Source organism: Scyliorhinus canicula, chromosome 11 (genome assembly GCF_902713615.1).
Source record: "Scyliorhinus canicula chromosome 11, sScyCan1.1, whole genome shotgun sequence".
Classification (NCBI taxonomy): domain Eukaryota; kingdom Metazoa; phylum Chordata; class Chondrichthyes; order Carcharhiniformes; family Scyliorhinidae; genus Scyliorhinus; species Scyliorhinus canicula.
The window spans coordinates 145,079,398-145,223,576 of NC_052156.1; the positions used below are offsets into that span (position 1 = coordinate 145,079,398).

At 51.2% G+C, this 144,179-nt stretch overlaps 3 protein-coding genes across 6 annotated transcripts in view; 1 reads left to right on the forward strand and 2 right to left on the reverse strand.

Moving 5' to 3' along the window:
• Positions 1 to 416: 416 nt before the first annotated feature.
• On the reverse strand, positions 417 to 64,509 carry LOC119973466. Of its 4 annotated transcripts, XM_038811661.1 has the most exons (19): positions 64,282 to 64,509; positions 60,507 to 60,674; positions 54,509 to 54,667; positions 48,739 to 48,827; positions 46,775 to 46,947; positions 41,104 to 41,245; positions 33,947 to 34,065; positions 30,679 to 30,895; positions 30,007 to 30,184; positions 29,023 to 29,163; positions 23,987 to 24,163; positions 23,731 to 23,857; positions 20,031 to 20,182; positions 11,557 to 11,769; positions 5,880 to 6,023; positions 4,147 to 4,248; positions 3,271 to 3,359; positions 2,911 to 3,025; positions 417 to 745 (listed from the first exon to the last, which is right to left on the reverse strand). In XM_038811661.1, exons 1-19 carry the CDS (start codon positions 64,342 to 64,344, stop codon positions 602 to 604), a joined length of 2,712 nt encoding a protein of 903 aa, XP_038667589.1. In that variant the 5' UTR covers positions 64,345 to 64,509; the 3' UTR covers positions 417 to 601. The 4 variants fall into 4 exon arrangements, 3 of the variants coding, with proteins under 3 accessions (XP_038667589.1, XP_038667591.1, XP_038667590.1); XR_005462324.1 differs by lacking the exon at positions 3,271 to 3,359; XM_038811663.1 differs by lacking the exon at positions 64,282 to 64,509 and having other exon boundaries at positions 54,509 to 54,620; positions 60,507 to 60,585.
• Positions 64,510 to 99,497: 34,988 nt separating this feature from the next.
• Positions 99,498 to 120,171, forward strand: LOC119973674 (D(4) dopamine receptor-like). The gene is made up of 5 exons (XM_038812057.1): positions 99,498 to 99,589; positions 101,019 to 101,302; positions 107,571 to 107,683; positions 112,089 to 112,681; positions 119,576 to 120,171. Exons 2-5 carry the CDS (start codon positions 101,066 to 101,068, stop codon positions 119,776 to 119,778), a joined length of 1,146 nt encoding a protein of 381 aa, XP_038667985.1. The 5' UTR covers positions 99,498 to 99,589; positions 101,019 to 101,065; the 3' UTR covers positions 119,779 to 120,171.
• A 5,698-nt stretch (positions 120,172 to 125,869) lies between these two features.
• LOC119973796 (kielin cysteine rich BMP regulator) overlaps positions 125,870 to 144,179 on the reverse strand; it is a 187,366-nt gene continuing 169,056 nt past the window's right edge. The window contains exons 39-49 of the mRNA XM_038812222.1: positions 143,323 to 143,405; positions 141,633 to 141,732; positions 141,330 to 141,418; positions 140,961 to 141,063; positions 139,467 to 139,609; positions 138,851 to 139,023; positions 138,196 to 138,307; positions 137,724 to 137,825; positions 135,638 to 135,802; positions 134,776 to 135,076; positions 125,870 to 127,559 (exon numbers count right to left, since the gene is read on the reverse strand). Coding sequence (XP_038668150.1) covers positions 127,342 to 127,559; positions 134,776 to 135,076; positions 135,638 to 135,802; positions 137,724 to 137,825; positions 138,196 to 138,307; positions 138,851 to 139,023; positions 139,467 to 139,609; positions 140,961 to 141,063; positions 141,330 to 141,418; positions 141,633 to 141,732; positions 143,323 to 143,405 — 1,589 coding nt within the window. The 3' untranslated portion in view covers positions 125,870 to 127,341. The remainder of the gene's footprint in view (positions 127,560 to 134,775; positions 135,077 to 135,637; positions 135,803 to 137,723; positions 137,826 to 138,195; positions 138,308 to 138,850; positions 139,024 to 139,466; positions 139,610 to 140,960; positions 141,064 to 141,329; positions 141,419 to 141,632; positions 141,733 to 143,322; positions 143,406 to 144,179) is intronic.

Genomic DNA, 144,179 nt, shown 5'->3' on the forward strand with positions numbered 1-144,179 from the left:
CATTGAATAGACCCTTCCCCTGCACCCTGTGATACTGACTGTTATCTCTACCAGTGTTAATCCAGCTCCCTCGAATTGTCAGTCAATAACCTCTGGCGAGAGTGTTAATACAATCAAACTTTAGCATTCATTCAAACTCTGTGACCCTCCTTCAGTCACAGTACATGTGTCTGTTCCTAGTCATTGCACCTCCTGATGTCCTACTGTGCTGGATGTTGGTGATGGAACCATCAATTCACTAGACACGTGCTTCGAGATATGAACAGTGGTTTTAATCTACTTACTACCGAGCCAGCCTGTTACCTGTTGAACTCTCGATGAACTGCAGGCTGGCTCTGGACAAGGGTATTTATACAGCAAGTCCACGGGGAGGAGTCGTGGGCGGAGCCAAGGGTGGAGCCCTGTACAAACTCCTGAGCATTCCCAGAGCTACTCCCCCTAGTGGTCGGATAACGCTACTGCGCTTACAATGGTATTGGTAAATACAGTGTGAATTACTAAGTTACATTCACCACAGTTGGGTGAGTTAGTTTCTGGTACCGGGCCTAAGACACACATGTTGATTACACTCCGGGGTGTGGGAAGGGTAATTTCCTGCTATTTAAGGAAATTGTCCTCCTTGGCGGGATTTAGTCAGTGGGTACAGTTGGAGCTGACCGGATTCTGCTAGGTCGGTCTGATGTATCTTGGTCACATGGACTTTCTCTCTGCTGGTCTCCTGTACTGAATGCTCCACCTCAGTGACCTGTAATTGAGAGAAAGAACATCTCTGCTGTTTCAGCAGGAAAGGTATTTGTAATAATTGCATCAGAAATGACCAGGGTCTTTCCTACAGGTGCGGAGCTGGGTCAGAGGGGTTGATTCCCAGTGGATCAGAATGGAGGAGAGTTTGTGCAGGGGGTCGGGATTGAAAGCACTAGCAACAGCGCCACTCCCGATAGCCCCGGGGAAATACTCAGGGAGTCCGGTAATAATAGCTTCATTGAAAATTTGGAGGCAGTTTCGCCAACACTTCGGGTTGGGGGCAGGGTCAAGGGAAATGCCGATTCAGGGGAACCACAGATCTGAGCCAGGGAAGTGGGATGGAAATTTTTGGAAATGGGAGAAGAAGGGGATTAAGACACTAAAAGATTTGTTTCTTGGGGGTCGGTTTGCAGGATTGAAGGAGCTGGAAGCGAAGTTTGGGCTGGAGCAGGGGGAAATGTTTAGGTACATGCAGGTTCGAGATTTTGCCAGATAGGAGATACAGAACTTTCCGGAGGAGCCAGCCTCCACATTGCTGGAGGAGGTGCTGACAACAGGGGGACTGGAGAAGGGGGCAGTGTCAGTGGTTTACGGAGCTATTTTGGAAGAGGAGATGGCACCACTGGAAAGGATCAAAGCAAAGTGGGAGGAAGAGTTGAGAGAGGATATGGAGGAGGGGTTCTGGTGTGAGAGTGAATGCCTCCACCTCATGTGCGAGGTTGTGGCTGATACAGCTGAAGGTGGTATACAGAGCACACCTCACGAGGGCAAGGATGAGCCAATTCTTTGAAGGAGTAGAAGATGTGTGTGAACATTGCGGGGGGGGGGGGGGGGGGGGGGGGGGGGGGGGGAAGCTGCTAATCACGTTCATATGTTTTGGTCCTGTCCAAAGCTGGAGGATTACTGGAAGGAGGTTTTTAGGGTAATTTCTAAAGTGGTGCACATGGAATTGGACCTGGGTCCCCGGGAGGCCATATTCGGGGTGTCGGACAAGCCAGGGTTGGAAACGGGTGCGGAGGCAGATATCGTAGCCTTTGCCTCGTTGATCGCCCGAAGGCGGATCCTGATGGGTTGGAGAGCAGCCTCTCCACCCTGTGCCCTGGCATGGCGAGGGGATCTGTTGGAATTCTTGACTCTTGAGAAGGTTAAGTTTGAACTGAGGGGAAGGACGGAGGGGTTCTACAATTCATGGGCATTATTCATCATGCACTTTCAAGAACTGGATAACATCCAACATTAGTTGGGGCAAGTGGGTGGGAGGGTTGGGGGGAGGGGGGCTGTGTGTTAATGGTGACTACGGGTAATCCCTGATTCCTTTTTGTCATTTGTTTATGTGAACATGCAGGCTAATGTCTGGGGTTTGGTGGGAGGATGGGATCGGTGTTATTGATATGGGGATTGACATTTTTGTTACTGATTATTGTTTATTGTTGGTGGGTGTAAATTTGGGAGAAACTGTGAAAGAGGACGAGAATAAAAAAATATTTAAAAAAAGAAATGACCAGGGTCTGTATTATCAACATGTTCACTGTAAGCACATTGTGACTCATCCCTCAACAGGATAAGGAGTCATGTCACATCCTCATTATTGGCAATGAAGATTTTCCACATTTATTCCTGGGCTAACAGGGCGGTTGTTTGAAGTGAGATTATGTGGAATGGGTTTGTGGGGTTGACAAGGGTAGATGCTGATCGACTTTTTCCTGACTGGGAGGATAGAATCAGTGTTTATAATCTCAGGATAAAGGATCGACTATTTAAGACTGAGATATGAGACAATTTCTTTTTAATGACAAAGTTGTGAATTTTTGCAATCCTCGTCTCCAGAGAGTTGGGCATGCTGAGCCACTGAGTATTTTCAAGATAGAGATTGATACCTACGGGAATTCAATGGGACAGGGATGGAATGAGAAAATGGATCTGAGATAGAATATCAGCCTTGATATTGAATGGCAGAGTTGGCTCAAAAGGCTGGATGATCTACTCCAATTTAGGGTACAGGGATTGGCCCCAGCCTGTACTTATCAGATATCTACAGTCACACATTTGGGATTGTCTACTGTCTGGATGCCGCAGGTTAGTTAGTCCTGAGCTTTGACCATTGACCTAGGCTGACTCCTGGAGAAGACCAGACAAAACATGGGCTGGGAGTCAGGGTTATGTTACCGTGGCAACAATCTCCAGGGGTCTGGTGTCTCTGGAACATTCGCTCTGATTCTCTTCGTCAGTTAGGTCTTTGGTCTCTGTGGGGTCGACCAGCTCCTTGAAACTGGCAGTGTTCCTGTGGAAAAAGGGAGGGGGTAAGAGTTACTGTTTCTGACCACAGGAACAGATTTCACCCTCATTAGATCCTCAAGGCTCAGCTTCTCATGGGAACACCACCACCCCCTTTCCTCACTGCATCCTCACCCCTCACCTAATGTCCAATCTGCCTCTCAATCTGTCCACCTTCACCATCACCGACATCCAACCCCTCAGATCAATCTGCGCCCCCCCCCCCCACTCTTTGATTGGAGGGCTTCCTACCTCTCGCCTTTTGCTCTCAGGGCAAAAGTCCGTTCTTGTCGAAGATGCTCCAATGCCTCCTTCACTCTGGTCCTCCAGTGAATGGACTCCTAATGTGGGGAACACACAGAGACACTCAGACAGCCTATACACTCCAGCCTGGCTGAACAGTTATCTGGCATTCCCAACACTGTGCACCCCCACTGTAGGAACTCCAGGTGATTTTAGAGGGAGTGAGGAGACCCACAGGGTGGGGAATGAGGGGATTTTGATGACTGGCCGTCCCCAGGGTATCCAGTCAGCAGCTGCCAGAGGGTAAAGGACAGATTACTGCACCGAGAATGGTGGGGCACAATGTGGGTCTCCATAAAACTAAATTACTGATGGTCCAGTTTAGTTTTGATACTTTGTCTGGATTTTTCAAAATCACATTCTTTATACAGTTCTTCCTTGCCCAACAATGTTTAATAGTTTAGTCCAGATAACATCTGTCCACACTGTAAAATGACAAGACAAAAAGAATAGTGAAATAATCTCACTCCTCTATTCCCCAAACTCTCCAATGTAGCCCATTGCTCCAGTCCTTAATTCTCCCAATCCATTCCTCTAATCCCCGATTCCTATCGAAGCCCATCCCTCTAATTCACTTACTCTCCCAAAGATCATCCCTTTAGTCCCTAACTGTCTCTTTAAAGGCTCATCCATCCATCCAGTCTCCTACCTCTTCCATCAAAGCACATTCCTCTAGTCCCCCTAATTTCTCTCATCAAATCCATTCTATTTAGTCTCGTAACTTTCCTATTGAGAGGATTGTATCATTACCACTTGAGATAGAGGTGCTCAAGGCTTTCTGCCTTCCCATGATGTGTGCTTTCTCTCTGCCTTCTGATAACTTACCTGGTGGAGGTGCCCTGTGTGAATATCCTGGCTGTGGGTCTGGAGAAGTGGACGGTCACCAGGTGATGTTTTGTTCCGGGCAATGGACAGACACTCCTGCACCTGGACAAGGGGAAGGGACAGGACAGTGACCATGGGCAGAGATAAATTCTGGACAGTATTAAACATTCAAACATTGTAGGGCAACAAAGAACATGGGCAACAAATGCTGAACCATGATCAAACTATATATGGCAGTGGTCAGATCCTGTGCTCCGAGTACAGTTCTGGCCACTGAAACATGAGGGAGGCATTCAAGAGCTGGAGGAAGAGCCTTAGAGCTATGCTCAATGTCAGGGGTTGAAGTTCTGACTGAATAGAGTCAGGGTTCAACACTGTTCCAATGTCAGTGGTTGGTGTTCATATTGACTGCTGCTGAATGGGGCCTAGGTTATCCACTTAATGATTTTGATGAATGAGGTCCATAGAGGCTTGGTGTGGTCCTGTTAGAATTGGTGATGAACTGGTTGTGTGCCAGATGTTGAGGGAGGAAAGCAATGAAGATGAAAATGGTGTTGGGATGGGAGGTGCAGAGTACACAGATTTTAAAGGGAATGAGAGAGGAGTAGGACAAGGTGAGATGCTCAAAGTGACAATGGTTTGGACAGAGCGAATGGTAAAGCCAAGATGGAGGTTTCATTAACAGGGAAGGTGTCATCAACCTCAGCCTGGCTTCCATCAAAGTCATGACGTTGGTGAAATCATCCACAATAAGTTAAAGGATGGCAAGGGCTTTGCTTTGCTCAAGGACACTGTGGAGGGAAGTGTGGAGTGGGCCAATGATGGCAGAACAGGAGGGGGTAGAAACAGGAGTGATCACAGAGGAGTCCAGACGAGAGGTGTAAAGAAAACTGGCTTATTGCCAAACAAACTATTTTAAAGAGTATACTTCATGTCCCAGCCGGGACGACACTCATCTGTGGCTCTCATCTGGGCCTGCTTTTATTTCAGAGTCCTTTAACTCCGTTAATGGGCCCCTCCCCCTCGGCGGGGAAGCTCGTATTCCACGAGGCTCATGGGAAGGCTAATTGGTCCATTCTGGTAGGCCTCGAGCGGGTTATAACGGAAAGAATAGCCCCCAACAAGCACACCTGGCAGGAAGGCCACCAAGACTGTAGAATGAGGTTGTGGCTCTTGATGAGGATTCAAGAGCCTCAATGGGACTTCAGTAGGTGCCATGGGGGGGGGGTGGGGGACACACTGAAGGAAGAGCTGTGGGATTATCCAAGGGTGTCACGTCTGGGAGGGTCTTGATATATTCAATTTAAATTCCTTGAATTTTAGCCCCTAAATGCTGATTCTCAATCATTTTACACAACAGTAACCATCTCACCATGAGGATTACCCACAAACTGCCTGATTTCACAGCTGCATATGTCGGGAACGGTGCACAGTGGCAGACATGCCTCCTCAATTTCAGGGGCCTAGGCCCTGATCGTGACACAGACACCCAGGTGCATCCCAGATCCATTGCTCCTTCTGGTGATGTCAGGAACTCCTGACCTGGGAGGAGCTCCAGCTGCAGGATTTCTCTCAGTGGCACCAGGCTAGATATGGGACGTGATGGAGTTTTTGGCCATTTGGATTGATTTCTGAAGCGCAGGCAGTGTTGGAATGGCCGAGATTTTTCAGCCTCCACATCCCCGACGTTTGGTCTATTTGTGAGGTCGGTGTCTAGGTCAAGCGCCACTCACCCGCAGTGTCTGCCTCTCCCTATCCCTCTGTCGCTTCTCTCCAGCTTTTCTCTGAGCTAGTGTCAGGCTCCTCATCACACTCTCCTTCTCTTCCTCCGATATGAGTATCATATTCACCTCACGCTGAGGGCCAGTAATGCAAGGCTGTAGGCGAGAGATAGCATCACCCCACAAATCATTGTTACAAATGACCCGAACAACATTAATCAACCTTATTCAATATACACAAGAGTGTGAGCCCAGAGTATCCAACCTGCTGCCCATCACAGCCTCATATTACAGGCAGTTCCTGACTCTTCTCGCTCCAATGCTGCTCTTTGTGCGAGTCTATATTCTCAATGGTAATCAAACTCCACATCCTGCTCACAACTGATATTCAGAAACTTAGACACTGAACCAAGATGTTTGATGTCACGGCAGCATTGTCAAAAGCTCCGAATTCAGGGAGCCCGGTGATGTAGTCCATGGTAAAGATATGGAATCAGTTGAGGCGGCATTTTAGGGTGGAAGGGACGTTGGTGCTAACGCCGCTGTGCGAGAATCATGGGTTTGATCTGGGGGGGGGGGGGGGGTGATGGATAGTGCATACAGGAGATGGAGGGAAGTGGGGCTGGTCAAGGTGAGGGATCTGTATTTGGAGGAAGGGTTCGCAGTCTGGAGGAGCTAAGGGAGAGAGTAGAGCTGGCGAGGGGGAGTGAGTTCAGGTATCTGCAGGTTAGGGACTTTGCGCGAAAGGTCTGGAGGGGGTTCCCTAGGTTGCTGGGATACATCCTGCTGGAGCGACTGCTGCTTCCGGATGTGGAAGGGGAGGGAAGAATTGGGGATATATACAAGTGTCTGGCGAAGCAGGGAGCTGAGCGGGTGGTGAAGATCAAGGAGAAATGGGACGGGAAGTTGGGAGGGGCGATCAATTGGGGAGTATGGAGTGAGGCACTGCATAGAGTAACGGGACCTCCTCCTGTGCAAGGATGAGTCTGATTCGGTTTAAGGTGGTGCACAGGGTGCATATGACTCTGGCGAGAATGAGTGGGGTTCTTCCATGGGATAGCAGATGAGTGTGAGAGGTGTGGGCGGGGGCCAGCGAATCACGCACACATGTTTTGGGGTTGTGAAAAATTGGCAAGATTCTGGGCAGGAGTGTTCGCGGTCTTAGCCAGGACAGTGGAGGAGGAGGTGGACCCGGACCCTTTGGTGGCAATTTGGGGTTTCAGAGAAGCTGGAGCTCATGGAGAGGCGGAGGGCCGTGTCGTGGCCTTTGCCTCTCTGATTGCACGGCGGCGAATTTTAAAATACATTAAAAAAAAATGTTTGATGTCCGCCAAACTCATGGCCAGAATCTAAACTTCAGGAAAAGGGAAAGGCTGCACTGTTTTGCCCTGAATGGGGGGGGCATAAGATGATGCACAATTACCTGCATTATATTTATGTTTCATTTATATTCAAATTATGTAGTTAATATAACCATAGCAACACCTGCGGCTGGTCAACCGCATCCAAATGTCAGTAATGAGTCAGCTAGTAAACGGCACATTATGAAATAGAATTACTAATCACCATGAAGAATCTGGATTAATGAAGAACCAGCGCCTTGAGTTATAATGGCACAGTGTGAAAATCAAATCAGTGATATTAAACCTGTAGACAGTCAGTTATTCGTGGCAGCCTCACTGATGTTTTGAACTGTCCACGGGACCCAGAGAAAGCAGTTATCACATGGCAAAGGAATTTAACACCAGGATCAGGAAATACATCAGCCAATCCAGGATCATCTTTCTGGCAAGTTGATGCCAACAATTCACACAAAACATTCATCATAGAGGTGGGAATTTGCCACCCAACAAACTGCTGGCAATGATTAACACATTTGGAATTGGAAGGCTGATTGCTCACCTTGTGGGAGTGAATGGAAATGGCAGCTCACAGTACCACGACAGGAAGGAGTTTGGACAGATGTTAGTCTGTACAATGAGGGAGGACTTGGGGCTCAGTGGTTTGCCCCCTTGCCTTTAAACCTGAATCTGCAGGTTCGTATCCCACTCACGAGCTTGTTGGCCACGGAAATAGCATTTATTTTTTAAAACATGTCTTTAATTCCAAACTTATTCGAAAAATACAAAAACACAAATAATCCAGAGAACACACTCCCCAACTCACAGTTTTACAGTTGGTACAAGTTTTCCCCCTTTTTCATCCCGCCTCCCCCCGCGACAAACATCTCCTCGAACATGGCCATGAACAATCGCCACCATGCCTCAAAACCCTACACTGAACCCCTCAATTCACATTCAATAGTCACCTTATATTACTTGAGAGCTGCCTGCCCTTCACAAAGCCCATTTGATCCTCTGCAATCATCCCCGGGACGTATCCTTCCATCCTCCCCACCACTAACCTTAGCCAACACTTTCACATTTGTATTCAACAATGATATGGGCCTGTATGGCACACATTCTAGTGGTCCTTACCCTCCTCCAGCGCCTCGCTAAACGTTCCCTGTAGTGTGGTGCCACCTCTGTCGAAATTCCGCCGAGTAACCGTCCGGCCCCGGGGCCTTCCCCAACTTCATCCACCTTATGCTTTCCATTACTTCCCTCAGCCTTAGAGGCTCCTCTAGTGCCTGCCTTCTCACCTCATCCAGCCCATCTAAGAACCACCCCGTACCCCGTTCCTCACTCCCCAGATCCGCCCTGTACAATTCCTCATAATATTCCCTGAACATTTCATTTATCTTCCCTGGCTCTGACACCACCTCCCCCGTCCCAGTCCGTACCCTCAAGATTTCCCTGTACGCGGCCTGCCTCCGTAACTGATGAGCTAACATGCGGCTTTCTTTCTCTTCATATTCATATTGCATCCCCCTCACCCTCTGTAGCTGCCCAACAACCCTTCCTGTCGTCAACCTGTCCAACTGCCCCTATAACTTATTTGTCTTCGCTAACCCCACCATGGTGGGGGTCCCTAGAATACTCCCTATCTACATCAACTACCTTGCCCAATAATGGTTTGTACTCCCCTCTCCTTTGCCTATCTCCATGCACCTTGAACAAGATAATCTCCCCCTGAACCACCGCCTTTAATGCCTCCTAGAATGTGGCTTCCGATACCTCCCCATTTTGGTTCAACTCCATGTCGTCCTTAATCACTGACCGCACCTTATCGCAAAACCCCTTGTCCGCTAACAGACCTGAGTCTAGCTGCTATCCCACCCTCGTCTCCCATCCCAAACTAAGTCGAACCTCCAGCCAGCGGGCGCATGGTCCGGGATTGCTATTCCGCATACTCCACCCCCACCAACACCACATGGCTCACCATAAAAAAAACCAATTCTGAAGTATACCTAACACGTGTGAGAAGGAGTACTCCCTCCCCGCTGGGTTCATAAACCTCCACAGGTCCACCATACCCATCCTTTCCATAAACCCTCCCAGCTCCTTTGCCTTTCCATTGACCTGGGGCTCGACCTGTCCGCTCTCGGTTCCAGCACACAATTAAAGTCCCATAGTCAACTGATCTATGGCCAAATCTTGAATCGTTCCCAGTAACCCCTTCACAAACTCCACATTGTCCCAGTTTGGTGCGCATCCATTCATTAGCACCACCGGCATCTCCTCCAACACCCTACTCACTATCGCGTATCTCCCACCCGGGTCCCTCACTTCCTTCGCACTCACAAACCCCATCTTTTTACTCAGCAAAATGGCCACCCCCGCGTCTTCGCCTCAAACCCCAAGTGAAATACCTGACCCACCCATCCCTTTCTCAGCCTGACCTGGTCCCTCACGCAGAGGTGTGTCTCCTGCAGAAAGACCACCCCGCCTTCAGACTCCTAAGGTGCGCAAAGGCCCGAGATCTCTTCACCGACCCGTTTAGCCCCTGCATGTTCCATGTTACGAGCCTTACTGGAAACCTGTCTGTCCTCTACTGTCCGCCATCCTCCCTACCGATTCTGTCTCCTTTAATTTCACCCTAACCCGGGCCCATCCAAGATGGTGGAATAGTGTTCATTGGTGATTCAACAGGTTGGTAATCAACCTGCTAATCCTTCCAACACTTGCCCAAAATTCACCAAAGGGAAGAAAAGTGTACGTGAAAATATAAAACAAAAATTCTTGAGAATGAGTGGAATGGGGTCAGTCTAATTTGGAAGTTACACTTGGGTGATGTGTGCATCATAATAAACACATCAATGAGCCTGTAAACCATGGAACAGAGCACGATAGGGAATCACACGCCTGACAAATGAAAGTGTTGTGTGACTGACGTCATTGTAAGATTATTAAGTTACTGACAAGAATATGAATGGTTAAAATCTAACTTTATTATAAGAAAATAATACCCAAGCTTGTAGTATATTAACACTTAACTTTACTATTCTACAAAGAAGGATCTGTATGAAAGTGGGAACTTAGAGGTTGGGCATGGTGTAGAAAAGTTGTCAAGGTAAAGGGATTCTGGGAGTTTGCATCAAGTTTTGAAAGAGTTTAATTGTAGCAAATGGACAAGACTGTGAAGGCTGATAGTGAAAAGATGTTTGTCTCTCTCTACCAGACACTGAACCCTGGCATGTGGAAGCATCAAAATACAAAGGACATTATTTACGTAAATAATTTACACTGGGGTGAAGGATGGGTAAATTGCAAAACAGCCAGAATACAGGATGCTCTGAGTTTGCCTTCTTGGCAGCGGAGAGGGAGATCATCCAGAGACAGGAACATAAGACGACAGGGGACAAAGGAGAGAGAAAGAGAGAGAGAGAGAGGGTCAAAGTCCAAAAGACCAACACTGTGAGAAACACCATTTTGTGCACTCAACCATCCAGACATTGACACGGGAGTATATTGTTATGGGCCAGGGTTTAGAGAACCCCAAAGTGTATCTTGGAGTTCACCTGACCCACAACTTTTAATAGATTGTGGTATGGGGAGCACACGGCCCACTCTACAGGTGTGGTACAGCAGAAATGGAAAAGTATTTTTTAAAGCAAAACAATGTTTATTCTACGAACTCAAGTTTACCGTTTTAAAACATACAGTGAACATCTTAGCAACCATCAATTCAAATACAACCCCCAAAGACTACAACACTAAGTAATCCTTTAAGCTTTCCTTTTAACATCCATAAGACTTAAAACACCTTTTACCAGAAGCACATCAGGTTAAAGTCACTACTGCTATTAATTTTAAATCACCAGGATCGATTTACAGTCCTTAGATTACAGAGAAACTCTAATACACCTTCTGGCTGTGACTGCAGCTATCCAGCTCTGAAAATGAAACTAAAACACACCCTGCAGCAAACAGCCTAAAACGAAAGTAAAAAGCTGACAGACCCAGCTCCACCCACTCTCTGACATCACTGCAGTAATAAACACCCATTTCTTAAAGGTACTCTCACTACAGATGCTTATATACACACCCATTTATAAACACCCATTTCTTAAAGGTACTCTCACATGACAATATTCTGCATTAAAGTGTAAATCACCATCCAAGTTTATTTAAATAATTTATCTGAGAACCTTGTGCAGTGAAGTTGATTCACAACAAAGCTTTGTTGCCAAAATTCTTCTTCCCTTAAACGGGTGCAAAGATCCCCAATCATACATCACAGAATAACACTGATGTAACTTTGTTCTGAATACCCACATGGAACCGGGTGATGAAAACTTGCCTCTTACCAACTCTCTCGGCCTCCTGTCCTCTATGGGACATTGCTGATCTGGTACCTGGTCGTGCTTTCCTTTTGCTCCATATTCTTCAGACATGCTGCATGTTGACTCTTCATCTCGTGGAAGGAGCGGTTCAATTTCTTCTTGCTGTGATTGGCTTGACGGGAGACAAATGAAATTTTCTCCCTGTTCCACGACTTTCTGGGCATCAGAAACTGGATCCTTTCAAGATGCAAAACAAATTTAGAAGCTCAAGAATCTTAGCAGAGTCTTCAATCTCACCTTTCCTACCATCAAACATGAGGATACATCATTCAACAGTCAGTGACGCCCCTTGCTCCTCCATATCCTGGTATGAGTCTGTAGGAGATGTATTGGCTAAAAACCTCCACTCCATCCTCCACGCAACACACAGATATGCGTGGCAAGAACCAGAGAAATGGTGAGAGCACAGGCCAGTTTTGGAATGTTCTAGTAAACAGGGTACACAAGAAGACCCCAGTGAGCACAGAGTGTGAGCAAGGGGCAGCATACAGGAGGAACAGAAACCGTACCATTCTCTGAGAGTGTCAACCACTGACCCACTTTCTCACCATATCACTTGACCCCACCAACACCCACTCCTGAAAATTTGAACTGCACTCTGCCCCCACCCCCTGACCCCTAACCTCCACTCCCCAGAAGGTGCTGACTCTCTCTCCCCTGAAGGTGCTGACTCTCTCTCCCTCCCTTGAAGGTGCTGACTCTCTCTCTCCCTCCCCTGAAGGTGCTGACTCTCTCACTCCCCTGAAGGTGCTGACTCTCTCTCCCCTGAAGGTGCTGACTCTCTCTTCCTCCCCTGAAGGTGCTGACTCTCTCTCCCTCCCCTGAAGGTGCTGACTCTCTCTCTCCCTCCCCTGAAGGTGCTGACTCTCTCCCTCCCCTGAAGGTGCTGACCCTCTCTCTCCCTCCCCTGAAGGTGCTGACTCTCTCTCCCATGAAGGTGTTGACTCTCTCTCTCCCTCCCCTGAAGGTGCTGACTCTCTCTCTCTCCCCTGAAGGTGCTGACTCTCTCTCTCCCTCCCCTGAAGGTGCTGACTCTCTCTCTCTCCCCTGAAGGTGCTGACTCTCTCTCTCCCTCCCCTGAAAGTGCTGACTCTCTCTCTCTCTCCCTTGAAGGTGCTGACTCTCTCTCCCTTCCCTGAAGGTGCTGACTCTCTCTCTCCCTCCCCTGAAGGTGCTGACTCTCTCCCTCCCCTCAAGGTGCTGACTCTCTCTCTCTCTCCCCTGAAGGTGCTGACTCTCTCTCCCTTCCCTGAAGGTGCTGACTCTCTCTCTATCTCCCCTGAAGGTGCTGACTCTCTCTCTCTCCCCTGAAGGTGCTGACTCTCTCTCTCCTTCCCCAGAAGGTGCTGACTCTATCTCTCCCTCCCCTGAAGGTGATGACTCTCTCTCCCCTCCCCAGAAGGTGCTGACTCTATCTCTCCCTCCCCTGAAGGTGATGACTCTCTCTCCCCTCCCCTGAAGGTGCTGCCTCTCTCTATCCCATGTAGGTGCTGACGCTCTCACTCCCTCCCCTGAAGGTGCTGACTCTCTCTCTCTCTCTCTCCCCTGAAGGTGCTGACTCTCTCTCCCTCCCCTGAAGGTGCTGACTCTCTCTCCCTCCGCTGAAGGTACTGACTCTCTCTCCCTTCCCTGAAGGTGCTGACTCTCTCTCTCTATCTCCCCTGAAGGTGCTGACTCTCTCTCTCCCCTGAAGGTGCTGACTCTCTCTCTCCTTCCCCACAAGGTGCTGACTCTATCTCTCTCTCCCCTGAAGGTGATGACTCTCTCTCTATCCCATGTAGGTGCTGACTCTCTCACTCCCTCCCCTGAAGGTGCTGACTCTCTCTCTCTCTCCCCTGAAGGTGCTGACTCTCTCTCCCTCCCCTGAAGGTGCTGACTCTCTCCCTCTCCCCTGGAGGTGCTGACTCTCTCTCTCCCTCCCCTGAAGGTGCTGACTCTCTCTCTCCCTCCGCTGAAGGTGCTGACTCTCTCTCTCCCTCTCCTGTAGGTGCTGACTCTCTCTCTCTCTCTCTCCCCTGAAGGTGCTGACTCTCTCTCTCCTTCCCCTGAAGGTGTTGACTCTCTCTCCCTCCCCTGAAGGTGCTGACTCTCTCTCCCTCCCCTGAAGGTGCTGACTCTCTCTCCCCTGAAGGTGCTGACTCTCTCTCTCTCCCCTGAAGGTGCTGACTCTCTCTCTCTCCCTCCCCTGAAGGTGCTGACACTCTCTCTCTCCCTCCCCTGAAGGTGCTGACTCTCTCTCTCCCTCCCCTGAAGGTGCTGACTCTCTCTCTCTCTCCCCTGAAGGTGCTGACTCTCTCTCTCTCCCACCCCTGAAGGTGCTGACTCTCTCTCTCCCTCCCCTGAAGGTGCTGACTCTCTCTCTCTCCCCTGAAGGTGCTGACTCGCTCTCTCCCTCCCCTGAAGGTGCTGACTCTCTCTCCCTCCCCTGAAGGTGCTGACTCTCTCTCTCCCTCCCCTGAAGGTGCTGACACTCTCTCTCTCCCTCCCCTGAAGGTGCTGACTCTCTCTCTCCCCTGAAGGTGCTGACTCTCTCTCTCTCCCACCCCTGAAGGTGCTGATTCTCTCTCCCTCCCCTGAAGGTGCTGACTCTCTCTCCCTCCCCTGAAGGTGCTGACTCTCTCTCTCTCTCTCCCCTGATGGTGCTGACTCGCTCTCTCCCTCCCCTGAAGGTGCTGACTCTCTCTCTCCCCTGAAGGTGCTGACTCTCTCTCGCTCTCACCCCCCCCCCCCCCCCCGGAAGGTGCTGACACTCTCTCCCCTCCCCTGAAGGTGCTGCCTCTCTCTATCCCATGTAGGTGCTGACGCTCTCACTCCCTCCCTTGAAGGTGCTGACTCTCTCTCTCTCTCTCCCCTGAAGGTGCTGACTCTCTCTCCCTCCCCTGAAGGTGCTGACTCTCTCTCCCTCCGCTGAAGGTACTGACTCTCTCTCCCTTCCCTGAAGGTGCTGACTCTCTCTCTCTATCTCCCCTGAAGGTGCTGACTCTCTCTCTCCCCTGAAGGTGCTGACTCTCTCTCTCCTTCCCCACAAGGTGCTGACTCTATCTCTCTCTCCCCTGAAGGTGATGACTCTCTCTCTATCCCATGTAGGTGCTGACTCTCTCACTCCCTCCCCTGAAGGTGCTGACTCTCTCTCTCTCTCCCCTGAAGGTGCTGACTCTCTCTCCCTCCCCTGAAGGTGCTGACTCTCTCCCTCTCCCCTGGAGGTGCTGACTCTCTCTCTCCCCTCCCTGAAGGTGCTGACTCTCTCTCTCTCCCTCCCCTGAAGGTGCTGACTCTCTCTCTCCCTCTCCTGTAGGTGCTGACTCTCTCTCTCTCTCTCTCCCCTGAAGGTGCTGACTCTCTCTCTCCTTCCCCTGAAGGTGTTGACTCTCTCTCCCTCCCCTGAAGGTGCTGACTCTCTCTCCCTCCCCTGAAGGTGCTGACTCTCTCTCCCCTGAAGGTGCTGACTCTCTCTCTCTCCCCTGAAGGTGCTGACTCTCTCTCTCTCCCTCCCCTGAAGGTGCGGACACTCTCTCTCTCCCTCCCCTGAAGGTGCTGACTCTCTCTCTCCCTCCCCTGAAGGTGCTGACTCTCTCTCTCTCCCCTGAAGGTGCTGACTCTCTCTCTCCCACCCCTGAAGGTGCTGACTCTCTCTCCCTCCCCTGAAGGTGCTGACTCTCTCTCTCTCCCCTGAAGGTGCTGACTCGCTCTCTCCCTCCCCTGAAGGTGCTGACTCTCTCTCCCTTCCCCTGAAGGTGCTGACTCTCTCTCTCCCTCCCCTGAAGGTGCTGACTCTCTCTCCCTCCCTGAAGGTGCTGACTCTCTCTCTCCCTCCCCTGAAGGTGCTGACACTCTCTCTCCCTCCCCTGAAGGTGCTGACTCTCTCTCCCCTCCCCTGAAGGTGCTGACTCTCTCTCTCCCTCCCCTGAAGGTGCTGACTCTCTCTCCCTCCCCTGAAGGTGCTGACTCTCTCTCTCCCTCCCCTGAAGGTGCTGACACTCTCTCTCTCCCTCCCCTGAAGGTGCTGACTCACTCTCTCTCTCTCTCTCTCCCTCCTCCCTCTCATTGTCTCTCTCTCTCTCCCCCCCCCCCCCCCCCCCCCCCCCCCCCCCCCCCCCGGAAGGTGCTGACACTTTCTAACACTTTGACCTGTACAACAGCAGAGGAAAGTGATTGGATCTCTGTGCACCCATACATATATGTACATTCAAACTTAAGAAGTTCATCTAACACATTGCTGCAGCACCTGTAAATTTAAACTGAATAATAAATCTACTCTAAGTCAAAATGTCACAAGCTATTTGACATTTCCAACATTGCTGATAGAATTTGTGAAGGAATGTTTCCAAGTGACTCTGTCATTTTCAACTCCTGTCCTCACGGCTACAAGAAAGACGGCGAACATCAATCAGTTTGAAACCTTTTACATTGAAAATACAATTCACTTAACCATAGGATTGCCAGAAAGTCTTAAGGAATGACAGTCATCCTGAGTTGGCCATTCTTTCACCACATACTAAGGAAGTCATCTGAAGTGACTTTGTTAAATAAATATTAACCCATAATCTCATAAAAACAACAAAGCCGAGGGTGAAGGAGTTCTCCATCTACTCACACGTGCGGAAAGTGTGTTCCCGGATTGATTTCCTTATTTTGAGCAGGGCCTTATTGGAAAGGGTGGTGGACACGGGTACTCGGCGATGACAATCTCAGACCATGCCCCGCACTGGGTTGACCTGCCGGTTAGTAAAGTCAGTAACCAGCGCCCACACTGGAGGTTAGATGTGGGACTTTAGGCTGACGAAGGGGTGTGTGAGCAGCTGAGGAAGTGTATTCAGAACTACCTGCAGGTCAATGGCACGGGGGGAATTTCAGCAGCACTGGTATGGGAAGCACTGAAGGCGGTGGTCAGAGGGGAGCTGATCTCGATACGGGCCCATAGGGAGAAGGTGGACAGGATAGAGATGGACCGACTGATAAAGGAGATATTACAGATCGATAGGAGGTATACGGAGACCCCAGAGGCAGGGCTTTTAAGGGAATGGCAAAGGCTGCAGGCGGAGTTCGGCTTGTTAACCACAGGGAGGGCGGTGGAGCTGCTGAAAAAGGCGAGGGGGGCGATCTATGAGTATGGAGAGAAGGCCAGCAGAATGATTGCACAGCAGCTTAGAAAGAGGGAGGCAGCCAAGGAGATAGCGAAAGTAAATGACAGAGATGGGAACCTGGTTGGAGATTCAGCAGGGGTGAATAAGGCGTTTAGGGATTTCTGCAGTAGGCTGTATAGGTCGGAACCCCCTACGGGGCCGGAATGGATGAGGCACTTCTTGGAGGGGCTGAATTTCCCAAAGGTGGATGGGAAGCTGGTAGAAGGGCTGGGGGCCCCGGTCGGGTTGGAAGAGATATTGCAGAGTCTGAAGGCCATGCAGTCGGGTAAAGCCCCGGGGCCGGATGGCTACCCTGTGGAGTTTTATAAAACGTTCTCTGGGATATTCAATGAGGCAAGGAAAAGAGGAGGGCTTCCCCCGACTAAGGCCACGATTTTGCTGATTCTGAAGCGGGACAAGAACCTGGAGCTGTGTGGATTCTACAGGCCGATATCCTTGTTGAATGTGGATGCTAAATTGCTGGCCAAAATTTTGTCCGCCAGGATTGAGGATTGTGTTCCGGACGTTATTGGGGAGGACCAGACGGGGTTTGTTAAGGGTAGGCAGTTGGTGGCCAATGTAAGAAGGTTGTTAAACGTGATCATGAGGCCCCCGGAAGGTAGGGAGGTGGAGGTAATGATCGCAATGGATGCAGAAAAGGCTTTTAATCGGGTAGAATGGGATTATCTGTGGGAGGTACTGGGACGGTTTGGATTTGGGTTTTCGGGGTATAAGCTGAATATGGGGAAAAGTGAGATTTTTGCGGTCCAGGCGAGGGGACAGGAGAGGCGATTGGGGGAGCTGCCGTTTAGATTAGTAGGGGGAAGCTTTAGGTACCTAGGCATTCAAGTGGCGCGGGAATGGGACCAGCTGCATAAATTAAATCTGGCCCGACTAGTAGACCAAATGAAGGGCGAGCTTCCGTTGTCACTGGCTGGGAGGGTTCAGAAGGTAAAGATGATGGTCCTCCCGAGATTCCTGTTCGTGTTTCAATGTCTCCCCATCTTTATTCCGCGGTCCTTTTTTAAACAGGTCAACAAAGTGATCACTGGCTTCGTTTGGGCGGGCAAGACCCCACGAGTAAGGAAGGTAATGCTTGAGCGGAGTCAGGGAAAGGGTGGGCTGGCGCTGCCAAATTTTAGTAACTATTACTGGGCAGCGAATATAGCCATGGTCAGGAAGTGGGTGGTGGGGGAGGAGTCGGCATGGGAGCGTGTGGAGGCGGCTTCATGCAAGGGCACCAGTCTGGGGCGTTGGTAACTGCGCCTCTGCCGTTCCCGCCGGCACGGTACTCCATCAGCCCCATGGTGGTGGCGGCCCTGAGAGTCTGGGGGCAATGGAGGAGACATGTGGGAGCAGAGGGAGCATTGGTCTGGTCCCCAATCTGTAATAATCACCGGTTTGCCCCGGGAAGTATGGATGGGGGGTTCCGGATCTGACAGAGAGCAGGGATTGAGAGGATGGGGGATATGTTTATAGAGGGGAGCTTTCCAAGCATGAGGGTGCTGGGCGAGAAGTTTGGGTTGGTGAGGGGAAACAAATTCAGGTATCTGCAGGTGCGGGACTTCCTACATGAACAGGTGTCAACCTTCCCGCTCCTACTGCTAAGGGGGATTCAGGACAGGGTAGTTTCCAGAAGGTGGGTAGGAGAAGGGAGCGTCTCTGACATTTACAAGGAACTTTTGGGGTCAGAGGAGACGCAGACCGAGGAGATGAAGCGCAAGTGGGAGGAGGAGCTGGGAGGAGAGATAGAGAATGGTCTATGGGCGGACGCGTTGAGTAGAGTCAACGCGTCGGCAACATGTGCCAGGCTCAGCCTGATACAATTCAAGGTCGTTCACTGGGCTCACATGACAGTGGCCCTGATGAGCAGATTCTTTGGTGTAGAAGACAGGTGTGCAAAATGTGCGGAAGGACCAGCGAACCTTGTCCACATGTTCTGGGCATGTCCGAAGCTTAGGGGATTTTGGCAGAGGTTTGCAGATGTCATGTCCACGGTGTTAAAAACAAGGGTGGCGCTGAGTCCAGAGGTGGCGATTTTCATTGTGTCGGAAGACCCGGGAATCCAGGAGGAGAGAGGCAGACATTCTGGCCTTTGCTTCCCTGGTAGCCCGGAGATGGATACTATTAGCTTGGAGGGACCCAAAGCCCCCTAAGTCAGAGACCTGACTATCGGACGTGGCTAGCTTTCTCTGTTTGGAGAAAATCAAGTTTGCCTTGAGAGGGTCAATGTTAGGGTTCGCCTGGAGGTGGCAGCCGTTCATTGACTTCTTCGCAGAAAATTAATCGTCAGCAGAAGAGGGGGGGGGGGGGGGGAGGTTAGTTTAGCTTAGAGTGGGGGTTAGTAAAGGTGGGACCTGTAAGGAAGGGAGATGGCTTTTGCTCTATGTTTATAGTTTCATGTACGTTGTTTATTTTGTTGTTACAATACCAAAAATACCTCAAAAAAATGTTTATTAAAAAAAACAAAATACTTGTAAGATCATTGCTCCTTAACCTATTGTGCCATTCTGCACCCAAATACAAACAAATATTTTGGTAGAGAAAAATAATAGTGGACCAGGAGATCTTGCACAGGTACCACTGTTGCAAAGAGATCTGTGCACCCATACATGACCAGTCACCCTAACAGTTGTGTTCATCGCTCTGTCCCTGGGTTGTGTTTCTGCTAACTGCAGCCCAGATGGGGCACTGGTTCTTTTTGCCATGACCTGAATTATGTTAAGTGAGTCAGATGTAGCTGGTTCCTCTTCAATCTCTAACATCTGGGCTTCATTCATCTTCTTCACCTTCTGGGGAGCTGCCACTGTTTCCTGGTCCTGCAGGATCGGCCAGAACTACCTCATGGAAGCGACAAACACAGAAAATTAACCAGGAAAATGGGATAAATCCCCACGTGGAGCAGGAATCCAGACCTCCTAGTGCCTGGAGACAGGAAACCTTGTCTATGGTTGGGGTGGGGGGGAAGGGATGGATGACGAGCCCATCTAGGGCCTGGCCTGCATGAGAAGGAAACACACCAGGCCTCTGTGTGAAGGTAGTGGTTAGGTTTATGAAGGGCAGGAATATATGGGATGGCAGGAGATCAGGCCTCCCATGTGAGGGAGCTGGAAGAAGCCTCCATGTGGGAATGGCCAGGCGTCCCTGGCGTCCCAGGGCAGCAGGACCTTCTTTATGTGAGGCAGCAGGCCAACTCCATTTGATGAGACATGTGGCCAGTTGTCCCTGTTTAAGGTGGAAGGTGAGGCAAGGTTGGGACTTTGTGAAGGAGCAGGGGGACTGGGACAGATTCTGAGGCCCAAAACCCTTGCTTACCTGCACCACAGGAAAGTCACCCACAGGTGTTTCACTGAAATGGAGCTCATCACATTTGACCTCGGCCAGGTTAATTGTGTGAGTGTCCGAATCCGGTTCCGTCTTGTCCATCCTGTCCTGGACTGGACCGATGGAAGATTCCAGGCCTTCTCCTGCCACACAGGAAAGTACCAAAATCAAACATTGAGATCCCAAACCTTTATCCATTTCCCAGTAACAAACTATAAGAGGAATGTGGCAAGAGTCATAAACCACTTCATGACCCCCACACTCCCGACATCCACTCCCTGATCCCCCCACACCCACTCCCTGACCCCCCCCCAATGCCGCAACACCCACTCCCTGACCCCCTCACACCCACTCCCTGACCCCCCCCACACCTACTCCTTGACCCTCCCACACCCACTCCCTGACCTCCCCCAATGCCGCAACACCCACTCCCTGACCCCCCCCACACCCACTCCCTGACCCCCCCACACCCACTCCCTGACCCACCCCACACTCACTCCCTGACCCCCCCACACCCACTCCCTGACCTCCCCCAATGCCGCAACACCCACTCCCTGACCCCCCCACACCCACTCCCTGACCCCCCCACAGCCACTCCCTGACCCCCACACTCACTCCCTGACCCCCCCACATCCACTCCCTGACCCCCCAATGCCACAACACCCTCTCCCTGACCCCCCCACACCCACTCCCTGACCCCCCCCACACCCACTCCCTGACCCACCTCACACTCACTCCCTGACCCCTACACCCACTCCCTGACCCCCCCACACCCACACCCTGACCCCCACCCCCACTCCCTGACCCCCCCACACCCACTTCCTGACCCCCAACACCACCCACACCCACTCCCTGACACCCCAACGCCACAACACCCACTCCCTGACCCTCCCTCACACCCACTCCCTGACCCCAGCACACCCACTCCCTGACCCCCCCACACCCACTCCCTGACACCCCTACATCCACTCCCTGAACCCCCCACCCACTCCCTGAACCCCCCACCCACTCCCTGACCCCCCACACCCACTCCCTGACCCCCAACACCCCCTACACCCACTCCCTAACCCCCCCCCCCCACACCCTCTCCCTGACACCCCCACCCACTCCCTGACCCTCCCATACCCTCTCCCTGACCCCCAACACCCCCTACGCCCACTCCCTGACCCCCCCCCACACCCTCTCCCTGACCCCCCCCACCCACTCCATGACCCCCCACACCCTCTCCCTGACCCCCACACTCACTCCCTGACCCCCCCCACACCCTCTCCCTGACCCCCCACACCCTCTCCCTAACCCCTCACACCAACTCCCTGACACCCCTACATCCACTCCCTGAACCCCCCACCCACTCCCTGAACCCCCCACCCACTCCCTGACCCCCCCACACAGTCCCTGACCCACCCACACCCACTCCCTGACCCTCCCTCACACCCACTCCCTGACCCCAGCACACCCACTCCCTGACCCCCCCACACCCACTCCCTGACCCACCCCACACTCACTCCGACCCCTACACCCACTCCCTGACCCCCCCACACCCACATCCTGACCCCCACCCCCACTCCCTGACCACCCCACACCCACTTCCTGACCCCCAACACCGCCCACGCCCACTCCCTGACACCCCAACGCCACAACACCCACTCCCTGACCCTCCCTCACACCCACTCCCTGACCCCAGCACACCCACTCCCTGACCCCCCCCCACACCCACTTCCTGACCCCCAACCGCCCACCCCCACTCCCTGACCCCCCCACACCCACTTCCTGACCCCCAACACCGCCCACGCCCACTCCCTGACACCCCAACGCCACAACACCCACTCCCTGACCCTCCCTCACACCCACTCCCTGACCCCAGCACACCCACTCCCTGACCCCCCCACACCCACTCCCTGACCCCCCACACCCAGTCCCTGACCCACCCCACACTCACTCCCTGACCCCTACACCCACTCCCTGACCCCCCCACACCCACATCCTGACCCCCACCCCCACTCCCTGACCCCCCCACACCCACTTCCTGACCCCCAACACCGCCCACGCCCACTCCCTGACACCCCAACGCCACAACACCCACTCCCTGACCCTCCCTCACACCCACTCCCTGACCCCAGCACACCCACTCCCTGACCCCCCACACCAACTCTCTGACAACCCTACATCCACTCCCTGAACCCCCCACCCACTCCCTGAACCCCCCACCCACTCCCTGACCCCCCCACACCCACTCCCTGACCCCCAACACCCCCTACACCCACTCCCTGACCCCCCCACACCCTCTCCCTGACCCCCCCACCCACTCCCTGACCCCCCATACCCTCTCCCTGACCCCCCCACCCACTCCATGACCCCCCACACGCTCTCCCTGACCCCCACACTCACTCCCTGACCCCCCCACACCCTCTCCCTGACGCCCCCACACCCACTCCCTGACCCCCCACCCGCCACACTCACTCCCTGACCCCCCCACCCCACACACCCACACCCTGACACCCCACACCCACTCCCTGACCCCCCCACACCCACACCCTGACACCCCACACCCACGCCCTGACCCCCAACATCCCCACACCCACTCCCTGTCCCCCACACCCACTTCCTGACTCCCCCACACTCCCTGACCCCCCCACACCCACTCCCTGACCCCCACACCCACTCCCTGACCCCCACCCGCCACACCCACTCCCTGACCCCCCCACCCCACACATCCACACCCTGACACCCCACACCCACTCCCTGACCCCCAACATCCCCACACCCACTCCCTGACCCCCCCACACCCACTCCCTGACTCCCCCACACCCCCTGCACCCACTCCCTGACCCCCACACCCACTCCCTGACCCCCACACCCACTCCCTGACCCCCCCACACCCACTCCCTGACCCCCACACACCCCACACCCACTCCCTAACCCCCCACACCCACTCCCTGACCCCCCACACCCACTCCCTGACCCCCCACACCCACTCCCTGACCCCTCCACACCCACTCCCTGACCCCCACACACCCCACACCCACTCCCTGACCCCCCCACCTCCCACACCCACTCCCTGACCCCTAACACCCCCCACACCCATTCCGATACCCACTCCCTGACACCCCCACACCCACTCCGTGACCCCCCCCACACCCACTCCCTGACCCCCCCACACCCACAGCCTGACCCCCCACACCCACTCCCTGACCCCCACACGTACACCCTGACCCCCACACACCCAACATTCCTCTCCTTGACCCCCACACACCCAACATTCCTCTCCCTGAACCGTCCATCCTCTCCCTCAGTACGACTGACCCAGGCCTCGTCAGTAGGTTCAGAATGATGTGATGACAATGGTCACTCCCACAGGCAGCTCAGGTCCATAGAAGGAAGAAACAGAGTGAGGGAGAGAGATTCTGAAAGGAAGGGCTGGCGAGAGGTGAAAGGTAGTGAGAGTTAGAAAGGGAGAAAAGAAAATGGGAGGGAGAAAGAGAGGAAGAAATGAGAAGAGAGACAGACAGAGGAATATAGAAATATGCATCAAAAGTGATGACTTGAGTAATAATTGAGGCGTTGTCACATCCCAAAAATAGTGAAAGAGCAACAATTAGAGTCTCCTCCCTACTTCCATCCCAACCCCCTTCCTCCCGATCATCCCCATCCATTTCATCCTGAACCCCATCTCCAAAACCAGAGCCCTTACCAATCTGCTCATTGTCCTTTTCCTGCGGGTCCGGGCCCAGAAACATGGCTGCTAGGTTGCTATGGCAATGGTGGCTCCGGAAATCATCATGCAGTGACCAGAAAGTGTGAACCAGATCATTCAGGGACTGTAAACAAAGAACAGACTGAGTGTGTAACCACCAGATACACAGACATCCCCCAATACATGGGACACCCGCAACCCCACAAGACAGAGAGCACACCAAATCGAGAGAACTCCATGACAGAGACCTCACCTGTTCCTCGAGCTGTCGTGTCACTTTTCTCACTTCGGACAGTTGTCTCTGTTGAAGGTTAATGAGTCCCTGGATGGCTGGACTTTGCTCCCTCAAATGCTCGGAGAACTCATTCCTTTCCCAGTAACGGACAAAAGCCTCTTTCAGGACTTGGAGCTGAAGGTGACCAACCCCATCCTAAAGGCAAAGACACTCACGGGTGAGGAAGGATATTTGACCCCACTTAGACAAGTTAATGTCTCTACACCACACTCTCCCCCACACTCAAGAAGTGTTACACCTGTGACACAATGTTCAAGGCGGGTCTGATAGAACTGGACACAGTGTTCGAGGGCGGACTGATCGAGCACTATGTCCAGTTCTATCAGACCCACCTCGAGCACTGTGTCCAGCAAATACAGTGTTCGAGATGGGTCTGATAGATCTGGATACAGTGCTCGAGGTGGGTCTGATAGATCTGGACACAGTGCTCGAGGTGGGTCTGATAGATCTGGACACAGTGCTCGAGGTAGATCTGATAGATCTGGACACAGTGCTCGAGGTGGGTCTGATAGATCTGGACACAGTGTTCGAGATGGGTCTGATAGAACTGGACACAGTGTTCGAGATGGGTCTGATAGAACTGGACACAGTGTTCGAGGTGAGTCTGATAGATCTGGACACAGTGTTCGCGGTGGGTCTGATAGATCTGGACACAGTGCTCGAGGTGGGTCTGATAGATCTGGACACAGTGCTCAAGGTGGGTCTGATAGATCTGGACACAGTGCTCGAGGTGGGTCTGATAGATCTGGACACAGTGCTCGAGGTGAGACTGATAGATGTGGACACAGTGCTTGAGGTGGGTCTGGTAGATCTGGACACAGTGCTCGAGGTGGGTCTGATAGATCTGGACACAGTGCTCGAGGTGGGACTGATAGAACTGGATCAGTGCTCGAGGGGGGACTGATCGAGCACTATGTCCAGTTCTATCAGACCCACCTCGAGCACTGTGTCTATCAAATACAGTGTTCGAGATGGGTCTGATAGATCTGAACACAGTGTTTGAGGTGGGTCTGATAGATCTGGACACAGTGCTCAAGGTGAGTCTGATAGAACTGGACACAGTGTTCGAGATGGGTCTGATAGATCTGGACACAGTGCTCGAGGTGGGTCTGATAGATCTGGACACAACGTTCGAGATGGGTCTGATAGAACTGGGCACAGTGCTCGAGGTGGTTCTGATAGATCTGGACACAGTGTTTGAGGGGGGTCTGATAGAACTCGATCAGTGCTCGAGGTGGGCCTGATAGATCTGGACACAGTGCTCGAGGTGGGTCTGATAGATCTGGACACAGTGTTTGAGGGGGGTCTGATAGATCTGGACACAGTGCTCGAGGTGGGTCTGATAGATATGGACACAGTGCTCGAGGGGGTCTGATAGATCTGAACACCGTGCTCGAGGGGGGTCTGATAGATCTGGACACGGTGCTCGTTGTGGGTCTGATAGATCTGGACACAGTGCTCGAGGTGGGTCTGATAGATCTGGACACAGTGTTCGAGATGGGTCTGATAGAACTGGACACAGTGTTCGAGATTGGTCTGATAGAACTGGACACAGTGTTCGAGGTGAGTCTGATAGATCTGGACACAGTGTTCGCGGTGGGTCTGATAGATCTGGACACAGTGCTCGAGGTGGGTCTGATAGATCTGGACACAGTGCTCAAGGTGGGTCTGATAGATCTGGACACAGTGCTCGAGGTGGGTCTGATAGATCTGGACACAGTGCTCGAGGTGAGACTGATAGATGTGGACACAGTGCTTGAGGTGGGTCTGGTAGATCTGGACACAGTGCTCGAGGTGGGTCTGATAGATCTGGACACAGTGCTCGAGGTGGGACTGATAGAACTGGATCAGTGCTCGAGGGGGGACTGATCGAGCACTATGTCCAGTTCTATCAGACCCACCTCGAGCACTGTGTCTATCAAATACAGTGTTCGAGATGGGTCTGATAGATCTGAACACAGTGTTTGAGGTGGGTCTGATAGATCTGGACACAGTGCTCAAGGTGAGTCTGATAGAACTGGACACAGTGTTCGAGATGGGTCTGATAGATCTGGACACAGTGCTCGAGGTGGGTCTGATAGATCTGGACACAACGTTCGAGATGGGTCTGATAGAACTGGGCACAGTGCTCGAGGTGGTTCTGATAGATCTGGACACAGTGTTTGAGGGGGGTCTGATAGAACTGGATCAGTGCTCGAGGTGGGCCTGATAGATCTGGACACAGTGCTCGAGGTGGGTCTGATAGATCTGGACACAGTGTTTGAGGGGGGTCTGATAGAACTGGATCAGTGCTCGAGGTGGGCCTGATAGATCTGGACACAGTGCTCGAGGTGGGTCTGATAGATATGGACACAGTGCTCGAGGGGGTCTGATAGATCTGAACACCGTGCTCGAGGGGGGTCTGATAGATCTGGACACGGTGCTCGTTGTGGGTCTGATAGATCTGGACACAGTGCTTGAGGTGGGTCTGGTAGATCTGGACACAGTGCTCGAGGTGAGACTGATAGATATGGACACAGTGCTTGAGGTGGGTCTGGTAGATCTGGACACAGTGCTTGAGGTGGGTCTGGTAGATCTGGACATAGTGCTCGAGGTGAGACTGATAGATGTGGACACAGTGCTTGAGGTGGTTCTGATAGATCTGGACACAGTGTTCGAGATGGGTCTGATAGATCTGGACACAGTGCTCGAGGTGGGTCTGATAGATCTGGACACAGTGCTCGAGGTGAGTCTGATAGATCTGGACACAGTGCTCGAGGTGGGTCTGATAGATATGGACACAGTGCTCGAGGGGGTCTGATATATCTGTACACCGTGCTCGAGGTGGGTCTGATAGATCTGGACACAGTGCTCCAGGTGAGACTGATAGATGTGGACACAGTGCTTGAGGTGGGTCTGGTAGATCTGGACACGGTGCTTGAGGTGGGTCTGGTCGATCTGGACACAGTGCTCGAGGTGGGTCTGATAGATCTGGACACAGTGCTCGAGGTGGGCCTGATAGAACTGGACACAGTGCTCGTGGTGGGTCTGATAGATCTGGACACAGTGTTCGCGGTGGTTCTGATAGATCTGGACACAGTGCTCGAGGTGGGTCTGATAGATCTGGACACAGTGCTAGAGGGGTGTCCGACCACATCTGGACACAGTGCTCGAGGTGAGTCTGATAGATCTGGACACAGTGCTCGAGGTGGGACTGATAGATCTGGACACATTGTTTGAGGTGGGTCTGATAGAACTGGATCAGTGCTCGAGGTGAGTCTGATAGATCTGGACACAGTGCTCGAGGGGGTCTGATAGATCTGAACACAGTCCTCGAGGTGGGTCTGATAGATCTGGACACAGTGCTCAAGGTGAGTCTGATAGAACTGGATCAGTGCTCGAGGTGGGTCTGATAGATCTGGACGCAGTGCTCGAGGTGGGACTGATAGAACTGGATCAGTGCCCGATGGCGTGGGGTGGCCCACAATGGGAAGCCCCGTTGGTCGGCTGCGGGTATGGAGCCACCCACTGCTGGAAAACAGGGCTGGTGGGACGGAGAATCCCACCACTGTGATAGCCAGTGGCATGAAGCTAAAATCTAACTGAAAGCTAATGTGCTGGTGCACCAAGTAATTAGGAAGGCAGTTATTGCTGGGGGCGGGGCAGGGGGGGGGGGTGGGATTTGAGTACTGGAGTAAGGAAGTCTTGCTGCAGTTGCATAGAGACCAGGTGAGACCTCACCTGGAGTATTGTACAGTTTTCGTCTCCTTATCTAAGGAGAAACTAATATACAGGTTATAGAGCGAGTGAGGTGGAGGTTCACCAGGCCAATCCCTGGGATGGCGGGATTGTCCTATCAGGAAAGATTAAAGAGATTGGGCCTGTGTTCTCTAGAGTTTAAAAGAATGAGAGTAATCTGTTGAAGTGTACAAAATTGTTACAGTGTTTAAAGGGGTAGATGTGGGAAGGATGTTCGTCCACGATAATGGGGGGAACGGGGTCTAGAACCAGGGGTCAGAGTCTTTAATACTGAGATGAGGAGGAACTTCTTCATTCAGAGGGTGGCGAATGTTTGGTGTTCTCCATCGCAGAGCTGTGTGGAAGCTCAGTCATTGAGTATGTTCAAAACAAAGGTTGACAGATCTCTGGATGCCAATTACATCAAGGCTGTGGAGACAGTGAGGGAAAATGGCGGTGAGGTAGAAGGTCAACCATGACCTAGTTAGATGACAGCCATGATGTGGAGATGCCTACGTTGGACTGGGAAAGCACAGCAAGATGTCTTACAACACCAGGTTGAAGTCCAACAGGTTTCTTTTGAATCATTCACCTGAGGAAGGAGCAGTGCTCCGGAAGCTAGTGATTCGAAACAAACCCATTGGACTTTAACCTGTTGTTGTAAGACTTCTTTGTGTAGTTAAATGGTAGAGTAGGCTCCAGAGGCCCGGGGGCCTACTCCTAATAATACGCTCCCATTTAAAGCAGGACTCACAGTCAGCAGTGTAATTTACATCAAATAAAGTGTGTTCACTTAGCAAACAGAGACTATTTAAACAGCGCTTTATTGCATAAAGTCGACAAAACCTATTAAAAACGAGTATCCACGAACCATAGCAAATGGAATTAATGACCAAAGCTGAAGGAAATGGCTGAATTTTCCCATGGACATTGGGAATCCGACCTCTGGGCCTGGTGTGTTTTGGATGCCTGCTCACAAGCTCATTTTACACAAAGTGACCAACTCTGGGAGGAGTGTTTGGAGTCGGCGAAACGCTTTGGAGCCAATCTGACATATGTTCCAAGTTTCCATGCTCCCCCCCAACTCCAAAGTCACCTCTGAGATGCGAGGCAAATTCAATCGAAGGACTCATGATAGAAGCAGAATGATGACCCAGCAAAACCCAGTGAGAAGAGGAAAGTTACACAGCATGAATGAATTATTCTTCCAGCAAAATGCCGTGAGTAGACGATAGTGACAGCCCAATAGTGTGTGTGAAGACTAGACAGTCACTTACAGCAATGTAGTCTCCAGGAGGTATTAGCCAATCATTGCCATTCTGACCAGGAATAGAGGTGTCACTAAATAAAGACATCATCGTGCTCGACTCCACACCAGGAAATACCATCATTTGCTTGTAAATAAACAGGAGCAGCAACTATAATCAAAATGAATTTGAGAAAGGAAGATCAGAGAACTCTGTGATGAATGTAGAAATTGCTATATATTATATTTCATATCTGCGGCAGTAATGTTATTAAAAACCCTGGTTTATAATACATACAGGCACTGTGACTCCTAAAGTTGTAAAAGGTGAGGTAATAATTCATTCCAACCACTTACTTGGTTACAGATAATGGGCGAATGCAATAGTGTTGTGATTGCTGGAGATTCCCTGGAGTATAGATAATTTATGAGTGATTGCATTTCGTCCTAGCTAAGCAGGTCATGGAACTTTGTGGGAAAATATGGTTTAATTAATGGGAGGAGCCAGGTCTGTCTGTAGTTTTGCATAGGATTTTAAGTTGAACAGCAGTTTTGCCAAATGCTGTTAGGCTCAGTAGAGGTGTACTGGATCTTCTCTTGAAAGGCACTCTCTCCAAAGGTCTGCACGGTGACCGTTTTGTTAACTTTATTTATAAGTGGCATTTGAACTGTATTGGGTTGTTTAATTGGAATTAGTAGCAGGTGTAGATAGTAAGTTAAAGTTTTTCCTTTTATTTAAGAACCGTCTAACTGTTAATTGTAAAGTTATTTATTTGATGTTCATGTGGTTAATTCTGTGTTTAAATTAAAGGTGTTTTAACATAAAAGATTCCTATTGGTCAGAGTCATCACTCCTGTGTTGTATTGTTGGGGTTCGCGTCCGGTATCCTAACAAAAGATGGGGTGTGGTTCAGTATCCTATCAAGTCCATAAACTCACCCCTTCCTATTTTCAATTTTGATATAGTCAATCCCAGGGTGTACAAGATGAAGTCATGCTAGTAATGGTGACTCACTGATTGTTCTTCCTGGTGATTTTTGCACAATTGCTCCAAAATCCTCATCTGAATTTGAACCCTTCCCAGCATTGCTTGATCACTGATGTCAGAAGCTGTGACCTCTGACTTCCCTGCTTTCTGATGAAGTGTTGAGCAGATGAATTCCTGCAGTCTGCGCACGGCTAATGTTTCACTCCTAACTTAATCAAATCATGGAGAAAGTCAGTCAGTGTATATTAAATCTCAGGTATTGTTCATTAATCACAGAAAATCAAACACTCGACCAAAAATCCCTAAGGGGTTAAACCCTCACTCACTTGAATTCCCTAAGCTCGGCATTTTCTCTCCAGACCTCAGACTGCCTCTCCATCTAGACCCCAGACCCCTCTCTGGATACCAAACTAGTAGCCCTCTCTCTCTGAACCCCTAACCCCCTCTCCTGACTCCAGCCCCCTCCTCTCTCCAAACCCCAATTATTATTCAACCATTTTTCTAACCCTACAATCTTGCATTATTGCAACTTTTTCATCAATTCAAAAAAAAAATCAGAACTCTTGCCCAGACTGTATGGCCATCCACATTAAGACCTTTCTCGCTAAATCCCATAATCTCTCTCTCCAGAACCCTGACACTCTCTAAAAGTTGGCTACCCACAATGATTGGTCTGCTGCAGAATCTGCATTCACATACCGTGGAGATGGGACAGTCTCCTCTCGGTCAGTGATGCTCAGCACAAGTGCACATGTCTCAAACGTATCTTGTTGCTGGGCCTGACATTGCAGGTAGTATTGGGAGAGAAGGAACTGGGTCTTCTGGGCCGGGCTCATCGATGCGGATTTAACGGAAGACATTTCTGTTTCATAGCATCTATGTAAATCCAGGAGCAATGATAGAGATGTAGAAACCTCTGAGAGAAAAAACAAAAACTGCATTAGTAGTTTACCAGTCACTACCAGTCACAAATCTCACTCCCAACCTTAATCCCAGACCCACACTCAGCCCCAGTCCCAAATCTCACTCCCAACCTTAAACCCATACACTCAACCCCAGTCCCAAATCTCACTCCCAACTTTAACCCCAGACACACACTCAACCCCAGTCCCAAACCTCACTCCAACCTTAATCGCAGCCCCACTCCCAAATCTCACTCCCAACCTTAACCCCAAACCCACACTCAACCCCAGTCCCAAACCTTACTCCAACCTTAATCCCAGCCCCACTCCCAAATCTCACTCCCAACCTTAACCCCAAACCCACACTCAACCCCAGTCCCAAACCTTACTCCAACCTTAATCCCAGCCCCACTCCCAAATCTCACTCCCAACCTTAATCCCAGACCCACACTCAACCCCAGTCCCAAATCTCACTCCCAACTTCAACCACAGACACACATTCAACCCCAGTCCCAAACCTCACTCCAACTTTAATCCCAGCCCCACTCCCAAATCTCACTCCCAACCTTAACCCCAAACCCACACTCAACCCCAGTCCCAAACATTACTCCATCCTTAATCCCAGCCCCAGTCCCAAATCTCACTCCCAACCTTAACCCCAAACCCACACTCAACCCCAGTCCCAAACCTTACTCCAACCTTAATCCCAGCCCCACTCCCAAATCTCACTCCCAACCTTAATCCCAGACCCACACTCAACCCCAGTCCCAAATCTCACTCCCAACTTCAACCCCAGACACACACTCAATCCCAGTCCCAAACCTCACTCCAACCTTAATCCCAGCCCCACTCCCAAATCTCACTCCCAACCTTAACCCCAAACCCACACTCAACCCCATTCCCAAATCTCACTCCCAACCATAATCCCCATTCCAAACCCACACTCAAACCCAGTCCCAAATCGAATTTGCAACCTTAACCCCAAACCCATTCTCAACCCCGTCTCAAATCTAATTTGCAATCTTAACCCCAAACCCATCCTCAACCCGTCCCAAACCTCACTCCCAACCTTAATCCCAAACACACACTCAACCCCATTCCCAAACCTCACTCCCAACCTTAATCCAAAACCCACACTCAACCGCTGTCCCAAACCTCTCTCCCAACCTTAATCCAAAACCCACACTCACCCCATTCCCAAATCTCACTCCCAACCTTAATCCCAAACCCACACTCAACCCCATTCCCAAATCTCATTCCCAACCTTAATCCCAAACCCACACTCAACCCCATTCCCAAATCTCACTCCCAACCATAATCCCCATTCCAAACCCACACTCAAACCCAGTCCCAAATCGAATTTGCAACCTTAACCCCAAACCCATTCTCAACCCCGTCTCAAATCTAATTTGCAATCTTAACCCCAAACCCATCCTCAACCCGTCCCAAACCTCACTCCCAACCTTAATCCCAAACACACACTCAACCCCATTCCCAAACCTCACTCCCAACCTTAATCCAAAACCCACACTCAACCGCTGTCCCAAACCTCTCTCCCAACCTTAATCCAAAACCCACACTCACCCCATTCCCAAATCTCACTCCCAACCTTAATCCCAAACCCACACTCAACCCCATTCCCAAATCTCATTCCCAACCTTAATCCCAAACCCACACTCAACCCCATTACCAAATCTCATTCCCAACCTTAATCCCAAACCCACTCAACCCCATTCCCAAATCTCACTCCCAACCTTAATCCCAAACCCACACTCAACCCCAGTCCCAAACCTCATTCCCAACCTTAACCCCAAACCCACACTCACCCCCAGTCCCAAATCTCACTCCCAACCTCAATCCCAAACCCACACTCAACCCCATTCCCAAATCTCACTGACAACCTTAATCCCAAACCCATCCTCAACCCGTCCCAAAGCTCACTCCCAACCTTAACCCCAGACCCACTCATCCCGTCCCAAATCTCACTCTCAACCTTAATCCCAAACCCACTCAACCCCATTCCCAAATCTCACTCCCAACCTTAATCCCAAACCCACTCAACCCCATTCCTAAATCTCACTCCCAACCGTAATCCCAAACCCACTCACCCCCATTCCCAAATCTCACTGATAACCTTGCAATCTTAACCCCAAACCCATCCTCAACCCATCCCAAATCTCACTCCTAACCTTAACCCCAAACCCATCCTCAACCCCACTCCCAAATCTCACTCCCAACCTTAATCCCCATTCCAAAACCACTCAAACCCAGTCCCAAATCTAATTTGCAATCTTAACCCCAAACCCACTCAAACCCAGTCCCAAATCTCACTCCCAACCTCAATCCCAAACCCACACTCAACCCCAGTCCCAAACCTCACTCCCAACCTTAACCCCAGACCCACACTCAACCCCATTCCCAAATCTCGCTCCCAACCTTAACTACAAACCTACACTCAACCCCAATCCCAAATTTCACTCCCAACCTTAATCCCCATTCCAAACCTACACTCAACCCCAGTCCCAAACCTCACTCCCAACCTTAACCCCAGACCCACACTCAACCCCATTCCCAAATCTCGCTCCCAACCTTAACCACAAACCTACACTCAACCCCAGTCCCAAATTTCACTCCCAACCTTAATCCCCATTCCAAACCTACACTCAACCCCAGTACCAAACCTCACCCCCAACCTCAATCCCAAACCCACACTCAAACCCAGTCCCAAATCTCACTCCCAACCTTAATCACAACGACAAACCCACACTCAACTCCGGCTCTGTTCTCATTCCCAGCCTTGATCCTAACTGCTAACCCACACTCAACCTCAGTCCCAAATTCCACTGCCAACCTTCACCCTAGCCCCAACCCCAAATCTGAATAGCAACCCCATTCTCAATTTCAACTCCAACCCAGTTCTCCAACTCTAACCCATTCCTGTTTGGGATGTCTTGATTGATGGTTCCTCCATCATGGTGATGATCCATTCCTATTGAAGGAGCTCTAATTGACTGCTGTTCTTGAAGGCCCTCCCTCCCCTCACAACCCATAGAGATCCATCGCACCTTGTTTTCTGTTGATGAAGCTGGAAGGTGTCTCTCCACATAACGTATTCCTATTGCCATCAGGCAGAGTCCCTTCACCAGAATTTACGTCAGAGGCCATTATACTGGACAGGCTGAAGCTGGAATCAGAAATAGGTGGAGCGACTCAATCTGCGAAAAAAGTGTCTTTACAGCTCAGTCAACAATTAGGATTGAGTTAGTGTCTAATCAATCAGAGGTATGGGGCGGAATTCTCCGCTCCCGGGAAAAATCAGGAGGGAAGTCGTGAATTCGGCCGAGTTTCACAACAGCCTCGGAGGCCGCTCCTCACCCCCTATTCTCCCCTCCCGGCGGGGCTAGGAACGGCGCTCCGTAAATCTCGGCCACGGGGGCGTCGCGCCGAGAATGACGCGGCCGGCGTGCCTAATGACGTCAGCAGCGCATGCGCAGGTTGGCCGGCTCAAACCCGCACATGCGCGGCTGACGTCATGACGCTGACTGCACGAACCTGCGCATGCGCGGTGGCCGCCTTTCCCCTCAGTCGCCCCGCAAGATGTGGCGGCTTGGTCTTGCGGGGCGGCGGAGGGGAAATAGTACGTCCAATTTGGACGCCGGCCCGACGTTCGGTGGGCACCGATCGTGGGCCTGTCCCCTCCCGAGCACAGTTGTGCTGCTCTTTCCTTTCTAGGCCACCTGCAGGCCCCAAACGGGCTTCTCACTCCCGTTTCACGACGGCAGCGACCAGGTGTGTTTTCCGCCGTCGTGAAATGGCCGCGAACTTAAGTCTGCGATTCTTCCGAGCGGGGGGGAGGGAGGGGGGGTGGTAGAATCCCGGGGGGCGCGAAGGGGGCGTGAATTTGTCGGGTGGTCCTCCCGCGGTTCTCCAACACCGCGTGGGGAGCGGAGAATCGCGCCCATGGTCTCATATCTTGCTTCTCATTTCTATTCCCAACCTGATTCCAGGGCTCTCTGCTTGGCCCATTGTAATGAATGGTAAATATTTTCTATATAGATTGTATTATATATCTATTGAAATAATGTTATTAAAATCCGAGTTTAATATACCAGCAGGTGATGTGTCTGCAAAATGTGCAATTAAGATGTCATAAAAGTGAGACAATCATTCATTCCAAACATGTACTTGTTTACAAAGTGATGCCTCATGGAACTTTGTTGTTTTGCTGGAGATTTCCTGGACAGTAGATAATTTGAGACATTGGGCACGTTTCTACCACCATCTTGCACCAGGCGGGAATCTGGGCGTACCGGATGATTCGCGGGAGGGGCCCAAATTGGGCTTTGCGTCAGGAGTGAAACCTCATACAAGTCACCTCACCCTCAGTGCCGAGCGCGATGTGGATAAAGCCCCTGTTGGACGTGATTAAGATAATAATATTTAAATGGCCCATTAGGCTCATTTAACTTTGCACGGCCTTGTTGAGCCCATATTCTCCCAGCGCCTGGGAGTCGGCGGCCACAATGACAAGGCCTCAAAAGGGGGCCAATTAGTACTGGTCTTCACAGATGGAGACCAGGCAGGTTGGCCACTCCGGGGGTCTTGGAGGCCATTGGAGACCCACCAGTGGTTGGGGACAGGGCAGGGCAGTAGCCTAGCACTCCTGCTGGCACCAGGGCACTGCCCAATGCCAAAGAAGATCAATGATCTCCATTCCCCCCCATACCCCCTCCCCTCTTCCACCCCCCCCCCCCCCCCCCCCCTTCTCCCCTCCCTCCGTGATGAATGAAGCGTGCAGCTCACGATGCCCCCTCTATGTCCCCGCAGGAGAAGTTGGCCCACCACAGATGAGAGAGGGCCCATGCCGGCAGCAGGGTGCTGGACCTCAGAGTCCTCGCCCCTTACGAGGAACGTGCCCTGGAGGCCGCTGGGGTGACCGAGGACAGCTAGCTGACCGCCGTAGAGATTGGCGCATGGCGCAGAGGTGAGGATCCACCAGCCACCACCCAGAAGACGTCTTACACGTGAGTTGCTGATGCTGTACAGAATGATCTATCCCTCCCACTGACCACACGTCCATTATCCCGCAGGACCTCGATCCCATGGTGCAGGCCTATCCAGGGTGGGCCCCATCCCCCCTGCCTCCCATGAGAACACCTCCACCAGCGCAGAGACACACACCTCGGTGGGCGATAGTGGTGGTCAGGCTGCTGGGACACATCCTGATGAGCGCCTCACATCAGGTGGAGACAGGAATGCCCAGGCGACACAGCAGCCGGAGGTCAGCTGGATCCACTTCACTGTTGGGTCCCTTGTCAGATGCTGAGCCCCTGGACCAGGTTTAGCCGGAACTGATGCAGTCAATAGGGTGCGACCGTGAGATTCAGAGGGGGGATATCAGTGACACTCCAGCAGGTCCATAGCCGTTTGGAAGGGTCCCAGAGGCTACAGGCACAGGAGGTAGCGCCGTCAGTGCATGGCACCGAGGCCAACTCTGCTAGGCTGGCGACTGCAGTGGAGAGCTTGGAACATGTCAGCAGCATGAGTGGCGGTGACCAAAGCTTGGCTGGGTGCCCTGACAGCAATGGGGGATGTGTCCCAGGTGAACCTTTAAGTGCCGCTGCGGAGCTGCGGATGGGCATTGCCAGGGCATTCCAGAGCATGTCCCAGTCACTGAGGAGCATCGCCAAGGGCATCAACACCAGGCTGCAGTCAGTCGCCAGATCTGTTGGTTTCTCACCCAGTTTTCTAAGATAAATCGGGATCTGGTCCAGCACCATAACACTGGATAGAACTAAACTCTTTGGAGCTTACATTGCATAGACTGAAGTCACCAGGATTGACTCCTTCCTACCTCGGCCCGATCCCATCCTGACCCTGAATAGACAGCCTCAGAGTCTGGTTCATCATCCAGCCGGATTTCAAACCCAACATCACCATGGCTGACTTCCCAGCTCAGTACTCACCCTCCTGCCCAGCGTTCCCAGCTCAGTTCTCACCCTCCTGCCCAGCGTTCCCAGCTCAGTTCTCACCCTCCTGCCCAGCGTTCCCAGCTCAGTTCTCGCCCCCTGCCCAGCATTCCCAGCTCAGTTCTCACCTTCCTGCCCAGCGTTCCCAGCTCAGTACTCACCCTCCTGCCCAGCGTTCCCAGCTCAGTTCTCACCCTCCTGCCCAGCGTTCCCAGCTCAGTTCTCACCCTCCTGCCCAGCGTTCCCAGCTCAGTTCTCACCCTCCTGCCCAGCGTTCCCAGCTCAGTTCTCACCCTCCTGCCCAGCATTCGCAGATCAGTACTCACCCTCCTGCCCAACGTTCCCAGCTCAGTTCTCACCCTCCTGCCCAGCATTCCCAGATCAGTTCTCACCCTCCTGCCCAGCCTTCCCAGCTCAGTTCTCACCCTCCTGCCCAGCGTTCCCAGCTCAGTTCTCATCTTCCTGCCCAGCGTTCCCAGCTCAGTTCTCACCTTCCTGCCCAGCGTTCCCAGCTCAGTTCTCACCCTCCTGCCCAGCGTTCCCAGCTCAGTTCTCACCCTCCTGCCCAGCGTTCCCAGCTCAGTTCTCACCCTCCTGCCCAGCGTTCCCAGCTCAGTTCTCACCCTCCTGTCCAGCGTTCCCAGCTCAGTTCTCACCCTCCTGCCCAGAGTTCCCAACTCAGTTCTCACCCTCCTGCCCAGCGTTCCCAGCTCAGTTCTCACCCTCCTGTCCAGCGTTCCCAGCTCAGTTCTCACCCTCCTGCCCAGCGTCCCAGCTCACTCACCCTCCTGCCCAGCGTTCCCAGCTCAGTTCTCACCCTCCTGTCCAGCGTTCCCAGCTCAGTTCTCACCCTCCTGCCCAGCGTTCCCAGCTCAGTACTCACCCTCCTGCCCAGCGTTCCCAGCTCAGTACTCACCCTCCTGCCCAGCGTTCCCAGCTCAGTTCTCACCCTCCTGCCCAGCTTCCCAGCTCAGTTCTCACCCTCCTGCCCAGCGTTCCCAGCTCAGTTCTCACCCTCCTGCCCAGCATTCCCAGCTCAGTTCATAGAATCATAGAATTTACAGTGCAGAAGGAGGCCATTCAGCCCATCGAGTCTGCACCGGCTCTTGGAAAGAGCACCCTACCCAAGGTCAACAACACCCTATCCCCATAACCCAGTATCCCCACCCAACACTGACGGCAATTTTGGACACTAAGGGCAATTTATCATGGCCAATCCACCTAACCTGCACATCTTTGGACTGTGGGAGGAAACCGGAGCACCCGGAGGAAACCCACGCACACACAGGGAGGATGTGCAGGCTCCGCAGAGACAGTGAGCCAAACCGGAATCGAACCTGGGACCCTGGAGCTGTGAAGCGATTGTGCTATCCACAATGCTACCCTGCTGCCCCTCACCCTCCTGCCCAGTGTTCCCAGCTCAGTTCTCACCCTCCTGCCCAGCGTTCCCAGCTCAGTACTCACCCTCCTGCCCAGCGTTCCCAGCTCAGTTCTCACCCTCCTGTCCAGCGTTCCCAGCTCAGTTCTCACCCTCCTGCCCAGCGTTCCCAGCTCAGTTCTCACCCTCCTGCCCAGCATTCCCAGATCAGTTCTCACCCTCCTGCCCAGCGTTCCCAGTTCAGTACTCAACCTCCTGTCCAGCGTTCCCAGCTCAGTACTCACCCTCCTGCCCAGCGTTCCCAGCTCAGTTCTCACCCTCCTGCCCAGCGTTCCCAGCTCCGTTCTCACCCTCCTGCCCAGCGTTCCCAGCTCAGTTCTCACCCTCCTGCCCAGCATTCCCAGATCAGTTCTCACCCTCCTGCCCAGCCTTCCCAGCTCAGTTCTCACCCTCCTGCCCAGCGTTCCCAGCTCAGTTCTCATCTTCCTGCCCAGCGTTCCCAGCTCAGTTCTCACCTTCCTGCCCAGCGTTCCCAGCTCAGTTCTCACCCTCCTGCCCAGCGTTCCCAGCTCAGTTCTCACCCTCCTGCCCAGCGTTCCCAGCTCAGTTCTCACCCTCCTGCCCAGCGTTCCCAGCTCAGTTCTCACCCTCCTGGCCAGCGTTCCCAGCTCAGTTCTCACCCTCCTGCCCAGAGTTCCCAACTCAGTTCTCACCCTCCTGCCCAGCGTTCCCAGCTCAGTTCTCACCCTCCTGTCCAGCGTTCCCAGCTCAGTTCTCACCCTCCTGCCCAGCGTCCCAGCTCACTCACCCTCCTGCCCAGCGTTCCCAGCTCAGTTCTCACCCTCCTGTCCAGCGTTCCCAGCTCAGTTCTCACCCTCCTGCCCAGCGTTCCCAGCTCAGTACTCACCGTCCTGCCCAGCGTTCCCAGCTCAGTACTCACCCTCCTGCCCAGCGTTCCCAGCTCAGTTCTCACCCTCCTGCCCAGCTTCCCAGCTCAGTTCTCACCCTCCTGCCCAGCGTTCCCAGCTCAGTTCTCACCCTCCTGCCCAGCATTCCCAGCTCAGTTCATAGAATCATAGAATTTACAGTGCAGAAGGAGGCCATTCAGCCCATCGAGTCTGCACCGGCTCTTGGAAAGAGCACCCTACCCAAGGTCAACAACACCCTATCCCCATAACTCAGTATCCCCACCCAACACTGACGGCAATTTTGGACACTAAGGGCAATTTATCATGGCCAATCCACCTAACCTGCACATCTTTGGACTGTGGGAGGAAACCGGAGCACCCGGAGGAAACCCACGCACACACAGGGAGGATGTGCAGGCTCCGCAGAGACAGTGAGCCAAACCGGAATCGAACCTGGGACCCTGGAGCTGTGAAGCGATTGTGCTATCCACAATGCTACCCTGCTGCCCCTCACCCTCCTGCCCAGTGTTCCCAGCTCAGTTCTCACCCTCCTGCCCAGCGTTCCCAGCTCAGTACTCACCCTCCTGCCCAGCGTTCCCAGCTCAGTTCTCACCCTCCTGTCCAGCGTTCCCAGCTCAGTTCTCACCCTCCTGCCCAGAGTTCCCAGCTCAGTTCTCACCCTCCTGCCCAGCGTTCCCAGTTCAGTACTCAACCTCCTGTCCAGCGTTCCCAGCTCAGTACTCACCCTCCTGCCCAGCGTTCCCAGCTCAGTTCTCACCCTCCTGCCCAGCGTTCCCAGCTCCGTTCTCACCCTCCTGCCCAGCGTTCCCAGCTCAGTTCTCACCCTCCTGCCCAGCGTTCCCAGCTCAGTTCTCACCCTCCTGTCCAGCGTTCCCAGCTCAGTTCTCACCCTCCTGTCCAGCGTTCCCAGCTAAGTTCTCACCCTCCTGCCCAGCGTTCCCAGCTCAGTTCTCACCCTCCTGCCCAGCGTTCCCAGCTCAGTTCTCACCCTCCTGCCCAGCTTCCCATCTCAGTTCTCACCCTCCTGCCCAGCGTTCCCAGCTCAGTTCTCACACTCCTGCCCAGCGTTCCCAGCTCAGTTCTCACCCTCCTGCCCAGCATTCCCAGCTCAGTTCATAGAATCATAGAATTTACAGTGCAGAAGGAGGCCATTCAGCCCATCGAGTCTGCACCGGCTCTTGGAAAGAGCACCCTACCCAAGGTCAACAACACCCTATCCCCATAACCCAGTATCCCCACCCAACACTGACGGCAATTTTGGACACTAAGGGCAATTTATCATGGCCAATCCACCTAACCTGCACATCTTTGGACTGTGGGAGGAAACCGGAGCACCCGGAGGAAACCCACGCACACACGGGGAGGATGTGCAGACTCCGCAGAGACAGTGAGCCAAACCGGAATCGAACCTGGGACCCTGGAGCTGTGAAGCGATTGTGCTATCCACAATGCTACCCTGCTGCCCCTCACCCTCCTGCCCAGCGTTCCCAGCTCAGTACTCACCCTCCTGCCCAGCGTTCCCAGCTCAGTACTCACCCTCCTGCCCAGCATTCCCAGCTCAGTTCTCACCCTCCTGCCCAGCGTTCCCAGCTCAGTTCTCACCCTCCTGCCCAGCGTTCCCAGCTCAGTTTCTCACTGTTCAAACTCTCATCCACTTTTTTGCCAGCCCTGAATTTTCACTGCATTCCTCTCCGTGGTCCCAGGCGGGACCTCACAGAAACATCTAGCACCCTACTGTGCAGACCTAACTCTTTCCTCCCCTCCCTTGATGGGAGGGCAGAGTGAAGGATAGATCCACGGGTAACAGTGCAGGAAGAAAGCAAGGAACCATTGCGGGGGATATCATAGAACATTGCAGAAAGAAGCCATTCGGCCCATCAAGTCTATACCAACCTTTGTAAGAGCACCCTACTTAGACCCAGTGCTTTGAACTGAATGACACATACTTGTAGGATTTGAAGGCCCCAGGTAGTTGGGAGAGAGTCCAGGTATCGTAGTGATAGATGACAGCGTGATCTGCTAAAGCCTCCAGCTCACGTATCTTCCATTCCTGTTCTCCATCACACAGGGAATTCCACACATGCTGACCTAAACAAGGAGAACATGGCGTGAGACACTGTCACATTACACCTGTTAACCGTCTACCGGCCCCTCATCGCTGCTCCCACGCAGGCTCACCCACAGAGTGAGCTCAAACAGAAGTGGAAATTCCTTCGCTTTGTTCCCGTTCCATCAGTCAGCAGTAGTGAGGAAATTCCCGGTTCATACATTCCCATTTCCCACAGCAGAGGCCAAAGCAGTGACTATACCCGGAGTCTGTGCCATATACAGCTCTGTTCAATAAGAATCAAAGTGTGATCCCGAAATCATTCATCAAATAAGTCCAGAGCGTGCGAAGGAGATATTGGCAATCTCTCTGCCTGAGGTGCATTCAGCTCTCAAAGGTGGAAGGTCAGAGCCGGACCACCCAGTCCCTCACCCTACCCCAGTCCCTCACTGAACCCCATCCCTCACCATCCGCAGTCCCTCACCTACCCCAGTCCCTCACCTACCCCAGTCGCTCACCTTCCCCAGTCCCTCACCTACCCCAGTCCCTCACCTACCCCAGTCCATCACCCGACCCCAGTCGCTCACCTACCCCAGTCCCTCACCTATCCCAGTCCCTCACCTACCCCAGTCCCTCATCTTCCCCAGTCACTCACCTACCCCAGTCCCTCACCTTCCCCAGTCCCTCACTGAACCCCATCCCTCACCTTCCGCAGTCCCTCACCTTCCCCGGTCCCTCACCTTCCCCAGTCCCTCACCTACCCCAGTCCCTCACTGAACCCCATCCCTCACCTTCCGCAGTCCCTCACCGACCCCAGACCCTCACCATCCCCAGTCCCTCACCTTCCCCAGTCCCTCACCTACGCCAGTCGCTCACCTTCCCAGTCCCTCACTGAACCCCATCCCTCACCTTCCGCAGTCCCTCACCTACCCCAGTCGCTCACCTTCCCCAGTCCCTCACCTACCCCAGTCCCTCACTGAACCCCATCCCTCACCTTCCGCAGTCCCTCACCTACCCCAGTCCCTCACCTTCCCCAGTCCCTCACCTAACCCAGTCCCTCACCTACCCCAGTCCCTCACCTTGCCCAGTCCCTCACCTTGCCCAGTCCCTCACCTACCCCAGTCCCTCACCCTACCCCAGTCCCTCACCGTCCCCAGTCCCTCACTGAACCCCATCCCTCACCTTCTGCAGTACCTCACCAACCCCAGTCCCTCACCTTCCCCAGTCCCTCACCTTCCCCAGTCCCTCACCTTCCCCAGTCCCTCACCCTATCCCAGTCCCTCACCCTCCCCCAGTCCCTCACCTTCCCCAGACCCTCACCCTACCCCAGTCCCTCACCTTCCCCAGTCCCTCACCTTTCCCAGTCCCTCACCGTCCCCAGTCCCTCACCTACCCAGTCCCTCACCTTCCCCAGTTCCTCACCGTCCCCAGTCCCTCACCTTCGCCAGTCCCTCACCTACCAAGTCCCTCACCTTCGCCAGTCCCTCACCTACCCCATCCCTCACCTACCCAGTCCCTCACCTACCCCATCCATCACCTACCCAGTCACTCACCTACCCCAGTCCCTCACTGTCCCCAGTCCCTCACCTTCCCCAGTCCCTCACCTTCCGCAGTCCCTCACCTTCCGCAGTCCCTCACCTTCCCCAGTCCCTCACCTTCCCCAGTCCCTCACCTTTCCCAGTCCCTCACCTTCCCCAGTCCCTCACCTTTCCCAGTCCCTCACCGTCCCCAGTCCCTCACCTTCCCCAGTCCCTCACCTTCCGCAGTCCCTCACCCTACCCCAGTCCCTCACTGAACCCCATCCCTCACCTTCCGCAGTCCCTCACCTACCCCAGTCCCTCACCTACCCCAGTCGCTCACCTTCCCCAGTCCCTCACCTACCCCAGTCCCTCACCTACCCCAGTCCCTCACCTTCCACAGTCCCTCACCTACCCCAGTCCCTCACCTACCCCAGTCGTTCACCTACCCCAGTCCCTCACCTACCCCAGTCATTCACCTACCCCAGTCCCTCACCTACCCCAGTCCCTCACCTACCCCAGTCCCTCACCTTCCCCAGTCCCTCACTGAACCCCATCTCTCACCTTCCGCAGTCCCTCACCTTCCCCAGTCGCTCACCTTCCCCAGTCCCTCACCTACCCCATTCCCTCACCTTCCCGTCCCTCACCTACCCCAGTCCCTCACCTTCCCCAGTCCCTCACTGAACTCCATCCCTCACCTTCCGCAGTCCCTCACCCGACCCCAGACCCTCACCTTCCCCAGTCCCTCACCTTCCCCAGTCCCTCACCTACCCCAGTCGCTCACCTTCCCCAGTCCCTCACCTACCCCAGTCCCTCACTGAACCCCATCCCTCACCTTCCGCAGTCCCTCACCTACCCGTCGCTCACCTTCCCCAGTCCCTCACCCTACCCCAGTCCCTCACTGAACCCCATCCCTCACCTTCCGCAGTCCCTCACCTACCCCAGTCCCTCCCCTAACCCAGTCCCTCACCTACCCCAGTCCCTCACCTTGCCCAGTCCCTCACCTACCCCAGTCCCTCACCCTACCCCAGTCCCTCACCATCCCCAGTCACTCACTGAACCCCATCCCTCACCTTCTGCAGTCCCTCACCAACCCCAGTTCCTCACCTTCCCCAGTCCCTCACCTTCCCCAGTCCCTCACCCTACCCCAGTCCCTCACCCTACCCCAGTCCCTCACCTACTCCAGTCCCTCACCCTACCCCAGTCCCTCACCTTCCCCAGTCCCTCACCCTACCCCAGTCCCTCACCCTACCCCAGTCCCTCACCTACTCCAGTCCCTCACCCTACCCCAGTCCCTCACCTTCCCCAGTCCCTCACCGACCCCAGTCCCTCACCTTCCCCAGTCCCTCACCTACCCCAGTCCCTCACCCTACCCCAGTCCCTCACCTTCCCCATCCCTCACCTACCCCAGTCCCTCACCTTCCCCAGTCCCTCAGCTTCCCCAGTCCCTCACCCTACCCCAGTCCCTCACCCTACCCCAGTCCCTCACCTACTCCAGTCCCTCACCCTACCCCAGTCCCTCACCTTCCCCAGTCCCTCACCGACCCCAGTCCCTCACCTTCCCCAGTCCCTCACCTACCCCAGTCCCTCACCCTACCCCAGTCCCTCACCTTCCCCATCCCTCACCTACCCCAGTCCCTCACCTTCCCCAGTCCCTCAGCTTCCCCAGTCCCTCACTGAACCCCATCCCTCACCTTCTGCAGTCCCTCACCCTACCCCAGTCCCTCACTGAACCCCATCCCTCACCTTCCCCAGACCCTCACCTACCCCAAGCCTCACCTTCCCCAGTCCCTCACCCTACCCCAGTCCCTCACCCTACCCCAGTCACTCACCTACCCCAGTCCCTCACTGAACCCCATCTCACACCTTCCGCAGTCCCTCACCAACCCCAGTCCCTCACCTTCCCAGTCCCTCACCTTCCCCAGTCCCTCACCAACGCCAGTCCCTCACCCTATCCCAGTCCCTCACCTTCCCCAGTCCCTCACCCTACCCCAGTCCCTCACCTTCCCCAGTCCCTCACCCTACCCCAGTCCCTCACCTTCCCCAGTCCCTCACCCTACCCCAGTCCCTCACCTACCCCAGTCCCTCACCTTCCCCAGTCCCTCACCCTACCCCAGTCCCTCACCTTCCGCAGTCCCTCACCTTCCCCAGTCCCTCACCTACCCCAGTCCCTCACCTACCCCAGTCCCTCACCTTCCCCAGTCCCTCACCTACCCCAGTCCCTCACCCTATCCCAGTCCCTCCCTCCCCCAGTCCCTCACCTTCTCCAGTCCCTCACCCTACCCCAGTCCCTCACCTTCCCCAGGCCCTCACCTTTCCCAGTCCCTCACCGTCCCCAGTCCCTCACCTTCCCCAGTCCCTCACCTTCCGCAGTCCCTCACCTTCTGCAGTCCCTCACCTTCCCCAGTCCCTCACCCTTCCCCAGTCCCTCACCTTCCCCAGTTCCTCACCTTTCCCAGTCCCTCACCGTCCCCAGTCCCTCACCTTCCCCAGTCCCTCACCTTCCCCAGTCCCTCACCCTACCCCAGTCCCTCACCATCCGCAGTCCCTCCCCTTCCCCAGTCCCTCACCTTCCCCAGTCCCTCACCTTCCACAGACCCTACCCCAGTCCCTCACAGTATCCCAGTCCCTATCCCAGTCCCTATCCCGGTCCCTATCCCAGTCCCTATACCAATCCCTATCCCAGTCTCTACCCCAGTCCCTATCCCAGTCTCTATCCCAGTCCCTATCCCAGTCTCTATCCCAGTCCCTATCCCGGTCCCTATCCCAATCCCTCACAGTATCCCAGTCCCTATCCCAGTATCCCAGTCCCTATCCCAGTCCCTTTCCCCGTCCCTATCCCAGTCCCTTTCCCAGTCTCTATCCCAGTATTCCAGTCCCTATCCCAGCCCCTATCCCAGTCTCTATCCCAGTCCCTATCCCAGTCTCTATCCCAGTCCCTCACAGTATCCCAGTCCCTATCCCAGTCCCTATCCCAGTCCCTATCCCAGTATCCCAGTCCCTATCCCAGTCCCTATCCCAGTCCCTATCCCAGACCCTATCCCAGTCCCTCACAGTATCCCAGTCCCTATCCCAGTCCCTATCCCAGTCCCTATCCCGGTCCCTATCCCAGTCTCTATCCCAGTCCCTATCCCAGTCCCTATCCCAGTCCCTATCCCGGTCCCTATTCCAGTCCCTATCTCATTCCCTATCCCAGTCCCTATCCCAGTCTCTATCCCAGTCTCTATCCCATTCCCTATCCCAGTCCCTATCCCTGTATCCCAGTCCCTATCCCAGTCCCTATCCCAGTCTCTATCCCAGTCCCTCACAGTCCCTCACAGTATCCCAGTCCCTATCAGTATCCCAGTCCCTATCCCAGTATCCCAGTCCCTATCCCAGTATCCGAGTCCCTATCCGAGTCCCTATCCCAGTCCCTATCCCAGCCCCTATCCCAGTCCCAATCCCAGTCCCTATCCCAGTCCCTCACAGTATCCCAGTCCCTATCCCAGGATCCCAGTCCCTATCCCAGGATCCCAGCCCCTATCCCAGTCTCTATCCCAGTCCCTATCCCAGTATCCCAGTCCCTATCCCATTCCATGTCCCAGTCCCTATCCCAGCCCCTATCCCAGTCCCTATCCCGGTCCCTATCCCAGACCCAACCCAGCCCCTATCCCAGTCTCTATCCCAGTCCCTATCCCAGTCCCTATCGCAGTCCCTATCCCAGTCTCTATCCCAGTCCCTAACCCAGTCCCTATCCCAGTCCCTATCCCATTCCCTGTCCCAGTCCCTATCCCAGTCCCTATCCCATTCCCTGTCCCAGTCCCTATCCCATTCCCTGTCCCAGTCCCTATCCCATTCCATCCCAGTCCCTATCCCAGTAGCCACACTGTGATCCCAATACCCTCAGCGTTCCCCAGCACCCAGAGAACAGTCTGGGATGGTCACCATACCCCAGTGTTCCTTCTGGGACGGTCACCATACCCCAGTGTTCCTTCTGGGATGGTCACCATACCCCAGTGTTCCTTCTGGGATGGTCACCATACCCCAGTGTTCCTTCTGGGACAGCCACCATACCCCAGTGTTCCTGCAGCATCTCTTGGTGCAGCTGTTTGGTGAGTATTTTGTATTTTCTCGTCACCATTTGGAGGAGGTGTATGTTGGATACACTGTCCTGGTCCTCAGCACCCATGGGTTCCATTTCCTGTCCATCATCATGAATGACAGCGGCGACCCCGCCCACTGCCCACCTGCAGCAAGAGGATAGGACAAGGAAGGAATATATCACAAATGGCAACGACACATGTAACGGTCACCAGAAGACATTTTATCCCAACAGCTCGTCCACCAGGGGTTTGAGCAGCAACATAAGATCCTGAACTTTCCCATACTGAATTGTCAAGTTCACACTATCTTTAAACTACAGCTGGTTACAAAGGAGCTGCAACCCAATGAGATTCAGTCCCACACCTGGTGTAATCCGGGTCTGTGTATATCAGTAACACACCAGGTGTAATCCAGGTCTGTGTGTGACTCAGTAACACACCCGGTGTAATCCGGGTCTGTGTATATCAGTAACACACCCGGTGTAATCCGGGTCTGTGTATATCAGTAACACACCCGGTGTAATCCAGGTCTGTGTGTATCAGTCCCACACCAGGTGTAATCCAGGTCTGTGTATATCAGTCCCACACCAGGTGTAATCCAAGTCTGTGTGTGACTCAGTAACACACCCAGTGTAATCCGGGTCTGTGTATATCAGTAACACACCCGGTGTAATCCAGGTCTGTGTGTATCAGTCCCACACCAGGTGTAATCCAGGTCTGTGTATATCAGTCCCACACCAGGTGTAATCCAGGTCTGTGTGTGACTCAGTAACATACCCGGTGTAATCCGGGTCTGTGTATATCAGTAACACACCCGGTGTAATCCAGGTCTGTGTGTATCAGTCCCACACCAGGTGTAATCCAGGTCTGTGTATATCAGTCCCACACCAGGTGTAATCCAGGTCTGTGTGTGACTCAGTAACACACCCGGTGTAATCCGGGTCTGTGTATAACAGTAACACACCCGGTGTAATCCAGGTCAGTGTGTATCAGTCCCACACCAGGTGTAATCCAGGTCTGTGTATATCAGTCCCACACCAGGTGTAATCCAGGTCTGTGTTTATCAGTCCCACACCAGGTGTAATCCAGGTCTGTGTATATCAGTCCCACACCAGGTGTAATCCAGGTCAGTGTATATCAGTCCCACACCAGGTGTAATCCAGGTCAGTGTATATCAGTCCCACACCAGGTGTAATCCAGGTCAGTGTGTGACTCAGTAACAAACCAGGTGTAATCCAGGTCTGTGTATATCAGCACCACACCAGGTATGATCCAGGTCTGTGTATATCAGTTCCACACCAGGTGTAATCCGGGTGTGTGTATATCAGCACCACACTGGGTGTAATCTGGGTCTGTGTCTGACTCAGTACCACACCCGATGTAATCCGGGTCTGTGTGTGACTCAGGAACACACCCGGTGTAATCTGGGTCTGTATCTGAATGAGTGCCACACCCGGTGTAATCCGGGTCTGTGTGTGACTCAGGAACACACCCGGTGTAATCCGGGTCTGTGTGTGACTCAGGAACACACCCGGTGTAATCTGGGTCTGTGTGTGAATCAGGAACACACCCGGTGTAATCCGGGTATGTGTGGGACTCAGGAATACACCTGTGTCTGACTCAGGAACACACCCGGTGTAATCTGGGTCTGTGTGTGAATCAGAAACACAACCGGTGTAATCTGGGTCTGTGTGTGACTCAGGAACACACCCGGTGTAATCTGGGTCTGTGTGTGAATCAGAAACACACCCGGTGTAATCTGGGTCTGTGTGTGACTCAGGAACACACCCGGTGTAATCCGGGTCTGTATCTGAATGAGTGCCACACCCGGTGTAATCTGGGTCTGTGTGTGAATCGGGAATACACTGTGAAGACTTGGTGATGAGGTGATTTGATGGTTATTGGGGGGGGGGGGGTTCAGCCGCTGTTACTCACCGTGTGCTGAGCCGATGTTTTTCCTGCTCTATCTCCATGAGATAGACGGACATTGTCTTCAAACGCTCCCCCTCATCCTCCCCGAGGGCCTGTAGAAATAGCAGAAATACATCACTATCACTCACTGCCTCCGTCACTGAACTCACTGCACCCATTACTCACACACACTGCACCCATTACTCACACTCACTGCACCCATTACTCACACTCACTGCACCCATTACTCACACTCACTGCACCCATTACTCACACTCACTGCATCCCATTACTCACACTCACTGCCTCTGTCACTTAGCTCACTGCACCCATTACTCACACTCACTGCACCCATTACTCACACTCACTGCACCCATTACTCACACTCACTGCACCAATTACTCACACTTACTGCACCATTACTCACACTCACTGCACACATTACTCACACTCACTGCACCCATTACTCACTCTCACTGCACCCATTACTCACACACACTGCACCCATTACTCACACACACTGCACCCATTACTCACACACACTGCACCATTACTCACACACACTGCACCCATTACTCACACTCACTGCACCCATTACTCACACACACTGCGCCCATTACTCACACACACTGCACCATTACTCACACACACTGCACCCATTACTCACACACTGCACCCATTACTCACACACACTGCGCCCATTACTCACACACACTGCGCCCATTACTCACACACACTGCAGCCATTACTGACACACACTGCACCATTACTCACACACACTGCACCATTACTCACACACACTGCACCATTACTCACACACACTGCACCCGTTACTCAAACACACTGCGCCCATTACTCACACACACTGCACCCGTTACTCAAACACACTGCACCCATTACTCACACACACTGCACCGTTACTCACACTCACTGCACCCATTACTCACACTCACTGCACCCATTACTCACACACACTGCACCCGTTACTCAAACACACTGCACCCATTACTCACACACACTGCACCATTACTCACACTCACTGCACCCATTACTCACACTCACTGCACCCATTACTCACACTCACTGCACCCATTACTCACACTCACTGCACCCATTACTCAAACACACTGCAGCCATTACTGACACTCACTGCACCCATTACTCAAACACACTGCACCCATTACTCACACTCACTGCACCCATTACTCACACTCACTGCACCCATTACTCACTCTCACTGCACCCATTACTCACACACACTGCACCCATTACTCACACTCACTGCACCCATTACTCACACACACTGCACCCATTACTCACACTCACTGCAGCCATTACTCACACTCACTGCACCAATTACTAACACTTACTGCACCATTACTCACACTCACTGCACCCATTACTCACACTCACTGCACCCATTACTCACACTCACTGCACCCATTACTCACACTCACTGCACCCGTTACTCACACTCACTGCACCAATTACTAACACTTACTGCACCATTACTCACACTCACTGCACCCATTACTCACACTCACTGCACCCATTACTCACTCTCACTGCACCCATTACTCACACACTGCACCCATTACTCACACACACTGCACCCATTACTCACACACACTGCACCATTACTCACACACACTGCACCCATTACTCACACTCACTGCACCCATTACTCAAACACACTGCACCATTACTCACACTCACTGCACCCATTACTCACACTCACTGCACCAATTACTAACACTTACTGCACCATTACTCACACTCAGTGCACCCATTACTCACACACACTGCACCCATTACTCACACACACTGCACCCATTACTCACACACACTGCACCCATTACTCACACTCACTGCCTCCGTCACTGAACTCACTGCACCATTACTCACACACACTGCACCCATTACTCACACACACTGCACCCATTACTCACACTCACTGCACCCATTACTCACACTCACTGCACCCATTACTCACACACACTGCACCCATTACTCACACTCACTGCACCCATTACTCACACTCACTGCACCCATTACTCACACTCACTGCACCCATTACTCACACTCACTGCCTCTGTCACTTAGCTCACTGCACCCATTACTCACACTCACTGCACCCATTACTCACACTCACTGCACCCATTACTCACACACACTGCACCATTACTCACACACTGCACCCATTACTCACACACACTGCACCATTACTCACACACACTGCACCCATTACTCACTCTCACTGCACCCATTACTCACACACACTGCACCATTACTCACACACACTGCACCCATTACTCAAACACACTGCACCCATTACTCACACTCACTGCACCCATTACTCACACTCACTGCACCATTACTCACACACACTGCACCATTACTCACACACACTGCAGCCATTACTCACACACACTGCACCATTACTCACACACACTGCACCCATTACTCACACTCACTGCACCCATTACTCACACACACTGCACCCATTACTCACACACACTGCACCCATTACTCACACTCACTGCACCCATTACTCACACTCACTGCACCAATTACTAACACTTACTGCACCATTACTCACACTCACTGCACCCATTACTCACACACACTGCACCCATTACTCACACACACTGCACCCATTACTCACACTCACTGCAGCCATTACTCAAACACACTGCAGCCATTACTGACACTCACTGCACCCATTACTCAAACACACTGCACCCATTACTCACACTCACTGCACCCATTACTCACACTCACTGCACCAATTACTAACACTTACTGCACCATTACTCACACTCACTGCACCCATTACTCACACTCACTGCACCCATTACTCACACTCATTGCACCCATTACTCACACTCACTGCACCCATTACTCACACACACTGCACCCATTACTCACACTCACTGCACCCATTACTCACACTCACTGCACCAATTACTAACACTTACTGCACCCATTACTCAAACACACTGCACCCATTACTCACACTCACTGCACCCGTTACTCACACTCACTGCACCAATTACTAACACTTACTGCACCATTACTCACACTCACTGCACCCATTACTCACACTCACTGCACCCATTACTCACTCTCACTGCACCCATTACTCACACACACTGCACCCATTACTCACAAACACTGCACCCATTACTCACACACACTGCACCATTACTCACACACACTGCACCCATTACTCACACTCACTGCACCATTACTCACACACACTGCACCCATTACTCACTCTCACTGCACCCATTACTCACACTCACTGCACCCATTACTCACACTCACTGCACCAATTACTAACACTTACTGCACCATTACTCACACTCAGTGCACCCATTACTCACACACACTGCACCCATTACTCACACACACTGCACCCATTACTCACACTCACTGCCTCCGTCACTGAACTCACTGCACCATTACTCACACACACTGCACCCATTACTCACACACACTGCACCCATTACTCACACTCACTGCACCCATTACTCACACTCACTGCACCCATTACTCAGACTCACTGCACCCATTACTCACACTCACTGCACCCATTACTCACACTCACTGCACCCATTACTCACACACACTGCACCATTACTCACACACACTGCACCCATTACTCACACACACTGCAGCCATTACTGACACACACTGCACCCATTACTCACACTCACTGCACCCATTACTCACACTCACTGCACCAATTACTAACACTTACTGCACCATTACTCACACTCACTGCACCCATTACTCACACACACTGCACCCATTACTCACACACACTGCACCCATTACTCACACTCACTGCAGCCATTACTCAAACACACTGCACCCATTACTCACTCTCACTGCACCCATTACTCACACTCACTGCACCCATTACTCACACTCACTGCACCAATTACTAACACTTACTGCACCATTACTCACACTCACTGCACCCATTACTCACACTCACTGCACCCATTGCTCACTCTCACTGCACCCATTACTCACACACACTGCACCCATTACTCACACACACTGCACCCATTACTCACACACACTGCACCCATTACTCACACACACTGCACCCATTACTCACACACACTGCACCCATTACACTCACTGCCTCTGTCACTTAACTCACTGCACCCATTACTCACACACACTGCATGCATTACTCACACTCACTACCTCCATTACTCACACTCACTGCACCCATTACTCACACTCACTGCCTCCGTCACTGAACTCACTGCACACATTACTCACACTCACTGCACCCATTATTCACTCACTGCACCCATTACGCACACTCACTGCACCCATTACTCACACTCACTGCACCAATTACTCACACTCACTGCGCCCATTACTCACACTCACTGCACTCATTGCTCACACCCACTGCACCCATTACTCACACTCACTGCACCCATTACTCACACACACTGCACCCATTACTCACACTCACTGCCTCCGTCACTGAACTCACTGCACCCATTACTCACTCACTGCACCCATTACTCACACTCACTGCACCCATTACTCACACTCACTGCACCAATTACTCACACTCACTGCACCCATTACTCACACTCACTGCACCCATTACTCACACTCACTGCACCCATTACGCACACTCACTGCACCCATTACTCACTCACTGCACACATTACGCACACTCACTGCACCCATTACTCACACTCTCTGCACCCATTACTCACACTCACTGCACCCATTACTCACACTCACTGCACCATTACTCACACTCACTACCTCAATTACTCACACTCAGTGCACCCATTACTCACACACTGCACCCATTACTCACACTCACTGCACCCATTACGCACACTCACTGCACCCATTACTCACACTCACTGCACTCATTACTCACACTCACTACCTCCATTACTCACCCACACTGCACCCATTACTCACACTCACTGCACCCATTACTCACACAAACAGCATCTATTACTCACACTCACTGCACCCATTACTCACACTCACTGCCTCTATTACTCACACACACTGCACCCATTACTCACACTCACTGCACCCATTACTCACACAAACGGCACCTATTACTCACACTCACTGCACCCATTACTCACACTCACTGCCTCTATTACTCACACACACTGCACCTATTACTCACACTCACTGCACCCATTACTCACACTCACTGCACTCATTACTCACACTCACTGCACCCATTACTCACACTCACTGCACACATTACTCACACTCACTGCACCCATTACTCACTCACTGCACTCATTACTCACACTCACTGCACCAATTACTCACACTCACTGCACTCATTATCACACTCACTGCACCCATTACTCATACTCACTGCTCCCATTACTCACACTCACTGCACTAATTACTCACACTCACTACACTCATTACTCACACTGACTGCACTCATTACTCACACTCACTGCCCTTATTACTCACTCGCTACCTCCATCACTTACACCCACTGCACTCGTTACTCACACCCATTACCTCCAACACACACACTCACTACCTCTATCGCTCACACTCACTGCCCTCATTACTCACAGTCATTACCTCCATCACACACACTCATTACCTCCATCGCTCATTTTCACTACCTCCGTTGCTCACACACACTGACGTCATGACTTGCACAGCCAGATACAGAGTGAAACTCCATCCAATGAGAGACAGGAGAATATTAGATATGGGGCAGGAGTTGATGCAGAGTAATACACTTTGGAGATCAACTCACTTTTCTTTCGTTCCACAGTCCGCCATGATAATGGGTCATTTTCTCTGACAGGAAGTGTCGCCATGTATCCATGTAGGAGAGGCCATGCTCGGTCAGGTCACTGAGTAGATTCCTAGAATCCAGGAACAACATCCAACTGTTGTTCAGACCATTTAACATCTGTAAATCCCAGAACATCCGCAGCATCAGAGTAAGGAAAGTTACGAATATTGAATGATGCACGTTTAATTGGAATGGCTCCCTCGCTGTAATTTTATTTGTATTGGATGATCATTGTGGGTGCCCATCCCAGTGAGAGTCAGTGTGTGTGGAACTGTGTCCTAGTGAGAGTCCGTGTGTGTGGAACTGTGTCCCAGTCAGAGTCAGTGTGTGTGGAACTATGTCTCAGTGAGAGTCAGTGTGTGTGTAACACTATCCCAGTGAGAGTCAGTGTGTGTGGAATTGTGCCCCAGTGAGAGTCAGTGTGTGTGGAACTGTGTCCCAATGAGAGTCAGTGTGTATGGAACTGTGTCCCAGTGAGAGTCAGTGTGAGTGGAACTGTGTCCCAGTGAGAGTCTGTGTGTGTGGAACTGTGTCCCAGTGAGTCAGTGTGTGTGGAACTGTCCCCCAGTGAGAGTCAGTGTGTGTGGAACTGTATCCCAGTGAGAGTCAGTGTGTGTGGAACTGTGTCCCTGTGAGAGTCAGTGTGTGTGGCACTGCGGCCCAGTGAGAGTCAGTGTGTGTGGAACTGTGTCCCAGTGAGAGTCAGTGTGTGTGGCACTGCGGCCCAGTGAGAGTCAGTGTGTGTGGAATTGTATCCCAGTGAGAGTCAGTGTGTGTGGAACTGTGTCCCAGTGAGAGGCAGTGTGTATGGAACTGTGTCCCAGTGAGAGTCAGTGTGTGTGGAACTGTGTCCCAGTGAGAGTCAGTGTGTATGGAACTGTGTCCCAGTGAGAGTCAGTGTGTGTGGAACTGTGTCCCTGTGAGAGTCAGTGTTGTGCGGCCCAGTGAGAGTCAGTGTGTGTGGAATTGTATCCCAGTGAGAGTCAGTGTGTGTGGAACACTATCCCAGTGAGAATCAGTGTGTGTGGCACTGTGTCCCAGTGAGAGTCAGTGTGTGTGGAACTGCGTCCCAGTGAGAGTCAGTGTGTGTGGAACTGTGTCCCAGTGAGAGTCAGTGTGTATGGAACTGTGTCCCAGTGAGAGTCAGTGTGTGTGGAACTGTGTCCCAGTGAGAGTCAGTGTGTATGGAACTGTGTCCCAGTGAGAGTCAGTGTGTATGGAACCATGTCCCAGTGAGAGTCAGTGTGTGTGGAACTGTGTCCCAGTGAGAGTCAGTGTGTGTGGAACTGTGTCCCAGTGAGAGTCAGTGTGTGTGGAACTGTGTCCCAGTGAGAGTCAGTGTGTGTGGAACTGTGTCCCAGTGAGAGTCAGTGTGTGTGGAACTGTGTCCCAGTGAGAGTCAGTGTGTATGGAACTGTGTCCCAGTGAGAGTCAGTGTGTGTGGAACTGTGTCCCTGTGAGAGTCAGTGTGTGTGGAACTGTACCCCTAATGAGAGTCAGTGTGTGTGGAACTGCGTCCCAGTGAGAGTCAGTGTGTGTGGAATTGTATCCCAGTGAGAGTCAGTGTGTGTGGAACACTATCCCAGTGAGAATCAGTGTGTGTGGCACTGTGTCCAAGTGAGAGTCAACGTGTGTGGAACTGTGTCCCAGTGAGAGTCAGTGTGTGTGGAACTGTACCCCTAATGAGAGTCAGTGTGTGTGGAACTGCGTCCCAGTGAGAGTCAGTGTGTGTGGAACTGTGTCCCAGTGAGAGTCAGTGTGTGTGGAACTGTGTCCCAGTGAGAGTCAGTGTGTGTGGCACTGCGGCCCAGTGAGAGTCAGTGTGTGTGGAATTGTATCCCAGTGAGAGTCAGTGTGTGTGGAACTGTGTCCCAGTGAGAGGCAGTGTGTATGGAACTGTGTCCCAGTGAGAGTCAGTGTGTGTGGAACTGTGTCCCTGTGAGAGTCAGTGTTGTGCGGCCCAGTGAGAGTCAGTGTGTGTGGAATTGTATCCCAGTGAGAGTCAGTGTGTGTGGAACACTATCCCAGTGAGAATCAGTGTGTGTGGCACTGTGTCCCAGTGAGAGTCAGTGTGTGTGGAACTGCGTCCCAGTGAGAGTCAGTGTGTGTGGAACTGTGTCCCAGTGAGAGTCAGTGTGTATGGAACTGTGTCCCAGTGAGAGTCAGTGTGTGTGGAACTGTGTCCCAGTGAGAGTCAGTGTGTATGGAACTGTGTCCCAGTGAGAGTCAGTGTGTATGGAACCATGTCCCAGTGAGAGTCAGTGTGTGTGGAACTGTGTCCCAGTGAGAGTCAGTGTGTGTGGAACTGTGTCCCAGTGAGAGTCAGTGTGTGTGGAACTGTGTCCCAGTGAGAATCAGTGTGTGTGGAACTGTGTCCAAGTGAGAGTCAACGTGTGTGGAACTGTGTCCCAGTGAGAGTCAGTGTGTGTGGAACTGTGCCCCTAATGAGAGTCAGTGTGTGTGGAACTGCGTCCCAGTGAGAGTCAGTGTGTGTGGAACTGTGTCCCAGTGAGAGTCAGTGTGTGTGGAACTGTGTCCCAGTGAGAGTCAGGGTGTGCGGAGTCAGTGCCTCTGGTTTGTCTCCCAGAAAGAGTTAATACTCTTAGGTTAATTTGAGTTCATGGAATAAACATTGTTTTGTTTTAGAAACCACGTGTCCATAATTGTAATACTACACCTGGGGAACAAGCCGTGTGCTTCAAAAGCAACAATCCATTAAAGGTGGGGGTTGGTTGAACTCCATGATACATTTTGGTTTTCTGAAAACACTTCTCCCATAACAATTGGGGGCTCGAGGGGGATAAAAGTCTATCTGTTGGATTGGCTTTTGTGAACTTAAAGATAGTGAAGGATTGTTGCTTTTCCGGTTTGGTATTTAAGTTTAAGTGTGTTGTGGACAATGGCTCTTTCAGAGGCTCAGACGTTTTTGGGGGTGGAGACGTCACACGCAGTACCTTACGGACAGAGACTAAAAGCAGACTGTTAGGTTTGGCAAAAACATTGCAGTTAATATTACCTGACAAAATGCGAAATGATGAGGTAATTATGGTGGTGGCTAAGCATTTAAAGTTGCCTGAGATACAGTTTGACTCATTGGAAATGGCAAAAATTCAGTTTCAAATTAAACAAATGGAACATGAGAAAGAATTAAAGCAGCTTGAATACGAAAGAGAGAGAGTGGAAAAAGAAAGAGGGAGAGGAAAAAGAAAAGGAGAGAGAAGAAAGGAGAAATGAAAAAATAGCCCTAGCAGAACAAAAAGAAAGAGAAAGAGAGGTACAGATCGGGGAAAAAGGTAACGAGAGAGAGTTTGAACTTCAGAAAATGGCCATGAAACAAGACAGTCAGTTAAAATTGGCAGATGTAAAGGGAAACGTACAGTTGGATGATAGTGATGAGGATAGTGAGAAAGAGCATCAAAGTCGAAGACGTGGCGGGGATCTATTTAAATATGTCCAAGCATTGCCAAGGTTTGACGAGAAGGAGGGAGAAGCGTTTTTCATTTCATTTGAGAAGGTGGCTAAACAAATGAAATGGCCACAGGACATGTGGGTATTACTGATTCAAACAAAGCTGGTAGGTAGAGCTAGTGAAGTGTTTGCATCACTACCGGAGGTGGTATCTGGAATGTATGAGGAGGTGAAGAAATCCATCTTCAGTGCATATGAGCTAGTGCCTGAAGCCTACAGACAAAGGTTTAGAAATTTAAGGAAAGAATTGGTCAAACATAATAGAGTTTGAAACGCTCAAACAGAGTAATTTTGATAGGTGGATAAGGGCTTTGAAAATAGACCAAACATATGAAGCTCTCAGAGAAATTATATTTTTGGAGGAGTTTAAAAATTCAATTCCTGATGTAGTGATAACTCATGTGGAAGAGCAGAGAGTTAAAACTGTGAGGTTAGCAGCAGAAATGGCAGATGATTATGAATTTGTTCATAAATCAAAGATTGGTTTCCAACATCAGTTTCAGCCTGTGAGGGATAGAAACTGGGGACATGAGAAATACTCAAGGGGTAAAAGTAAAGATGATCTGATGGGAGACAATAAAGAGAGCGTACCTCAGATTAAAAAAGAAATCCAGGAGGGTGGAAAAGAAATGAAAAGTTTCAAATGTTTTCACTGTGATAAACTAGGCCAATTAAATTTAACAGTGTTGGTGGTTGAAGAAAAGCACTGGGAAGACTGATGTGGTAAAACAGGATAAGACAGTGGGATTTGTTAGAGTGGTAAAGGAAAGCCCAAGGGAAGTGAAGGAGGTGCAAACGATTGTACTTAGCTTATTTACAATAACTGTTATATACATCACACAGAGGATCCAAAGTGGATCCCTGAACCGGTGCTGCTTAACTGTCCGGATTTATATATGGTACAACTATTTATTGTTGTGGCTTAAGAGTTGGTGCAGGAGGGAGGGTTTTAGATTCCTGGATGACTGGAACCATTTTTGGGGAAGGTGGGACCTGTACAAGCGGGACGGTCTGTACCTGAACCAGAGAGGGACTAACATCCTTGCAGGCGGGTTTGCTAGTACTGTTGGGAGGAGTTTAAACTAATTTGGCAGGGGGAGGGACACCGACTGTTAGCAGAATCAGGACACAGCATAATATAATAAAGTAATCAAGTCAGAGGGAATTAGGTTTCAAGGGAGTAAGGCAAGGTTGGATGGCCTCGACTCTAATGCCAGGAATATTACAGGTAAAACGGATGAGTTAAAGGCAAGGATGGACACATGGAATTGTGATGGGGCAGCCACCACGGTGATGTGATTGTGCGAGGGGCAGGACTAGCAGCTCAGCATCCCGGGGTTTAGAATCTTCAGGTGAGACAGCAGAGCGGGGTAAAAGAGGAGGAGGCATTGCATTATTAGTTAAGGATCAGTTACAGCAGTAAGGAGAGGTGATATCTTGGAGGGGTATCAAATGAAGCTTTGTGAGTAGAGTTTAAGATTAAAAAAGGGACAGCCACATTGCTAGGTGTTTATAATAGACCCGAGATAGTCAGCGGGAAATTGAGGAGCAAATATGTGCGTAATTCGCAGAGGGGTGTGAAAATAACAGCAACAGATGATTTCAACTTCCCCAACATTAATTGGGATAGTCATAGGATTGAGGGCTTAGACGGAATGGAGTTCTTAAAATGTATGCAGGAGAACGTTTTAGCTCAATATGCAGAGGGTCCAACAAGGGACGGTGCAGTGCTGGACCTAACTCTGGGGAATGAAGCCGGACAGGTGGTTGATGTGCTGGTGGGGGAGCATCTTGATGATAGCGATCACAACATGGTATAATTTAAGTTTGTTATTGACAAATGAATAGACATATTGCAAAAAAAGGTTTTGGATTGGGGGAGAGCGGATTTTAGGAAAATAAGGCAGGATCTGGCCAAGGTAGACTGGAAAGAGTTACTTGTGGGAAAATATGGGAAAAGAAAAAAAAGATATGGGAAAGGCAGGGGAGCTTTTCTTTCAGGGAGACAGAATGGGCATCACTGGCATTTGTTGCCCATCACTAATTGCCCTTGAACTGAATGGCTTGCTAGGCCATTTCAAAGGGCATTTAAGAGTTAACTGTGTGGATCTGTAGTCACACGTAGGCCAGATCATGTAACAACGGTAGATTTCTTTCCTGAAAAGGCATTAACGAACCAGAAGTGTTTTTATGACAATCACCTCATGGTCACCATGAGGCTTTTAATTCTAGATTTTCACCTAATTCAAATTTCACTATCCGCAGTGGCGGGATTTGAACCTGGGTCTCCAGAGCATTACCCCGGGTCCCTGGGTTACATCCAGTCACAATACCACTGTGTCACTGCCTCGCCTAACATCAGCTGGCCACATAGCCGTCTTCGGTGCTGCAACTAGTTTAGAATTCCATACTTTTTTAGTTGGATTTGGAGGTGAGAACTAGTTGTCCGGGAGAGGCCACAAATTGAACCTTCTCACCATCTTCTCACCTGGCTGAGCGTTCCCTGGACTTGATGCATTGACAAAGGCTCCTGACTCAAGCACTGGTGGAACCTGAGGAGATCGTCTGCAGTCCAATCTCCCTGGAACATCATTCCTGGCATATCACAGCATCCCAGCTCCATGTGACCAGCACACCGTTCCTTGATTAGGTTCAACTGGAATATAAACATGGAAAGCAAGGAAGGAACAAACTATGGAGATTACACAAAACATCAACACATGCTGGGTCAGTAACCTTCCAGCTTCTGGAGTCAAATTCGGATGTGAACGGAATGGATTTGAACATCTAATGAAGAAGGATGATGTTAGCCTGCTGGCCCCACTCTATGAGTAAAATAAAGAGTAAAGCTCTCTCTACGCTTTCCCACCGAACACTTCCTGGACTGTCCCAGCACTAACTGGTGATTGCCTGCTTCCACCTCCTTCACAGATTATAACAACTCAAAGCCTTAAAAAAAATTCTCTTGCTCTCGGTCCAGTACTTTTGTGAATCGCTGCTCACCGTGGGTGGAATCTTCCGATGCCGCCAGCAGTGGGCAGCCTGGTGGGCGGGGAACTTAATTCGGCGTGAGGCCAAAAATCGGTTTCCTGATGTCGGGGTGAACTGTCGGCCTTCTGTTTCTGGGACTACAAAGGTGGGTAAAGACCTGGTGGGTGAACAATGTTGGGAAGTCCTTTACATACACGCTCATTAAAACGTCTCCTTCCTGGAATTAATCTGTCCTGCCCAAATTAGAATGTTTAGGTTTACGACCGTGCATAAGCGACATGCATCTTGTGAGCTTCATCCCTTGCATGACTTGGATGTTGGTATTTGCTGCTTTCGCCTTCTTGGGGACCCTTCATATTTTTAGAATCATAACATTTACAGTGCAGAAGAAGGCCATTCGGCCCATTGAGTCTGCACCAGCCCTTGGAAAGAGCACCCTACTTAAACCCAAAGTGTATCGTGGAGTTCACCTGATCCACAACTTTTACTAGATTGTGGTATGGGACAGCACACGGCTCACTCTACAGGTGTGGTACAGCAGAAATGGAAAAGTATTTTTTACAGCAAAGCAATGTTTATTCTATGAGCTCAAGTTAACCTTTTTAAAACATACAGTGAACATCTTAGCAACCATTAATTCAAATACAACCCCCAAAGAATACAACACTAAGTAATCCTTTAAGCTTTCCTTTTAACATCCATACGACTTAAAACACCTTTTACCAGAAGCACATCAGGTTAAAGTCATTACTGTTATTAGTTTTAAATCACCAGGATCGATTTACAGTCTTTAGATTGCAGAGACTCTAATACACCTTCTGGCTGTAACTGCAGCGATCCAGCTCTGAAAACGAAACTAAATCACACCCTGCAGCAAACAGCCTAAAACAAAAGTAAAAAGCTGACAGACAGCCCAGCTCCACCCGCTCTCTGACATCACTGCAGTAATAAACACCCACTTTTTAAAGGTACTCTCACATGACACACCCTATTCCCGTAACCCAGTAACCCCACCTACCTACTTTTGTTGGACACTAAGGGACAATTTAGCATGGCCAATCCACCTAACTGGCACATCTTTGCACTTGTGGGTGGAAACCGGAGCACCCGGTGGTAAACCCACCCAGACACGGGGAGAACGTGCAGACTCCGCACAGACAGTGACCCAAGCCGGGAATCGAACCTGGGACCATGGAGCAGTGAAGCAACAGTGCTATCCACTGTGCTACCCCGCCGCCCATATACTCACTCGTATTGGATGCCAGGAGCACAAGTTGCACTAAGGCTGGAAGGGGTGGAGAAGAGGCTGGACGAGGGGGGAAGGGAGGGTGACCTTTAAATATAGCGTCCAGACCTTCGATCCCATCAGGTAACAACAGGGAGGGCAGTTTTCTGTCTGCTCCCACCACTAGGGCAGCACGATAGCATTGTGGTTAGCACAATTGCTTCACAGCTCCAGGGTCCCAGTTTTGATTCCCGGCTTGCGTCACTGTCTGTGCGGAGTCTGCACGTTCTCCCCGTGTGTGTGCGGGTTTCCTCCGGGTGCTCCGGTTTTGTCCCACAGTTCAAAGATGTGCAGGTTAGGTGGATTGGCCATGCTAAATTGCCCATAGTGTCCAAAATTGCCCTTAGTGTTGGGTGGGGTTACTGGGTTATGGGGAGAGGGTGGAGGCGTGGACCTTGGGTAGGGTGCTCTTTCCAAGAGCCGGTGCAGACTCGATGGGCTGAATGGCCTCCTTCTGCACTGTAAATTCTATGATTCTATGAGATTCGTCTTGCTTCACACAGATGCAGAAGTAATAAACTAAACAGTGCATGACTGGACGTGTTCAACATTCCTCAACCCCAGCACGAATCACTCATGTTTCGGTGCTCGCCACTGAAGTCAGGCTTCAGAGCGGAAGATTCTGCCTTATAGTTCCGAGTTTTGTACCATTTACAAATTTTGATATTATACTCTGTATACCCAAGACTGCGTCATTAATTGACATTGACAGGAACAGTGGTTTGAATACTGATTGCTGCTGGGAAACACCACTCAGCAGGTCCCTCCAACCAGAAAAATAACTGTTCATCATTACTCTCTACTTTCAGTCCTTTAGCCAATTTGTATCCATCCAGTTACAGTCTCTTTAAATCCTGCGCAATAGGTTTGCTAACAGGATGGTAGCATGGTGATGCGTGGTTAGCACTGCTGCCTCACAGCGCCGAGGTCCCAGGTTCGATCCCGGCCCTGGGTCACTGTCCGTGTGGAGTTTGCACATTCTCCCCGTGTCTGCGTGGGTTTCACCCCCACAACCCAAAGATGTGCAGGGTAGGTGGATTGGCCACGCTAAATTGCCCTTTAATTGGAAAATACATGAATTGGCTGATAGTTGCCAGCTTTATCCCCGATATCTCAGCAGAATGTGATTGGGACTCCAGCAGTTAGACTGTGAGGAAAGAATTCAGAGGCAGGACTTATTAGCAGGACCAGAATGTAGACTATTAAATGATGATTTAATTGAGACGTAGGATTTTGGAAGGAATTTTTTAGATCGAGAGAGAAACTTTTTTCTGCTGGTGAGGAAGTCTAAGACATAGACGTATCCATGGAGTCCATAGAACCCCCACAGTGCAGGAGCAGGCCATTCGGCCCATCGAGTCTGCACCTTACCTAGGCCCAGGTCCCCCATCCTTTCCCTGTGCATTGATCACAGCCAATCCACATAACCTGCACATCCTATGCACTGTGGGAGGAAACCGGAGCACTTGGAAGAAACCTATGTAGACACGTGCAAGTTCCACACAGCCAGTCACCCAAGGCCGGAATTGTACCCGGGTCCCAGGCGCTTTGAGGCAGCAGTGCTAACTACTGGTAACCACCTCATAACCTTAAAATCAGTGCCAGGCCATTCAAGAGAGTTACGAACACATCTTCATACTTCTACCATGTTTTGTATGGAGATTTCTCCGACAAGTGGACTCAAACTCAATTACTTCGTTTACTTCTGAGATTGATAATCGTTGCTAGCCAAGAGTATTGAAGGATATGGAAGCAAGGGAAATGGATGGAGTTGGAACACAGATCAGCCATGACCTTGCTGATTGGCTGAACATTGTTCTTAGTTTTAGCTCTCAAGTCTCTCCTCATAGTTTCCTATCTCTAGTAACCACCATGGCAAATCTATACTGTCTGTAAAGCACTATAGAGTTAAAGTCATTTCTATACAGGGGGCCCTCAAGGACAGAGTCTCTGCCTGGCTTGTATAAATTAATCATCATTTCCTTACATTGTGCTCGTGTGGGGTGATGCTCGCTCCGACAGCACAAGCTCCAAATGTACCTTCTAACATCAGCCTGCACCGGAGGGCCTGTGATCAGAAGGCCAGACACAGAACAGTGAAAGGCAGAAGATCTAACACCATCTAAAAATAGTGGCGTTTGTAAATGACTCGAGACCACAGAGTGTCCTGATCCAAACCTGCTCACAAATGCAGCTGCTGTGAACCGGCTGTATCCGCTGGCGGTCATTAAACACTGTTCAAAGTGGAATATTATTGAAGTGAGCACTTTAATTTCCTACCTTAGTGCAAGCGGTTTTTCACAGAATATTGTTCAATTATAAATGCCTGTCCCTATTGCATCACTGTTTCCGTAGCGACACAGTGAGGTAGGAAACCTGAGCCGGTCCTGTGATGTTCAAGATAGCTTTCTGTTACTGCGAGCATAATCTGTGAATCCTCTTTGTGGACTGGACTCTTGGAGGGTACAGCAAAGAGAAGCCCATTGGTGTTTGAAAACTCTGAATTTCACCTCCCAACCTGCCGCATCTGAACCACATCGGAATGGTGCCCAGATTCTGCCAGATGCCATGTTGGCTCAAATGACTGTTAGACATTTGGGGCATGCCTGAAACAACCATTACATCCCATAGATTACACTGGCTGTAAGAACACAGGGTGAACATAAGAAAATAAGAACCAGGAGCAGGAGTAGGCCATCTGGCCCCTCAAGCCTGCTCCACCATTCAATGAGATATTGGCTGATCTTTTGTGGACTCAGCTCCACTTTCCGGCCCGAACACCATAACCCTTAATCCCTTTATTCTTCAAAGAACTATCTATCTTTACCTTAAAAACATTTAATGAAGGAGCCTCAACTGCTTCACTGGGCAAGGAATTCCATAGATTCACAACCCTTTGAGTGAAGAAGTTCGTCCTAAACTCAGTCCTAAATCTACTTCCCCTTATTTTGAGGCTATGCCCCCTAGTTCTGCTTTCACCCGCCAGTGGAAACAACCTGCCCGCATCTATCCTATCTTAATGATGGTCGCCTGCAGATAAGCAGAACTGATGGTGACTTTCCAGCCCATCGGTACCAAATATTGAATCTTAAAGGGAAAGGCCCATATGAGGACATCCTGGTAACCCTCACAAAAAATTCTGACACACTGCCAGAGATGCATGAATTTCCCCGTCACCTCTCCAGAAGGTTGGTCACCCCAACCACATTCCCGAATTCCTGGAATCTACATCCCCTGACTTGAGCCTCCTTGAAATTCAATATCTCCCCAAACCCGACCCCCATGGGCTCACCTGCACCCCCTCCCCATAAACTGTGATTGTTGTCCCACGTTCCTCAACCTGTGACCTCCATCACTATCCCGGTCGGTCAGGATTGCACACCCAACAGAGGTGGCAGCACATTGATATACAGGCGGGAGGGAGTTGCCCTGGGAGCCCTTAGCATTGACTCTGAACCTCATGAAGTCTAAAGGAAACCTACTGCCAGTTACCACCTATTGTTCACCCTCAGCTGATGAACCAGTGCTCTTCCATGTTGACAACCACTTGGAAAAAGTACTGAGGCCCGGAGGTGGCAACCGTTTGTCGACTTCTTTGCAGAAAATTAAACGTCAGCAGAAGTTTGGGGGGGGGGGGGCTTCGATTCATTTAGAGTAGGGGGTTAATAAAGGTGGGACCTGTAAGGGAGGAAGCAGGCTTTTTTTGCACTATGTTTATAGACTTATGTATACTGTTTATTTTGCCGTTGTTGGAAAACCAAAAATACCTCAATAAAATGTTTATTAAAAAAAGAAAAAGCACACGATGTACTCTGGGTGGGGAACTTCAATGTCTATCACCAAGAGTGGCTCGGTAGCACCACTACAGACCGAATGCTGAAGGACAAAACTGTGAGACTGCGCCTGTGGCAAGTGGTGAGGGAACAAATAAGAGAGGAAAACCTACCTGACCTATTCCTCACCTTGCCGTAGATGCTTCTGTACATGACAGCATTGGTATGGCTGACCACTGCACAGCCCTTGTGGAGATAATGTCCCGTCATGTTGGGTAGAAATACCCAGCAATGTGGAAAAGTGCCCAGGTATATCCTGTCCACAAAAAGCAAGTCAAATCCAATCTAATTACCAGCCCATAAATATGCCCTCTATCATCAGAAAAGTGATGGAAGGGGTCTCCGTCAGTGCTATCAAGTGGCACCTACTCAGCTGAGTTGGGCTCCACCAGGACCCTCAGATTCTGACTTTAGCCTAAACATGGCAGGCAGTGGCATAGTGGCATTGCCACTGGGCGAGTAAACCAGAGACACTGGGTAATGCTCTGGGGTCAGGGGTTCGAATCCCACCACGGCAGATGGTGGAATTCAATAAAAAATCTGGAATTTAAAGTCTAATGATGATCATGAAACCATTGTCAATTGTCATAGTAACCCATCTGGTTCACTAATGTCCTTTAGGGAAGGAAATCTGCCGTCCTTACCTGGTCTGGCCTACATGCGACTCCAGACCCACAGAAATGTGGTTGACTCTTCAGGGATTGACAATAAATGCTGACCCAACCAGCGATGCTCACATCCCATAAACGAATAAATAAAAAAATAACTGGATAAAAGAGCTGAACTCCAGAGGTGAGGTGAGAGTGACTGCCCTTGACATCAGGGCAACATTTAGCTGAGTGCATCATTAAGGAGCTATAGCAAAACTGGAGTCAATGCAAATCAGGAGGAATACTCTCCACTGGTTGGAGTCATTTCTAGCACAAATGTTGTGGTTGTTGGAAGTCAGTTATCTCAGTCTCCAGACATCATTGCAAGAATTCCTCAGGGTGGTCTCCTCGGCCCAACTATCTTCAGCTACTCCATCATAAGATCAGAATGTTTGATGATGTTTATTCATTCACAACTCTGCAGCTATGGAAGCAGCCTGTGTTCAATGTTTGATTATTGAGGTGAGGTAAATTGGCCAAGAGCCTGAATCTTAGGCCCGACACAAAGTTGGAGATTTTAAATGAAGAATTGGACATTTTAAATTAAACCACAGTCAGAGCCATAGACAGGCCTGACTGGAATTTAAACAGCCAAGTTTGAACATACAGGACAGAGACAGGCAAGCCAGGGCAAGTCTGGGTTTGTCCTGTAAACAGATTGGATTTAATCGGCACTATTCAGATTGATTGATTGTTGTGGATTGCCCAGATGCAGCCAGACTTTTTGGCACCTTGATTTCCCGTTATTACCGTAGATGGGACAAGGTTACATGCGGACAATGCACCTGAGAGAATTTTTGATGTCCAGCAGAGTTGGAATCGGCAACTCCATTGGGTGTTGCGAACCTTGTTGTGTTCTGCTGCTTCGGATAATACAGGCTGCTACTTGATGCAGTCTTAACTCAAGGATGCTCCAGACTCCGAAATGAGTTCAACGTGTTTATTGAACTATTAACACAGTTCTCAAATGAGTTTGACTCTGCTAAACTAACTATAGTAACTCAGTCTAACTGTACCTATGTTATTCTCTAAGTCTGAATGAAGACTGTAGACTTACAGTTAATACAAACACTTTATTCAAAGGGTTCGTTCTGCTTCCAGAGCTCAGTCAAGAGGTATGACCAGTGAAACTAAGGTAAACTGCCAATGCTGAGCTGTCTCTGTCTGCTGCTGCTCCCTAGCTCTGTGCTTCTGAAAGAGGTGGATCCTACCTTGGGCTCGACCCTTTATACCCGTCTCTGATGCTGCCCTCTAGTGATGCTGTGGCTGTTACATCTGTCTGTAGTCCCTGGTGTATGCGCAGATGTATGTACAGATGTACAGATCACTACAGTACCAGCTTGCTCTAAGCCACGTGCTAGGGTGTGATGCTACTGATCAACCCTGTCTAACTCTCTAGAAGTCTGTCTGTGGAAAGAGGCAGGGTGTGAGTGCCTCATCCCTTTTATAGTGTTTATGTCATGCCCCCTTGTGGTGATGCCACCTCTGAGTGTCCTGACTGCCCATTGGTTGTGTCCTATTCTGAGTGTTCATTGGTTGTATGTTTGCAGATCATGACAAACCCCACCCAGCGACCTCATTGGCTGAAGGCTATAGAAATTTCTGGAAGGGTGCAAAGAGGGGGACAGAAGGGACAGCCAGAGATCCTCCCCAGCAAAAACTCGACATGGAGACTACGGACCGGACTCGCTAGCGAACCAGAGATGGAAGAGGTATACGAGAACCACCTTCGCAAACTGGGGCCCTGAGGCACCAGCGACTCAGAGGATTGGACCTGCAGCTCAATCAAGTTCATCGCCACGGATAGTATTAGGTGCGGGATTCTCCCCTAACCGGCGGGGCGGGGGGTCCCGGTGGGACGGAGTGGCATGAACCACTCCGGCGTCGGGCCACACCAAAGGTGGGGAATTCTCCGCACCTTTCGGGGCCAAGCCCTCACATTGAGGGGCTAGGTCCGCGCCGGAGTGGCTCCCGCTCCGCCGGCCGGCACGAACGGCCTTTGGTGCTACGCTAGGCGGGGCCGAAAGGCCTTCGCCGGCCGGCGGAAGTCGGCGCATGCGCCGGTGCGTCAGCAGCTGCTGACGTCATACCGGCGCATGTGCGGGGTCTCTTCCGCCCCCGCCATGGTGAAGGCCATGGCGGGGCGGAAGAAAAAGAGTTCCCCCACGGCACAGGCCCACCCGCCGATCGGTGGGCCCCGATCGCGGGCCAGGCCACTGTGGGGGCACCCCCTGGGGTCAGATCGCCCCACGCCCCCCCCCGGACCCCGGAGCCAGCCTGCGCCGCCACTCCCGCCGGTACCAGAGGTGGTTTAAACCACGCTGGCGGGAAAGGCCTGTCAGCGGCGGGACTTTGGCTCATCGCGGGCTGGAGAATCGCCGCGGGGAGCCCGCTGACCGGCGCGACGCAATTCCCGCTGAGTCTCAGGGTGCAGAGAATTCGGGACACGGTGGGGGTGGGATTGACACCGGCTCCGGGCGATTCTCCGACCCCCCCCCCAGAATCTTGGTCAGATTACATTTGGGATAATTTGGGAGAGCAATCACAAACCTGTATGTGTTCTTTGTTCATCTCGCAAATAATGGCACCTGGGTAGAATATTTTAATAATAAACTAGTTGAAGTGCTGGTGCATGATTCACAGTTAGTGAAATGGCTTCATTGTCACTATTACCAAGACTAGCTTTTTCAAATTCCAGATTTATCTAGCTGCAATAGTGGGATTTGAACCCACATCCCCAGGGGCATTAACCTGGCTCTCTGTATTACTAGTCCAGTGACAATAACACCACACCCCTCCCGTCCCCTGGAACCACAATCTATCTGGTGCAAGCCGCCATGAATTGCGTTATACCCAGAACCTACACCTGCAGTGAATACATCGAGAGGAATGGTTTGGAGATACTCTCAGCCATGGTAACAACATACTAATGGGCAGGATAATTGTGTCCCTTTAATCCAAGCTGAATGAAGCTTTGTGATTAATTTAGAGGGCGATCAAAGGAGGTGGTTACTGGGCAGCGGGAGAATCAGAGGCAGTGAAGAACAAACATCATTACCAACGAAGAGGCAAATTAGAATTACAAATGGAATTGGAAGAAGGTTTTATGCAAAAGAAGTTTTATTGCGGACTTCAGACGGGCAGCATTGATAAACTCCCCCTCGGGTCCTTCGATGTGTCAGCTGAACCTGAATGAAACCATCCCTTTTACATTCTGGATTCATAAATAAGATTCAGGGCCAGGGTTAGACTCAGTGCCCTCAGGGCTGGGATGGGAGGGGAATGCCTCATTCTGTGGAAAACCACCAGGGGGGGGGGGGGGGGGGGGGGGGGGTGCAGCCTGGCCTCAACTTTAGTAGACAGAGATCTGTAACAGGAACCCTATTTGTTTCCCTTCTCTCTAACCCATGTACCAAAGTTGGGAAAGAAGTCCCATAGACTAGTCAAGCAACAGCCTAACATAACCATATGCACAGAATCATACCTTGTAGGCAATGTCCCAGAAACCACCATCACTATCCCTGGGGATACAGTCAGGAGAGAGTTACCCCTGGCAACCTTCAACTTTGCTTGCGAGATTCACAAAGTCTCACAGCATCAGGTCAAACATGGCAAGGGCGCCTCCTGCTGATTACCACCTACCACCCCCTCTCAGCCGATCAATCTGAGCTCCTCCATGTTGAACACCACTTGGAAGAAGTACTGAGGGTGGCAAAGGCACAGGGTGGACTCTGGGTCAAGAATTTCAATGTCCATCACCAAGACTGGCTTATGTATTGTGATCAGGAACAGGAACCCAGGCGGATTTCCCCTCTCTCCAACCCAGTGATCATTACTGCCTTGGTTGATAGGATATCAAACTGGGGATGAATCCCACACTCTGGGGTGATGGCATTCGAGATATTTATTGGCCTTGAACCTGAGTGTCTCACAATTTCCGGTTTATTTTTATCTCTGTCTCTATTTATATAGAGGCACATAATGAACCCCTTCCTGAAGAATTTGGAACAAGCTGAAGATGAGGATGATTTATAGCTATGGTTTTCCATCCATCACAATCTCTTTGACTAACAAACCTGCCTCACAGTTTGTGGTTTGGTCGGGTTTGAATGAAACTCCCTCCATCTCTCCTGAAGGTCCTGACACTCCCCACCTCTCCTGACTCTCTCCACCTCTCCTGAAGGTCCTGACTCTCCCCACCTTTCCACAAGGTCCTGACTCTCCACACCTCTCCATCTCTCCTGAAGGTCCTGACTCTCCCCACCTTTCCACAAGGTCCTGACTCTCCACACCTCTCCATCTCTCCTGAAGGTCCTGACTCTCCCCACCTCTCCATCTCTCCTGAAGGTCCTGACTCTCCCCACCTCTCCATCTCTCCTGAAGGTCCTGACTCTCCCCACCTCTCCATCTCTCCTGAAGGTCCTGATTCTCCCCACCTCTCCTGACTCTCTCCACCTCTCCTGAAGGTCCTGACTCTCCCCACCTCTCCATCTCTCCTGAAGGTCCTGACTCTCCCCACCTCTCCTGATTCTCTCCACCTCTCCTGAAGGTCTTGACCCTCGCTTACCTATCCTGAAGATGCTGACACACTCCCCCCTCCCCCTTTTTATTATTTGTTCATGGGATGTGGGTGTCGCAGGCTGCACCAGCATTTATTGCCCATCCCTAATTGCCCTGGAGGGGCAGTTAAGAGTCAACCACATTGCTGTGGGTCTGGAGTCACATGTAGGCCAGACCAGGTAAGGATGACAGATTTCCTTCCCTAAAGGACATTAGTGAACCAGATGGGTTTTTACGACAATCGACAATGGTTTCATGATGATCATTAGATTTTTAATTCCAGATCTTTATTGAATTCAAATTTCACCGTCTGCAGTGATGGGATTTGAACCCATGTCCCCAGAGCATTACTCTGTGTCTCTGGTTTGTTAGTTCAGTGGCAATACCACTACTCCACTGCCAGCCCAGACCAGGGGAGATGTGGCAGATAGTCGTCCTGAGCAAGTTTGAAGAGGCTGCTGCTGAGTTTGCTGTTGAGGACAAGGATCTCTCCTGTGGCAATGTGGAGCTTGGCTGCCCACAACAACCTAGCACAGAACCATATAATCCCTACAGTGCCGAAGGAGATCATTCAGCCAATTGAATCCGTACCAACCCTCTGAAAGAGACCATACCTAGGCCCACTCCCCCACCCTATCCCCTCAACCCCACCTAACCCACGCATCTGTGGACACGAAGGGCAATTTAGCACGGCCAATCCAGCTAAAACCTTCACATTTTAGGATTTAGGAAACCAGAGCTCCCAGAGAAAAGACGGCAGACACGGGGAGAACATTCAAACGGCACACAGTCACCCAAGGTGGGAATTGAACCCGGGTCCCTGGCACCATGAGACAACAATGATAAGCACCGTGCCACCCCTTGTGCCATCGCATCACCAAATCCTGAAATTCACTCTGAGTGCAGGGAACTCTGAATTCATCTCATCCGCTTAATCTGTCTCTTTGTGTGATTCAGGCACCAGCAGATCACAGACAACTCATCAGCCCAGCAGCGTCCGGGAGCTCCCGGGGAACAGCCCATCAGCCCATCAGCTCTCCGAGCTCCCAGGGAACAGCTCGTCAGCCCAGCAACTCTCCGAGCTCCCGGGGAACAGCTCGTCAGCCCCCCAGCTCTCCGAGCTCCCAGGGAACAGCTCGTCAGCCCAGCAACTCTCCGAGCTCCCAGGGAACAGCTCGTCAGCCCCCCAGCTCTCCGAGCTCCCGGGGAACAGCTCGTTGGCCCAGCAGCGTCCGAGCTCCCGGGGAACAGCTCGTTAGCCCAGAAACTCTCCGAGCTCCCAGGGAACAGCCCGTCAGCCCCCCAGCTCTACGAGCTCCAGGGGAACAGCCCGTCAGCCCCCCAGCTCTCCGAGCTCCCGGGGAACAGCTCGTCAGCCCAGCAGCGTCCGAGCTCCCGGGGAACAGCTCGTCAGCCCCCCAGCTCTCCGAGCTCCCAGGGGAACATCTGAGGATAAGGGGTTTCAGGACAAACCTCCACCAGCGCAGGGACACACCCTGCACCAGCGCAGTCACACCCTGCACCAGCGCAGTCACACCCTCCACCAGCGCAGTCACACCCTGCACCAGTGCAGTCACACAAGGCAACAACGCAGAGACACACCCTCCACCAGCGCAGTCATACCCTGTACCAGCGCAGAGACACACCCTGCAGAAGCGCAGAGACACACCCTCCACCAGCGCAGTCACACCGTGCACCACCGCAGACACACCCTGCACCAGCGCAGTCACACCTTGCACCAGCCCAGTCACACCCTCCACCAGCGCATTCACACCCTCCACCAGCGCAGTCACACCCTCCACCAGCGCAGTCACACCCTCCACCAGCGGAGTCACACCCTGCATCAGCGCAGTCACACCCTGCACCAGCACAGAGTCACACTCTCCACCAGCGCAGTCACATCACCCACCAGTGCAGAGTCACACATGCACCAGCGCAGTCACATCACACACCAGTGCAGTCACACATGCACCAGCGCAGTCACATCACCCACCAGTGCAGAGTCACACATGCACCAGCGCAGTCACACCCTCCAGCAGCGCAGTCACACCCTCCACCAGCGCAGGGACACACCCTGCACCAGTGCAGAGACACACCCTGCACCAGCGCAGTCACACCTTGCACCAGCGCAGAGACACACCCAACAACAGCGCAGTCAAACCCTGAACCAGCGCAGACACACCCTCCACTAGTGCAGACACACCCTCCACCAGCACAGTCAAACCCTGCACCAGCGCAGTCACACTCTCCACCAGCGCAGAGGCACACCCTCCACCAGCACAGGGACACACCCTGCACTAGCACAGTCACACCCTCCACCAGCGCAGTCACACCCTCCACCAGCACAGAACCACCCTGCACCAGCGCAGAGTCACACCCTCCACCAGCGCAGTTACACCCTGCACCAGCGCAGTCACACCCTCCACCAGCGCAGTCACACCCTGCACCAACGCAGAGACACACCCTCCACCAGCGCAGTCACACCCTCCAACAGTGCAGTCACATCCTGCACCAGTGCATTCACACCACGCACCAGTGCAGCCACACCCTCAACCAGCGCAGTCACACCCTCCACCAGCGCAGTCACACCCTCCACCAGCGCAGTCACACCCTGCACCAGCGCAGAGTCACACCCTGCACAAGCGCAGTCACACCCTGCACAAGCGCAGAGTCACACCCTCCACCAGCGCAGTCACATCACCCACCAGTGCAGAGTCACACATGCACCAGCGCAGTCACACCCTCCAGCAGCGCAGTCACACCCTCCACCAGCGCAGGGACACACCCTGCACCAGTGCAGCGACACACCCTCCACCAGCGCAGTCACACCTTGCACCAGCGCAGAGACACACCCTCCAACAGCGCAGTCACACCCTCAATCAGCGCAGACACACCCTCCACCAGTGCAGACACACCCTCCACTAGCACAGTCAAACCCTGCACCAGCGCAGTCACACTCTCCACCAGCGCAGAGGCACACCCTACACCAGCGCAGGGACACACCCTGCACCAGCGCAGTCACACCCACCAGCGCAGTCACACCCTCCACCAGCAGACACACCCTGCACCAGCGCAGTGACACCCTCCACCAGCGCAGTCACACCCTCCACCAGCGCAGAGACACACCCTGCACCACGCAGTCACACCCTGCACCAGCGCAGTCACAGCCCCCACCAGCCCAGTTACACCCTGCAACAGCGCTGCCACACCCTGCACCAGCGCAGAGACACACACTGCACCAGCGCAGAGACACACCCTCCACCAGTGCACAGACACACCCTCCACAAGCGCAGTCACACCCTCCACCAGCGCAGTCACATCCTGCACCAGCACAGAGACACAATCTGCACCAGCGCAGAGTCTCACCCTCCACCAGCATAGTCACACCCTGCACCAGCGCAGTCACACCCTGCACCAGCGCAGTCACACCCTGCACCAGCGCAGTCACACCCTCCACCAGCGCAGTCACACCCTGCAACAGCGCATCCACACCCTGCACCAGCGCAGAGACACACACTGCACCAGCTCAGAGACACACCCTCCACCAGTGCAGAGACACACCCTCCACCAGCGCAGTCACAACCTCCACCAGCGCAGTCACATCCTGCACCAGCGCAGAGACACACACTGCACCAGCGCAGAGACACATCCTCCACCAGTGCAGAGCCACACCCTGTACCAGGGCATAGACACACCCTGCACCAGCGCAGTCACACCCTGCACCAACGCAGAGACACACCCTCCACCAGCGCAGTCACACCCTGCACCAGCGCAGAGACACACCCTGCACCAGCGCAGAGACACATCCTAGACCAGCGCAGTCACACCCTCCACCAGCGCAGTCACACCCTGCACCAGCGCAGAGACACACTCTCCACCAGCGCAGTAACACCTTGCACCAGCGTAGTCACACCCTCCACCAGCGCAGTCGCACTCTCCAACAGCGCAGTCACACCCTGCACCAGCGCACTCACACCCTCCACCTGCGCAATCACATATTGCACCAGCGCAGTCACACCCTGCACCAGCGCAGTCACACCCTCCACCAGCGCAGTCACACACTGCACCAGCGCAGTTTCACTCTCCACCAGCGTAGTCACACCCTGCACCAGCGCAGTCACACCTTCCACCAGCGCAGTCACACCCTCCACCAGTGCAGATACACACTCTCCACCAGCGCAGACACACTCTCCACCAACGCAGAGACACACCCTCCACCAGTGCAGAGACACACCTTCCTCCAGCGCAGAGACACACCCTCCACCAGCGCAGAGACGCACCCTTCACCAGTGCAGTCACACCCTCCACCAGCGCAGTCACACCCTCCATCTGCGCAGAGACACACCCTGCACCAGCGCAGAGACACACCCTAGACCAGCGCAGTTACACCCTCCACCAGCGCAGTCACACCCTGCACCAGTGCAGAGACACATTCTCCACCAGCGCAGTCACACCTTGCACCAGCGCAGAGACACACCCTCCAACAGCGCAGAGACACATCCTCCACCAGTGCACAGACACACCCTGCACCAGCGCAGTCGCACCCTGTACCAGCGCAGAGACACACCCTGCACCAGCGCAGTCGCACCCTGCACCAGCGCAGTCACATCCTGCACCAGCGCAGAGACACAATCTGCACCAGCGCAGAGTCTCACCCTCCACCAGCATAGTCACACCCTGCACAAGCGCAGTCACACCCTGCACAAGCGCAGTCACACCCCCCACCAGCGCAGTCACACCATGCACTAGCACAGTCACACCCTCCACCAGCGCAGTCACACCCTCCACCTGTGCAGCAGACACATCCTAGAACAACGCAGAGACACACCCTCCACCAGCGCAGTCACATCCTCCACCAGCGCAGTCACAGCCTGCACTAGCGCAGAGACACACCCTGCACCAGCGCAGTCACATCCTCCACCAGCGCAGTCACACCCTCCACCAGCGCAGATCGCACTGCACCAGCGCAGAGACGCATCCTGCACCAGGGAAGAGTCACACCCTGCACATGCCCAGACCCACTCTGCACCAGCGCAGAGACACACCCTGCACCAGCGCAGTCACACCCTGCACCAGCGCAGGCACACTCTCCACCAGCGCAGAGACACTCCCTGCACCAGCGCAGTCACACCATCGACCAGCGCAGTCACACGCTCCACCAGCGCAGCCACACCCTGCACCAGCGCAGTCCCACCCTCCACCAGCGTAGTCACACCCTCCACCAGCGCAGTCGCACTCTCCAACAGCGCAGTCACACCCTGCAGCAGCGCACTCACACCTTCCACCTGCGCAATCACACACTGCACCAGCGCAGTCACACCCTGCAGCAGCGCAGTCACACCCTCCACCAGCGCAGTCACACACTGCACCAACGCAGTTGCACTCTCCACCAGCGTAGTCACACCCTGCACCAGCGCAGTCACACCTTCCACCAGCGCAGTCACACCCTCCACCAGTGCAGATACACACTCTCCACCAGCGCAGACACACTCTCCACCAACGCAGAGACACACCCTCCACCAGCGCAGAGACACACCTTCCTCCAGCGCAGAGACACACCCTCCACCAGCGCAGTCACACCCTCCACCAGCGCAGTCACACCCTCCACCTACGCAGACACACCCTGCACCAGCGCAGAGACACACCCTAGACCAGCGCAGTCACACCCTCCACCAGCGCAGTCACACCCTGCACCAGCACAGACACACCCTCCACCAGCGCAGTCACACCTTGCACCAGCGCAGAGACACACCCTCCAACAGCGCAGAGACACATCCTCCACCAGTGCAGAGACACACCCTGCACCAGCGCAGTCGCACCCTGTACCAGCGCAGAGACACACCCTGCACCAGTGCAGTCACACCCTGCACCAGCGCAGAGACACACCCTCCACCAGCGCAGTCACACCCTGTACCAGCGCAGAGACGCACCCTGCACCACGCAGTCACACCCTGCACCAGCGGTCACACCCTCCCCCAGCCCAGTCATACCCTACACCAGTGCAGAGACACACCCTCCACCAGCATAGACACACCTTCCTCCAGTGCAGAGACACAACTTCCTCCAGCGCAGAGACACACCCTCCACCAGCGCAGAGACACACCTTCCTCCAGCGCAGTCACACCCTCCACCAGCGCAGAGACACACCTTCCTCCAGCGCAGTCACACCCTCCACCAGCGCAGAGACACACCTTCCTCCAGCGCAGTCTCACCCTTCATCAGCGCAGAGACACACCTTCCTCCAGCGCAGTCACACCCTCCACCAGCGCAGAGACACACCTTCCTCCAGCGCAGTCACACCCTGCACCAGCGCAGACACACCTTCCTCCAGCGCAGTCTCACCCTCCACCAGCGCAGACACACCTTCCCCCAGCGCAGTCACACCCTCCACCAGCGCAGAGACACACCTTCCTCCAGCGCAGTCACACCCTCCACCAGCGCAGAGACACACCTTCCTCCAGCGCAGTCACTCCCTCCACCAGCGCAGAGACACACCTTCCTCCAGTGCAGTTACACCCTCCACCAGCACAGAGACACACCCTGCACCAGGGCAGAGACACACCCTGCACCAGCGCAGAGACACAGCACTGGCACAGGCAGCTCTGACACAGGCACCACTGGCACAGGCAGCTCTGACACAGGCAGCACTGGCACAGGCAGCCCTGACACAGGCAGCACTGGCACAGGCAGTACTGGCACAGGCAGCACTGGCACAGGCAGCACTGGCACAGACAGCACTGACACAGGCAGCACTGGCACAGGCAGCACTGACACAGGCAGGACTGGCACAGGCAGCACTGGCACAGGCAGCACTGACACAGGCAGCACTGACACAGGCAGCAGTGCCACAGGCAGCACTGGCAGCACCGACACAGGCAGCACTGGCACAGGCAGCACTGACACAGGCAGCAGAGGCACAGGCAGCACTGACACAGGCAGCACTGGCACAGGCAGCACTGACACAGGCAGCACTGGCACAGGCAGCAGTGGCACAGGCAGCACTGACACAGGCAGCACTGGCACAGGCAGCACTGGCACAGGCAGCACTGACACAGGCAGCACTGACACAGGCAGCACTGACACAGGCAGCAGTGCCACAGGCAGCACTGACACAGGCAGCACTGGCACAGGCAGCACTGGCACAGGCAGCAGTGGCACAGGCAGCACTGACACAGGCAGGACTGGCACAGGCAGCACTGGCACAGGCAGCACTGACACAGGCAGCACTGACACAGGCAGCAGTGCCACAGGCAGCACTGGCAGCACCGACACAGGCAGCACTGGCACAGGCAGCACTGACACAGGCAGCAGAGGCACAGGCAGCACTGACACAGGCAGCACTGGCACAGGCAGCACTGACACAGGCAGCACTGGCACAGGCAGCAGTGGCACAGGCAGCACTGACACAGGCAGCACTGGCACAGGCAGCACTGGCACAGGCAGCACTGGCACAGGCAGCACCTGCACAGGCAGCACTGGCACAGGCAGCACTGACACAGGCAGCACTGACACAGGCAGCACTGACACAGGCAGCACGGGCACAGGCAGCACTGGCACAGGCAGCACTGACACAGGCAGCACTGACTCAGGCAGCACTGACACAGGCAGCACTAACACAGGTGTGGTGATACAACCACTGTAGTTATGCGTACTGCAGTAGGGGGATGTATGCCTGTACCTGTAATATAGGTTCTTCCGGTAAGCCCCTGCCGGCTAGCTCCGCCCACAGGGAGCTTGTGTATAAATATGCGCTAGCTTCACTGAGATACTATTCTCTGATGTGGAGATGCCGGCGTTGGACTGGGGTGAGCACAGTAAGAAGTCTTACAACATCAGGTTAAAGTCCAACAGGTTTGATTCAAACACGAGCTTTCGGAGCGCAGCTCCTTCCTCAGGTGAATGGCGAGGTATGTTCCAGAAACATTTATACAGACAAAGTCAGAGATGCTGGACAATGCTTGGAATGCAGGCATTTGTGGGTAATCAAATCATTGCAGATCCAGTGAGAGGGATAATCACAGGTTAAAGAGATGTGAATTGTCTCAAGCCAGAACAGTTGGTAGGGTTTTGCAAGTCCAGGCCAGATGGTGGGGGATGAATGTAATGTAACATGAGTCCCGGTTGAGGCCGCAGTCATGTGCGGAACTTGGCTATAAGTTTTTGCTCGGCAATTCTGCGTTGTCGCGTGTCCTGAAGACGGCCTTGGAGAACGCTTACCCGGAGATCAGAGGCTGAATGCCCTTGACTGCTGAAGTGTTCCCCGACTGGAAGGGAACATTCCTGCCTGGTGATAGTCGCACGATGCCCATTCATTCGTTGTCGCAGTGTCTGCATGGTCTCGCCAATGTACCACGCTTCGAGACATCCTTTCCTGCAGCGTAAGAGGTAGACTACATTGGTCGAGTCGCACGAGTATGTGCCGCATACCTGGTGGGTGGTGTTGATCTGGCATGTCTTGCAGAGATTGCCCTGGCAGGGTTGTGTGGTGTCGTGGTCGCTGTTCTGAAGGCTGGGTAATTTGCTGCAAACAATGGTTTGTTTGCGGTTGCGCGGTTGTTTGAAGGCAAGTAGTGGGGGTGTGGGGATGACCTTGGCAAGATGTTCATCTTCATTGATGATGTGTTGAAGGCTGCGAAGAAGATGTCGTAGTTTCTCCGCCCCAGCAAAGTACTGGACGATGAAGGGTACTCTGTCAGTGGTGTCCCGTGTGTGTCTTCTGAGGAGGTCGGTGCGGTTTTTTGCTGTGGCGCGTTGGAACAGTCGATCGATGAGTCGAGCGCCATATCCCGTTCGTACGAGAGCATCTTTCAGCATCTGTAGGTGTCTGTTACGCTCCTCCTCGTCTGAGCAGATCCTGTGTATACGGAGGGCTTGTCCATAGGGGATGGCTTCTTTAATGTGTTTCGGGTGAAAGCTGGAGAAGTGGAGCATCGTGAGGTTGTCTGTGGGCTTGCGGTAAAGCGAAGTACTGAGGTGACCGTCCTTGATGGAGATGAGTGTGTCCAAGAATGCAACAGAATTTGGCGAATAGTCCATGGTGAGTCTGATGGTGCGATGGAATTTATTGATCTCATCGTGTAGTCGTTTCAGTGATTCTTCGCTGTGGGTCCAAAGGAAAAAAATGTCATCGATGTATCTGGTGTATAACATCACCTGAGGAAGGAGCTGCGCTCTGAAAGCTCGTGTTTGAATCAAACCTGTTGGACTTTAACCTAGTGTTGGAAGACTTCTTACCGTGCTCACCCCAGTCGAACGCCGGCATCGCCACATCATGGCTACCATCGACACCGCAAACTGTCGGCTCAAAGTGGAGAGGATCTCCAGGAAGATCGCGCATATAGACACTGACATTAAGTTTCTACAAAGATGCAAAAAAGCAGACAAGATCACGAAAGGGCTACAGATCACAAACCCACTCAAGTCGACCTACAACACAGACTATCTGAAAGACTCTGCCGCCGCACCTCTGTCACACTCCTCAAACACCTCGTACACCAGCTCTACAGCAGTCGACGCAACCTAGAAACCAAGATAGAGGCCATATTTTCAAATTGCGCTCAGGACACAGCAGACCAGCTGCGTAACACCGCCAAACAGGTGAGACAGCAATACTATGCCACCTACATGCACACCAAGAACAGGAAGCTTGAGAAACTCGGCATCACCACCAGCAGTAACCAAGCCTCCCTCAGTATCACAGTCAAAAACAATACAGGGAAATCTATTGTCAACTTGTCGGACTACACCCTTCAACCAAACGAAATTGAAGTCCTCAGCAGAGGGCTCAATCTCTGCACCACCACCAAAATGGACCCCATCAGTCTCGCGGCAGACACGGAGGAATTCATCAGGCGAATGAGGCTCCGGGAATTCTTCCACAGACCCCAAGAGGCCGACAGCGAACCCAAGGAGACGACCAGTGAACCGGGACAGCAGACCGCGAGATCTGCGGTGCAGCAAACGAAAACGAAAGTGTTGAATTGGACCCGTCCGGAAGGCCGCTGCCCTAGACTCGACACGTAGGCTGAAGCTGTCAGAAGTCGTGTCAATGCCAGATTCATCAGTCGCATTCACAAGGCAGCCCCGCTCAGTACAACACTTCTAAATCTATCTGGAGAATCACCGTGAAAGAGTCACAGAGAGAGATGGACAGTTAGACATGGACTGAGGGAGAGGGACAGTTAGACAGACAGAGGGACAGTTAGACACAGACAGAGGGACAGTTAGACACAGACAGAGGGACAGTTAGACACAGACAGAGGGACAGTTAGACACAGACAGAGGGACAGTTAGACACAGACAGAGGGACAGTTAGATACAGACAGAGGGACAGTTAGACATGGACTGAGGGAGAGGGACAGTTAAACAGACAGAGGGACAGTTAGATACAGACAGAGGGACAGTTAGACACAGACAGAGGGACAGTTAGACACAGACAGAGGGACAGTTAGACACAGACAGAGGGTCAGTTAGACACAGACATAGGGACAGTTAGACACAGACACAGACAGAGGTTCAGTTAGACACAGACAGAGGGACAGTTAGACACAGACACAGACAGAGGGACAGTTAGACACAGACAGAGGGACAGTTAGACACAGACAGAGGGACAGTTAGACACAGACAGAGAGACAGTTAGACACAGACAGAGAGACAGTTAGACACAGACAGAGGGACAGTTAGACACAGACAGAGGGATAGTTAGACACAGACAGAGAGACAGTTAGACACAGACAGAGGGACAGTTAGACACAGACACAGACAGAGAGACAGTTAGACACAGACAGAGGGACCGTTAGACACAGACAGAGGGACAGTTAGACACAGACAGAGGGACAGTTAGACACAGACAGAGGGAGAGAGACAGTTAGACACAGACAGAGGGACAGTTAGACACAGAGGGAGGGACAGTTAGACACAGATAGAGGGACAGTTGGACACAGACAGAGACAGTTAGACACAGACAGAGGGACAGTTAGACACAGACAGAGGGACAGTTAGACACAGAGGGAGAGGGACAGTTAGACACAGACAGAGGGACAGTTAGACACAGACAGAGACAGTTAGACACAGGCAGAGGGACAGTTAGACACAGAGGGACAGTTAGACACAGACAGAGAGACAGTTAGACACAGACGGAGGGACAGTTAGACACAGACAGAGGGACAGTTAGACAGAGAGAGAGAGACAGTTAGACACAGACAGAGGGACAGTTAGACACAGACAGAGACAGTTAGACACAGACAGAGGGACAGTTAGACACAGACAGAGAGACAGTTAGACACAGACAGAGACAGTTAGACACAGACAGAGGGACAGTTAGACACAGACAGAGGGACAGTTAGACACAGACAGAGACAGTTAGACACAGACAGAGGGACAGTTAGACACAGACAGAGGGACAGTTAGACACAGACAGAGGGACAGTTAGACACAGACAGAGGGACAGTTAGACACAGACAGAGGGACAGTTAGACACAGACAGAGGACAGTTAGACACAGACAGAGGGACAGTTAGACACAGACAGAGGGACAGTTAGACACAGACAGAGGGACAGTTAGACACAGACAGAGGGACAGTTAGACACAGACAGAGGGAGAGTTAGACACAGACAGAGGGACAGTTAGACACAGACAGAGGGAGAGAGACAGTTAGACACAGACAGAGGGACAGTTAGACACAGACAGAGGGACAGTTAGACACAGACTGAGGGACAGTTAGACACAGACTGAGGGACAGTTAGACACAGACTGAGGGACAGTTAGACACAGACTGAGGGACAGTTAGACACAGACAGAGAGAGAGGGACAGTTAGACACAGACAGAGAGACAGTTAGACACAGACAGAGGGAGAGGGACAGTTAGACACAGACAGAGGGACAGTTAGACACAGACAGAGGGACAGTTAGACACAGACAGAGGGACAGTTAGACAGACAGAGGGACAGTTAGACACAGACAGAGAGAGAGAGACAGTTAGACACAGACAGAGGGAGAGGGACAGTTAGGCACAGACTGAGGGACAGTTAGACACAGACAGAGAGAGAGAGACAGTTAGACACAGACAGAGGGACAGTTAGACACAGACAGAGGGACAGTTAGACACAGACAGAGGGACAGTTAGACAGACAGAGGGACAGTTAGACACAGACAGAGGGACAGTTAGACACAGACAGAGGGACAGTTAGACACAGACAGAGGGACAGTTAGACACAGACAGAGAGACAGTTAGACACAGACAGAGAGACAGTTATACACAGACAGAGGGACAGTTAGACACAGACAGAGGGACAGTTAGACACAGACAGAGGGACAGTTAGACACAGACAGAGGGAGAGAGACAGTTAGACACAGACAGAGGGACAGTTAGACACAGACAGAGAGACAGTTAGACACAGACAGAGGGAGAGAGACAGTTAGACACAGACAGAGGGACAGTTAGACACAGACAGAGAGACAGTTAGACACAGACAGAGGGACAGTTAGGCAAAGACAGAGGGACAGTTAGACACAGACAGAGGGACAGTTAGACACGGACAGAGGGAGAGTTAGACACAGACAGAGGGACAGTTAGACACAGACAGAGAGACAGTTAGACACAGACAGAGAGACAGTTAGACACAGACAGAGAGACAGTTAGACACAGACAGAGGGACAGTTAGACACAGACAGAGAGACAGTTAGACACAGACAGAGGGACAGTTAGACACAGACAGAGGGACAGTTAGGCACAGACAGAGGGACAGTTAGACACAGACAGAGGGACAGTTAGACACAGACATAGGGAGAGTTAGACACAGACAGAGGGACAGTTAGACACAGACAGAGAGACAGTTAGACACAGACAGAGAGACAGTTAGACACAGACAGAGGGACAGTTAGACACAGACAGAGGGACAGTTAGACACAGACAGAGAGACAGTTAGACAGAGACAGAGGGACAGTTAGACACAGACAGAGGGACAGTTAGACACAGACAGAGGGACAGTTAGACACAGACAGAGGGACAGTTAGACACAGACAGAGGGAGAGGGACAGTTAGACACAGACAGAGGGACAGTTAGGCACAGACTGAGGGACAGTTAGACACAGACAGAGAGAGAGAGACAGTTAGACACAGACAGAGGGACAGTTAGACACAGACACAGACAGAGGGTCAGTTAGACACAGACAGAGGGACAGTTAGACACAGACAGAGGGACAGTTAGACACAGATAGAGGGAGAGAGACAGTTAGACACAGACAGAGAGACAGTTAGACACAGACAGAGGGAGAGGGACAGTTAGACACAGACAGAGGGACAGTTAGACACAGACAGAGAGACAGTTAGACACAGACAGAGAAACAGTTAAACACAGACAGAGGGAGAGGGACAGTTAGACACAGACAGAGGGAGAGGGACAGTTAGACACAGACAGAGGGACAGTTAGACACAGACAGAGGGAGAGGGACAGTTAGACACAGACAGAGGGACAGTTAGACACAGACAGAGGGAGAGGGACAGTTAGACACAGACAGAGGGAGAGGGACAGTTAGACACAGACAGAGGGACAGTTAGACACAGACAGAGAGACAGTTAGACACAGACAGAGAGACAGTTAGACACAGACAGAGGGACAGTTAGACACAGACAGAGGGACAGTTAGACACAGACAGAGAGACAGTTAGACACAGACAGAGGGAGAGGGACAGTTAGACACAAACGGAGGGACAGTTAGACACAGACAGAGAAAGAGGGACAGTTAGGCACAGACTGAGGGACAGTTAGACACAGACAGAGAGAGAGAGACAGTTAGACACAGACAGAGGGACAGTTAGACACAGCCAGAGAGACAGTTAGACACAGACACAGACAGAGGGTCAGTTAGACACAGACAGAGGGACAGTTAGACACAGACAGAGGGACAGTTAGACACAGACATAGGGAGAGGGACAGTTAGACACAGACAGAGGGACAGTTAGACACAGACAGAGGGAGAGGGACAGTTAGACACAGACAGAGGGAGAGGGACAGTTAGACACAGACAGAGGGACAGTTAGACACAGACAGAGAGACAGTTAGACACAGACAGAGGGAGAGGGACAGTTAGACACAGACAGAGGGACAGTTAGACACAGACTGGGGGACAGTTAGACACAGACAGAGGGACAGTTAGACACAGACAGAGGGACAGTTAGACACAGACAGAGGGACAGTTAGACACAGACACAGACAGAGGGTCAGTTAGACACGGACAGAGGGACAGTTAGACACAGACACAGACAGAGGGACAGTTAGACAGAGACAGAGGGACAGTTAGACACAGACAGAGGGACAGTTAGACACAGACAGAGAGACAGTTAGACACAGACAGAGGGACAGTTAGACACAGACTGAGGGACAGTTAGACACAGACAGAGGGACAGTTAGACACAGACAGAGGGACAGTTAGACACAGACTGAGGGACAGTTAGACACAGACAGAGAGAGAGTCACAGTTAGACACAGACGGCGAGTCACAGTTGGATACAGACAGAGGGAGAGGGACAGTTAGACACAGACAGATAGTGTCACAGTTAGACACAGACGGGGAGAGAGGGACAGTTAGACACAGACGGAGAGAGAGGGACAGTTAGACACAGACAGAGGGACAGTTAGACACAGACAGAGAGTGGGACATTTAGACACAGAGAGTGTCACAGTTAGACACAGACGGTGAGTCACAGTTAGATACAGACAGAGGGAGAGGGACAGTTAGACACAGCTGAAGAGGGCTATTGGGTAGACAGAGAATCAGAGTTCATTATAATATAAGAGAGAGTCGGAATTTGGTCAGCCGGTGGAGTGAAATTTGCAGTTAATCCCAGCTCCATGGGCTGTCTGCCATCTTTGACATTTTGCATGGTGATGACATATGGCAGTAACAGGGACAGCCTCACTCTGTGATAAGTGAAGATTAAATTACTACAATTATGTTCCTGTGTGTGGCAGTTGCTGGTGATTAAATCCGGTTAATCTGGCCATCACTAATCCATTATCCAGCTGTGTACAAACAGTGCAGATGGAGTCCTCTTGATGCAATAGTTCCAATCACGCTGGGATTCTCTCTTTCCATTGCTTTTAACAATTTCTGTTCAAGAATCGCTAAAATTTGAACGGTCACTTGTTAATTTCCGTCCTACTCCTGAAGACTCAATAGTCACTTGATCTCCCACAATGCACAAAAGAGGATATTTGTGAGCCTTGAGTCAATGTCAGCATGTGTTCCATCTGTTGTGATCCTCGATATACACACTCATGTACCTACAATCAAGGGGAATTGGAGATGCCCTGGCTGATTCCCCCTTTCACTAATCCAGGAGTTGGACAGTGATCTGGAGCAGGAACCCTGCCTGATTTCCTCGCTCACTAATCCAGGAGTTGGACAGTGATCTGGAGCAGGAACCCTGGCTGATTTCCCCTTTCACTAATCCAGGAATTGGACAGTGATCTGGAGCAGGAACCCTGCCTGATTTCCCCTCTCACTAATCCAGGGGTTGGACAGTGATCTGGAGCAGGAACCCTGGCTGATTTCCCCTTTCACTAATCCAGGAAATGGACAGTGATCTGGAGCAGGAACCCTGGCTGATTTCCCCTTTCACTAATCCAGGAGGTGGACACTGATCTGGAGTAGGAACCCTGGCTGATTTCCCCTCGCACTAACCCAGGAGTTGGACAGTGATCTGGAGCAGGAACCCTGGCTGATTTCCCCTCTCACTAATCCAGGAGTTGGACAGTGATCTGGAGCAGGAACCCTGCCTGATTTCCTCTCTCACTAATCCAGGAGTTGGACAGTGATCTGGAGCAGGAACCCTGCCTGATTTCCCCTTTCACTAATCCAGGAGGTGGACAGTGATCTGGAGCAGGAACCCTGCCTGATTTCCCCTCTCACTAATCCAGGAGTTGGACAGTGATCTGGAGCAGGAACCCTGCCTGATTTCCCCTCTCACTAATCCAGGAGTTGGACAGTGATCTGGAGCAGGAACCCTGCCTGATTTCCCCTTTCACTCATCCAGGAGGTGGACAGTGATCTGGAGCAGGAAACCTGGCTGATTTCCCCTTTCACTAATCCTGGAGTTGGACAGTGATCTGGAGCAGGAACCCTGCCTGATTTCCTCTCTCACTAATCCAGGAGTTGGACAGTGATCTGGAGCAGGAACCCTGGTTGATTTCCCTCGCACTAATCCAGGAGTTGGACAGTGATCTGGAGCAGGAACCCTGCCTGATTTTCTCGCTCACTAATCCAGGAGTTGGACAGTGATCTGGAGCAGGAACCCTGGCTGATTTCCCCTTTCACTAATCCTGGAGTTGGACAGTGATCTGGAGCAGGAACCCTGCCTGATTTCCTCGCTCACTAATCCAGGAGTTGGACAGTGATCTGGAGCAAGAACCCTGGCTGATTTCCCCTTTCACTAATCCAGGAGTTGGACAGTGATCTGGAGCAGGAACCCTGGCTGATTTCCTCTCTCACTAATCCAGGAGTTGGACAGTGATCTGGAGCAGGAACCCTGCCTGATTTCCCCTTTCACTAATCCAGGAGGTGGACAGTGATCTGGAGCAGGAACCCTACCTGATTTCCCCTCGCACTAATCCAGGAGTTGGACAGTGATCTGGAGCAGGAACCCTGCCTGATTTCCTCTCTCACTAATCCAGGAGGTGGACAGTGATCTGGAGCAGGAACCCTGGCTGATTTCTCCTCGCACTAATCCAGGAGTTGGACAGTGATCTGGGGCAGGAACCCTGGCTGATTTCCCCTCGCACTAATCCAGGAGTTGGACAGTGATCTGGAGCAGGAACCCTGTCTGATTTCCCCTTTCACTAATCCAGGAGTTGGACAGTGATCTGGAGCAGGAACCCTGGCTGATTTCCCCTTTCACTCATCCAGGAGGTGGACAGTGATCTGGAGCAGGAACCCTGGCTGATTTCTCCTCGCACTAATCCAGGAGTTGGACAGTGATCTGGGGCAGGAACCCTGGCTGATTTCCCCTCGCACTAATCCAGGAGTTGGCCAGTGATCTGGAGCAGGAACCCTGGCTGATTTCCTCTCTCACTAATCCAGGTATTGGACAGTGACCTGGAGCAGGAACGCTGGCTGATTTCCCCTCGCACTAATCCAGGAGTTGGCCAGTGATCTGGAGCAGGAACCCTGCCTGATTTCCTCTCTCACTAATCCAGGAGTTGGACAGTGATCTGGAGCAGGAACCCTGCCTGATTTCCCCTCGCACTAATCCAGGTGTTGGACAGTGATCTGGAGCAGGAACCATTGTGTTGCATCTTGGACTTTGACTGTATATATGTTTCTGGAACTTATCTCTTCATTCATCTGAGGAAGGAGCAGTGCTCCAAAAGCTAGAGATTTGAAACAAACCTGTTGGACTTTAACCTGGTGTTGTAAGACTTCTTACGAGGCTGTATAACCTCTGGTCAGACCCCATTTGGAGTATTGTAAGCAGTTTTGGGCCCCGTATATAAGGAAGGATGTGCTGGCCTTGGAAAGGGTCCAGAGGAGATTCACAAGAATGATCCCTGGAATGAACAGCTTATCGTATGAGGAACAGTTGAAAACTCTGGATCTGTACTCGTTGGAGTTTAGAAGGATGAGGGGGGATCTTATTGAAACTTATAGGATACTGCAAGGCCTAGGTAGAGTGGATGTGGAGAGAATGTTTCCACTTGTAGGAAAAACTAGAACCAGAAGACACCAGCTCAGACTAAAGGGACGATCCTTTAAAACAAAGATTAGGAGGAATTTCTTCAACCAGAGGGTGATGAATCCGTGGAACTCTTTGACACAGAAGGATGTGGAAGCCAAATCACCGAGTATCTTTAAGACAAAGATAGATAGGTTCTTGATCAATAAGGAGATCAGGGGCTATGGGGAGAATGCAGGAGAATGGGGATTAGAAAAACATCAGACATGATTGAATGGCGGAGCCGACTCGATGGGCCGAGTGGCCTAATTCTGTTCCTATGTTTTATTGTCTTATGATCTTCAAATCTAAAAGTTTAACTGCATGGGTTTACCAAGGTGGTCACAGAGTGCTGACCCAGACCCATAACAACTCCTGGAGCAGGAACCCTAGCTGATTTCTCCTCGCACTAATCCAGGAGTTGGACAGTGATCTGGAGCAGGAACCCTGCCTGATTTCCTCTCTCACTAATCCAGGAGTTGGACAGTGATCTGGAGCAGGAACCCTGGCTGATTACCTCTCGCACTAATCCACTTTAACCTGAAGACCACTGGGTAATGGACCTTTCCCTATATGTGTTGACAGGCAAGTTTGAGGCTAGAAGTTTGGATTTTGGTGAAGAATACAGATGTTGGTGACATTGATATTGTTACATTAAGGGAGAGGCAGACAGATCCCTCCGTTTCTCTGTTTTACATCTCCTCCCTGACTCTGACCTAGATGTTGACTTTCCAAGGGACTGTTTTCCATGTTAACTCACATGACCTGGGATGTGAGTGAGGTTAAACAAGGTGATAGCAGAACTGCTAGATGAGCCCACCCTAGGCATCATCTCAGTGAGCAGGGACATGAGTTGTTATGGGTCTGGGTCAGCACTCTGTGACCATCTTGGTCAACCCACGCAGTTAAACTTTTAGATTTGAAGATCATAAGACAATAAAACATAGGAGCAGAATTAGATCCCCCCTCATCCTTCTAAACTCCGAGTACAGATCCAGAGTTTTCAAGGTTGAGTAGATTAGGATTCTTTTCATTAGAAAGATGGAGGTTGAGGGGGACCTCATTGAGGTCTACAAAATCATGAGAGGTATAGACAGGGTGGATAGCAAGAAGCTTTTTCCCAGAGTGGGGGACTCAATTACTAGGGGTCACGAGTTCAAGGTGAGAGGGGAAAAGTTTAAGGGAGATATGCGTGGAAAGTTCTTTACGCAGAGGGTGGTGGGTGCCTGGAACGCATTGACGGCAGAGGTGATAGAGGCGGGCTCGATAGCGTCATTTAAGATGAATCTAGACAGATACATGAATGGGCAGGGAGCAGAGGGATACAGATCCTTAGAAAATAGGCGACAATATTAGATAGAGGATCTGGATCGGCGCAGGTTTGGAGGGCTGAAGGGCCTGTTCCTGTGCTGTACTTTTTCTTTGTTCTCTTTGTTCTAACACTTTTCCACATTGTATTTCATTTGCTACTTCATTGCCCACTCTCTTAGCTTGTCCAAATCCTTCTGCAGCCCCCTTGCTTCCTCAATACTGCCAGTCCCTCTACAGATCTTTGTATCATCTGCAAACCTAGCACCAGTGCCTTCAATTACTTCTTCCAGATCATTAATGTCTATTGTGAAAATTTGTGGTCCCAGCACCGACCCCTGAGGCACACCACTAGTCACCGGCTGCCATCCTGAAAAAGACACCTTTATCCCCACTCTCTGCCTTCTGCCCGTCAACCAATCCTCTATCCATGCCAGGATCTTACCCTTCACACCATGGGCTCTTAACATATTTAACAATCTCCTATGCGGCACCTTGTCAAAAGGCCTTTGTCAGACATGACCTCCCTTTGACAAAGCCGTGCTGACTCAGTCCTATTTTACCATGCCCTTCCAAGCACTCCGCGATCTCATCTTTAATAACGGACTCTAAACTTTTACTAAGGACCCAAGTCAGGCTAACCCATCTATAATTTCCCATCTTCTGCCTCCCTCCCTTATTAAACAGTGGTGTTACATTAGCCACTTTCCAGTCCTTCCAGCCTCCAGTGATTCCTGAAAGATCATCATTAATGCCTCCACAATTTCCTCAGCTATCTCTTTTAGGACTCTGGGATGTAGTCCATCCTGTCCAGGTGACTTATCCACCTTCAGACCTTCCAGTTTCCCTTCTCCTTTGGGCAGCACGGTAGCACAAGTGGATAGCACTGTGGCTTCACAGCGCCAGGGTCCCAGGTTCAATTCCCAGCTGGGTCACTGTCTGTGTGGAGTTTGCACGTTCTCCCCGTGTCTGCGTGGGTTTCCTCTGGGTGCCTCGGTTTCCTCCCACAGTCCAAAGACGTGCAGATTAGGTGGATTGGCCATGATAAATTGCCCTTAGTGACCAAAAAGGTTAGGATGAGTTATTGGGTTATGGGAATAGGGTGGAAGTGAGGACTTAAGTGGGTCGGTGCAGGTTCGATGGGTCGAATGGCCTACTTCTGCACTGTATGATCTATGTTATCTATGTTAGTGATGGCCACTGCACTCACCTCTGCCCGCTGATTCTCCTGGAGCTCTGGAATCCCACTGGTGTCTTCCACCGTGAAGACTGATGCAAAGTCACCATTCAGTTCATCTGCCATTTCTTTGTTTCCTATTATTACTTCTCCAGCCACGTTTTCTAGTGGTCCAATGTCTATTTTTGCCTCTCTCTTACATTTTATATATTGAAAGAAACTCTTCCTATTTTCTTTTATATTACTAGCTAGCTTGCACTCGTACTTCATCTTCTCCCCCTTTTTGCTTTTTTGTCCTCGATTCGCTTTTAAAGGGTTCCCAAGCCTCTGGTTTCCCACTAATCCTCGCCACTTCATCATCAACCATCTATGCCTTGTCCTCCCCTTAGCATGTTTCCTCCTCCTTGGGATGAATTTCTGTTGTGCCTCCTGAATAACCCCCCAAAAACTCCTGCCATTGCTGTTCCACTGTCTTCCATGCTGGGCTCCTTTTCCAATCAAGTCTGGCTAGCTCCTCCCTCATGTCTTTGTAGTTACCCTTATTTAATTGTAATACAGTACCGTTACATCTGATTCCAGCTTCTCCCTCTCAAACTGCAGGGTAAATTCTATCATATTGTGGTCACTGCTCCCTTAGTGTTCCTTCACCTTAAGATCCCTAATCAATTCTGTCTCATTACACATCACCAAATCCAGAATTGCCTGGTCCCTAGTGGGCTTTACAACAAGCTGCTCCAAAAAAACCAACTCCCAAACATTCTGCAAATTGTTTTTCTTGGGATCCACTTCCAACCTGATTTTCCCAGTCCACATGCATATTGAAGTCCCCCATGATTATTGTGATATTGCCTTTTTAACATGCTTTCTCTATCTCCTGATTTTTCTATATCTCCTGAAGGCCAAGGTATATGGGATGTTTATGAATGAGAATATCCACACATTTAAGTGTCTTTCCATAAAGTTAACTCTCTGCTTATCCTCCTAATATGCATTACCTCAAGCTTCTCTACATCAAACTGCATTTGCCACCTGTCTGTCCATTCCCTAATGTGAAGTCTTTCACATTGCTCCTCTATTTGCTCAATCTTCTATTTTTGCATTGGCAATCTTTCAGAGTGAGCTCCCGAAGCCCAGATGTAAGTGTGACTTGCATGTCACTTTCTGAACCCATCTCACCTTTGTGGAATAAAGAAAGTGGACCAGAAGCCCTCTGATATTGTTAAATACTTTGAAGGGTTACAGAGTTTATCCCTTAACAAGGGCAGCACGGTAGCACAGTGGTTAGCACAATTGCTTCACAGCTCCAAGGTCCCAGGTTCGATTCCCGGCTTGGGTCACTGTCTGTGCGGAGTCTGCATGTTCTCCCCGTGTCTGCGTGGGTTTCCTCCGGGTGCTCCGGTTTTCTCCCACAGTCCAAAGGTGTGCAGGTTAGGTGGACTGGCCATGCTAAATTGCCCCTTAGTGTCTAAAATTGCCCTTAGTGTTGGGTTATGCGGATAGGGTGGAGGTGTGGTGTTTCAAGGTGCTCTTTCCAAGAGCTGGTGCAGACTCGATGGGCTGAATGGCCTCCTTCTGCACTGTAAATTCTATGAAACCTATGAAATGCCGCGATCATTTGTTATTCCCGTGTGAAGTGTCATGCCTGCTCCTTTCACATTAGCATTGACATCAAGGCAGCAATTGAGAAGAACAAGAGAGATTCAGCTCATCAATTTGTGCCAGAAATCTCCTTCAAACTTCAAACAACTCATCTCCGGCTCTTCTCCTTCAAACAGAGGCTTGCACAGAGATCAGTCCTTTTCCGGAGTTGTTGAAGTTTTATTTCTTAAGATGTTTTGAGAAAGACGTCATACTGGTGATCTCGTACTGAGCAGCAGAAATTTAGTCCAAATAAATAGAGGTGAGTCCAAAGCCACTGTCCTCGGCCACCACCACAAACTCCTTTCCCTCAGCCTCAGGCTGAACTACATGGCTTTGCAACCCTTGGTATCCTATGCGAGTCTAAACTGTGCTTCCACCTACATATCACTCCCTCTCCACGACCGTCTACTTCCATCTCTGTAACATCGCCCTTCTTTGCTCCGACTCAACTCATCTGCCGTTGAAACCTTCATCCTTGTTTCCTACATTGGCTCCCAATCTGGCAACAATTTGAATTTAAAAGTCTCATGATTGTTTTCAAATCTCTCCACAGTCTCATCCCTCCCTATCTCATGAACCTCCTCCAGCCTGACAATACTCTGGGGTCTCTCAGCTCTTCTAATTCTGCTTCTTTTGCATCCCAGGCTTCATTGTTCCCCCATTGGCGAATTCTTAGGTTTCCAGTCTTAATATCTCCTGATGTAGGTCAGTGTCAAAGTAGTGCCCAATTTATGCTCCAGTGAATTGCTTTAGGACTTTTTTAACTACATTTAAGGTGTTATATAAATACAAGTTGTTGTTGATAACGCCGCCTCTCAGTCCCGCCTCCTGTGACATCAGGTTTTAGAATGGGACAACTCCGTGCTATGTCCATTCCGGGAACCCAGAACTGCACACATATTCACAAATCAGATTAGAGAATTTCAGGGCTGTTGAGTCTCATCAATTGGGGCTTGCTGTCAAATTCCTGGCTTCCACATATTATTGGAAAATCAGAAAAAGATTAAATAGTTTCACACCTGGAGCATCACATCTTGAGCGTCACATCTGGAGGGTCACATCTGGAGCGTCACACCTGGAGAGTCACATTCGCAGCATCACATTCGGGGCGTCACATTTGGAGTGTCACATTCGGAGCGTCATATCTAGCGTGTGACATCTGGAGTGCAACATTCAGAGTGTCACATCTGGAGTGCCACATTCAGAGTCCCACATCTGGAGCGTCACATTCGGAGCTTCACATCTGGAGTGTCACATTCAGAGCGTCAAATCTGGATTGTGACAGAATGAAATTGACCTTTGGCGATAGCGAATCAGCTGCCTGATTTTCACAACACTCGTTTTGTTTCCATGAAGATAAGCCAGCTGCTGATTTATTGTTACCCAGTTTGCAGCAACCATAAAGATCAACTTCATCCCAAGACTCACAAGTGATAAATATATGGAGAGGTGTACGTGGTATTTGAGGAAACATGTGTGAAAGAGAGGGAAGGAGGGGGAGGGATAGAGGAAGAGATAATCAAAGAGAGCAAGAATAGAAAAGAGAGAGGGAGAGTGAGAGGAAAAGAGAAAAGGAAAGAGAGGGAAGAGGAGGGATGGAAGAAGGGGAAAGAGATAGAAGGGAAAAGAAAGGGAAGGAGAGGGAGAAAGATATACAGATAACTGGGGAGAGACACGCAGAAAGGGAGAGGGTGAGGGTGGAGAGAAAGAGGGGGGAGAACGGAAGGAGAGAGGGAAGGAGGATACGAAAGGAAAGAGAGAGGGAAGAAAAGAGTGGGAGTGTGGGAGGGAGTGAGAGGAGTTGATGGGGATAGACAGGCAATAGAAGGAGGAAAGGGGTAAAAGGCGAGAGGGGGAAACAAGGGATAGAGGAGAGGAGAGGAGAGAGAAAGAAGGGAGGGTGTGAGGGGGAGGGTGTGAGAGGGGAGGGTGTGAGAGAGAAATAGAGGCAGGAGAGAGAAAGGAAGAGGGAGAAAAGGAGGGAGTGAGGGAGAGAGTGAGAGAGAGACCGAAGGAGTGAGGGAGAAGAAGATGGAATGAGAGAGAAAGGGAGGGTGTGATAGTGGGATGGAGAGGGAGAGAGAAAGAGAGAGAGAGAGGGGTGTGGGAGAAATGTTGTAGCTGGCAGCCTGGCAGTCTCCACATATGGTGACTGGGAGGAGCTTTCATATTACACAGTTCTTGATCTCTAACATCTCTGCCCAGCACCTGCTCAACTGTACAGATAGAAATCTGCGCGGACTGGGAAGCTAGGATTACTCCAGGAAACCCCGGGCAAATCTCTCTTGGATGATGGAAACTACCCAAAGTGCACACTTAAATTAAGTCACAGTTTTCTACGACTTAATCGGCAAAGAACACGTTGGTGAGATTTCTGCATTGTTTCATTACAGCTCTAGATTGGAACCAATTAGATGTGGATAGATGTCAAACATTAATTTTAAAACATTGAGATTTATTCAAGGATGCTGTTTTTTTTAACCCTGGAATGTACTTTTTGTCAACGGTCCAACTGATGCGCAGGGAGTGGATATTCCAGATCCTAGCTGAGCAGAGCAGTGAATACCCTGATCATATTCCCTCATCCATGCCTAACTATCCCTCGCTCACATTCACCACCTGTGTGGTGCCCCCTCCTGCAGTAGGTGGGGTACACCTCCTGGTTACGTAGTACAACCAGTTCATTGCTGTTGTGCTGCTGCCTCTGCATTCTCTGTAATGAGTGTGGATAGGTAGACTGTATTTTAGTGAATATTTAGCAGCTTTTCCGTCCCCTTGTCAGCATTCACAGCTAGTGTCCTCACTGGAGGCATTGTCTTATTGCGTGTTATGATATGTGGAGCACCAACTGCAGTTTAGCAATTGAGATGTTGTGGGTTATTGCGGTGAATGAGATTCACACGGTATTATAAGTTACCAATGTCACTCTGTTCTCAGTATATATATGTATCAATATTGCAAGTGCAGTTGCACTACCTGACCACCAGGGGGAGTAGCTCTGGGAGTACTCGAGAGTTTGTACTGGGCTCCCCCCTTGGCTCCGCCCAGAACTCCTCCCCCTGGAGCTGCTGTATAAAGATCCGTGCCACAGAGTCAGCCAGCCAGTTCACCGAACGTTCAACGGCTAACAGGCTGGCTCTGTTGTAAGTATATTAAAACCGCTATTCTAATCCTACAAGCACGTGTCCGTAGAATTGATGGTTCCATCAGATATTAATCATCCCCCCTCAATTCTTGCTGCACCACTAGTTATTGATATGTTATCATCCCAATTTGGGCTGGGAACTGAACTAACTCTCGCAGACACTTCCATCTTTGTATGTTTGCATGTAGAGCCTCATACTCCCCTTGGAATCATGGAATGGTATACACTGCAGTTAATCCCACTCTTTCCTCAGAGTCCTGAAAATGTTTCTCCCCTCTGGTATTTTTCGAATATCCCTTTGAGTGACAGGACTGAATCTGCTGTCACCCTTTCTTTTTTTTTTAAACAGACAATTTTATTGAGGTATTTTTGGCATTGTAAACAGTAACAATATGCATTAGTGTGCATATACCAATTACAAAAAACATAGTGCAAATAACAGTACCACTCTCGCAACTCTCGCCCTTTCAAACCATGCATTTGTGGTCACAATAGCTCACTGCGTAACAAATAGGCCCCATGTTCTCTGTGGTTCGGTACGGTTAGCAATCATAGATTTATCCAGTCTTTCCAAATAAATCAAGTGTTTCATCCTGGTCCCATTTGAATAAATCCTCTTTCCTACCATAGCTGTCTTTAGGAATAGTGTCCAGAATTGAAACCATTAATCCAGATGAAGCTTCATTCAGATGAGTCTTACCAAGTTATTAAGGTTGAGCATAACAGCATTCTTTTTGTATCCTGTACCTTTACTAATACAGCTCGGAGTCCCGATGTTTTTTCGAAACAGTATTTTCAAATTGCCCTGCCACCTTGAAGAATTTGTGTTGGTAGATGTGCCCTCAGCTCTCTCAGTTCTTGTTCCACTCTCCATTCTTCCCACCAAAATGTATCACTTTACACTTCTTTACATTAAATTCCATCAGCTCCACGTCTGGCCCATTTCACCTATGTCCTCCTGAACTCTGCTCCTATTCTCCTTACTGTTTACTACATTTCCAAGAATAGTCCCACCGTCTAATTGGAGGTTAGGCCCTCCACGTCCAAAGAATGGTGGTCACAATATCGACCCCTGGGGGACATGAGGCTTCGCTGTAATTCTCTGTTGGCCTAGCCAATCTTGAACAATGTCCCTTTAATCCCAAGGACTTAAATTTTACTAATTATTCAAGTGATTAACTGCTCCTTGACTTAATGGTACTGAATCTATGGCTGCCACCTTTTCAGCTGGGATTCTCCAATCCCGCGGCCAGGTTCTGACGCCGACGTGAAAAGCGGCGCCAACCACTCCGCGTCAACGGTCCTCGATCATCAGGTATGCTCCCTTTCCTAGGATCCCCCCCCCCCGCCGGAGTCGGATCCCCCCCCCCCTGCCGGAGTCAGATCCCTCCCCGGAGTCAGATGACACCCCCCCCCCCCCCCCCCGAGTCAGATTTCTCCCCCCCCCCCCCCCCAACCAGGACAGCCCCCGCGACCAGAACACTGAGGTCCTGCCGGGTGGGACTATATATAAACCACGCCGGCTGGACTCGGCAGAACTCGGCGGGCACTTTTCCCACTCAAAGGTGCCGACACTTAATGGTAGGTCCTGTGGGAACTCCGTCTAATCCAGGAATCACTGGACAATGATCAGTAGCAGGAACACTGGCCAATTTCCCCTTTCTCCCTCTAACGGAGGGGTAACTGGACAGTGATCAGGATCTGGAAACCTGGTGCATTTCCCCCCCTGTCCACTGGGCAGTGACAAGGAACAGGAACCCTAGTTTATTTCCCCCTCTCTCTAACTCCGGGATCACTGGGGAGTGACAACGAGCAGGAACCCTAGTTGATTTCCCCCCTCTCTCTAACTCCGGGATCACTGGGCAGTGACAAGGAACAGGAACCCTAGTTGATTTCCCCTCTCTCTAACTCCGGGATCACTGGGGAGTGACAACGAGCAGGAACCCTAGTTGATTTCCCCTCTCTCTAACTCAGGGATCACTGGGCAGTTACAAGGAGCAGGAACCCTAGTTGATTTCCCCCCTCTCTCTAACTCAGGGATCACTGGGCAGTTACAAGGAACAGGAATCCTAGTTGATTTCCCCTCTCTCTCTAACTCCGGGATCACTGGGCAGTGACAAGGAGCAGGAACCCTAGTTGATTTCCCCCCTCTCTCTAACTCAGTGATCACTGGGGAGTGACAAGGAGCAGGAACCCTAGTTTATTTCCCCTCTCTAACTCAGGGATCACTGGGCAGTTACAAGGAGCAGGAACCCTAGTTTATTTCCCCTCTCTCTAACTCAGTGATCACTGGGCAGTGACAGGGGGCAGGAATCCTAGTTTATTTCCCCTCTCTCTCTAACTCAGTGATCACTGGGGAGTGACAAGGAGCAGGAACCCTAGTTTATTTCCCTCTCTCTCTAACTCAGTGATCACTTGGGAGTGACAAGGAGCAGGAACCCTAGTTTATTTCCCCTCTCTCTAACTCAGGGATCACTGAATAGTGATCTGAATCATTGGGTAATTTTGCTTACCTTTAATGCGACAGGTGAGCCTGCTTGGTCCTCCCGACCTCACTTGCTCTGTCATTCAATGTTACATTTCTGCTAAGGATTTCAACTGACGACTTAAGGTCTCGCTGCATCCGTTGAAAAGAATCGAGAGGTGTGTCTTCAATCTCGCCATGCTTAGTCCTCAAATGTCGTTGAAGTTTTGAGGGCCTTAATCTTTCATTTGCCAGCACTTCCCTGCACATGGGCTTTGCATCCTGATCTGCATTGGCACAATTAATAAACCCATCCCGCAAGAAAACACCTTCATACTGCTTCGTTCCCGATTTCAGCTTCTTCTTCATGGCTTTTTGACCAGAGGCCCTGGAGCTCACAGCAGCACTGCTGGCATCTACAAAATGGAGGCATCTCTCTTGTGCCCAGAGCATATGACGCCGGTGCAGTTACCTGCTCCCTGCCGCTGCCCTGGAGAGAAGATTCCATCCATTTTCCAAAAGAATCTGTTCCTGGATCAGTGGGCTGACTTTAGGAGGTGGCGGTTTGCCTCACTGGGCCCCTGGCCTTCACACCCCTGAGGGGGCACGCATGCGCGGGGCGGCCAGCATTCTGAAAGCCGGTCGTGGCAGTTGAGCACTTTTTCCCGCAATCGGGAATTCTGCGACCGATGGCCCTGCGACCCTCCATACACCCGTCCGCGACCCACGGATTTGAAAACGACTGCCCTCGGGAACCAGAAGGGCCCTTTAATGCTTCAGAAAGCAGTACATACTTCTTTTATTGGAGGTGCTCATCTGTTTAAAAGAAAAGTCTTTAAATCTCTCGTACACAGCAGAGAAAAAGAATCAGTGGGAAGATCCAGGAGTCCCTCATGGCAGGGATTATGCCTGTGGATTCGGAACTCCGACTTCCACCGTTGGTACCAGCGGTGCCAATGGTGCAGATCACAGAACCTGACCCATCTGCCTCAGTACTAACCACGTCTGAATCCTTCTCCCATCTGCTGCATCACTACTTCACTGAACACTTTTTATAAGTCTATTTCTTTGAATTTGAAAATAGCGCAAGAAAAAACTAAATAAATCAATTATTTTTTATCACAATTCCCACACGCTGTTAGTACGTAAGTAAATGGAAGGGAACTGAGCATCATATTGGGACACAAGTAATGAGTTATCTTCCCTGATGATGCTCGGTTTCAATCCAGTTCTTTTGAGGTCTTTTCATTCACCAGGTGATGAGATTCGGAATGCCCTGTCTAATAGATTCAGTACAGTAGTGACTTTCAAAAAAGGAATTAGATAAACACTTGAAAGTGCAAATGTTTCAGAGATATGGGGAAGAGCAGGGAATGGAACTAATTGGATTGCTCCTCGGAAGAGCTGGCACAGACTTGATGGGCTGATGGCCTGTACCTGTGCTGCACTATCCTACGATTCTATGAATTCCTTCAGTCTTTGCCTTTGGAAGCTCATCCGGATTAAACCCAGATAAAGGGAGGAAAAACGTTTCACGTATTAGGTGGCAGGGTCTGAGTTTGGACTCTCGCGTGTACATTGCAGATCCCAACTGCTCCAGTTTGAGGCCATATACTCCAAATTGGCAGTTATGCTCAAACGATACCTTTTCAATCTAAATCCTCTTCACCCTTGATAATCTCACCTCACATCTAATCTATCCTGTGTCAAACAACTAACCCTGAGTGAAGGGGGAGGATCAGTCCTGGCTCAAACAAGTGACACTGGGGGATCCTCCAGCAATGGGAACTCTAAGGGCAGGCGCCAGGGTAAATAAGAGGGGTCTATGATTGGAAATGCGTAGCGTTTACCACCTGCCTGCCTGGGAATGGGCCTGAATGACTTCACTGAACTCAACAGATCAACCAAGGTGGGAGAAGAACTGCTTGTTAAATTGATAGATCACTGTGTGTTGAATGGGGACAGGCAGTACCTTTACCCTTGGCAGTTAAGCTCTGCATTCTCTGGATGATCTTCCTATCAGACTCAGCATTGACCTGTTTGGATGGATACTGAAATCTGATGATGCCTGGCTGGTATTCAGGAAGGTTGTGGACTGAACATCTTCTATTTGACTCCACTCTCTGGTCTTTTGATAAGTAATTGCCTTCAGATTACTGGAGGTCATATGTTACCCCGATGTTTGTAACCCGATTTGCGTTGCCCTAATATGACTCAAGGCCTTTGTTTCTTTTCAGATGGTGCAGAATTGTGGAGCGAGCTGTGACGATTTGGTCACTTCACCATGTTCAATTGGACAGTGAATAGAACCCATGAGGTTGACAGTTCTCAGTACAACTATCTTGCTCTCGTGTTTGGTGTCCTACTAATTGTAGCCACCATCCTCGGCAATGTCCTGGTGTGCCTCAGCGTATTCATTGAGAGATCCTTGAAGACAGCGACAAACTACTTCATAGTCAGCCTGGCCGTAGCAGATTTGCTTCTTGCTGTCCTTGTCCTCCCGCTCTATGTGTACACTGAGGTAGGGATTCTGTGTACTCAGCCATTAAATAACCCACAAGGGCTCCTCAGGGCAATGTCGCTGGCCTAACCGTTTGCTTCATCAATAGTTTTCCCTCCACCGTAAGGTCAGAGGTGGGGAAGTTGCACAGTGTTCAGTTCCATTTGTAACTCCCCAGATACTGAAGTAGTTCATCCCCATACCCAGCAAGACCTTGACAACATTCAGGCTTGGGCTGATAACTGGCTAGTAACATTCACACCACACATGTTCCAAGCCATGTCCATCTCCAACAAGAGACAATCTAATCACCTCCCCATAACCAGCCATGCATATGTCATGACTATTAAAACTGGTGAGAGGTTGGCTATTCTTTGTTGAATGGCAGCAATACTTAAGGGTTTCAATCATCAATAAATGTACATTTATATAATTTCCTTGAAGTTCTCTCAAAACCAGTCACTGTAGCTTTGATTACATGTCTACCATGGGTACAGTACAGTAAAGCTACATCAACACTGATTCATCAAAAAATCAAGGCAGGTACAGAATGGGTTAGATACAGAGTAAAATTCCCTTTGCCCTGTGCCATCAAACACCCCCAGGACAGGTGCATCATAGATTGCACATAGCGTAAAGGTCCCTCTACACTGCCCAACAACTGGTTTAGTAACCGATGATTGATGCATTAAAAAGCTGAGCTGTTGTCAGAACTGATAATGTCTATCTGGTCAAAGATGTTTCACTCACAGATCATCTCAACTACTTCGTACCAGCTCTAAAAATAAAGGAAAGTCCTAAGTTGTTTAACAAGTACCTTAAATGTGAAAGGATAACTGGGGAAAGAGTGGGGCCCATAAAGGACCACAGTGGTAATTTGTATGTGGAGCCAGAGGACGAAGGCACGATTCTACATTCACTAGTGTGAGAGATGATGTGGGTATATAAATCAGGGAGAAGGACTATGATTAAATTAAAGAGATTAACATAGACGGAGAGGAGGTTCTGAGTGGTCTGGCGGGCTTACAAGTAGACAAATCTCCAGGGCCAGATGAAATGTATCCCAGGCTGTTTAGTGATGCAAGGGAGGAAATAGCAGAGGCTTTGGCAATAATTTTCAATTCCTCTCTGGCCACAGGAAAGGTGCTGGAGAATTGGAAGATAGCCAATGTGGCATCATTATTCAATAAGGGGGTAAGGGATAAATCAGGAAACTACTGATAAGTCAGTCTAACCTCAGTGGTGGGTAAGCTATTGGAAGCAATTCTGAGAGACAGAATTAATCTGCATTTGGAGAGGCAGGAATGAATCAAGAACAGTCAGCGTGGTTTTGTTAAGGGGAGGTCATGTTTGACCAACTTGGTTGAATTTTCCGAAGAGGCAACCAAGTGTGTAGATGAGGGAAATGTATTTTACGTGGTCTACTTGGAATTCCGCAAGGCTTTTGATCAGGTCCCACGTGGGAGACTGACAGTGAAGGTAAGATCCCACGGGTTCCAAGGAAATTTGGCAAATTGAATCCAGAATTGGCCAAATGACAGGAAGTAGGGGGTGATGGTCGAGGGGTGTTTTTCTGACTGGAAACCTGTGTCTAGCGGGGGTCCTGCAGGAATCAGTGTTGGGACCCTTGCGGTTTGTGGTTCGTACAAATCGTTTAGACATGAATGTAGGCGGGTTGATCAGTAAGTTCACAGATGATACGGAAATTGGTGGGGTGGTAAATAGTGAGAAGGATAGCGTTACATTACAGAAGGATATAGGCGGGCTGGTCAGATGGGCTGATCAGAGATAAATGGAATTCAATCCGGATAAGTGTGAGGTGATGCACTTGGGCAGGACAAACAAAGCAAGGGGCTACACGATGAACGGAAGGACCCTGGGAAACACCAAGGACCAGAGGAACCTTGGTGTGCATATGCACTGGTCCCATAAGGTGGCAGGGCAGGTGGATAAAGTGGTTAAGAAGGTATATGGGTATACTTGCCTTTATTAGCCGTGGCGTACAGTTTAAGAGCAGGGAGGTTATGCTGGAACTGTATAAAATGTTGGTTAGGCCACAGCTAGAGTACTGTATGCAGTTCTGGTCGCCACATTATAGGAGGGATGTGATAGCCCTGGAAAAGGTGCAGAAATTTACCAGGATGTTGCCAGGGCTGGAGAGTTTTAATTATGAAGAGAAATTGGATAGACTGGGGTTGTTTTCCTTGGAGCAGAGGAGACTGAGAGGACACACACACACACAATTGAGATATATACAATTATGAGGGCATAGATAGAGTAGACAGGAAAGAAATGTTTCCCCTTGGTGGCGGGATCAGTGACTGGGTGCATAGATTTAAGGTAAGGGGCAGGGGGTTTCGAGGGGTTGTGAGGAAAAACGTCTTCACCCTGAGAGTGGTGGGAGTATGGGCCAAGTGCTGGGAAATGGGATTAAAATAGTGATGTGACCATCAATTCACAAGACACGTGGTTGGAAGTGAACAGTGGTTTTAATAGTATTACAACAGAGCCTGCCTGCGACGTGATGAACTGGCAGGCAGGCTCACGACTGCAAAGCTTTATACTTCAGGTTAGTGGGAGGAGCCATGGGCGGAGCCAAGGGTGGAGCCCAGTACAAACTCCTCATTTCCCCCTATGGGCAGAGCCGTGCAGCTGCTCGTATACTAAGCTAACATGAATACAGCACATCATATAACAACAGTGTGAATTACGTGGAATGTGATTCACCACAAATAGGTTGTTGTTTTTGACTGGCACATCCCCAATCGGCCGAAAGGCCTTTTCAGTGCCTTAGACCTGCATGACACTATCTACCTCAGCCCCTTCTCTCCATGCTCCTCACTACCAACTATCACTGTATACTTCAATCTCTCCTTTGCAAAAATATTTTATTCAGGCACTTATATAAACAAACAGCAAACAAAACAAATAAGAGCAGAAGCAAAATTGTACAACATAATAAATAACCGGCACCCACCCCCACCCCTGCCCTTCCTTCCTCCTGACCTGCCTACCCCATTTTAATGTCCTTATTCCCCCCCCCCCCCCACCTTCCCTCTGCTGACACCTCAATTTTCCTTAAAGAAGTCAATGAAAGGGCAGCACAGTGGTTAGCACTGCTGCCTCGCGGCGCCGAGGTCCCAGGTACGACCCCAGCTCTGGGTCATTGTCCGTGTGGAGTTTGCACATTCTTCCTGTGTGAAATGAAAATGAAATGAAATGAAAAAATGTTTGCGTGATTTTCACTTCCACAACCCAAAGATGTGTGCAGGCTAGGTGAATTGGCCACGCTAAATTGCCCCTTAATTGGAAAACATGAATTGTGTACTCTAAATTTTTTTTTAAATAAGTCAATGAACAGCTTCACCTTCGGGCGAACCCATCGACCGACCCCCTCAAGACTAACTTGATCCTTTCCAACCTCAGGAATTCTGCTGGGTCGCTCACCCACAGCCCAGCTATCGGATCCAAGTCCCTCCACCCCAGCAAAATCCATCTCCGGGCTATCAGGGAGGCAAAGACCAAGACATCGGCCTCTCTCGCCCCCTGGACTGTCGGGTCATCCAACACCCCAAATATCGCTACCTCTGGGCTCAGGGCCACCTTCACCCCCAATACCTCAGACATTACATCCGCAAACGCCTGCCAGAATCTGATCAGTTTTGGACGCACCCAAAACATGTGGCCATGGTTTGTAGGCCTCCCCACGCGCTGCCCACACCTGTCCTCTACTCGCTCAAAGAACCCATTCATCCTAGCCACTGTGTGCCCTGTGAACTACCTTAAACTGGATAAGACTGAGCCTTCCACACGGTGAGGACACATTCACCCTCCGCAGGGCCTCCTCCCACATCCTGGCCTCCACCTCCCCCCTCAGCACCTCCTCCCACTTCAGTTTAACATCTCCTATCGGGGGTCCCCTCCTCAACCCACCTTCTCTCCAATATCCCCTTCCTATCTACACTTTGCCCCATTGTAATAACCCTCACGAGACCCAAGGGGACACCCAAGGGGACTCCCTTTGGGACTTGTGAAAAACAAGCTCCCCCACTTGTGGGCGATAGCCCACCATCTGGGGTGGCAAAATGACCTTCTAAAAGCTGGCCCGGACTGGGATCGGTGTGATCAGACATCTTGGTTGGGACATTTGGACTGTCAGCCTCGTTGCTGCCTTTGCTTTTGCTGTTAAATTAAACTTGACTTGAACTTACCTTCCCGGGCTTCCTAAGTTTCTTTACCCATATTCTCCAATTCTTCCTGACAACCATATCCCTCAATGACTTTTCTTTCATCAGTAACAATTCTGATTGTCACCTGGCCTCAATGGCCCATTAACTGTCCTTTCTTTGCACACTAACCATTGATCAAGGGTCTTTCACTATGTTATGTGCAGGACATGGGTGGACACTGAGGAACCTCCAACTTCCAGGAACATGGAATGGAATCTAGAAGGGTCTTGGTCAGTGGTGGCGATGTCAAAACTGCCAAGGTTACACCAACCTGGAGTGGTCCGAATGTCCACCAATCACCATATCTGTAATACATAGATACATAGAAGGTAGGAGCAGGAGGAGGCCTTTTGGCCCTTCGAGCCTGCTCCGCCATTCATCACAATCATGGCTGATCATCCAACTCAATAGCCTAATCCTGCTTTCTCCCCATAGCCTTTGATCCCATTCTCCCCAAGTGCTATATCCAGCTGCTTCTTGAATATATTCAAAGTTTTAGCATCAACTACTTCCTGTGGTAATGAATTCCACAGGCTCACCACTCTTTGTGTGAAGAAATGTCCCTCATCTCTGACCGAGGCTGTGACCCCTGGTTCTGCACACACCCATCATTGGTAACATCTTCCCTGCATCTACCCTGTCTAGTCCTGTTAGAATTTTATAAGTCTCCATGAGATTCGCCCTCATTCTTCTGAACTCCAGCGAGAACAATCCCAACCTAGTCAATCTCTCCTCATATGACAGTCCCGCCATCCCTGGAATCAGTCTGGTAAACCTTCACTGCTCTCCCTCGAGAGCAAGAACATCCTTCCTCAGAGGAGACCAAAACTACACACACTACTCCCAAGTGTGGCCTCACCAAGGCCCTGTCAATTGCAGCAACACATCCCTGCTTCTATACTCGAAACCTCTTGCCATGATGATCAACATACCATAAGCCTTCTTTACCGCCTGCTGCACCTGCATGCTTACCTTCAGTGAATGGTGCATAAGGACACTCCCCTCTCTCAATTTACAACCATTCAGGTAATAATCTGCCTTCCTGTTTTTACTTCCAAAGTGAATACCTTCACACTTATCCACATTATACTGCATCTGCCATAGGTTTGCCCACTCGCCCAACCCTGCATCCTCATCACAATTCACCCTCCCATCTAATTTTGTATCATCTTCAAATTTTGAGATGTTACATTTTGTTCCCTCATCCAAATCATTAATATATATTGTGAATACCTGGGGTCCCAGCGCCGATCCCTGTGGTACCCCACTTGATACTGCCTGCCAATTTGAAAAGGACCCATTAATCCCTACTCTTTGTTTCCTCTCTGCCAACCAGTTTTCTATCCACCTCAATACATTTCCCCCAATTGAATGTGCTTTATTTAACTTTGCACAATAATCTCTTATGCGGGACTTTGTTAAATGCCTTCTGAAAGTCCAAATATACCACATCGACTGGCTCCCCCTTGTCAACTGTACTGGTTACTTCTTCAAAGAATTCCAACAGATTTGTCAAGCATGATTTTCTCTTCATAAATCCATGCTGACTCTGACTGATCCTGCCACTGCTTTCTAAATGTTCGGCTATAAAGTCCTTGATAATGGATTCAAGCATTTTCCCCACTACCGATGTTAGGCTTACTGGTCTATAATTCCCTGCTTTCTCTCTACCTCCCTTTTTGAATATCGGAGTGACGTGAGCTACCCTCCAATCTGCAGGGACAGTTCCAGAGCCTGTAGAATCTCGGAAGATGACCATCTATCACCTATTTCCAGGGCCACCTCCTTAAACACTCTGGGATGCAGATTCTCAGGCCCTGGTCTTACCCATCTTCCTTTTCCAGAAGGTTCTACGAAGAAGCATCCCTTTCATCCCTGCTTTAGGAATCATACAAGATTATGAAATGTCAGCTCATTGTTACAGCTTTCTGGTTTAAGTAACCTCGTCTCTATTTTGGACATGTCATGTTACCTCAGTCCCTTCTTGTGTGTGTGAGCCCCACTGGCTGTGTCTGTGTTACTGATGTTGTCTCAATCTCAACACATCTGCTTTTCTCCAGTTTCAGGGTGGGATCTGGACTCTGAACACCTTCCTGTGCGATGCATTAATGACAATGGATGTGATGCTTTGCACGGCCTCCATTTTCAACCTCTGTGCAATCAGTGTGGACAGGTTTGTACCAGCCTTCCCACCTCATTTACCCTCACTCCACAGGACCTGTCTCCAGTAAGTCCCAGGTTGTGGTGACAGTTGAACTTGTCCATGGGTGTAAAGGTTTTGCCTCCGATTCTGTCAGAATCCCTTTAAATGTAAATGTTTCTTCAAACAACAATTGGGACAAAAGTTCTAATTCCTGGAGGTTACCTAAATAAGGTTTAAGATAAAGATTGAGAAGGATGTGAGCAAGACAAAGACCAAAGCAGTGAAGTGGAAGAAAGCTGAGTTTCAGGCGATGTGAATGGAATTTGAGAAAGTAAACTGGAAAAATTGCACTGACAAAAATCCAAATATTAAAACATCCCAGGAGATAGAGTCCACCCAAATGCATGAACAAACTGGGAATGATGGGCCATGAATGATTAAAGAGGTGAGCAAAATTGAAACTCATGAAAAACATTTAGTGCATTAAGAATGACAAAAAGGGAACTTTAAATGATTAGGAAATAGGTCAAAACACAAGAGAAACTACAAAATTAAATGATGAAGGATAGAAGTACAGTATTCTACAGACTGATAAAACCCCTTGTCCGGATGGAATGCATCATTGTATTCTAATGTTATTCCTGTACATAAAAAGGGAGATAGAACATTCCTCAAAAAAAAACAGAGACCAATTATCTTAATGTCGGTAGGAGGAAAGACAATGGAATTCTTAATCAAAGATGTCGTAGAAAAAAGATCTATGAACCAATAATATAATAGTAAGCTGGGATTCAAAAAGGGAAAGTTATACTTGACCACATTATTGAATTGTTTTAAGAAGTTACAGAAGGGTAGATAAGGGTTCTATAGTAGAGGTACAGTTAGGTACAGCATAGTGGACTATTACCAGGTAGAGTCTGACGACAAGTAGCAGGATGGATAGCAAGCAGAACAGAAAACAAACTAGAGTTTAAAGGTAGTCACTCAGATTGGCAAAATATGGGAAGGGTTGTTCTGCAAAGATTGCTGCTGGGACTACTCAGCGACATGCTCCTTGGAAAATAAGTGTCTAAATGGAGTACAGGAATCCTGGGATCTGAGGGTTCAGATGCACAAAGCACTGAAAGCAGCAATTAAAACAAAAGCAAATATACACAGGCGCTCATTTCTGGAGAGATAGAATTGAAAAGCAGAGAGGTTATGTTCAACTTGTACAGCACCTTGGTTGAAACACATTTGGGGGTACTGTAAACAATTGGGATCATAAGATGTAGGATCGGGATTAGATCATCTGGCCCCTCAAACCTCAACTCGGCCTCAACTCCACTTTCCACCCACTCCCATATCCCCTGATAACCGGACACCCCAATCATCTACCTTTGCCTAAAATATATTCAATAATGAAGCATCTACAACCCTCTGGGGTTGAGATTTCTAAAGACTCACAACCTTTTGAATGAAGAAATTTCTCTTTAACTCAGTGCTAGGAGAGTGTCCCTTTCCCTGAGACTGTGGCCCCACGTTGAGGAAGACTTCAAATTTGCCTCCTTGCCCTATCTGTAGCAAAAATAAAATCACTGTACTTAGCTGTGGTTTAGTAAATAATTCCCAGATAACCCAAGAAGATCTCTTTGCAGCTATCTTGTGTCCTCCTCACAGATTACATTTCCAACTACATTTGTACTGTTGGCAAAAATCCATTTGTCGATTTGTCCAAGTCATTAATATAAATTGTCAACAGATCAGCCCCTATTCTGGATCCCATATTATAAAAAGGATGTAGACGCACAGGAGAACGTGCAAAAAAGATTCAATAGAACAATACCAGAACTGAGGGGCTGCGTCAAATCAAATTGAACAGGTTAGGAAGTCTTTCTCTGGAAAGGTGAAGACTGAGTGTTGACCTGAGAGAAATCTTTATGATTATAAAAGGATTTTAAAGTGCCGACATTGAGAATATGTTTCCCCTTATGGGGAGGCCAAAACTAAGGTACATTAATTTAAGAGATTCACTAATAAATCCAAGAGAGAATTCAGGAAAAATGTCTTCCCCCAGAGAGAATGGATAGAATATACAACTCTCCCCCACAGAGAGTGGCTGAGCTGAATGGAAAGAATGGATTTAAGGGGAAGCCAATCAGCAGAATGGAGAAAGGAACAGGAGGGTATGCTGGTGGGATTGGTTTAAGAGGGTCACTAGAAAGTTCATAAGCGTTGACATTGATCTGTTACGCAAGTGACCTGTTCCTGCATTGCGGATACTAGTTACAATGCCTGGTTTAATGGCTCCTATTTAAAGTGTCTAATTACCTGCTTCTGAACTCCTGGTTTCATGGGTCCTGGTCAAAATTTTAAAAATATATTCTTTTATTGAAATTTTAGCATATTAATATCAAAAGTTTGCAACACACCATAATAACACACGCATCAAAAATTAGTAACATAAACCCCAATATCAGAAATATCACCCCAAGCAACACCAACAATCAATCGATCCCCCCCCACCACTAACAGCGACCAGCTCTTTAAAGGGCCGCCATCTCGGAGAGGGCCCGTTGATCGATCCCCTCACCGTGAACTTGCCCGTCTAGGGATACAAGAATTCCATTAGATCACACAGCCGTGTTGTGGCACTGGGTGGCATCGCCTGCCTCAAGCTCAACAATATCCGTCGCTGGGCCAGAAAATGCCAATGCATCCGCCCCCCACCCCCGCCCATCTCAACTCCAGCTGATCCAACACCCCAAATACAGCAACTAACAGGCACGGTTCGAAGTCAACATTCAGGATTGCCGATATGGTGCTGAAAAAAGACCGCCAAAAACCCACCAGCTTGGGACGGCACCAGACCATGTGCGTGTGGTGAGCAGGCCCTCCTGAGTACCGCTCACATTTATCCCGATCCCTTCAAAAAATCGACTCATCCTGGCCCTGGTGAGGTGTGCCCTAAACACCACCTTGAACTGTATCAAATTCAGCCTTGTGCAGGATGATGTAGTATTAACCCCATGGAGGAACTCACTCCATACCATCTCCTCCAGAATGGGATCCAGCTCCTCCTCCCACCTGTCCTTCGCTTCTTCCACTGAAACCTATTCTTTCCCAATGATTTCCCATATATCCCGGATGTGCTGCCCTTCTCCGACCCTGAACAGGAGGGTATCCTTTCCAACAGGGTAGACGGTGGTGCGTCTGGGAATGTCGGAAATGCCCTCCAGACAAAGTTCCGTACCTGAAAATACCTGAACACATCTGACCCCCTGTGGTGAACGTATTGTTACTGCAATTCACCACTGTATTGTACTGTATTATGTTGATGCCCCTGTGGGCTGCGCCTGTGGCTCCGCCCCCTCGGGGGTGGTATATAAACCTGCAGCCTGTAGGCGGCACTCAGTACAGAGCAGTCTCAGGCAGGCACAGATCTAGCTTATTAAAACCACTGTTCACTTCTACTAATCGTCTCGTGTGAATTGATCGTCGCATCTGACCCCCAAGCCCTGTTTTCTCCTTCAACTCGTCCCAACTGATGAACCGCCCCTCCAGGAACGAGTCTTTCAACCTCTCCAGCCCTTTGCCTCCCTACCCCCAAATGTACCATCCAATTTCGCCAGCTCAAACAAATGGTTCCTCCAGATTGGGGGAGGGGGGGCACCTTGGCACCACCCTCAGCTTCAAATGCTGGCGGATTTGCCACCTTATCTTTAAAGTAGAAACTACCACCGGATTCCTAGGGATGCACTTCCAGACCTGTCCCTTTACATGACCCCAACTCCATCTGCACTCAACCAGCTTCCTGATCCCAACCCACCCCAACACCTTCTCTGCATTGGCAGCCCAATAATAATACATCAGACTTGGCAGCGCTTTAATACACGAAGCAGCAAGCCTCCAGCCTCTGGACCTGAACTGGGGCTGGAGGCGGAGACTTGCCACTTTTATATAGAAGCCCAGAGGGGAGGAGCCCCAGGCGGAGCCAACCTGGACAAGCCCAGGCATGTATGATACAGTACAGTCCAGACAATACAATCACGTGGTTTACCACACCTAGCTCTGACCAAAGCCTTTAGTTATCTGGGCTGATGGGTTGTGAATGCAGTAATTGCTGTCAGGCATCTGCTCCACCCATTTATAGCCCCAAACTCCAGGATATCATTTCCACTGTCCGCTCTCTCTCTCTGTGTGACATTAACTTTGTCCACATGTATCTCAGGATAAGCTGACAGAGGCAGGGTCCTTTGAACACCAGGAATGGCGTTTGAGTGTGTTAGGAGTGCTCGGTTTGCCTCACACCAGAGGGTCAAAGGTCAAACCCCGGCCTGCCGTCAATGGTTGCAACACAATGTAAGCTGACCCATTTTAACTGTTGGAACTTGCTTCAGTTCCTTTGACAATCTTGCTGATCTACTTCTGCTCACTGTCTCTGTCTCTTGTGCAGGTACATCGCTGTCATTATGCCCCTGAAGTACAACAGGAGTCATTTCAGTGGGCGCCAGCTGGTTCTCATCACAGCCACCTGGCTACTGTCCCTCGGGGTGGCCTCTCCAGTCATCTTTGGGCTCAACAATGTTCCAAACCGAGATGTGACAGATTGCAAACTGGAGGACAGAAATTTTGTGGTTTACTCCTCCATCTGCTCCTTCTTCGTCCCATGTCCTATTATGCTGCTGCTGTATTATGGGATGTTCCGGGGCCTCAGGCGCTGGGGGGAGAGCAGGAAAACCACACTCCGTGCCCAGGGCCGCAGGCTGTCCTTCAACCTCAGGCCCAGCAAGGGCGAGAGACAAGTGGTTAAATATCTGGTGCCAAACCTGAGTCCCACGGCAGCCCGGAACATTCCCGAAAGCGACTTAATAATGGCGCAGCTCGACAGCGCGTCAGACCTGGAAGCACCAGACGCAGCAAAGACGGGCAGCCCGAAGGAGAATGGATTTGGGGGCCGTCAGGGGCCGGGGAAAGGGACGATGGCGGGAAGCCGCAGAGTCAGCGGGCGTGAGAGGAAGGCAATGAAGGTCCTCCCGATTGTTGTAGGTGGGTGCTAATGCTGCCACAGGGGTCCATGGGACAGGCAGCAGTCAGAGACAGGGGCCAAAAACAGCCAGTATTCATGTGTGAACTGAGATAGTGAGGGAAGGGGAGGGGAGAGAGAGAGTGAGAGGGGAGGGGGTTTTAAGAGAGTGTGCGGGAAGGAAGGGAGGAAAGGGAGGGGAACAGTGTGAGTGAAGGAAGGGTGAGAAGGACCTGGCGAAAAGTGTGAGGGAACGGGGAGAAAGAGAGAGAAAGAGGGTGAGGTGAGGGGAGGCTGGGGAGAGTGTGAGGGAAAGTGGGGGGAGCGTGAGGGCTGCTGGGGAGAGTGTGAGGGGAGGTAGTCACCACTGTTGTATTATATTGTATATATTGGTATTACGGTAAGGCCCCTGTACTACAGGTACGTGGTAGATCCCTGCCTGCTGGCTCCGCCCAGTAGGCGGAGGATAAATGTGTGTGCTCTCCGAACAGCAGCCATTTCGCCAGCTGCTGTAGGAGGCCACACATCTCTGTGTAATAAAGCCTCGCTTACATTCTACTCTCGTCTCGTCGTAATTGATAGTGCATCAATTTATTACACAGAGATTTTTCAGAGATGGACCTCTGCATCAAATCAGATCGCCTGCAGCTGCATCCTCAAGCAGACAACACCAAAAAGGACTTCGCACATTGGCTAGCTTGCTTTGAAGCATATATCGGGTCTGGGCCAGACCCAATCTCAGAAGCACAGAAGCTCCAGATTCTGTGCACGTGGCTGAGCTCCAACGTCTTTCCCCTCCTCCAGGACGCGCCTACCTACGCAGAGGCCATGGCGCTACTGAAGGGGAATTACACTCAGCAGACCAACAACATCTACACCAGGCACATCCTCTCCACGCGGCACCAACTTCCCGGTGAGTCTGTGGAAGATTTCTGGCATGCCCTGCTCGCCCTAGTGAGAGACTGTGACTGCCAGGCCGTTTCGGCCACTGAACATTTGAACCTGCTAATGAGAGACGTGTACGTTACGGGCATAGGGACCGACTACATCCACCAGCGCCTCTTCGAAGGGCCCATGCTTGACCTCGTGGCGACCAAGAAACTAGCGCTCTCGCTCACAGTCGCCTTACACAACGTACAGGCTTATGCCCCCGACTGCATGGCCCACCCCCCCCCTGTGCATCGTGGACTCCGCCAGCGGCCACCCCATCGTGGACCTCATCAGCGACCGCCCTCAGCCAACCCCACGCCTGCGCCGTGCGGCAGCTAACCAACCCCGGGGACCCAAGTGCTACATCTGCGGACAGACAAAGCACCCCTGGCAGCGCTGCCCGGCGCGGAGCGTGCTCTGCAAGGCCTGTGGCAAGAAGGGACATTTCACTGCAGTGTGCCAGGCCCGTTCAATCGCCGCTATTGTCCCTGCACCCCCCACGTGCGGCCAGTGGGCGCCGCAATCTTCCTCTCCTCAGACCACGTGCGGCCCATGAGCGCCGCCATCTTGCTCCACCCACGACACATGCGGCCTATGGGCGCCGCCATCTTGCCTGCCCCAGGACACGTGCAGCTCATGGGCAACGCCATCTCACCCATCTCAGGACCCCTGCCCGTTGGCACCTCATCGGGCTGCTCATCGCCTGCAACTGCCGACAACCAGCCGCGTCTCGCCTCGGTCACGATCAACCAGTCTCGACCGCACAATCCCGCGACCGCGTCGACAAAGGTGAAGGTCGACGGGCATGAGATATCCTGCCTTCTGGACTCTGGGAGCACTGAGAGCTTCATCCACCCCGATACGGTAAGGCGCTGCTCCCTCGCGGTACACCCCACTAACCAAAGAATCTCCCTGGCCTCCAGATCCCACTCCGTGGTGATCCGGGGGTACTGCACCGCCACCCTCACCATCCAGGGCGTAGAGTTCAGCGGCTTCCGGCTCTACGTCCTCCCCAACCTCTGCGCTGCCTTGCTACTCGGCCTAGACTTCCAGTGCAACCTCCAGAGCCTAACCCTGAAATTGGCGGGCCCCTACCACCCCTTACTGTTTGCGGCCTCACGACCCTTAAGGGCGACCCGCCTTCCGTGTTTGCAAACCTCACCCCGGATTACAATCCCGTCGCCACCAGGAGCAGATGGTACAGCGCCAAGGACAGGACCTTCATCAGATCTGAGGTCCAGCGGCTGCTGCGGGAAGGTATGATCGAGGCCTGGAGAGCCCAAGTGGTAGTGGTGAAAACCGGGGAAAAAACAGGTTGGTCGTTGATGGTCTACAATCAGACCATCAACCGGTACACGCAGCTCGGTGTGTACCCGCTCCCACACAGCTCTGATATGGTCAATCAGATTTCACAGTACCGGGTCTTCTCGACAGTGGACCTCAAATCTGCCTACCACCAGCTCCCCATCCGTAAGGCGGACCGCCCATACACTGCGTTTGAAGCAGACGGCCGCCTTTACCATTTCCTTAGGGGTCCCTTCGGCGTCACCAACGGGGTCTCGGTCTTCCAACAGGAGATGGACCGAATGGTCGACCGGTATGGGTTGCGGGCCTCTTTTCCATAACTGGACAACGTCACCATCTGCGGCCACGACCAACCTTTCCAAATTTCTCCACACCGCCACACTCCCCAACCTAACTTACAACAGGGAGAAGTGTGTGTTCAGCACAAAACGATTAGCCATCCTCGGCTATATGGTTCGGAACGGAGTTCTAGGGCGTGACCCCGATCGCATGCGCCCCCTCATGGAATTCCCACTGCCCCAAGGCCCTCAAACGATGCCTGGGGTTCTTCTCGTACTACGCCAGTGTGTCCCTAACTATGCGGACAAGGCCCGCCCGCCCACTCATCCACACCACCGCTTTCCCACTGATGGCCGAGGCTCACCAGGCCTTCAACCGTATCAAGGCTGACATCACCAAGGCCGCAATGCACGCGGTCGACGAGACGCTCCCCTTCCAGGTCGAGAGCGATGCATCAGACGTCGCCCTGGCTGCCACCCTCAACCAGGCAGGCAGGCCCATGACATTCTTTTCCCGCACCCTCCATGCCTCCGAAATTCGGCATTCCTCCATCGAGAAGGAGGCTCAAGCAATCGTTGAAGGTGTACGACATTGGAGGCATTACCTGGCCGGCAGGAGATTCACTCTCCTCACTGACCAACGGTCGGTTGCCTTCATGTTTAACAACACACAGCGGGGTAAGATCAAAAATTATAAGATCTTGCGGTGGAGGATCGAGCTCTCCACCTTTAATTACAAGATTTTGTATCGCCCCGGTAAGTTCAACGAGCCCCCCGATGTCCTGTCCCGAGGTACATGTGCCAGCGCACAAGTGGACAGACTCCGGACCATGCACGACGATCTCTGTCACCCTGGAGTCACCCGCTTTTACCACTTCATTAAGGCCCGCAATCTGCCCTACTCCATCGAGGAAGTCAGGGCTATCACCAGAGACTGCCAGGTCTGCGCGGAGTGTAAACCGCACTTCTACCGGCCAGACCGAGCGCACCTGGTGAAGGCCTCCCACCCCTTTGAACACCTCAGCGTGGATTTCGAAGGGCTCCTCCCCTCCACCGACCGCAACACGTATTTTCTTAATGTGGTCGACGAGTATTCCCGATTCCCCTTCACCGTCCCATGCCCCTATATGACATCTGCCACCGTCATCAAAGCCCTCAACACCATCTTCGCTATGTTTGGTTTCCCCGCCTACATCCACAGCGACCGGGGATCCTCATTTATGAGCGATGAGCTGTGCCAGTACCTGCTCAGCAGGGGCATTGCCTCGAGCAGGACAACCCCCGGGGAAACGGGCAGGTGGAGCGGGAGAATGGGACGGTCTGGAAGGCCGTCCAGCTGGCCCTACGGTCCAGAAATCTCCCGCTGGCAGGAGGTCCTCCCCAACACCCTTCACTCCATTCGGTCGCTCCTGTGCACCGCGACTAACAAAACCCCCCATGAATGTCTCTTTGCCTTCCCCAGGAAGTCCACCACCGGGGTTTCGCTCCCAATGTGGCTGGCAGCTCCAGGACCCGTTCTCCTCTGCAAGCACGGTTGCTCCATAAGGCGGACCCGTTGGTTGAGAGGGTACAGCTACTCCACGCGAACCCACGGTATGCCTACATAGTGTACCCCGACAGCCGCCAAGACACAGTCTCCCTCAGGGACCTGGCACCAGCTGGGTCCCCACCCACGCCCCCCCCTGCCCCGGCGCCACCCTCCCTTCCCCCAGCGCACCCCACCGCAGCCCCTGCTCCAGGACAATCCATCCTCCCCTTGTTCCCACCCAGGGATGAAGAGGATTTCACCACGCACCCGGAGTCACCGAAGACCAAGCCGATGCCTGAGTTGCACCAGCACTGCGGCACTCTCAACAACAGATCAAGGCGCCCGATCGTCTAAATTTGTAACCTTCTCTGTAATTTTAAACCAATCTGTATGTACGGTATATAGTTTTCCACCACCCCCGTTGGACTCATTTTTAACAGGGGGTGAATGTGGTAATCACCACTGCTGTATTCTATTGTATATATGGTATTACGGTAAGGCCCCTGTACTACAGGTACGGGGGTAGGTCCCTGCCTGCTGGCTCCGCCCAGTAGGCACAGTATAAATATGTGTGCTCTCCGTACAGCAGCCATTTCGCCAGCTGCTGTAGGAGGCCACACATCTCTGTGTAATAAAGCCTCGATTCCATTCTACTCTTGTCTCGTTGTAATTGATAGTGCTTCACTCATGCTGCCATAGGGGTCCATGGGACAGGCAGCAGAGACAGGGGCCAACAACAGCCAGTGTTCATGTGTCAACTGAGATAGTAATGGAGGGGAGGGGAGGGGAGGGGAGAGAGAGAGAGTGAGAGGGGAGGGGGTTTTAAGAGAGTGTGTGGGAAGGAAGGGAGGAAAGGAAGGGGAACAGTGTGAGAGAAGAAAGTGTGAGAAGGACCGGGGGAAAAGTGTGAGAGAAGGGGGAGAAAGAGAGAGAAAAAGAGGGTGAGGTGAGGGGAGGCTGAGGAGAGTGTGAGAGAAAGTGGGGAGAGTGTGAGGGCTGCCGGGGAGAGTGTGAGGGGAGGCAGGGCGAAAGAGAGTGTGGGGAGGGGGTGGAGTGTGAGGGGAGGCGGGAGTGAGGGGGGGCGGAGTGTGAGGGGAGGGCAAGGGGGAATATGATGGGAGGGCAAGGGGGAATGTGAGGGGAGGGGAAGGGGGGAGTATGAGGGGGAAGTGCGAGGCAAAGGGGAGTGTGAGGGTAGGCTGTGGGAGTGTAAGGGGAGAGGGAAAGAGTGTGAGGTGAGGGAGGAGTGTGAAGGGAGGGGGCATTGAGAGGAGAGAGGGGAGTGTGAGAGGAGGAGGAGGGTGTTACTGTTGGGAGAATGTGAGGGTGGGGTAGAGTGAGGTGGGGAAGTGTGAGGGGAGGGAGTGTGAGGGGAGGGAGTGTGAGGGTGTGTTTATAATAATAATCATTATTATTGTCACAAGTAGGCTTTCATTGACATTGCAGTGAAGTTACTGTGAAAATCCCCAAATCACCACATTCCGGCGCCTGTTTGATAACTTCTAGATGCCGCACAGACAGTGACCCAAGCTGGGACCTTGCCACTGTGAAGCAACAGTGCTAACCACTGTGCTACTGTGCTGCTCATGCAGAAGTGGGGAAGAGAGTGTGAGGGCAGGAAGGAGTGTGAGGGGAAGGGGGGGGGGTGTGTGAAGGAAGGTGGGAGTGTGAGGGGAGACGTGAAGGGGAGGGGAGGGGGAGTGTTTTGGGGAGGAGAGGGTGTATGTGTAGGGAGATTGTGAGTATGGGGCAGGGTGTGAAGTAGGAGGCGTGTGAGTGGTGGCAGATGTGTGAGGGGAGGGCGAGTGTGCGGGGGAAACTGTGAGGGGGAAGGGGAGTATGAGGGGAGAGTGTGAGGGGAGGGAGTACAGTGTGAGGAGGGGAGGGAGTAGAGTGTGTGGGAGAAGTGTGAGGGGGAAAGAGTCTGTGGGAAGAGTGGGGATAGTGAAATTAAATGAAAATCGCTTATTGTCACGAGTAGGCTTCAAATGAAGTTACTGTGAAAAGCCCCTAGTCACCACATTCCGGCACCTGTTCGGGGAGGCTGGTACGGGAAGGCGTGAGGGGAGGAAGGAGCATGTAAGGGGAAAGTGTCTCAGGGGAGGGGGGAGAGTGTAATGGGAGTGAGGAGAGTGTGAGGGGAAGGAGAAGTGCGACAGGAGTGAGGAGAGTGTGAGGGTAGAGGGTGAGTGTCATGGAAGGGGGAGAGTGAGTGTGAAGGGGGAACAAATTTGGGGGTGATAGTGGGAGTGGGGGTGGAAGGGGCAGGGAGAGAATGGGCAGCAAGCGTGAAGAGGTGGATAGAGAATGAAGAGTAGGCAGTCAGTCAGGGCCAGTGGGGTGGGTGTGAGGGAGGTCATTGGGGAGAAATTGAGGGGTTGAGTTAGACTGGTCAGGCAGCAGGGAGGGTGAGGTAAAGAGGATTAAAGGTTTGTGTGACAGGGAACTGTGATGGGATGTGCAAAGAGATTGGGGGAAGGAGTAATGGGGTTGTGGTAGTCACCACTGTTGTTTATATCACATATGAGGTGTATTATGGTAAGGCTCCTGTACTACAGGTACGGGGTAGATCCCTGCCTGCTGGCTCCGCCCATTAGGCAGAGTATAAATGTGTGGGCTCACCGAGCTGCAGCCATTTCGGCAGCAGCTGCGGGAGGCTGCACATCTCTGCTTAATAAAGCCTCGATTACACTCTACTCTCGTCTCGTCCTAATTGATAGTGCATCGGGGTGGACTGAGGGATGGAGTGATAGGAGGGATAGAATGATGAGGGACAGAGTATTTGGGATTTACAAACTCTGAGCTTCTGATCTGAAGGTGAATCAATCTGCAGAGAATCATCATTTGATTTAAATGTTTGTATTTTTCCTCCTCAGGGGTGTTCCTCGCATGCTGGACTCCATTCTTTGTCGTTCATGTTATGAAGGTTTTGTGTGAAGCTTGCAGCATTGGCTCTATGCTGATCAGTGTGGTCACGTGGCTGGGATATGTAAACAGTGCTGTCAACCCCATTATATACACAGCCTTCAACACCGAGTTCAGGAATGTCTTTAAGAAGCTGCTCTGCTGTCAGACATGAGCAAGGACCCTGACAAATCTGCACCGTGTATCCATCTAGAAGAAACGTCCTTTAAAGATCTGGAAGGTCGGCAGCTCCACATACCCTCCGAGGATTTGTTGTCTCTTCCACACCTCCCTCCAGAGGAGATTTCTATCGCGGGACAGTTACTTTCTGGGACTCTTTCAAAATGGACATCTAAAAAATCTCATTGCTATTCAAGTCAGTGAATCATTTGCCTAAAGTGGTTTGTGACCATAAGATGTAGGAACAGTAGTAGCCATTCGGCCCTTCAACCCTGCTACACCATTCAAAACAATCATGGCTGCTCCCACATCTCTCACGTCCAATTTTCTGCCCTTTCTCATAACCCTCGATTGCCTTACTGATCAAGAATCCTATCATCATGGGCGGCATGGTAGCACAGTGGTTAGCACTGTTGCTTCAAAGCGCCAGGGTCCCAGGTTTGATTCCTGGCTTGGGTCACTGTGCGAAATCTGCACGTTCTCCCCGTGTCTGCGTGGGTTTCCTCTGGGTGCTCCGGTTTCCTCCCATAAGTTTCCAAAGACGTGCTGTTAGGTAATTTGGACATTCTGAATTCTCCCTCAGTGTACACGAACAGGAATATGGTGACTGGGGCTTTTCACAGTAACTTCATTGCAGTATTAATGTAAGCCTACATGTGACAATAAAGATTATTATTATAGAACACACAGTGCAGAAGGAGGCCATTCGGCCCATCGAGTCTGCACCGACCCACTTAAGCCCTCACTTCCACCCTATCCCTGTAACCCAATAACCCCTCCTAACCTTTTTGGTCACTAAGAGCAATGTATCATGGCCAATCCACCTAACCTGCACGTCTTTGGACTGTGGGAGGAAAAGGGAGCACCCGGAGGAAACTCACGCAGACACGGGAAGAACATGCAGACTCTGCACAGACAGTGACCCAGTGGGGAAATCGAACCTGGGACCCTGGTGCTGTGAAGCCACAGTGCTATCCACTTGTGCTACTGTGCTGCCCTAATAATTATATCTCAGCCTTAAATGTTCACTAGGACTCTGCCCCCACAGCCCTCTGTATCAAGGAGTTCCAAAGATTTTTAACCGTCTAAGAGAAGAAATTCCTCCTCATCTCAGTCTTAAATTGGCACCCCTTTATTCTGAGACTTTGCCCTCTGGTCCCAGCCTCCCACGAGGGGAAACATCCTCTCAGCATTTACCCTGTCAAGCCCCTTAAGAATCCCGTATGTTTCAATCAGATCACCTCCCATTCTTCGAAATTCCAGTGACTAGGGTCCCATCCTGTTTAACCTTTGCTGAGAAGACAATGCCTCCATACAGGGGATCAACCTAGTGAATCTTCTCTGAACCACCTCCAATGAAGTAATATTGTTCCTTAAATAAGGGGACAAAAACAGCCCATTGAAATGAAATGAAATGAAAATCGCTTATTGTCACGAGTAGGCTTCAGTGAAGTTACTGTGAAAAGCCCCTAGTCGCCACATTCCATCGCCTGTCCGGGGAGGCTGGTAAATTGCGCTCCAGATGTGGCCTCCCCAGTACTGTGTACAGTTGTAGTAAGATTTCTTCCCTCTTATACTCCATTCCCCTTGGAATAAGGGCCAGCGTTCCATTAGCCTTCCCGATTACCGGCTGTACCTGTGTGTTAGCTTTCTGGGTTTCGTGCACAAGTACCAAATCCCTTTGTGTTGCAGCTTTCTGAAGTTTATCTCCGTTTTAAATAGTACTGTCCTTTGGTTCTCCTTTCCTAAAATGAACAATTTCACATTTTCCCACATTATACTCCATTTGCCAACTTTGTGCCCACTTATTTAACCTATCAATATCTCTTTGCAAACTGCTTGTATCCCTCTCACAGCTTGCCTTCCACCTATTTTTATGTCTTCTGCAAATTTGGCGACAATGCATTTGCTTTCTTCCTCCAAGTCATTTATGTTGCAAACAGTTGCGGTCCTGTGGAATCCCATTAGCTACAGGTCACCAATCTGTTTCCTGACCAATAGCCAATATACTACCTCCAACACCACGGGCTCTTATCTTATGATTTGACCTTTTGTGAAGTACCTTGTCAAACGTCTTCTGAAAGTCCAAATACATCTACTGGTTCCCCTCTATCCACTCTGATTGAGACTTGCTCAAAAAACTCAAATAATTTTTTAGACTATTTCCTTTTCATGAATCTATGCTGACTGTGCTTGATTAAATTTTGATTTTCCAAATGTGCTGCTATTACTTCCTTAATAAATTTTTCCAACAATAGATGTTAGGCTAATTGGCCTATAGTTGCCCACTTTTTGCTTCCCTTTGTGGATAGGGGAGTCACATTGGCAGTTTTCCAATCCTCCAGAATTTAAGGATTTTTGGAAATATACAACCAATAACTCTAGCTACTTCTTTTAGGATCCTAGGCCGCAAGCCATCAGGGTCAGGGGACTTATCTGTCTTTAGCCCCATTAGACTGATGCCAACTAATTGTTTATAGCTCCTCTGCCATTTTCTTGTTCCCCATAACTATCTCCTGTGATTGATTTTCTAAGGGGTCGGTGTTCACTTTGATCTCTCTCTCCTCCTCTTTATATACTTAAAGCAGCAGCAGCCAGAACTGCCTCGGGAAGGGAGGAGATAGGAGCATGCACGTCGCCAGAACCTTGATGTGACTATATTACAAGTGGTGGGATTGCTTACACACCTAGGGGCACAGAGACTTTTCTCTGGAGAGAACTACACACCCACATACTACTAGAAGGATGTGGAGGCTTTGGAGAGGGTGCAGAGGTGGTTTACCAGTATGTTGCCTGGTCTGGAGGGTGTTAGCTATGTGGAGAGGCTGAATAGACACGGACTGTTTTCATTAGAAAGACAGAGGTTGAGGGGTGAACTGATAGAGGTCTGCAAGATTATGAGGGGCATGGATAGAGTGGATGGGCAGGCACTCTTTCCCAGGGTGGAGGGGGCATAGGTTTAAGGTCCATAGGAAAAAGTTTAGAGGAGATGTGCGAGACAGAGCTTTTACACAGAGTGGTGAGTGCCTGGAACGTGTTGCCAGGGAGGTTGTGGAAGCAGATACATTCAAAAGGCATCTTGACAAACACATGGACAGGATGGGTACAGAGGGATACGGCACAAAGAAGTGCTGAGGGTTTTGGCAAAGGTTGGTATCATGACCGGTACAGGTGTGGAAGGCTGAAGGGCCTGTTCCTGTGCTGTTTGTTCTTTGTACCAAGCAGCACCTGCTTGGTACAGGGACCTGTTAGAATCCATGGAGTAAATAAATGGAAATCGACTGACACAGGGGAAGGAGATTCACACTGGCAGCAAGACAGAGTGATTCCTCTGAACGATCCGTGCTGCTCCCTTGCTCTCCCCCGTCCCCCCCGAGGTTCTGTAAATGTTACTTTTGAGATCATGATCCAATTCCCTTTTCAAAACGTCAATTGATCCTTCCTCCATCATATCCTGCGACAGTGCTTTCCGCATCCTAACCATCCATCGTGTGAAACAGCTTTTCCTCGTATCGCTATTACTCCATTTGCTAGTTACCTTTAAATCTGTGCCTTCCAGTTCTTGATATCTTGCACCAGTGGAAACAGTTTCTCTCCATCTACTGAGTCCAGACACCCCCCCTCGTGGTTTTGAGTACCTCTATCAAATAACCACTCAAACCTTGTCTTCTCCAAGAAAAACTGTGCCAAATTCTCCAATCTTTCTTCGTAACTGAAGTTTCCCAGTCTCCATTCTTGTGAACCGTTTCTGCACTCTCTCTAATGCCTCCACATCCTTCCTGACGTAGGCATCCAGAACTGGAATAATACTCCAGGTGAGGCTGAACTAGTGATTTGACCAATGCCAAAATGGTGCCTTTCAATTTATGCTCAATATTACTGTTGCTATAACCTGTTAGCTTTAGCTATGGTTGAGTCATCAAGTTAGTTGAGATAATTGAGCTTGTGGAATTAATTGAGCTTTCTGCACTAATTGAACCCTTTAAAATTGCCAGTCAAGGAAATACAATTTAAAGAGCGGGCATGCCAATATCAACGTCTCATAAATCAAGAGAGACATCCTTCAAGATCAAGAGATTTACTATCAACACTTGAATGGGTGTTTTTTGCAAACTTAAACCAATATAGATTGACGAATAGTTTATAAACTTCATCAGAGTGAAAGACCTGAATTTTTACGGGATCTTTCCCGATCCCAGGTCTTTACAGCCAAGGAAGAATTTTCCAACTACTGTATTGTTGGAAACACAACAGCTAATTTGCATGTAGCAAAATTTGACAAACAAAATGTGGTCATGGCCAGATAATGATTTTGGTTACATGTTAGTAACTCAGAATCCTGGGTGCGCACGTGAGACTGCCTTCATTTCACATCTCATTTAACCCAAAAAAATTCTAAGGGTGGAATTTACCATCCACCCACCGCGTTTTCTCCGGTGGTGGTGGCGGCCCACCAGTGGGATTTACCGGTCTCGCCATTGTCAACGGGACTTCCTGTTGACCACACCCGTCGTCGCCGGATAATCTGTGTGCCGGCGTGAACAGCCAATAAACCCCACCCAAAGTGTCATTTTGGGCGGGCTCGGCAGGGTGTTTCCCGGCTGTTTTTTGGGCAGGATCCACACCGGAGTTCCCCCACACAATCATTTTTGGGAACATGTGAAGTTCCTCCCCAGTCCAGCCCACACTTAGAAATGTTTTCAGCAATGGGGAGCTGAACTCACTGGTGAGACAGGCTCCTCACAGATCGGGCGGCCATTTTGAAAGGGTGTCCCAATCTCTAAGTGAGCTTGCCCTCTCACCCACAGGCAATGTTGCCCCCTCGCACACATGGGGATTAACCCCTCCCCCTTCAAGTGAGGACATCCTGCTGTGGGGTCACTGAGGGCCCCTCTTTTCTGGTCTCCCCATCCCCCCTTTCAGGACCCTCGCCCTTCACCTCTCAACCTTTTATGAGGCCCCTTAATACCCTCCCTTAAACCTCCCACCCTTCAGACCGCCTCATCTCCCCTTACATGGGCATGGCCCCGCTCAGCATCTGATTTTTGGCAATTCCACCCTGGAACCTGGGCACCCGATCACTGCCACCAAGGCACACTGGCAGTGTTAGGGTGGCAGGGCCTAGGTGCCCATCTGCCAGAAGGAGAGCCAGGGTGTGACCCTGCTCTGTCCCTGACCACCAGGGTCTCCAATAGCTTCAAGTGACCTTCCAGGTGCCATTGTGCCTGGTCCACATTGATGTGTAATCCAGAGACCCAGACTAGTAATCCAGAGACCCCGACTAGTAATCCAGAGGCCAAGACTAGTAATCCAGAGGCCCAGACTAGTAATCCAGAGACCCCGACTAGTAATCCAGAGGCCCAGACTAGTAATCCAGAGACCCAGATTAGTAATCCAGAGACACAGACTAGTAATCCAGAGACACAGACTAGTAATCCAGAGACCCAGACTAGTAATCCAGAGACCCCGACTAGTAATCCAGAGGCCCATATTAGTAATCCAGAGACCCAGACTAGTAATCCAGAGACCCAGATTAGTAATCCAGAGACCCAGACTAGTAATCCAGAGACCCAGATTAGTAATCCAGAGACCCAGACTAGTAATCCAGAGACCCAGATTAGTAATGCAGTGACCCAGACTAGTAATCCAGAGACCCCGACTAGTAATCCAGAGGCCCAGACTAGTAATCCAAAAACCCAGATTAGTAATCCAGAGACACAGACTAGTAATCCAGAGACCCAGATTAGTAATCCAGAGACCCAGACTAGTAATCCAGAGACTCAGACTAGTAATCCAGAGACCCAGACTATGTCATTGCAGTGTTTGGCATGTCTGAAACAGGCAATGAACATCTCATGTGGTTAAGTGTTGATATTGGGGGTTTGTGGAGTTTATTTCAATGTGAATCAATGTAGTGGAAAATTGTATAAAGTTTGTGCTGTTTTGGGAATGCTTATACTTTTATAATTCTAACATCCTGTACAAAGGCGTCTTCCACGTAACACTTTGGTCAGCTCAAAGGCCACCTTGAGACTTCAGTCCCTGGACAGCAATAGACACACAAATTAAGAGACAATATCAGCCAATGACGATAAAAAGTGGTTTTATTGCAATGTACACTAGACATCAACACTCCTCAGTGATTATGTGAATAAAGAATAAAGAATAACTTTAAATAAATTTTGCATCTTAAAATCAGAACTCCAGATGGCATGAGAATCTCACCCCATGATGGAAGAACATGGATGTACCTTTCCAATGTTGGTGAACTACTGCAATTAGTAATAGACAGATCCTACTTGTTAATCAATCAACTGATAACCTATATCTGTCTACATGCTGAGGGATTGCACATGCCATTAATGGTGTTGAATGTGACTAGGTGGTAGCACTCTTGCCTGAGTTAGAAGGCCCTGGGTTCAAGCACTTCTCCAGGGATTTCAGCACACAGTCCAGACTGACAGTAAGTACTGAGGGAGTGCTGCATTGTGTGTGTGCCATCTTTCAGTTGCGATGTTAAACTGGGGCCCCATCTATCTGTCAAAGTTTATGTAATAGATTCCACAACATTATTTGGAGAGAAGTGGGAAAGTTTTCTTCCCTTCATTCTTACCTTTTTTGCATCCCCTCTCAATTTCCCTCCACAAGGCTTGTTTGTATGATTTCCAGAACATCTCTCCTTTAAGGATTGACTTGAGTTGGGAGTATTTAAGGAGTTCTTGAGGAAACCCAAGATCTTTTAGAACCACAGAGTAAATAGGCAACTTCTACTATTGCTATGAATGCTGGGCTGATGTCCACTTCAGAGCAATATTGCACTCGGGACATGTTCTTCAGCAAAAGAAAGAGAATTGGTGGAAGCGAGGGAGACACTGGATTTATTTGGGATTGATACTGGGCTATGGGGAGCTTTACTACGTGTGTCTAACCCATGCTGTCCCTGCCCTAGGATGCTCGATGGGACAGTTTGGAGAAATTTACTCTGTATCTAACTTGTGCCGCCCCTGCCCTAGAGCGTTTAAAGGAACAATGTGGAGAGTATTACTCTATATCGAAGCTGTGCTGGACTGATTATAAATGTGACCAAGTTCAGGAACGTTGATGTTTCCATTCTCAACATTTATAGGAAAACCAAATCTATTCGACCCTCTCTAATTGGATATTTCCACAGGACTATGATCCCCAATCTTACAAAAAAAATATTGAAATCTAATTTGCCTAATACAGTGAACAAATATAATGAGTCTTGATGCTCAGAGACTGTGACTTGAATCAAGGTAGAAAATGAACAGGAGCACTCCAGATGTCAGGTACACAATCACCAGCTGAACAGAGAGTCCCATCGCTCTTCACTTCACAATCCATATATATTTAAAGAGTTACATTCTCTCGGCTTTTCGCTGGTTCTGCTGTCTGAGAGTACAGGCAAATATTAGAGGATTTGTGATTGGCATGTCCCTTTCAGCTTTTCCTCCAATCCACCGTTTTACAGTAAAAACACTGACTACAAATGCACTAGCAGTGTTTGACATGGTGTGTGTGTCTGTGCCTGTGTGAATCACAGGTTACCGTAGATTATTTTGGGACAGGTCTCTGGTGCAATACAGTGAGATTCATGTTCCACTAGACCAGCTGGACACTGACAGCCCGGGACACAAGGCTTGAAGCAGTGGGCATCAATCACTCCCAGGGGAACATCTTTGTTAAAACAGGTCTTTGGGCATGGAGGGCCACACTCGTCAAACACATAACCACGATCAGCAGGACAACCAACCGCTGAGGGGAGAGAGCACAGTCTAATTAGCACATTTATTATTTTTGTACCGTTAATATATCAATACTTCTGATCACTCCCAATGTGGGTATATTACAAACTCCGTCTCCTGGTACATCAAACCACTTCCTCACTCTGCTTCGAATAATTTGACGTAGTTCTCTCCCGTCACACACTCCCGTGCCCCGTCGCACACTCCCGTGCCCCGTCACACACACTCCCGTGCCCTGTCACACACACTCCCGTGCCCTGTCACACACACTCCCGTGCCCTGTCACACACACTCCCGTGCCCTGTCACACACACTCCCGTGCCCCGTCTCACACACTCCCGTGCCCTGTCACACACACTCCCGTGCCCCGTCTCACACACTCCCGTGCCCTGTCACACACACTCCCGTGCCCCGTCTCACACACTCCCGTGCCCTGTCACACACACTCCCGTGCCCTGTCACACACACTCCCGTGCCCTGTCACACACACTCCCGTGCCCTGTCACACACACTCCCGTGCCCTGTCACACAGACTCCTGTGCCCTGTCACACACTCCCGTGCCCTGTCACACACACTCCTGTGCCCTGTCACACACTCCCGTGCCCTGTCACACACTCCCGTGCCCTGTCACACTCTCCCGTGCCCTGTCACACTCTCCCGTGCCCTGTCACACACTCCCGTGCCCTGTCACACACTCCCGTGCCCTGTCACACACTCCCGTGCCCTGTCACACACTCCCGTGCCCTGTCACACACTCTCCCGTGCCCTGTCACACACTCCCGTGCCCTGTCACACACTCCCGTGCCCTGTCACACTCTCCCGTGCCCTGTCACACACTCCCGTGCCCTGTCACACTCTCCCGTGCCCTGTCACACTCTCCCGTGCCCTGTCACACACACCCGTGCCCTGTCACACACTCCCGTGCCCTGTCATACACTCCCGTGCCCTGTCACACACACTCCCGTGCCCTGTCACACACACTCCCGTGCCCTGTCACACACACTCCCGTGCCCTGTCACACACACTCCCGTGCCCTGTCACACACACTCCCGTGCCCTGTCACACACACTCCCGTGCCCTGTCACACACTCCCGTGCCCTGTCACACACACTCCCGTGCCCTGTCACACACACTCCCGTGCCCTGTCACACACTCTCCCGTGCCCTGTCACACACTCCCGTGCCCTGTCACACACACTCCCGCGCCCTGTCACACACACTCCCGTGCCCTGTCACACACACTCCCGTGCCCTGTCACACACACTCCCGCGCCCTGTCACACACACTCCCGTGCCCTGTCACACACACTCCCGTGCCCTGTCACACACTCCCGTGCCCTGTCACACTCTCCCGTGCCCTGTCACACACTCCCGTGCCCTGTCACACACACTCCCGTGCCCTGTCACACACACTCCCGTGCCCTGTCACACACACTCCCGTGCCCTGTCACACACTCCCGTGCCCTGTCACACACTCCCGTGCCCTGTCACACTCTCCCGTGCCCTGTCACACACTCCCGTGCCCTGTCACACACTCCCGTGCCCTGTCACACACTCCCGTGCCCTGTCACACACTCCCGTGCCCTGTCACACACTCCTGTGCCCTGTCACACTCTCCCGTGCCCTGTCACACACTCCCGTGCCCTGTCACACACTCCTGTGCCCTGTCACACTCTCCCGTGCCCTGTCACACACACTCCCGTGCCCTGTCACACACTCCCGTGCCCTGTCACACACACTCCCGTGCCCTGTCACACACACTCCCGTGCCCTGTCACACTCTCCCGTGCCCTGTCACACACTCCCGTGCCCTGTCACACACTCTCCCGTGCCCTGTCACACACTCTCCCGTGCCCTGTCACACACTCTCCCGTGCCCTGTCACACTCTCCCGTGCCCTGTCACACTCTCACGTGCCCTGTCACACTCTCCCGTGCCCTGTCACACACTCTCCCGTGCCCTGTCACACTCTCCCGTGCCCTGTCACACTCTCCCGTGCCCTGTCACACTCTCCCGTGCCCTGTCACACTCTCCCGTGCCCTGTCACACTCTCCCGTGCCCTGTCACAGACTCCCGTGCCCTGTCACACACACTCCCGTGCCCTGTCACACACACTCCCGTGCCCTGTCACACACACTCCCGTGCCCTGTCACAGACTCCCGTGCCCTGTCACACACTCCCGTGCCCTGTCACACACTCCCGTGCCCTGTCACACACTCCCGTGCCCTGTCACACTCTCCCGTGCCCTGTCACACACACTCCCGTGCCCTGTTACACACACTCCCGTGCCCTGTCACACACACTCCCGTGCCCTGTCACAGACTCCCGTGCCCTGTCACACACTCCCGTGCCCTGTCACACACTCCCGTGCCCTGTCACACACTCCCGTGCCCTGTCACACACACTCCCGTGCCCTGTCACACTCTCCCGTGCCCTGTCACACACACTCCCGTGCCCTGTCACACACACTCCCGTGCCCTGTCACACACTCCCGTGCCCTGTCACACACTCCCGTGCCCTGTCACACACACTCCCGTGCCCTGTCACACTCTCCCGTGCCCTGTCACACACACTCCCGTGCCCTGTCACACACACTCCCGTGCCCTGTCACACACTCCCGTGTCCTGTCACACACTCCCGTGCCCTGTCACACACACTCCCGTGCCCTGTCACACACAGTCCCGTGCCCTGTCACACACAGTCCCGTGCCCTGTCACACACTCCCGTGCCCTGTCACACACACTCCCGTGCCCTGTCACACACTCCCGTGCCCTGTCACACACACTCCCGTGCCCTGTCACACACTCCCGTGCCCTGTCACACACACTCCCGTGCCCTGTCACACTCTCCCGTGCCCTGTCACACTCTCCCGTGCCCTGTCACACTCTCCCGTGCCCTGTCACACTCTCCCGTGCCCTGTCACACTCTCCCGTGCCCTGTCACACTCTCCCGTGCCCTGTCACACACACTCCCGTGCCCTGTCACACTCTCCCGTGCCCTGTCACACTCTCCCGTGCCCTGTCACACTCTCCCGTGCCCTGTCACACTCTCCCGTGCCCTGTCACACTCTCCCGTGCCCTGTCACACACACTCCCGTGCCCTGTCACACACTCCCGTGCCCTGTCACACACACTCCCGTGCCCTGTCACACTCTCCCGTGCCCTGTCACACACACTCCCGTGCCCTGTCACACACACTCCCGTGCCCTGTCACACACACTCCCGTGTCCTGTCACACACACTCCCGTGCCCTGTCACACACACTCCCGTGCCCCGTCACACACACTCCCGTGCCCTGTCACACTCTCCCGTGCCCTGTCACACTCTCCCGTGCCCTGTCACACACTCCCGTGTCCTGTCACACACACTCCCGTGCCCTGTCACACTCTCCCGTGCCCTGTCACACACTCCCGTGCCCTGTCACACACTCCCGTGCCCTGTCACACTCTCCCGTGCCCTGTCACACACACTCCCGTGCCCTGTCACACACACTCCCGTGCCCTGTCACACACACTCCCGTGTCCTGTCACACACACTCCCGTGCCCTGTCACACACACTCCCGTGCCCCGTCACACACACTCCCGTGCCCTGTCACACTCTCCCGTGCCCTGTCACACACTCCCGTGCCCTGTCACACACTCCCGTGTCCTGTCACACACACTCCCGTGCCCTGTCACACTCTCCCGTGCCCTGTCACACACACTCCCGTGCCCCGTCACACACACTCCCGTGCCCTGTCACACTCTCCCGTGCCCTGTCACACACTCCCGTGCCCTGTCACACACACTCCCGTGCCCTGTCACACACACTCCCGTGCCCTGTCACACTCTCCCGTGCCCTGTCACACACTCCCGTGCCCTGTCACACAGCTATATCATGGGGAGGCAGTGGTATTGTAACTGGACGAAGAATCCAGATACCCAGGGTAACGGTCTCAGGACTCAGACTCAAATCCCACCACGGCAGATGGTGGAATTTGTGTTCAATAAAATTCTGGAATCACAAAGTTCATTGATGACCATGAAACAATTGTCAAAACCCATCTGGTTCACTAATGTCCTTTAGGGAAGGAAATCTACCAGTCTTACCTGGTCTGGCCTACATGTGACTCCAGACTCACAGCGTTGACGCTTAACTACCTTCTGAAATTCAGCTGAATCCAAAGGAATGAAACCCGGACGATCACACTGCATCAAACTCGGCACTGGAAACGGCAATGGCAAACTCAACTTTGTCGACCCTGAAACGTCCTCCTTACTAACATCTGGGGGCTTGTGTGAAAATCGAGAGCCCATTCACACAGGCTAGTGGGTCCCACAAAGTTTCACAGCATCAGGTCAACATGGGCAAGGAAACCTCTTGTTGATCGCCATGTATCGTCCACTCTCAGCTGATGAGTCAGTACTCCTCCAGGTAGAATACCAGTTGGAGGAAGCAGTGAGGATGGCAAGGGCACAGAGTGTACTCTGGGTGGACACAATGTCCAGGAGTGGCCGGGTCCTAAATGACATAGCTGCTCGGCTGGGTTTGCCAGGGTGGTGAAGGAACCAACGAGAGAAAAACACACTTGACCTCATCCTCACCAACTGCTTGCCGGATTTGGTAGGAGTGACCACCATGCAGTCCGTGTGTAGCCGAAGACCCAAGTCACATTGAGGATAGACTCAATGGGCCGAATGGCCTCCTTCTGCACTGTAAATTCTATGATACCCTCCATCGGGTTGTGTGACACTCCCCACTGTAAATGTGATAGACTTTGAACAAATCCAGCAACTCAAGACTGGGCATCCAGGAGGCACCTTGGGCCACCAGCAGCAGCAGAATTGTATTCAACTACAATCTTCAACCTCATGGCGCGGCATATCCCCCCCACTCACCATTAGCACCAAACCAGGGCATTAACTGTGGTTCAATGAAGAGTTCGGGAAGGCATGCCAGGAGCAGCACCATGCATTCCTAAAAATGAATGTCAACCCGGTGATGCTACAAGACAGGACTAATTGTCTGCCAAACTGCTTAAGCAGCAAATAATAGACAAGAGCTGAGCAATTCCACAACCAAAGGATCAGGTCTAAGCTCTGCAGTCCTGCCACATCCAGCTGTTAATGTTGGTGGACAATGAAACAACTCACTGGAGGAGGAGGCTCCACAATTATCCCCATCCTCAATGATGGAGGAGCCCAGCACATACAATGCAAAAGATAAGGCTGAAACATTCTCTACAATCTTCAGCCAGAAATGTGAACCAAATGGTCCATCTCCACCTTCTCTGCTGGTCCCCAGCATCCAAGATGCCAGTCTTCAGTTCCCTCCCTGATATCAGGAAATGGCTGAAGACACTAGATTCTGCAAAGGCTGTGGGTTGTGACAATGTTCCGGCAATAGCGCTGAAGACAAGTGCTCCAGAAAGTGCCGTGCCCCAGCCAAACTGTTCCAGTACAGCTGCAACACTGGCATCTACTCGGCAATGTGAAGAATTGCTCAAGTATCAGGACACATCCAATCTGGCCAATTACCACCCCATCAGTCTACTCCCGGCCATCACGGGAGTGACGGAAGTATCATCAACAGTGCTATCAAGTGGCACTTACTCAACAATAACCTGCTGATTGATGCTCAGTTTGGGTTCCGCCAGGTCACTCAGCTCCTGACCTTGGTTCAAACATGGACAAAAGAATTGAATTCCAGAGGGGGGGGGGGGGGGGGGGGGGGTAACATCGAGGAGCACTAACAAAACTGGAGTCAATGGGAATCAGAAGAAAAGCCCTCCGTTGGCTGGAGTCATGTCTGACACAAAGTAAAGATGGTTGTAGTGGTTGGTGGTCAATCATCTCAGCTCCAGGACATCACTGCAGGAGTTACTAAGAGTAGTGCCCTAGGCAAACCATCTTCAGCTGCTTCATCAATGACCTTCTTTCCATTATTGGTTAGAAATGGGGATGTTCACTGATAACCTCATGACTCCTAAAGTCACTGAAACAGTCCATGTCTGAATGCAGCAAGATCTGGACAATATCCAGGCTTGGGTTGACTAGTGCCATGCAACATTCACACCACACGAGTTGCAATCTCCAAGAAGAGATAATCAAACTATCGCTCCATGATATTCAACAGCATTACTCGTGCTGAATCCTCGACTATCAACATCCTGGGGTTACCATTGACTAGAAACTGAACTGAACTAGCCATTTAACTATTGTGGCTATGAGAGGCTAGGAATCCTGTGGTGAATAACTCACCTCCTGACTCCCCTAAGCCTATCCACCATCTTCAAGGTAAAAATCAGAGGTATGATGGAATACTTTCCACTTGCCAGGATGAGTGCAGCTCCAGAAACACACAAGAAGCTCAACACCATCCAGGACAAAGTAACCTACTTGATGGCTATCCCTTCCACAAACATTCACTCTCTCCACCACCGATCAACAGTGGGAGTAATGTGTACCATCTACAAGATGCACTGCAGGAACTCACCAAATCTCCTTAAGCAGCACCCTCCAAACTTACAAACACTACCATCTAGAAGGACAAGGGCAGCAGATGCCTGGGAACACCATCACCTGGATGTTCCCCTCCAAGTCATACACCATTCTGATTTGGAAATATATCGCTGTTCTTTCACTGTTGCTGGGTCCAAATCCTGGAACTCCCTCCCTAACAGCACTGTGGGTGTACATACACCACATGGATCGCAGTGGTTCAAGAAGGCAGCTCACCATCACCGTCTCAAGGGCAATAAATGGTGGTCTAGTCAGCGATACCCACATCCCTCAAAATGATTAAAAACACAGCTGTATCCTGTCACACAATCCCTTCAAATGGTTCAACATCCCACTCACTAATCCTAACCCCCCACCCCCCAACTCCACTGCCTCCAAAGTTGTGTCTCAGACTTGACTGAGTGTCAGGTTTAACATGGTCAGAAACTGACCTTTCACCCTCTTACCTTGCACCAAATCTAGCCCCTCTCACGGGGGATGACATTTTCCGAAATGAAGCTGCTTGTCTCAGCCAAGTTGCTGATTGGTATTGGCCCAGAGAACAGAAACTACCCCTAATTCAGTATGGAATGTACAAAGTCACTCAGGAAGGACACACGACCCAAGTTCGCCCAGATTGAATTCCTGATCTAACATGAATTTGTTCAATGTTGTGGTGGTTTACACGGTGAGCCAGCTGTAGAGAAATATAGGGACCCCTGGATTCAAAGTAGGCAGATGTGAACATACCACAGAGTGTTGGTGATCGCCAGTGCAGGATAAGTGCAGCCTCTCGACACTGAGATGCATAAGCTTCCAGAGCATCGCACAAGCACTCATCGATGTTTGAACCGCAGGCACACAGGTCATACACACAGGAACCGAAGAACATCTCGGGTGGCACCAGTGCGTGACAGCGCTCAAAGACCTTAGACTTCAGGATCTTGCACTTGGCGTTGGCCTCTTTGCGAGCTCGGTAACCTGCCCGCTTACAGGGGTCGATATCCTCTCCGTCCGCACAGTGCGGCCTGCTCTCGTTCTCATTGCGCACCTGCGGAGGGTTACACACACGATTAAGTAAACTGTCAATCATTGGCACACGCAGTTCACCGGAATCATAACCAGGTTAGCCCTGGGCTGTGATACAGGAATGGGTACAAAATGTAGAATTTAAAAGAAGGCGGGTGTGGATGGCAGAGACGGTGTGGAGAGAAGATAGATGAGAGATTCAGAATGGCCAGGGGAGGCATTCGATATTGCTGCACAGCAACACACAATGATCAAGAAAACAAACGGGACGCTGGGCTTCATTACAAGGTTTGAACGATCAAACTGTCAGTTAGTAAGTATTGTGTAATAGTAAAGTAAAAGGTAAAGTCGACACAGTCCCAGATGACCATAGGCTGCTTTCCCTTTTGAGGGGTAGAGCTGACTGGCGGTGATTTAACCTGACGGTCATCACACTTCCGGCGAGGGGCAAGGTTGAGAAGGCGGGGTCTTCATGAATAACCTCATCCGGTACGGGGATTGAACCCGTGTGGTAGGTGTACGTTTGGTGGCTGTGGTCTCACTCACACACGGAGCTCCAATCAGACTCGCCCTCCGGACTCACCTTCCAGCTGTTCCCAAACGTTGCCTCGGATGTGACAATCTGTCCGCTGCGGATCCGCATGTCATCCTGAGGGTAGTTGTTGAAATTCCCACACAGGCCACATGCCTGTCCTTTGTAAGTTCCAGGCAGACTCACTTCTAAGTGAGATTTCCCATTCCACAGGACCTGCAGGAAACGACAGATATTTCAGAGACTTGGAGGCTTCAAGAGGCTCCACAACCCAGGGGAATGATGTTGTCACACAGGTGCGCAAGGTTCAGAGAGGGGAAGAGGTTACTGCTTTGTCTGCATAGTGTCAGCCGTGGCTGAATGGGTAACACCCTCACCCCCAGTTCGTAGGTTATGGGTCAAAGGCCCACTCCAAGGACCTGGTGGGTCAGACCTGTCTTGCGCTGTGGTTGGGCAGTACTGAGGGAGTGCAGCAGCATTGGAGGGGCAGTACTGAGGGAGTGCAGCAGCATTGGAGGGGCAGTACTGAGGGAGTGCAGCAGCATTGGAGTGGCAGTACTGAGGGAGTGCAGCAGCATTGGAGTGGCAGTACTGAGGGAGTGCAGCAGCATTGGAGGGGCAGTACTGAGGGAGTGCAGCAGCATTGGAGGGGCAGTACTGAGGGAGTGCAGCAGCATTGGAGTGGCAGTACTGAGGGAGTGCAGCAGCATTGGAGGGGCAGTACTGAGGGAGTGCAGCAGCATTGGAGTGGCAGTACTGAGGGAGTGCAGCAGCATTGGAGTGGCAGTACTGAGGGAGTGCAGCAGCATTGGAGGGGCAGTACTGAGGGAGTGCAGCAGCATTGGAGGGGCAGTACTGAGGGAGTGCAGCAGCATTGGAGGGGCAGTACTGAGGGAGTGCAGCAGCATTGGAGGGGCAGTACTGAGGGAGTGCAGCAGCATTGGAGGGGCAGTACTGAGGGAGTGCAGCAGCATTGGAGGGGCAGTACTGAGGGAGTGCAGCAGCATTGGAGGGGCAGTACTGAGGGAGTGCAGCAGCATTGGAGGGGCAGTACTGAGGGAGTGCAGCAGCATTGGAGTGGCAGTACTGAGGGAGTGCAGCAGCATTGGAGTGGCAGTACTGAGGGAGTGCAGCAGCATTGGAGTGGCAGTACTGAGGGAGTGCAGCAGCATTGGAGTGGCAGTACTGAGGGAGTGCAGCAGCATTGGAGGGGCAGTACTGAGGGAGTGCAGCAGCATTGGAGGGGCAGTACTGAGGGAGTGCAGCAGCATTGGAGGGGCAGTACTGAGGGAGTGCAGCAGCATTGGAGTGGCAGTACTGAGGGAGTGCAGCAGCATTGGAGTGGCAGTACTGAGGGAGTGCAGCAGCATTGGAGTGGCAGTACTGAGGGAGTGCAGCAGCATTGGAGTGGCAGTACTGAGGGAGTGCAGCAGCATTGGAGGGGCAGTACTGAGGGAGTGCAGCAGCATTGGAGGGGCAGTACTGAGGGAGTGCAGCAGCATTGGAGGGGCAGTACTGAGGGAGTGCAGCAGCATTGGAGTGGCAGTACTGAGGGAGTGCAGCAGCATTGGAGGGGCAGTACTGAGGGAGTGCAGCAGCATTGGAGGGGCAGTACTGCAGGACCCCCACACTGCCAGAGGGCAACACTGAGGAGGGTCAGTATGACTGCATGCGCCAACTGTGATTAAGAGCAGCTGATACAATTTGGGTAATGGCGAGGGTAGTTTCCACCTGTGTGGAAAGAAAAAGCAATGTGTATTTGTGTTATACTTGGGGTTTAGTGAATAAATCAATGTTGAAGAGAGACTGGCTCCAGCTTCTTTCTTTACCAGATGCCTGCTCAACAATATAACATGGTAGCAAAAGATGCAGGGCCATTAGAGCCGCAGAGTGGGGGATCTTTAACGGATCAGTCTGGGTCGATTCAGCATAGGGCCCCAAAGCCGCAAATTCCATCTTTCTCTCTGATCTCCCTAATTTTCTTTAGTCACGTTTGTGTGCGCTCCAGTCAGTTCCTGCCCTGGATGACACAGAAATCTTTGCCCACCCCAAACAATGCCACCAAACCCCCCACAGCCCAGTGAGAACAGGTTTGGCTAAACTGCCCCTCTGGGATGGGTGCATCTCTAGCACTTACTTTCACACCAATGTTAGTGTTGAGCAAGATGCTGTTGGTTCTCCTCTCAATGTAGACATATGGCTCCTTGAGAAAAGGCAGAGACACAGTGTGATCGTCCACCTGCAAGGAAAAAGACTTCATGTCATAAATCCAGTGAGTAGAGGACAAGGAATGAGGAGAGTTCAGTTGTTCAACACTTGTTCTTACAGGCAGAGGGCTCCTGTGTCGCATCAGCATCCCAGTAAACATCTTACACCCATACATACATTCAATATAAAATGAGCTAGCCTCATGACACATGGTTCAGGGTGTAACTGCCTGACCCTAGGGTCACACAGACCAGAGGGCCTGGATTAAAACCAGCTCCATGTAGTAACACCCCACTCTCAATACCAGAATCAGTTATAGCCCTCCCTCACACATGCCAACCTCAGCATAACGTTGTTAACCTTTCAGTTACTAAGCTCTGTGACGAACTCTGTTCAGTTACCATGACAACCCAGTCTTGCAGAAGTTGGACAATCAAGTCCCCGATCAGCACCGTCACCTCCTTGGTCCAGGACACTCCCCTTCGACCTCGATCATCATTGGTCACGCGGATGCTGTGAGGAAAGATAAAATGTTCAGAGAGAGCGAAAGAGAGACCAAGCAAGCGACAGACTGAACGAGAGACAGAAAGGCCGAACGAGAGACAGAAAGGCCGAACGAGAGACAGAAAGACCGAACGAGAGATAGAAAGAGCGAATGAGAGATACAAAGACCAAACAAGAGAGACTGAATGAAAGAGAGAGGCTGAACGAGAGAGATCAAGTGCGAGAGCAAGAGACTGACAGAGAGAAAAAGATTGAATGAGGAAACAGGTCTAGAAAGAGAGAGAGAGAGAGAGAGAGACTGAACAAGGGGAGGGAGGGAGGAAGCAAATGATTGGAGCAATGGAACATTTGTGTGAAGGGGTTCAGAAAGCAAGCGAGAGGGGAAGAAAGTGAGTGTCAGAATCAGACAAAGAGAGAAAAGATAAAGAGGGTGACAGAGAAAAAGACAAGGGCCAACTCCCTGTTATGGAGGCTGCTGGGTGTGCCACACACCAGGATCCACCGCCGTTCTCGGAGATATGGTGCTTTATGGTAAGTGTGTCAGACACTGACCTGAAGTCCCCTCCCTCACAGTCCTCTGCCAAAATGTAGCTGCAGGCCCCCTGGAAATGGATCATCTTTCCATCAAAGGTGAGGAAGTGAGGGTCTCCGAATACCATACAGGTGGCAGGGCGTGGGATGCAGTGAGGGCAGCACATTCCTGGGATCAGCACAGGGCTCTCATCCTAAACAGATAGAGAATGAGACATGAACTGAACCCACACACGCTCCACATACCCCGGTTATTCATCACCCATCCAGTGAATCCCAACCAGAGACCATCCATTCCCAGGAATCTGCTATCCATATATAAAATCCCTAACCCCCTCAATTAGATCCCAGCCTGCAAGCCACTCTGGATATCTTATTTATATACAAAACTCCCAAACCATTCTAGCCAATAACCCATTCTTTAATTCAATATATATGTATATCTTTAATTTATAAAGCTCCTAAACTCCTTGATTGCATTTCAGTCTGTAAATCTGATAATTCTGTATAATAATTGCTGAGATTGGGATTACACTCAATCTTATCTATTGGAATTTGGGCTGTCCTGACTCCAGCATCCACTCTGACACATAAAGCGTTCATTCCCGTCTCCCCAGAGACCCTCCCCTCGACCTACCGATGAACAGGTGACGGGCGGGCAGTGTTCGGTTTGACAGTGGACCTCCCCCGAGACACAGGTACAGGTGGTGCATTCATCCACTTCCCAGTGCCGGTTCGATTGGTACGTGCGTCCCTGGTAGCTGCAGGAAATCCTGGGATCTGTGGACAGCATGGAGCTCAGCGATATCAGTGAACAGAGAAATCTCCACACCCTCGGAATCTCCTCAAAGGAACACTAGCATTCCCTCCACAGTATGGTACTGAGGTATCCCCACCAACCGGTCTGCACCGACTTTAGTTGATTGCTACTGGGGGGGGGGGGGGGGGGGGGGGGGGGGGGGGGGGGGTAAGGAGATGAAGGAGGAGGGGGTGTGGGTGGGGGCATTGAATGGCCCCTCAAGAGTTAGAAGGCTGACGAACAGCCGCCTGGTGAGGATAGGGATGGAATTGGTGCGTCTGATACTCGCACAAGAGGGTGAATAGGGTCTGGGATTTGTGCTTCAGGGGTAGTCAGTTAATTTCGGGAGAGATATTCTGATGTTCTTCTGGTGGCCTCCCATCCTCCATAAACTTCAGCTGATCAAAACTCTGCTGCCTGTATTCGAACTCACACTAGTTCCCTTTCGCCCATCATCCGTGCTGGTTGATGGACTCTGGGTGCCTCTCCAGCATCTCCTCAATTTTGTAAATGGAGTTGTTGGCTAATCGTGGCAATTATTTAGTTTGGAACAAAGCTGGATGCAAAAGGCTGAATTTTGACGGTCCCGCTGTTGGGAGTGAATTCTAGATCGGAAACCCAGAAGAGCTAATGGTGGGACTTTGGCTCACGTCTCTGGGAAAGCCTTTCAATTAGAGACAGTGGGAGGTCAGAGTGGCCAAAGGGAAGGGTGGCTGGCACACCCCCCACTGAGAAGGGTATTTCGGTGAACAGAGAGGGAGAGGGCATCACAAGATGGAGACGTATTGTATTTCCAGTAGCAGCAAACACAGCCCAACACCAAGAACAATCAGATGGATCCATCTGCTGGTGAATCACTCCCACTTCAAAGCATTTGCCTGCAGATGTGCTGAATTGAAGTTATATTCTTATTTAAAGTTGATGCTGCATATTCATTTCATGAGCTGCACAAAGTGGGGGCTCCCAGATGCTGCTGGGAAAATGCCAGTACACTGGGAAAATGGCGGCTAATTGGTGCATCAATGGCCTCCGGGAGGGTAGCCATCTGGGCACACGGCCCGGTCCTGGGAAAAGCAATCAGAAGAGGGAAAAGATCGGTTCGCCGGCTCATGCACGTTAATCAAATTTTCAAGTAGCCCACCGCCCCCTCGCCCCCAAACCCACCTCCAAAGTGCTGGGAAAATTACTCCCACCCTGCGGAGGTGAGGAAACTCAGTAGAGAGTTTGGGAAATCGTAGGTCCAAAGTCGGCTGTTGGTCCAAGTCTGCTACCCACCACACAGGTTATGGTATCTGATCGTAAACCCTGCCCTTGACACCAAATCCCAGTTACCTTGGCATTCGTAGCAGCATCGCCCTGGAGATCGCACCTTGATTAGACCATCGTGGCAGATGACAGACAGACATTCCTCGATTTGGCACTCGATGTGTCCGAGCTGCAGCAGAACGAACAGAAGGAAGTGTTAGAAAAAGAGAGAGAGAGAGAGACAGAGACAGAGAGAGAGACACAGAGAGAGAGAGAGATGGAGACAGAGACAGAGAGAGAGACAGAGACAGAGAGAGTGATAGAGAGACAGAGAGAGAGGCAGAGAGAGACAGAGACAGAGAGAGAGAGAGAGAAAGAACAATTATGAGATAACAATGGAGAAAGAGAGGAGTTATAGAGAGAGGAAGAGAGAGAGAAACTATTTGTGTAACTTACATTGCAAGAACATGTGATGCATTCATCAATAGAGTCGGTCCACGTCTCACCATCAGAAACACGCCGATTTTCAGCCTCAATCACACATTCTGTAGATTAAACAAGGGGCAAGGTCAGGAACAGCACCCGTTAGATAGAGTAAAGCTCCCTCTACACTGTCTCAACAAACACTCGAGGGCAGGTACAGTGAAGGTCAGATAGCGAGTAAAGCTGTGGGAATAGTGGGAAATGAACAAAGAACATAAGGATGGGGAAACAGCAGAGATTAAGTGGAGTAATCTTGAGTAAAGGGGATAATCCTACCATCACAGATTGGGCAGCAGGAACCTGCTGGAGTGAACTGGTCAGAGATCGGGCAGCTGAGCAATGGGCAGCTCTGGTGGATACAGACCCAGGTCAAATCCTGCAACAAACACATGGCATCATTCTATAGAGTCATGTTCAATCAGTGATGTACTGCCTCACCCCACTCAGTAACAAGATGTCTCTGCTCCCTGGTAACGATCCCTGGAGCATCACACTACGTGGCCGATGAGAAAGTCCAGATCAACTTTCCTTACTCCTCCAACATATCACTGCAATCATTACAGTCATTAGAATCACTACAGTGCAGAAGGAGGCCATTCGGCCCATCAAGTCTGCGCCGACCCACTGAAAGAGCACCCGACCTCGGCCCACTCCCCGGCCCCATCCTGTAACCCCATAACCCCACCTAACCTGCACAATCTTAGACACTAAGGGGTAATTTAGCATGGCCAATCCACCTGACCTGCACATCTTTGGACTGTGGGGGGAAACCAGAGCACCCGGAGGAAACCCACGAAGACACGGGGAGAAAGTGCAAACTCCACAGACAGTCACCCAAGGCCAGAATTGAACCCAGGTTCCTGGTGCTGTGAACAGTAGTGCTAACCACTGTGCCACCCTGTAAGCAACGGCTTACAGACAGTGCGATTATCACAGTGTCAACGTGGTCACTGCAGGCTGGGGTCAGACACTGACCTTTCACCCGGGCTCGAGGGTCAAATCCAGACAGAGAGGCTTGATGCTTGAACCAGCCCCTGTCCCAGGCTTACTGGCCACAGGTTCCACAGCATCAAACCAAACATCCTGTCACGTGAAGAAAAAAAAGGGGGAGATGGTGACCTAACGATAACATCACTGAGCTAGTAATCCAGACGCCCAAGATTATGCTCTGGGGACAGGGGTTCAAATCCCACCACGGCAGCTGGTGGAATTTAAATTCAATTAATAATCTGGAATTTAAAAACTAGTCTCAGGAATGGGTACCATGAAACTATCATCGATTGTTGTAAAAACCCATCTGGTTCACTAACATCCTCGAGGGAAGGAAATCTGCCATCCTTACCTGGCCTGGCCTGGCCTAAAAGTGACTCCAGACCCACAGCAATGTGGCTGACTTTTAACTTCCCTCTGAAAACGCGGAGCAAGCCACCCAGTTAAGGGCAATTAGGGGTGGACACGGAATCTGGCCATGCCAGCGAAGCCCACTCCCCATGAAAGAATAAATGAAACACAACACCAAACCTTTCCAGCACAGCACAGGTACCTTACAGACTAAAGCTCCCTGTACACTGACGCCATCAGACAATCCCATAACAGGTCAAGTAATATTGTGACTGAAATTGGGTACCAGACCCAATGGTGGGAGGAGGAATAACTGGCTGATTTCTCAGTCCTCAAACCCAGGCACACTGAGGCAAATTGTAGAATTCTAACTGGAGAGGACTTTTATCAGTGAGAACAGGGAGTGGGGATGGGAATCGGGTCGATTTTCTCTTTGCAATGATGGAGTCCATTGTGGCTGTATTGATGCTGAGGCTGAACGTAAATAGGCAGGGGCCGAGGTGCCTATGGTGATGGAACCAGACTTTGAGTCCCTTGGCTCCTCACAGATAGCTTGGCCAGGGCTCCTACTCCACTCTGCCCAACACTACAGGCCATGACCCCTTCTCGGTGTTCTGGTACTCACCTTGCACTGGCAAATGTAGCAGGGGTCATCGGTGGCAAGGAGTTCACTTCCAACCAGGGTCGCAGTACAGTTACTCAGAGGCTCTGTGATAAAGATAAAAGGCCATCAGTACCCCTTCCACAATGTCACGTGAGAGTACCTTTAAGAAATGGATGTGTAAGCAATGTACCTTTAAGAAATGGAGCAGCTCATATTAGTGAAGAGATGTCAGAGTGTGGGTGGAGCTGGGTTTTTAGCTCAGCCATTTTGCAGTGTTTAAGGTTCAGTTTGAGAGAGCAGCTGAAAAGTGCCTGGCTGGTTTGCTGTGAGCTGTTTGAAAGGAGAAAGCTGGTTTGAGGAAAAGAGCTTGGGTGTGTCTGTGTTTGCAACAAAGCTGGATCTGCTGTGATCTCTGCCATGAAAGACTATCTCTGAATAATTTGGCTGATTTGAACTCATAATAGTAATGTCTTTAACCTGATGTGTTTCTGTTTAAAGGTGTTAAGTCTTTTGGCGGTTTGAAGGAACATTTTGAGGGATTATTGAGAGTTGTATTATTTTCGGGGTTATCTTTGAAGAAAGGGGTGTTAAAGGATCCAATGTTTATTTAAAAAGTTTCATGGAATAAACATTGTTTTGTGACGGATACTATGCGGTTTTAGCACTAACTGATACTGAGCGGGATTGGCATTAACCGATACTATGCGGTTTTAGCACTAACTGATACTGCGCGGGATTGGCACTAACCGATACTGAGCGGGATTGGCACTAACCGATACTATGCGGGATTTGCACTACCCGATACTGCACGGGAATGGCACTACCCGATCCTGTGCGGGATTGGCACTATCGGATACTGAGCGGGATTTGCACTACCC

Coding starts and splice junctions, on each gene's coding strand:
- LOC119973466 (XM_038811661.1), bottom strand. CDS start 64,344: ATGTTAGAAGGTACATTTGGAGCTTGTGCTGTCGGAGCGAGCATCACC. Junction 30,185..30,678: donor GAGACTGTCCCATCTCCACG/GTATGTGAATGC, acceptor TGATTAAGTTAG/GAGTGAAACATTAGCCGTGC. Junction 11,770..20,030: donor GTGACTTTCCTGTGGTGCAG/GTAAGCAAGGGT, acceptor GCATCTTGAAAG/GATCCAGTTTCTGATGCCCA.
- LOC119973674 (XM_038812057.1), top strand. CDS start 101,066: ATGTTCAATTGGACAGTGAATAGAACCCATGAGGTTGACAGTTCTCAG. Junction 101,303..107,570: donor CGCTCTATGTGTACACTGAG/GTAGGGATTCTG, acceptor GCTTTTCTCCAG/TTTCAGGGTGGGATCTGGAC. Junction 112,682..119,575: donor GGTCCTCCCGATTGTTGTAG/GTGGGTGCTAAT, acceptor TTTCCTCCTCAG/GGGTGTTCCTCGCATGCTGG.